Raw genomic sequence first — 140,035 nt, 5'->3', positions numbered from 1 at the left:
ATAAAAATCCTTAGCAAAAAAGGAATAGAGAGAAAATTTCTTAACTCGATAAAAAGTTCTTAATGTACAAGCAGACATTATACTTAGTGGTATGACTTTAGAAGAACTTCCAGACAGGGGAATTCATCACCGCTATTTAACATTTATTAGAAGTCAAACAGATGCAATAATGTGAGAACAATAAGAGATATACAGACTGGAAAAAGAGAACTGTCTTTATCTGAAAATGACATGATGATCCACATAGAAAAGAAAACAAATGGGCAAACTATTGAGACCAATCGGAGCAGGCTGACAAGATCACGTACAAAAGTAGTTTCTCTACACCAGTAGAAACCACTTAGAAAATGAAATAGTGAGGGGCGCCTGGATGGCACAGCGGTTAGGCGTCTGCCTTCGGCTCAGGGCGTGATCCCGGCGTTCTGGGATCGAGCCCCACATCAGGCTCCTCCGCTATGAGCCTGCTTCTTCCTCTCCCACTCCCCCTGCTTGTGTTCCCTCTCTTGCTGGCTGTCTCTATCTCTGTCAAATAAACAAATAAAATCTTTAAAAAAAAAAAGAAAATGAAATAGTGAAAAAACTACTTTCCCACCAGACATTTAAAAAGTATAATATAATAACCTAATCTAAGAGTCTAAATTTACATAATCTAATAACTAAATGAGCAGTAACCATTGTGTCACTAAAAAAAACTACATAAATTAACAATAGTAGGAATGACAAGAGTGACACTTACAGATGCAGCAGATGGCCTTTTGCTAGAGCAGTTCCCATGGGGGGGGGGAGGGGAATGGAAGCCAAATTTGAGTGGTTGCAGGGTGAGTGGAAGTTGAGGAAGTGGAGACAAGAGGTGGGGTGTACACGTCGAGAGGCCTGGCTGTGAGGGAGGTGCAGGGCCCCGTGAATGTTTCGTGGGGCTGGTTTTGGTTTTGTTTGCTTTTAGATGAGGGTGATGTGAGCCGCATGGAGGGACCCAGGAAAGATGAAGAAATGAAAAGTATAGAAGAGAAACGCAATACTGATAGTAAAAGTTCCCTGAGGAGTTAGCAGGGGATGGGACTTGGTATAAAACAGGGGCGGGGATTAGGGGGATTAACCTTGAATAGAAGGGGCATTTCCTCTAAGCCCAGAGGGAAAGGCTTTTAACCAAAAACTTGTGGAAGATGAAGGTGGATTCAGCTGTACGTCAGTCTGTAAGCACAGGGCCTGGAGGTTGGGGAAATCCCTTCCACTCACACCAATGCCTCAGTTTTCTCTGCGAATGGGCAGTTTGTCATCTGAGAAGGAGCAAGGTGATGGTTATAAAGGGCGGATGGTGGCGAGTGTTGGGCATGGTGGCTGAAGGAATCGGAGAAGCATTATACCTTCAAGTTGATATTGTTGATACTTAAATTTTTATGTTGGCGTTGGTCCACAGGTGTAATTTTCTTCCATCGTGCTTAGAATGTAGTAGCAGGGAAACTAGATTAAGGATTACATATACAATAAGGATAAGAGGGAGCCAGTGCACCAACAGTTTCATTACGGGACCCAGGCTCCCTGAAAAGAAAGTGTTGCCAGGAAAGCTCAGATGGACTCAGAGGAAAGGAACACATCTAGAACATGAGACGGTTCTGATGGCAAAGGACAGGTGTGGAGACTACAGGGGTGAGACAGCTGGAAGGATAAGAGATTGCTGCAGGTTGTGGGTTACTAGACTTTAAGACTTCAGAGGTGACAGTGCGGTGTGAAAAGAGCATTGGCTTTGGAGAGCCCATTGTGGCATCCTTGCTAAATGGTTGAGGATAAGTTACTGAAATCTCTCTGATCCTCTGTTTCATTGTATGAAAAATGGGAAGCCAGGAGAATGCTACCACCAAATTGCTTGTCCCCAGAGACTATGGAGCCTGAAAGAATGAAAGGCTCTGCTGCGGGCAGCTGCAAATAAATATGTTCCTAGGTGTGCTGTGGGTTAAATTACTGAAACTTCTGGAATCTTCAGTCAGTTTATTCATAAGCTATTGGTAGTACAACTCTAAAGCAACCTTGATGCGGCGCCTGGGTGGCTCAGTCGGTTAAGTGTCTGCCTTCCGTGCAGGTCATGATCCTGGGGTCCTGGGATCAGACCCACGTTGGGCTCCCTGCTCAGCAGAGAGTCTGCTTCTCCATCTCTCTCTGCCCCTTCCTCCGCTCATGCTCACGCTCTCTCTCAAATAAATAAATAAAATCTTAAAAAAAAAAAAGGCAACTTTGAGTTATAGGATCGTATCTGCTGTCATTTGTTGCATTTACTTATTTGCTGGAAATAAGTCTTCAGAATATTGAGAATAACCTCACCTGAGTCACAATGCAAGTACAGAGACAATCGTTAGCACTCCAGAGCCTGCCAGTGTCAACTCTAGGCAATGGGTTTAATCAATGAACACTTTGTGAGTGGTAGGTCACCCTCTCAACATGCCATAGAATTTGTTTTATCAACGAAAGCTTCTGTTCCAATTTTGATAAAAATGAGTGATTTAATGATCTGAGTAAACATACATTCCTTCATATCTTTGTGAGACTTGGGAAGAAAGTTGAGTTTCCTAACTCATCATTAATTATTCACTGAATAAAACTGATACTAAAGATTGTTAATACATAATTTCAATTCATGAAAACAGTACAGTCCTTAATTTTTCTTTTACTGGTTCTTTTCTCCTGACTGGCTTTGCCCAAGTTCTCCTGGGAATCACAAAATCTTATATTAGGCCAAATGATCTTGATAGAATTCTGTCTGGTTTTCACTACAGTCTAAGCAGTGCTCTGTACAGCTACTAAGGCCTGCTTGGCTCCATGTGTTTCGTTTTATGGTGTTTGTTGTGTTAAGGATACCATTGACCACTGCATCCTAGAGCCTTGCCAAACCTGTTTGATTTAAAACAATTAACTCAGGGCACCTGGGTGGTTCAGTTGTTTAAGCGTCTGCCTTTGGCTCAGGAGTCTGCTTCTCCCTCTTCCTCTGCCTGTCCACTGCCCTGTTTGTGTGCTCTCTCTCTGTCGGATGAATAAATAAAATCTTAAAAAAAAAAAAAAATAAAACAATTAACTCTTCAGGGCAAAATGTTTATGTATAGCTGATTTAGTGAAAACATGAATATTATTGAATATTACCTGCTACCTAATAAATTAATAGATTTTCCTATCTCAAGGAATTCAATGTCAAGCTATGGTTTTGTGATTTGGGTATTGACATATTATTTTGGCTATTTCAGAAAGCTTTTCTCTTTCTTTCTTTTTTTTTTAAGATTTTATATATTTATTTGTCAGAGAGAGAGAGAGAGCAAGCAAAAACAGGGGGAGTGGCAGCAAAGGGAGAAGTAGGCCCCCCCTGAGCAGGGAGCCCGATGCAGGGCTCCATCCTAGGACCCCGGGATCATGACCTGAACCGAAGGCAGATGCTTAACCAACTGAGCCACCCAGGCGTCCCACTTGTTTCTTTCCATACAGGAAATTATAAGGAAATGTGTTCGAGAAAATCTTTTGGTCTTAGCTAATTAATCATCTTAATAATTTGAACTCACCGGATTAGTTGAAGAAGTTTCTACTTTTCTACTTGAAATTTCCCATGATAGCATAGAATAGCATAGAATTTATACATTTCATAAGGAAGTAATAAAGAAAAGTACTATTTCCAACTTGGAATTTTAAGAGAATGCACCTTTTCTTGGCACTTATCCTTTTAGCACTAAAGGATACAGCAGAGTAGCCAATTAATTATTATAAGGAATCTTCTGTGGTAAATGAAGTTGGAAATGTTGAGCCGATCACTCTACTTTTGTGCCATGGCTTAGCTATTACATATATCTATAGTATTAGAATTATTTATTTCCTCTCTTCCTCCCCTTCAGAGGATAAACACCTTCAAGTTAGGGATAATGACCTAATCTTGTACCCCCAGAACCTAGCTAATGGGGTCACGTATAGAAGGCACTCAATACGATATAATACATTTGATTTACAATACATTTGGTTTGCTTATCTGAAGCCTGAAAGTTAAAGATTATTTAATCAGGACTATATCACATGATTAATGGCATACATTGAGTATACACATAATATAGCTTTGTCTAGAAATTTAAAAAATGTAATATCTTAACTTTAAATAAATTTCAAATATTAATATAATTTTAATTGCAAATTACAGAAATCCCAATAGAATGAACTTAAGCAAAAAAGGGGGATGTATTGGCTCATATTTCCAAACTACAGAAAGGGTGGGAGTAGAGTGTTCTCATAGATAACCAGCTCCAATCTTTGGTATCATCCGGAATCTCATTCCTTTCTTGTCACTTCTCACCTCTGCTTCTCTCTCTGTGTTGGCTTTAATCTTTTAAGTTGCTGTCAACATATTTCAACCATAGCCCTGATCTTATACCCTCAGGATCTCATAACATAAGAAAAATCCAGTTAGAAAATCTCAGGGAGGGGCTCTGATAGGTCACATTTGGGTTATGTGTCATCTTTGCACTAATCACGGAGGTCAAGGTGGATGCGATGTTATGTTTGAAATAATCTGGGCCAGGAGCTCATCTCTGTGAGCTGAAATCAAAAGTTGGGACACTTAACCGACTGAGGTTTCCAGGCACCCCGTCCAACCATATAATTTTTACAGAGGCTTCCATGTTCTTATTTAACTCTATTTCTCTGGCCACAGTTGTTGGTCTAGGGCTGGACCCCTGACCTGAACATAATAATTCTCCATCCCCCACACTAGACATAATTCATTGGTCTGGCAATGGTGACTTGACCCAATACGGTCCAATCAGAGCCCTTCCTGCAGATTTTTACCTTGGACATGGAAAGCTGGTCTCAGGTGCTCTCTGGTAGAGAGCCGTGTGAGATGTGAGGCTCTGGAGTTGTTATTACCTCTTGTGTGAAAGAAGCCAGTCTGTACTGGGTGAGAATAAAGCTCAAATGTAGAAAGAAGTCATGATGAAGCCTAGAGAGAATTCTGGAAACATTTCAGTCCTTGGTTTCAGTTAGTCACTTCTTCCTGAGGTCACTTATATGCAGAGATTTCCCCCAATTACAGAAATTTGTTCTCAAGTATCTATATTTATGTCTTTACAGTTCTTGTCATATGATGTCATTCAGGGTAACTCCTAAAAGATCAAGAATAATTTTTCTACCTCCTGTGAAGAGCATGAAACAGCATATAGATCAATGTCTTTAACCTCTTCAGTGTTCTTCATCAAGCCATCTGTTCCTAGGCTTTATCACCTTGTACTCAAATCCTTTATCCTCTTTATTGTTCTCTTCCTATTTAAGCTAATGTCCCCTCATAAGCCTGTGAGATCCTTTATTCCCCAAAGTGCAGAGGCAATAATCAGAGACAAGCTCCTGCCAGAAAGATTGTTACCTCAGGCATTAGAATTTGCCCTGCTCTCATCCTTAACAACATCAATGAAAATGGCTCTATTTGAAGGGGCTCGGGTGCTTAGAAAAGCTAAGCAGGGACTAGATTTAACTTGTAGAATGGAATATTTATTCCATTGCTCGGAAAGTGCTTTTGTTAATATGCTACATAATGGTGCTCCATTGAGAAATAATTGCCTTTCACATCCCTGGCACTGAGCACTAACTGATGTGTCAAAGCTAGGAAGGAATAGAAACTAATAAAACATTGTGTGTCAACCATACTTCAATTAAAAAAAGTAGGAAGGAATAGTATTGCTCTCAGCTAAAGAAGTTAAATTCTGTCTTCACTCACTAACACGTGTAGGAAAAAGTAGGAAATGTTGATGTCACCTGGTCAGGTTACTATACCTTTTCGTATTTCAAGTCAATACTTCCGGATTCTGCTTTCAGAAGGAGACCAGGAAAGAGGAGTTTCTCTTTTCCAGTTCCCCACTGCCAGCTATCATTTAATTGTGATAAACCTCTTGCCACATTGGCAAACAATAAAATCTTATTAGATGCTAATGTTCTTAGCTGCAGCTGCTCTTTCTGCAGCTGCTGCTACTGATGAGAACGTTCTGGTCTTTCAGAGAAGAGACTCCTCAGACTCTAGTAACAGACCAGCTTGAGGTGTTTCTTTTTTCTTTTGGGCTCTCTCTCTCTCTCTTTTTTTTTTTTTTTAAAGATTTTATCTATTTATTTGAGAGAGAGAGAGAGAGAGCACAGAGGGAGAATGAGAGGGAGAAGCTGACTCCCTGCTGAGGAGAGAACCCGACATGGGGCTTGATTCCAGGACCCTGAGATCATGACCTGACCCAAAGGCAGACGCTCAACTGACTGAGCCACCCAGGCTCCCTTTTGGGTTCTTGAAACTATATACTACTGGACATAAGTTGAATCTAGTGAGATACCAGAGAGCTGAATAAACCTGAGGGTGAACGGAGAGTGACTCCTAACCGACTTGCCCAGAGGATAGGCTCTCCCATCTGTCGTTAATGGTTTGCAGACTCTGTTTTAGAGTCCTGGTGATAAGATGTCATTATATGGCCTGTGGTGTCTCTTTATGCCCACAGCTCTACTGTCTGCACTTCCAGGGAGCTTTGAGGTGATGGACTGTTGCTGGTCCGAGAGCCACGTGAGGCACGTGCTCTGCTCGTGGAAGCCGCGTGGATGCAGCTCTTCTAGACCACCCTAGTTACCAAGGGCCGCGGTTGTTCCCTCAGCTGCATCAGTCAGTTGCTTTGCAGACGCAGGCATAGATTTTATAGCATTTGTCACAGGTGAAGACTGTGGACTAACCCTGACTCATTACTTCCATTCTGAAGTAAGTTCCAGACTCAGGCTGGGAAGCAGAAAGAATAATAAAAAGAGAGGGGGGTGGAGGTAGGAGGAAAGAGAGAGGCTAGATTTTTCTTGGTTTTTGAAGGAACTGTTGTTGCTGCTAAATGACTGGGCTAGATGGTGTATTCGGTGGCAAGAGAAAGGTCTAGAGAAATCACTGTGTCTGTAATGTTGGTGAGTTTTAAATGTCCACGTTCATACCTTTCTCTCCTTTCTGTCTCTCTTGAGAAAAGCTGAGTTTGCTGGCAATATGCCTATTTTAATTAATCTTACATATTTTTCATAAATATTGTTGACTAATTAATAGATTGATTTCATCAACTGAAAAATATTCATTGAGCACCAGAGTCTGAATTCCACCAGGCTGGTGCTGTCATGTGCTCTTTCACTAAACCTGACCTGGGCTTAGCCCATGTTTGCTCATCCCATAAAAGGGAGCTCTGGGACTTAGTAAACTCAGAACGATGATTAAGGCAGGTATGAGGTGAAAGGGTCCAGTGCTGCAGAATGAAATAGACTGAGTTCCTGACATCTGATGTCATCTTCTACCTTGGGCTCTGAATTTGCCCCTCGGACTTGATGACAAGAATTTGCTAGATTAATACTTAACCCCTGCCACACCTCCCCAAATATAGTTTTACGCTCACCCTCTGGCTTCATTCCCTGCCAGCTGCCGTGAGTAAATACTTTACTCAGGTCCTCCCTGCCCTTAGGACCCTGCCTGAGCCTGGCCTGCCTTCCTCCTCATGCCCCCCCCTTGGAAAAAAATCAGACACTGAAAGCCTTCACAATACACTATTTGCTACAGCAAAATGGAACATGTTTCCTATTAAAGTATATGATCTGGGGGGGGGGTGGAATCTGAGTCACTTAAAAAAACTGTTAGGGTTTTTTTTTTTTTTTCCTTTTGAGAGAAAGGAATATGAGTCAATTCATTTGCTATTGAATAAAAAAATCTTTTAAATTATGTACTTGTGGCGCCTGGGTAGCTCAGTCGGTTAAGCATCCAACTCTTGATTTCAGCTCTGGTCATGATCTTAGGGTCCTGGGATGGAGCCCCTGACAGGCTTGGCACTCAGCGGAGAGTCTGCTTGAGGATGCTCTCTCCCTCTGCTCCTTCCACTGTGTACGTATGTGGATGTGTTTTTTCTCTCTTCCCCAAATAAATAAATAAATCTTTAAAAACATGAACTATGTACTTTAAAACTATATTAATTTTGATTTATTAGAAGGCTGGCTAATAGCAGTGGGAGGAGGGAAAAGGGGTGGGGAGAGCAGTCCCAGCAGACACCAGAGCTCTGCCAGATCAGGCCAACTAGAGGCCAGGATCCACACCCTTGTTTGGAATCTAGGAAGTAAAATGCCAGTAATTATTTTGTTACACCAAGCATTTTGAGGAAAAGTGTGATCTTTAGGTACAGATAATTATTTGATAGGGGTCTACTTGGTTTTAGAGAAAATCTTCCAGGTAATTCAGTAGCTGTAAATAAAAATCTAGGTTTGTAATTAAGACTTTTAATCAATAACAGAGAAGAATAGTTTTCTTTTTTTCTTTTTTCAATTTGATGGTCAAATTGATTTTATTAAGTGATTCATGAATCGGGCAGCATCCCATCTAGCAAGTAGAGGGGAGTTCCCACATATTTTCCCTTCAATATATAGTTCTCTAATTCTAAGCACATTTTATTTTAAATAGGCCCACCTCTGACATTTGTGGGGCCTGGGGCAAGAGTACAAATAGAGACCCTATATACCATATGTCTAAATATTTAAAAGCTAACAAGTTATTAGATAAAATATGTTTTATCCTACTTGACAAATACATTTTCATAATAACTGGGAAGGCCAGGTTCCAATTTAGAATTGCTGGACGCCTAGGGCTGTGGCCTGAATATAGCAGCGTGGGGTGAGCTGGCCCATTGCTGCCAGTGTTCACCCTCAGGTATCTGGACCCGGGGAAGAGGCCTACACCGGCCCTGGACTATTCGGACTTGGAATTCCAGACTCCCAGGTAGCCAGGGGGTGCTCTAGAAAGGGTTCCCGGCCTCCAGATGTGCCTGTCTCCAGTCTGGTCTCTGTGGCCTTCTCATTCTATGGGGAGAGATATGGCCGGAAGAAGGTCAGAATGGTGCCTTTTCAAGTTCAGAGCTCAGAGGAGAGAGGCCCCTTGTATGAGCCTGACCGTGGTATGATTTGCCACCTGGGAATCACCCTTTAGAATTTCTACTGCACTACTAATCCCTGTTCTTGTCTTTCGCCTCTTTTCTGGTCTATCGTCTCCCCTCAGAAAACACAGAAGCTACCTATCGTTCTGCTCAGATACTAGTTTTACTAAATAGGACACAGGATGGTATCTTCCATTATTTCTCTCTTTGATTCTAATTCCCTCTACTAATTATCTGGGACCTTTCTTATTAGCAAAGTTTACCCACGGGAGGCCTGTCACGGAAGAAAGAGTGTGGGTGGCAATAAGTCTTGGGAAGAGACACGGTGTTTTCTTTTTATTGAGGAGAAGGCCTTGGGAACTGTTCTCAGGGCTTGTGGCAGAGCCACCCCTTGGGTCTAGGGGCAGTGGCCCCAGCAGCATTCACACTTGAAGGGGAGAACACTGCTTGCTGGCCACAGCTGCGGGACCAGAAAATGTGTGATGGGCCAGGTCTCTGAGCTGACCATTTTAAATGAAAGGAAAATGAAAAAAGAATGTCAACACCATCATCACATAAGTATTTATTTGGTGGGCACAGAGCACCACACAGGGCCCCTGTCAAACTCTCAGGGAGAGAGTAAAAAGGGAATATACACCTCTCGTCAAATTGTAACCCACGATGGTGTGAAGGTTCCGATGAGATTCAAAGCAAACTGCCGAAAGCCCGTTCTCCTGCAGGGTTACAAGCCCCCTCCTCCACTCCAGGGATTCTGGGGGTGGGGGGTGGGCCTTGTGCTTTTCCTTGTTACTGATTGGCTCAATGGGGGTATCATTTCCTGGTCCCTAGTCCCCAGTTGCTGTTTTGCATCGCTTTGCCCCAAGATGGAAAACAACTTCTTTCATTTTCCCCAGAAAATACTCTCCACATAGGATATTAGTGTATGTGTTAGGCTTTCTGAAGACTTACTTAGAGGCAATGGGGAAGTTTTATATTGCCATATTGCCTGGTCCTTTCTCTCCCGTGAAAGACTCCTCATTTTCCTGACCATGGCGCTTCTCTTTTATAATTTGATTTTCCTTATTTTATTATAGCCAAGGACGCGTTAATGTGTCCTTCTGAATTATGGATTATCTGTTTCAGTTCCCATCCTGAGACTCAGAAGAACTGACAGAGGCTCGCAATGGCCACCACTCCCTTCTTCAGTTCTGTGAGGGAAAGGAGGCCGCGAGAGGAATGTTTTCTTTGTTCTATGAATTATATCATCTCCTTTAAAAGGCGGCATCTATAGTCAGTTTTGGTTTTAAATGACAATATTTTCTTTCTCAGTTTACACAGTGGTCCCAAAGAAATCTATAATCTCTTCAAATTCTTTTAGTCTCTCAGGGATGTTTAGTACCAACCACATTTAAAATAATAGTAATACTTATAAGTGTATTATAATAAATGTAATTATAATTATAGTAATTTATATCATATGATCAGGTACTTATAATAGTAATAATTATTACGATAATAATTATTATTGGCAGTAGATAAATTTCTCTTCAAGGACAATTGAAGGCTTTTGACCAGACCTTAGTTTTATTTATTTATTTATTTATTATTTTTTAAGATTTTTATTTATTTATTTGAGAGAGAGAGCACAAGCAGGGGGAGTAGCAGGCAGAGGAAGAGGGAGAAGCAGGCTCCCCGCTGAGCAGGGAGCCGACATGGGGCTTGATCCCAGGACCCCGGGATCACGACCCGAGCCAAAGACAGACACCCAACCGACTAAGCCACCAGGCACCCCTTATTTTGTTTTTTTAAAGTAGGTTCCACACCCAGCATGGAGCCCAGTTCATGACCCTGAGATCAAGACCTCAGCTTAACCAACTGAGCTGCCCAGGTGCCCCAACTAGACCTTAGTTAGGCAAGGCATGAGGGTGGTAAGAGAAGAGAGAGATTAAAGGCAAGAGAACTGTCGTGGAGTTATTTTACAGTAGTTTAAGTCAGAGGTAGTGAGCTAAGATTGTGGCTGTGGAGAAAAGATGTAACGACTCAACATAGACGTATTGACAATGGATTCAGACATTCAAAACAACAAACAAACAACTAGCGTCGGTTTCAGCAGGGACACTAGTAACAAGCCGAATCTGCAGTGTAATCTCTCGTTTTGTGTTTGTCCAGTGGCGAGGATACTCCCTGGAATAGGCCAGAGCAACACCGACTCACTGCGTTGTGCGTCTGTGGTAAGTAACCGTCATCCGCTCTGAGTGTTAGAAGCTGTTTGGGGCATAAGGGCCTGTAAATACTATTCATCTAGACAAGGAGGGGAGGAGGAAAATGAAAGATCAAAAGGAAAGTCTTGTAGGAAGCAGGAAATCAACTGACAAAGTGCACTGTATGGGTAGCAATAATCAGCCCTTTCAGCTTCTTTCAGGAACGAAAGTCTGTAGTCAAAGGCCACATTGTCTTTTTATGGTCTTCATCACCTTCCATCCTCCTTCCTGGATAAGGTGAAGGACATGTGTCAAGCATGGAAGGATTCAGATTACTGAGGCCTAGTCTTGCTCATGAAAGCTCCCTAAGGGCAATGCTTGTATCTTTGTATGCCTTATGCATGGTGGGCACTTAAAAATATCGACAGAATTCACTGAATTGTATTAATTCTCGTTTTTGTGAGCTTTTGTTGCTCCTGTAGAGAATCCAGACGAGCAGGCGAGCGGTCTGGCGCTATATTCCGTATCATTTCCTGGCAAGTAAGAGCGGAGCTGCCAGTTGTGTGTGATCTCTGGCCCAGAGGACGGGTTGGAGGGCACCACCTGTGCAGAGCTAGCCTGCTCAGAAACGGTGGCAGGGCCAGCATCCCTGATTAGCACTCGGGACCTTCGTCTGCCCGGGTCTCATTATTCAGCCCTTTAGTCTGCCTTCCTTTCTCTTCCCGTCGTCAATGTTTTCTTTTTAAATGTCCCTCGGGTATTACACTTTTCTCTCAGGTGCTCCTATAGTACTTTACTCATCTGTGGATCCCTCCCTAGTTCTTGGTCTCCTTCTACCAGTTTCTTCTGACCTTGGGGTCTCATCTCTTCTTCAGTTGGGAAGATTCCCTAACACACTAGGGTAAGCGTAGCCCAAGGTAATCTAAGTAATGGTGACACTTTTCAATTCCAGATGATTTTCAGCTGAAAAAACTATCACCTGTTTCCTTCTCTGTGAGGAGCTGCTACGATGCACAGGCTTGTCCACAGACCGCAAGTAACGTGGGAACTAATGCTGGTTGTTTCAGTAACCTGGAAAGCGACGGACAGAGGGCACATCACTGAGGAAGATTCTAGTACATGCCATCAGATATAGTGACTCAATCCCAGAGCTCTCTAATGCAGGGGGAAAAGCAAATATTTATAATCGAGAAAACATTCTTAGTGTGCAGTATCCATGGAGCTCAGTGTGCACCATTAGTCACATCTATCTCCTGAATGTTCTGTCAGTTTCCAGTAGCCTGAATTTGGCCTGCCTCCCAGTGCTGACCTAGTCAGGGGACGCAGTGACTTAGTCACTCCATTGCCCAGCCTCTCCGCCTCTCCTCATTGCCTCAGCCAATGTTTCGGCAGTCTGATTATTTGTTTTTCCTCCAAAGCCGAGGGTGTGTCACCTGTGAGGTAGAGATGAAGCTGACCCACCTGGCCGGCATTCCAATCAGGTAAGGTTGCCCTTACTGTCTTCAAGGCCTCAGGAACTGGCTTCTCTTCCTTACCTACCTGTTGCTAGGCCTCTGATGGCCAAAGAAGCCCATTCTTACATCCTCAGGGGATTTGTCAGGACCAGAATAGGAACACACCCAATCTTGCCAAGAGCCCTTTAGATAATGTCCTAACACAGCTCTCCCGGGAATCAGCACTTGAAATAATTGAGAGCTGATAAGTCCTATTTACAACAAACTACTTCCCGTAGTACTCATGGGGCCTGGCGGCAGGGACTTTCTACCAGAGTTCCTCTAATGCCCAATGCTAGGAACCCCTTAGAAGCTGCAGGAACAAAAACGGTATCACTGAACTCTTCTCTCTTGCTGTTTTATTATTCCTAGGCTTTTTTTCATTAGTTGATTAAATAGTTGACTTATTAGAAAGTACCTGTGAAAAACAGTTCAAGGCAACTGTCCGATTCCAACTGATAAAGACATTCATAGTTTGGGATTTTATAGGAAGTCTTCAAAAGGAGATGATACAGGTTGGGCCTTGAACTCTAGGGAGAAAATTTATGGCCAGAGGACAGAAAGCTGGGTGGTAGTAGGGTGGTGTGCTCTTACTGGCTTGCTAGTGCTGACCGAACATGTCTTTTTCAACTCCATGTTCAGTGGTGTCACATTAATAGCATGAAATTGTCAGGGATAGCCATATTTACACCATGGAAATTGGTAAATGCTAAAACTCAGGATTTTCCCCTTCTGGAAAACTGGTGGTTAGTATTTGGCAGCACACCGCTGGTGGTAAAGATGTAGAACACATGTGTGGAGATGGAAACTGGCAAGCCATGCTCTGGAGCTACGACTAGGCTGGGGTCAGATTGTACGGGATCTAACGGGGCAGACGAAGGAATTTTGACTTTATCCTGTAGATACTGAGGAGCTATTGATGGGTTTTTCTTAGTGGAGATGCTTTTGGTTATAGATAATAAATTCAAAACGGCTTAAACAATAAGGAAGATGTATATGTCATATAATAAGAATTCCAAGGAGGACCCCCCAGGGTTGGCTAATTCAGCAGTTCACCCAAGACCCGGACTCTTTACATCTTTTTGCTCGGTCTTCCTTAGTATAACAGCTTGTCCCTTAACCGACACAGCAGTTCCAGACCCAACAATAGTCAACAGCAGCAGAGCCTTTTCTTAGTTCTCTGTGTCTCTTTGTAAGAGCAAGGAAGTCAAGCACGTTTCCTTGAATCTCACATTGGTCAGAACTTTCTCACATGCCTAAACCAAGCCCTGACAAGGGGGAATGTAACCTCATGACTGGCTTAGTCTGTCAGTGTTTCACCCATCTCCTTCCCACGTAGCCTCTACCCCTCCGCTGGAGCCAATCTCTTCCGTAGTCCATGGTCACATATAGAAGGGTGGCTGCTTGAACATAATCAGGGTTCTATAAGCAAGGAGGAAAAGGGGGACAGACATTGGTTAAATAAACAACATGAAGCTGCAGCTCTTGAAAAGAGAGAAAATATCAATGACATATTTCAGGAAGGGGCGCCTGGGTGGCACAGCGGTTAAGCGTCTGCCTTCGGCTCAGGGCGTGATCCTGGCGTTATGGGATCGAGCCCCACATCAGGCTCCTCCGCTATGAGCCTGCTTCTTCCTCTCCCACTCCCCCTGCTTGTGTTCCCTTTCTTGCTGGCTGTCTCTATCTCTGTCGAATAAATAAATAAAATCTTAAAAAAAAATTTCAGGAAGCATAATCTTGCAATGGTATACAAACAGGTGGAGGGCCTATGAATACAGAGACCCAGTTATACTATTATGAGTCTGGATGTGACTTTTTTTTTAAACTAGGCTCCACACCCAGCGTGGAGCCCAGTGTGGGGCTTGAAGATATTGACCTGAGCAGAGATCAAGAGTTGGACGCTCAACCGACTGAGCCACCCAGGTGCCCCTGGATGTGACTCTATTACAAGAGTCTGATGTGTGCTACCAAAACAATCGTTCTCAACTGTTCATTCATTCATTCGTTCATTCAGTCTTTAATGAATGGCTACCACAGGTCAAGCCCTGTGTTAGGTACTACAGATAAAATGGTGAACTTATCTTATGGAGCTTCACAATATAATGAATGAAGCAAATATCCATAAAATAATCCACAAGTAAATGTAAATTTATAACTTGGTTAAGTGTTACAAAGGAACCCAGGATATTTGTTTTCTCTGTTTAAAATTGAGGTAAAACAGACAGTGAAATGCATAGATCTTAAGTATACAATTTGAGGTACATGTGTAACAGCTACCCCATCACGATATAGAACATTTCCATCACCCTAGATGGGTGATGGAAAGATTGTTCTTTCCATTCTTCATGCCCTCTTTCAATTCAATCCCCACTTCCCTCCACCCCCCACCATAGGCCAGCATGGTTTAATTTCTGTTTTCAAGATTACTTTTGCCTCTTCTCAAATTTAATATAAATGGTTTCTTTTGCTCAATGAAAGATTTTGAGATTTATCCATGTTGTGTTTAAAGGGAGTTCATCTTTAAAACTTGTGTACCACTGTTTGATCAACTTATTTGTCTATTTTTCTGCTGGTAGACATTTGGGATGTTTTCAGTTTGGGTCTATTATGAATAAAGTGGTTTTTGAATATTCACGCATAAGCTTTTGTGGACATATGTTTTCATTTCCATTGGGTAAATACCCAGGAGTGGAATTGCTGGGTAATAGGATAGAAATGTGTTTAGCTTTATAAGAACCATGTATGTTAGAACTAATAAGGGAATTCAATAAAGTTGTAAGATACAAAATCAATATGCAAAACTCTGTTGCATTTCTATACACTATGAACTATCAGAAAGAGAAATTTAGAAAATCACTTTTACAATTGCATCAAAAAAAATAAAATACTAGGAGTAAATTTAGTCAAGGAGGTGAAGGACCTGTACACTGAAAACTATAAGACATCGATGAAAGAAGTTGAAGAAGACACAGAAAGATAGTCCATGCTCAGGGAGTAGAAGAATTAATATTATTAAAATGTCTATACTATCCAAAACAATCTGTAGATTCAATGCAATCCCTATCAAAACTCCAATGGCACTTTTCACAGAAAGAGAACAAACAATCCTATAATTTGTATGGAACCACAAAAGATCCTGAGGAGCTAAAGCAATCTTGAGAAAGAAGAACAATGCTAGGGGCATCATGCTCCCTGACTTCAAACTATATTACAAAACTATTGTAATCAAAACAGTAAGATATTGGCATAAAAACAGACACAAAGATCAATGGAACACAATAGAGAGCCCAGAAAGATGCCCAAATAATTTATGGTCAATTAACATATGACAAAGGAAGCAAGACCATGCGATGGGGGCAAGGACAGTCTCTTGAATAAATGTTGGGAAAACTGGACAGCCACATGCAGAAGGATGAAACTAATACACAAAATATCTTAAACCATACACAAAAATAAACTCAAAATGGATTGAAGACTTGAATTTAAGACCCGAAACCATAAAACTCCTACAAGAAAACATAGGTGATAAGCTCTTTGATATCAGTCTTAATGATTTTTTGGCTCTGACTCCAAAAGCAAAGGCAACAAAAGCACAAATAAATAAGTGGGACTACATCAAACGAAAAACTTCTGCAAAGCAAAGGAAATCAAAATCATCTATCCAATACAGGGTTAACATCCAAAATACATAAAGAACTTATACAATTCAATAGCAAAAAAACCCAATCTGATTAATGAATAGGCAGAGGATTTGAACAGACATTTTTTCCAAAGAAGATATGCAGATGGCCAATGAATAAATGCTCAACATCAGTAATCGTGGGGGAAATGCAAATCGAAACCACAATGAGCTATCCCCTCACACATGTTAGAAAGGTTATCATCAAAAAGAAGAAATAACAAGTGTTGGCAAGGATGTGGAGAAAAAGGAACCCTTGTGCACTGTTGGTGGGAATTTGAATTTGTGGAGCCAGTACGGAAAACAGGATGGAGATTCCTTAAAGAATTATAAATAGAACGATCAGATGATCCAGCAATTCTATTTTTGGGTATTTATCCGAAGAAAATGAAAACACTAATTCAAAAAGACGTATGTACCCCATGTTCACTGCAGCATTATTACCATAGCAAAGACATGAAAACAACATAAGAGTCCATCGATAGCTGAATGGATAAAGAAATTGCAGTATACAGATTATATATATATATATATATATATATGTACACGTACCCACACAAACATATTTTATATATACAACATATATATATTGGAACATTACTCAGCCATAAAAACATGGAATCTTGCCATTTGTGACAATATAGATGGACTTTGAAGGCATTATGCTAAGTGAAATAAGTCAGACAAAGACAAATACTGTATGATTTCACTTATATGTGAAATCTAAAAACAAACAAAACTCAAACAAAAAAACCAATAAAAAAAGCCCAGCTCCTAGATACAGAGAACAGATTGCTGGTTGCCGGGGGGGGGGGGGGGTGCAACGGGTGAAGGAGGTCAAAAGATACAAACTTGCAGTTATAAAATAAGTAAGTCATGGGCATGTAATGCAAAGCATGGCAGCCACAGTTAATACGTATTGCATATTTGAAAGTTGCTAAGAGAGTGAGCCTTGAAATTTCTCATGACAAGAAAAAAATTGTAACTATGGTAATGGATGTCTACTAGACTTATTGTGGTGATCATTTCACAACATACACAAATATTGAATCATTATGCTGTACAACTGAAGCTGATATAATGTTGTGTGACAATTATACCTTAAAAAAAAAAAGAACTGTGGATATTTATTTATTATTAAAGATTTATTTATTTATTTATTTATTTGAGAGAGAGAGAGAGAGCTTGAGCAGGGAGAGGGGCAGAACCAGAGGGAGAGGAAGAGAACCTCAAGCCGACCCCCTGCTGAGCAGAGCTGGATGTGGGGCTCAAACCTACAACCCCAAGATCATGACCTGAGCCAAAATTCAGAGCCAGATGCTCAACCGACTGAGCCACCCACGTGTCCCGAACTGTGGGTATTTAAAAAATATTTAGATTCCTAGTCTTCAGTCCCCCAAATTCTAAGTCAGTCAGTCTGAGGTTCCTAGTCACATATAGTACGCTGTTGTGAAACCCCACGGAACCACTGGTTTAAATTACAGTGGTGGTAGTGGAAAGGAAGTTATTTTGGTTTGGTTTTCTGTTCCACCACAAAAGCATATAAATGCAAACAATTGCTGTGTTTTTTTTTTTTTTTTTTTCCTGGTTAGCTGCAAAATAGCTTTCTCTGAATATTTCCCCCCACTCTATCCAATAGCTGGTGTTGAAATAATGGCTCCTTTTAGTTTTTCTGGTGAAATGCAAAGTTCTGTTTTTTCTGCTCTTGCTTAAAGTGAAGTGAAAGGTCAGGGAACTCCTTGGAGCATTCCTTCGGACTGCTAACATGAGTAAACAAAAATAGGCCTTAGGATGGAAGAGAACTTAGTACTGAATGGCAGATGAGGGTGTATGGCTTGTACACTGGTAGAATTTTCCCTGTTGCTTTCCCCCCTTTTTTTTTCTTTTTCTTTTTTTTACAGTTCTTTTACCTGGTGACAAAAAATAATCAGCTGTGTTCTGGCAGCTGACAACGACATCAGACAGCTGCTTCTGAACATTCAGCATAGTGACCGCCAAAATGGCTGCAGCTCACTACGAAAGAGGTCCCCAGTTTCTAGGCAGAGAAACTGACACATAGGAATAGGAAGGGAGTCACTTAATGGCTTAGGGACTGGCTGAGCTGGGACCAGAATCCAGGTGGCTTGGCTCCCAGCCTGGCTGACCACACTGCTACCCACATAGCCTGGGCTGACCCAAAACAAGCAGCCCATTGAGCAATTGCACAAACAACAATGAGTGATGGATGGTCAGAGCAAGAAATAGGCACAAAGCAACTGCAACCCCATCACTTCCTGGCCCCTAAATTTCCAGGCAAGCCTGTAAATTTGCGGTTACTTAATTGAGTTTGGCCCAGCTTTCAAATTTGGAAACTTTTTGTGGTCACTGCCAAAAGTAAAAGTCTGCCTTGTCATGAGGATGGAGAGTGCCTTTGAACTCCATACCTGGTTCTAATAAGGCGGTGGTAGTGAAGACTGGAAAGACATAGTCAACAGATTAGCATAATCTTGTCCTAGGAGGGCTTTGGTGAAACAAGATAATTTTAGATGTTTGAGCCTCCTCACCTGTGGATCTGTCCTTCCACCTCAGATTTAGCTGGCAAGGGGTAGTTGTGATCAGTGCAGTTAAGTTAGAATCGACTTAGATGACCAAGGCTCATTCTACCCTCTTCCTCAAATTGGCCTCTGAACAGGAGCCAAAATTTGCAGTCCCCCCATGCGCAAAGCCCAGGCCAAATGGCTCTGCTTGCCAACTTGTACTGTTGGTCCTGGGTGTGCCTCCTGCAAGGCACTCTGACCTGCTTGGCCTTGGTATGGCCTTAGGCCCAGCCCTAAATCAACTCTAAACCTTGGGTGTCCCCAGGAGATAGAGCTGCCTGTCTAGGTAGTTTCCTGTTTCAGGTGTCCACTTTCTAGTCCTGAGCTGGATGATTCCAAAATGCTTATGCTCCACCCTTCCCATTTAGAAACTGAGGACCTCAGGAGGTACTGAGGGGAAAAGCTGACTGTGGTACAGTATTTGTTCTTAAGGAGGCCTAATGGGCAATCGAGACAATAAACATTGTGAAAATGCAGATCAGGTGCCACAATGTTAGGACTCAATTAAAATTTAGGATTTCTTTGGTCAGGTTATAGCAGGGGCTGGCCCCATTTTGTGTTGGTCATAAAGAGGTATGGATTAAATGGCACTTCTTACTAGAAATAGTCCACATTCTCCTAATATTTGTTTGTTCATTCAATAGATATAGAAGGTCTGCTATATGCTGAAGTTTATGTTCTCATAGCCATAGCCCATTGTTACATAGCACACATGTGAGTTCTGTTTTATTTAACATAGTTTCATGTATTTTACTAAAGTGTAAGCTCCTCGATGCCCGGAATTATGTCTTACTCATTTCTGTGTCCCCAATATCAGTGAGCATAGTATCTTGCACATAGTAGGGACTCAATAAATATTTGAATTGAATAATGCTGTAATGCTGTTAAAAGGCATTAATAAAAACAGCGAGACAACTTTTTTTGATTGGACTAAGGCAGACATGTCATCATTACGCAAGTATAAGTGTCGACAGAGAAGGGTATGTTCACTTCACGAGTGACGGAAGAAGACTGCAAAACTGGGTGGAGACTTGGTCTGGAAGAAGAATTGTTAATTTTCCTCTGGTCAGTCCAGAATGACCGCGAAGAGTAACTAGAATTTCAGTCTTCTCATTCGAAAGTATTTTCACCCCTCTCACCTTTCCAGAACCACCCGCCTCTTTCTGCTTCTTCCCAAAGAGCTGTAGCCAACTGACTCTACCTCAAAGTCTCAAGAGCCCACTCTGTACCCCTCCAGCTCCGGTTCAAGGACTCTGCAGATCACAGGCCTTAAGAACACTGGCCAGGAAAACACGGGGTCACGCGCGGGGCAGGCGCCAAACTGGCCGCAGCCAGAGGAGCGGCGCTGAAGGCGGGGCTGCTACGGGGCGGGGCTGCTACGGGGCGGGGCGGGGTGGGGTGGGGCGGGGCCGGGCCTGGCCGGAGGAGGCCTGGGGGCGGCTTGGGTGTCACCACCAACCCGCTCCGGCCGGAAACTGGCGCTAGTTTCCGGCCGGACGGCCGAAAGCCACCGATCCCGAACCAGCCGCCGGAGTCGGAGTGGCTACGGGGTGTGGAGCAGGCAAAAAGCCACTGGGGGAGGCCAGTCCTGATCAGTGCCGTCTGGCTCCAGCTCCTGATCCCGTGCGGAGCAACAGCCGCGGTCGCAGACTCCGCCACCGCCTCCGCCTCCATCGTCGTCGGGGGAGGGGCCACCCGGACCCCGGGGTCACAGCCGAGGAATGAGGAGAGGCGGCCGGGCCCCGCGCTCCGCCCCGGCCTAGGGCCTTGCCCCGGGAGCCGCGAGGGTAACGGAGCCCCCTGCCCTGTCACCCTCCCCCCGTCTGCTCCCGCCCTTCCCGCCTGTTCAGACTCCCAAACTCTGACCCTCTGATCTCCACTGTCCCCCTTCTCCTTTCTGATTATATTTCACCCGGAGCCACCGCCTCCCGGCACCCCCTCCTCGCCCCGGCTGCGCCTTGCTTCGTCCCAACCTTTTCCCCGTTACTCCTCCCTTTCACCTGCGTCCCGCGTTCCTAGCCCCCACCCCCGTTCCCGTCCTCCCTTCCTAAGCTGTGCTGGGCAGTTTGGACGGTCCCCCCCCCTCCCTTGTCAGCGAGACTTTCGGGGAGGGATGGTGGAGTTTTAAGGTGGTTAAGAGTGTAGGCTACCCCCTGTTCTACCGCCTTAGTAGGATGAAGTTCATTGTAAAGTCTCAGTATAAAAGTACAACGAAAAGAAAACAAGCTTGTAGGTAGCCAAACAGAGGTGCGTCCAGTAATGGAGGAAGGGAGCGAAAAAGAAGTGTGTGTGTGTGTGTGTGTGTGTGAGAGAGAGAGAGAGAGAGAGAGAGGTTGATTCTAGGGCAGGCTTATGAACTTTAGCAAAAAGAAAAGTTGCCATGAGCCGATGGAAACTTTAGAAGCTGATGATGAGTAAGCCGGGGGCTGCGTGATCTCACTCCTCTTCTCATAATTACTAGGTTAACGGTGTGGCTCCGGTCGGGATGGAATGGGATTTGTTTACTGGGCCGGCGTATTTTTAGCTTGTCGGCTCACAAGGACCAGAGCTCTGAGTCTGAGTCTCCCTGAGTCTTTCTGAGTCTTTCTCCGTCTCCCTCCCCCGTCCTCCCTCTCGTCTAGGTAGTCTAACCTAGGTGGTTCCTGTGGACACAATACAGAATAGAAATTAAGTTGAAAGAAGTGGACTGATGGAATTAGATGTAAGAGAGTTTCCCCCACACTCTTCAGGGGGTTTCCTTTTCATAAATGCAAAAGCAAGAATTAGGACTTTTTACTTTTATTTTCCTCGTATTTTTATAACTATGTAAAATGCTTTTTAGAACAACCAGAAGCTGGTAATTTTTCAGTCTTTGGCTTGTCATACTGTATATTTAGGAGGTCCTTGAGGAAGTTGGGTCCCTTTGTCTTTCAGAATCTATTTCTAAGGTGGAAAAGGACAAGAAGTAGTGGTAAGGCTAGCCCAAAAAGATAGCCAATCTTAAATTTTTAAAAAACGTCGAAAATTTCTTTCCTTGTGAACCAGACTGCATTCCTGGTGGGGTGGAGAGGACAGCAGGAACTTATGCTGGGTGACTAGGGAGAATCAGACTTATAATTAAACATTTGCTGTGCATAATTTACAAATGAATACATTATAGGCAAACAATTATACTCTTTGTCCTCATTGTTTTTCTAAACAGTTCTTTTAAAGTTTAGGAACCAACCTGCTGTGCTAGTCTATTGATATTTTGAAGGCTGAACAGAAGTGTAAAATAAATGAACTTGATGTTGCTCATCTGGAGTGTGAATACCAGTCTTGTTCTAATTTCCACTAGCTACCAGGCATGCCTCAGAGCACCTCCCTGAGTAAGTGGCCAGTTACTATGTACTTAGTGATCGCAAATGAATACAAATATTAGCTCATGCTAGGAATAATTGAGAAGGTAAATATGCTGAAAAGATCTTCCAAAACTGAGATAGATTATTTTTGGATTTTTTTTTTCCATTTTGGATTATCAGCACCTTTCTGCCGATAATTATCCATTAACATGAATAATTTAGAATTGAACAGATATCCACTTTGGGCATTAAGCATTCAAGCAGGAAGGAAAGATGGAAGGAAGATAATTTCCAAACTATTACTAATTTTTTGTTGTTGCCTGACTTAACTTATCCCTTTCATTTAATGCCAGAAATTCCCTTGTGGAAAAAAAAATGTAAACCTTTGCCAGAGAAAAGGCTGTCTGCTGACTTGTATAAGGCAGGCTGAACAGTAATGGATGGTAATTGTTAGTTGGACTTGGTGAAGTTAGGTCATCTACAACTTGGAAATATTCTTGAAGCTTTACTTCCTTAATCTCCTACTTCTGGGGACCCCCATTGAAAAAAGATTTAATTAGGAGGGTAAAGTCGAATTTTTAAAAATCAGAAATACCCTCCCAGAATCTGTTAACTATTAATAATTGTTTTAATTTGTGAGTCGGTTGATGCCAGTATTAGTGATGTCTGGGAAATTCTCTTTATATCAATGAGATAAATTAGGGAAGATTTCAGAATCAAAATTTGAAATGAAATTGGAGGTGGTGGATTAGAGTCATAAAGAGAAATGACCTATGGAGTTAGATAGAACTTGGTCAAATCTTGGTTATGGCATTTACTTTGTGACCTTGGACAATTTACTTCTCCATCCTTATTTATAAAATATGTATGAGCATTCAAGCAAATGAAAAAGTTATTCTTCGTTAGGAGTATAAGAAAAGAAAAGAGCTTCCAGGCAGAAAGTATATCTATTTATATCAACTTCCCCTACATTTATTATTTGGTGGCTGGTGGAGTGGGGATTAAAGCAGTTGAATAAGTAAGAATAAGCCTAGGGCAGCCTACTAGTCTACCACTATTCCCGTTTCTCAGAAGGCGTTGTTTGGGGTTTTGAGCTTCAGTATATGTAACCAAGTGAATTATGATGGAATAACAGTATCAAAATTTCAGATTGTTATGGGGGCACTAAGGGCCAGTTGTAAGTTTTCGAGCTTCTCAAGCATGCTTAAGCATACTAAGGATCCTGGCAGATACTTGGGAGGCTCCTTGTAAGGAGCACCTCCTCGTTTACCCCAGACATTCATTCCATCGAGGGAAAATCCTGAGACAGTGCTTTGAAGTGTGGCTTCAGCAATGTCTTCCCTGTGGAAACTTAGGAGCTGATGAAATCTTCTCCATAGCCCCTGATAAATTCAGATAATTAAAATCTGTGTAACTGGAATAGAGATGCAGGGCAGTTTTATGAATGTCTGAACTCAGTTGATTTTTTAATATGGTAGAAGAAAGGTTTTTTTGTGTGTGTTTTTTAAAGATTTATTTATTTGAGAGAGAGAGAGAGCATGAGCATGAGTGGGAGTGGGATGGGGAGAGGGAGAGAGAATCTCAAGCTGACTCCATGCCGAGTGCAGAGCCTGACACAGGGCTTGATCTCATGACCGAAACCAAGAGTCAGATGGTCAACCGACCGAGCTACCCAGGCGCCCCTGTATTTTCTTTTTTTAAGTAAGGAATCGTGGCTGAATAATGATTGAGCACTTTTGTGGATAATGCTGTCTCCAAGCTCCAGTGACAGGCTTTGGGAAGATGGAAAAGATGTAAAGGCAAGTGTCCTTGCCCTTGGGACAGGGGTGGGGTTGTGGAAGTTGGTGTGTATAAATGGGAAGGCACACTGTTATAAGCTTTAACATTTAGGACACAACATAAAACCAAGTTTAATGTGCTACAAATGGAGTATGTAAAGGCTAGAAAACTTGAAGTAACAGAGTCTGTGAAATTAATTAGGGAAGATTTCTGAATCAGCGAAATTTGAAATGGACCTGGAGGCTGTGGATTAGAGTCATAAAGAGGCATGGCCACTGGAGTTAGATAGAACTTGGTTCAAATCTTGACTATGTGATCTTGGACAATTTACTTGTCCATCCTTATCTATGAAATATATGTGAGCATTCAAGTAAATGAAATAGCTATTCTGTGTTAAGAGTAAAAGAAAAGAAAAGATCTTCCAGGCAGAAAGTAGAGAATGTACAGTGTGCAGTGACGGTATGAATGACTAAGTTGTGTTTGTTGGGGGAATAAACGAGAGGGACTGGAGAGGATGTGGGTGGTCAAGTCATGGGTAGAGCGGGCAAGAGGGTGGAGGGGACTCAGAGGCCAGACTCTGTTGGGTGTTGATGGAAGGGTCAATAGAGTCATTGTAGGTCCTTGAACAAAGGATGGATTTAATAAGTATTGAGCCTTCTGGTCCAGGAACTCATGGGCAAGGAGTCAGGCAGGCACCGGTACATTGTAACTCTTTGGTTTCTCTTCTGGACCATCTTGGCCTAAAGGGGATCATCCAGGAGACATCAGATTCCTTGTAGGAGTTTTTGTATTCACACACCTTACTCACTATGCTGAGCTCTGTTTGTGCCTATCTCACATTGTACTGTGGGCCTGTGGACTATTGCTGGATTATCCTCAAGAGCTTATGGTAAGGCCAGTATCGTGTTTTAAGTGCATTTAATTTTTAGTTATCTCTGCTATTGTAGGCTGCAGTAGTATAAGTAATTCAGAATTTAATGTGAAAATTTCTTGGTTTGAAAATGCATTATTTTTTAAGCCAGATTTATTTTAATGTTGTGATGATCATACTAATGTTGAAATGAATTTGCATTTCTAAGCCTATATTACCTGATGGTGAGGAACAGTCAAACTTGGTTTAAAGATTACACCTCAGAAATCCTGTAAATTGGGTAATCCATTTATGGATAATTAAGACTGGATTATAGGAGTATGTTAACGAAGACCAATTTCTTTTCAAAATCTGTGCAGGTCCAGTGTGGCCACTTAAGCTGTCTGCCTTATGCCTGAGCGATTTATAGATGATGCCTGGGTTGTAGTCAGAGTGAGTCTTTACTCACAGTATCTGGAGGAATCCTATTGTGTTATGTTGCATTGTTGAAGCTGAAGGTGGCTTTTTCAAAGGACCTGGGCTTTGTAGAAGCTCTTCCAGATAATAGCTCTGCTAAAAAACTGTCAGGTTTTTCCTCCTGAAGTACAGTTGTTCGAAAATATGGCCAATTAAAGGAAAAAAAAAAAAGGAATGGGGTGCAGTGTTCACATGTCATAAACAAAGGATCCCACGCTTGTTCTTCCAGCCTTGTTCTTTCAGTTGACTTGCCTTCTTTCATCCCTGCCTAGCCCCCTACCTTCTCACAGTCATTACCAAACTATGTGCTTATGATGTCATGAGCACAGGATTATTATTTACCTCTTGAGTCAGGAGACTGTAGTATTTTTGAGTGGAAATTAGAGATGGAAGTCAGGAATCTTGATTTATACAGTTTAGTTCAGGATTATTTTCAACTGTGTCTTTTAGGATTATGTGTCATCTTTTTATTTCTCTAAGAAATAGTTTTGGAAAGGAAAAATTACTGAACTATTATTTTTGGTAACCTGCTTTGAGTTCAGTTTTATGCTAGGTACTGTGGAGGATTAGGAAAAATGGCGATTTTGTGCCCTTGAAGAGTTTGCAGTCTAGTTGGGAGTAAGGAGTAGAGGAAGGAGTTAATACCTATTGAACCTCTATTATACCAGACAAATAAAACAAAGAAAATGAGAAATTGTATTATTGATTGCATAGTATAGACCTCATACCATATGTATTTGGGAAGAAGAGCACTCAGGTAGTTATGAATGCTCTCACAGAGGAATTGTAACTTATTCCAGATTTTAAAAAAACCCACAAAATTGTAGTAGGTACAAGGGGTGAAGATGAAGCAAATAACAACAACAACAAAATCATTTCATTTTGGAGCTGAGAGGGATCAAGCAAAAGCCTGGACCAGGCTTGGGTGTTCTTGGGCCAGCGGTCAGACTGACCTGAGTAGCAGTGAATAGTAGTGAAACAGGTGGTTAGGTTGGTTTGGAGCTGTGTTTTCGAGGGGTCTTCAAAGTAGGCTCTTAAGTTGAGATTTTAAATGATAGTGAACCACTGTGGATTTTTGAGGAGGATAGTAATTTGATGAAAGTAGGAAACGGGTGGGCCAGAAGGGAAGGGGGATTGGCTCCCAGGGTGTATGAGGTGATGAGACCTGAACTAGAGTTGTAGGGGGGTGGGATAAGGAGAGAAGGAGGGAAAAGGAGATTGTGAAGGAAAAATTCAAGTCAGTGAGGACTGGATGCAGCAGATGAAGGAGAGCGATCCATCAAGTATGACTATGACGTTTTAAGCTTGGGTTTCTGAGACGCAGAGATAAGGAAGTTAGGAAGGTTTCCTCATTTTTTAGGGGAATTTGATGAGTTCAGTTTGGGAGGTATTGAATAGATGAAGTGGGATTGAAACACCCAAGAGAAAGCGGATGCATTTGTTAGAGATGAACCAGAAGCTGGTGGAGAATAGAGGCGGAGGTTCATAACCTTTGGAAGTGTGGGCTTGCAGTTCGTCGGCATGGACGTGGTAGCTGGAGCCAAGAGAATGAATACGCTCTCTGAAGACTAGAGTTCAGGGAAAGAGCAGAAGGCCAGGGATAGTGGTAGTGATAAACACTATTCTGCACTCTTCGGGCCATCTGAATTGACTTCTCCTTGTCCTTTCATGTTTTCTGTTCCTTTCCTTCTAATGCCAGCAAACCTCCCTTGAATGTCTCTTACCTTGTAAGCACCGTCTTAGGCACCGAGGAAACAGATGAGTCAGACAAGGTCTCTGCCTACAAGGAGTTATGGGTCCGGAGGGAGGAGACAGACGCATTAATGTATAGATGTCCTGAAGCGTGGTACTGTTGCGATAGAAGTATGTAGGGGGGATAGTGGGGGCCTGAAGGTCAGTTCTGCCTTGGGCACGCAGAGGTTGGAAAGTGCCTCCCAGAGGAGGTGACATTTGAGATGAGTCTTGAAAGATGAGTTAAGGGTGTGCCCTACAGAAGACAGGGAGAAGTACACTCCAGGCTGAGAAAACAACATGAACAGAAACTTAAAGGAGCGAAACAGCCAGACTTCTTCAGGTAATTTTTAAGTAATGATTGTGCTGGAGTACAGGGTTGGGGGGCAGGGGTGAGGCTGGAGACGTAGGCAGGGCTGATCAGGGACAGCTTTAGCTTGTGGTGCGGTGTGATGAGCATTTCAGTTTTTAAGCATCGGGTGGAAAAGTAAGTTTCATGTTGTAGAAAGATTATTTCGGCAGTGGTGTAGGGGTACACTGGAGAGGAACAGAGCAAAGGGCTTTTTAAATACGTTTATTATGCGTAACAGTAACGCATTTCTTGTTGAGTGATTGTGTTGGTAGACTCATGGAATCAGAGAACTACAGGGACTGTTTCTTCGTCTCCCATTCATTTTCAAAGGGCATAGCTGAGATTTACTCAGGATCACAGAAGTAGTTTTGTGATAGCTTGGTCTGGAATTCAGTCTCCAATGGCTATAATGTGGTTGGAGATTAATAAATGTCATTTCACCTCTTGATCCTCTCATGTCCCATCCCGGTGTGTGTTCGTTACATCCTGCCACCCTTCATTGTGCTAGGAGACATTCCATCCCCTTGTCATTTTTACCAGTCTGAAGTGAACAGCGGCATTTTCCCGGGTCTGACTGAGGAAGATCTGCCCCGAGAGTACCTCGGGGAGTAGGGACTTGGGACCTGAGGTAGTTGGGTGCTCTGGAGTGGAATGAATAGGATGTTAGTATTATTCATCTGTAATGATGCGGATGTAGAAAAATGCCAAGGTATTTGTTTTATTGAGTGTGCAGATGTAATTCTCTCTTTTGATAAGTTCTGTTCAAGTTCTTTTCTTTTAAACTTAATTTTAAATTGTGCCAATGAAACTTCAGTAGAAGAAATAGGCTTGGATAAATTGGTTACCCACAAAAAGGATATTTATCTAAAGAGACAAGATTTGTCATTACACTTGTATTCTAAATCTTCCTTTCCTGTGTTTTTAATTTTATTGGGTTTTTATTTTTTTTTTTTTTAAGCAAGCTCTGGGTGCAACGTGGGGCCTCAACTCGTGACGGCCAGATCAAGAGTTGCTTGCTCTACCGATGAGCCAGCCAGGGGCCCCTTCATTGGGTTTTTGTGAAGGGAAATTGTTTGGGTTTAAAGTGCTAACTTAGAGTTGGGGTTTTGTATTTTAGTCATTTTGCTGGAGAAGAACAGGATAGAAGGATATCTTAGAGGTCCTTCGACTCCCCTGGGGAAAGTTGGGAATCAAGGGGATGTGGAAGGATGGCTACCTTCCATTGATAAGTCTTCCTCAAAACTTAACTGAGTTGTGATTTCTTTATTCTTTTCTCTGGGCTTTGTCCACATCTTCTCCAGAGACAGGCCTTGGTTTGGAAACTGTCCACTTTAGCAGAATTGCCAATTCTTAATTCTTTCTCAAGTGGGCAAGGGTACATTTTGTTTTTGTTTGTGAGTGTTTGGGGGAGAGGAGGGGAGAGAGGAGGCACAGAATAACTACTCACAGTGAGTCTTTATCTGAATTCCTATGTAACTGGAAGTTTCCTTGGTTTTTTTTGAGGGGGAGATGACTTGGTTACACTGGCATTTATGTTGTGTGGGATCATGGTCGTCATTCCCCTCAGATATCTGATTTTGGATGGCAATAAAAACATCCTTCTTGTCCATATCTGTCAGCCTTCACCTCACCCTGTTCTGAGTGCCTTCTGTGCACGCTCTGAGGAATATGAAGCACGCTGTTCAGTTGAGAGCCGAACTAATCAAGTGTTCTCTGAAAGTTTAGGGAAACCATCTTACTCCTGAGTATTATTTTTGGGTTAATGATTCCACTGTTTTTCCAGTCACCTGGCCCTTTCTTAATTGTAAAATTTTGAATAATGAGATATTTTGAATATTTAGAAAACTTCAGGGGAAAAAAATCCAAGACATTTTTGAGCCCATAACTGAAATTTAATGGATATTAACATTTTGTCATATTTGTCTTAGATCTCTTACTCTGTTTAAGATATAATGTTAGATATAGCTAAGTCCTACTCTGGATCCTTTCCCCTTTCCTCTTTCTTGGGAAAAGACTACTGGGCTGATTTGCTATCTTTCATTCAATTTCATGTTTAATACTTTTTTTTTTTTACGTATTACATATACACAAACAACATATAGTTTTGAAATCTTAACATAAATAGAATTGTACTGTGTGTATCCTATTGCAGTTTTTTCCTCAGTATTGTTTTTCAGATGTGTCTGCACGTAGATCTAATTCACTTAATCATCTAATCTTTAAGCCTCTTACCTCCATTGCCCTTTTCACTTGTCCTGGTAGAAAATATCCTACCTATCAAAGTCCCAGTTTAAACCAAATATTCCACAAAAACTTTCCTAATTTTTTTTTCCCTCCAACACAGTATGGTCTTTCCCACTTCTGAATTCTCCTGTCATTTTATTCATACTTGTCATAGTTGTATATTTTGGTATTTTCTTTTATTTGTGCCCTTGGCATGCCATTTCTACTACACTATGAGCTCCTTGACAGCAGAGAAGTTTCTTTTATCTTCGTGTCTCTCCTGGGGCTTGCCACAGTAACTTATACATGGTAGGGATTAGTGACTAAATGGTTAATTAATGAATGATTTAAAAAATAAAGACAGTCCTTTGTGTTGATGAATTGTTAGTTTAATTATGAGCATGATACTAGCCCCATGAAAATAGAGCTTATAAAGAAACACTCAACAATGAAAATTAAATAAAATGCACGTAATTGGCAAGAACAGTCAAGACTAACTTCCTGCAGGAGATGAGCAAACATTCCCCGAGAAATGAAATGGGAATTGATTGGTGATATCATCCAACGAGGAAACTCCTGGGGATTGATCCTGATGGCATTTGTGAGGCAGTGTGCTCCTGTGGCCAGACTCATTTCACTGGCTATCATATTCTGCTGTTGTCATCAAGGTCTTGACACCCTCCCTGGAGATGGGATACTGGCGTTGAGAAAAAACAGCCTCTCTGTTCACTTCATAAACACTGCTGAGAACTAGGAATTCTTTGGCCCCTAAAGAAGAAAGCCTAATATACACATTTGTACATACGTATATATGTATGTACGTATACTTTTAACACTTGTGTTTTTTACTGAAACCAGATTGTATCTCATTAGAATATTTTGAAGCGTTTAATTCTAGATGGTATAGTCCCAATATAACATCATTTCGGTCTCACAGAAGCTCTTCCCTCCCTGACAAGTAGAAATTAAATATTAAGTGAAACTATATGAAATTGCAATTTTGTAGGTAAAAGCAGTCAAATATTGGCAGTTTTGTATGGTTAAACTTTATACAAACCTTATACATCCAGTTTTGATTTTCTCTTGGTATTCTGCAGAACATTATCATGGACCTTTTTGAAGTGGATAATCCCAAATCCATTTATAGTTCTAAAATGCATTTCTGAACTTTAATTTGCAACCAGTTTTTTTTTTTTTGTAGTTATCTTAAGCTCAAGTTTTTTATAAAATGTTTGTATTTCTCAGCACATATTTAGTATATATTGAGAAAGGTTGTTGGGGAGTGTGTAAAGATTGTAGGCCAAAGTGCACTGTGGGAAATAAGCCTGTGATGAAAACTTTTGCTGTCAATAGCTACATACAATTAATTGAGTTGGCTTTAAGGAGCATACAGTTTCTTTGAATAAATGACCCCCTACCCCACACTTCCTGCCATCCCCTTATGTCCTCTCTAAGTCTTGATAAGGGAGATCTGGTGGTGGGGAAAAACCATGGAAGAGAAAATTACCTGGGGTCCTTGATTTTATTTGGAGACTTAACAGGAAAGAGGGTATGAGCCCTAGCTCCTGGAACCAGACTCTAACTTCATGGTTCTCCAAACAGTTCTTAGGTTAAGGGAGCCCTGGGGAGGTGGGGAGGGTGGAGAGCAAAAAAACAAAGAGATAGTGGGAGTTAGCAGATACTGTGGAATAGGATTGGGGAACAGGAATGGAAAAACGGGGGTAGGTAGAAACATTTAAAGAGGCTCTGTTTCCTGTCATCCTTCAAAACCTGGCTTAGAAGTCTTTATGACCCTTGTACCTTAACTATATCAAACTTGTATCCAGGCCACGTACCTGCTTGGAAAATATCATATATAGAATTCAGCCTTAAAAATACCAGTTTTGTGTTCTAAAATAGTTCTTTGAAAAGTCAGGGTTATTTTAAATGAGTTGGTCTGTTGTCTTTTGAATCGTTGTTAACTCTAAGCCTTTAATATGAGTAAGTCTTGGTCTTTACATGAAGATATTCTCATGTGAAGAACTGAGAAAGACAATGGGAAAATATGCTGCTAACAAAAATATTTTAGACAGCAAGTTTTTATCTATTTTAAAAACTTACCTGCTTTTATGAATTCCTTTGTATTTGCTTTCGTTGTCTTTGAACTAAGAGCTTACCCGGCCGTGTGTTAGACTATTCATTTTCTGAAATTTTCCATCAGTATTAAGGACAAAATTACCTGACATGAAGAATACTCGGTCCGTGTTTGATGACTAGGGATAGAGACTTCCCATAGTCCTCAGAATCCTGAAAATAGAATTCGACTGTTAGACTTAATTTTTGCTGCATCCTGGTTTCTTTGGTTGCCTAAAATAAATTCCTAGCTATTTGGCACAAGGTGACCTCTCATTTTAACAACATTAAATTCCTTCTCTCTCTCATCATTTTTGAAGTTTTTGGTAATATGCTAGTTCATTGTGGAAATTAAGATAAAAAATCATCTACGCAAATTTCTCTTGATGTTTGCTGCCAGCTTGAGACTATAAATTCCTTTCTACTGAATTCCTGCTGTGTACCAGAATTTGAACAACCTGCTCTAAGGAGATGCTAAGTGTTACCCAGCAAATAAACTAAAAAAGTAGTAGGAGAACTGGCCCCTTGGGAATTTACATTCTGTGTTAAATGGGAAATAGTTACATATACATAAATACATATGCAGAAAAAAAGAAACGTGAGAAACAAATACAACTACAGAGTAGTTGTATTACCTTCATAAAGGTTTCAGAACTGAAAGGAAATTTACATATTGTCATCATTTTCTAGGTAAGGAAAATGAGGCACAGAAAATTTGACTTGTCCAAGGTAGTAGTTACTCTCAACAGCAAACGTTTTGTAGAATATTTGCTCTTTGAAAAGTTAGGCTTCAGTAAACAAAGAGTTAAAGTCATGAAGAACTTAATAATTAGTTGTGAAGACTGAATTATTTGCATAAAAAGATAAATGATACGAAGTCATGGGTACTAAGTGTCAAGTGAGGAGTACAGTTGTACAGAATAACGTAGATTTTTTTTTTTTTTTAAGTAAGCTCTAGTGCCTATGTGGGACTTGAACTCACGACCCTGAGATCAAGAGTCGCATGGTCTACCAACTGAGCCTGCCAGGTGCTCCTAGGAATTATATAGGAGTTTAGAGGGAGTGGGTAGGGGGAAATTTTATACTTCGGCTAATCTAGACCTTAGAGAAGAGAGAAGACTGGGTAAGTTTAGAGGGCAAGGCCTGAGAACAGTGAGCACTCAGAAGGCCTTTAAGGCATGAGAACAGTGAAGTAAGCCTGCCTTGTTTTGAGGGCAGAGCAAGTAGACAAGCAACAAGATCAACGAAGTTGGAGAGTTAGGTAAATTGGGGAGGGCCTTAAATCTCAGGCAGAGGAATTTGGTTTATACTTGCAGTGAAAAATCCCCGGGCACAGAATTTTATGTGTAAATGAGTATTTTAGGAAAGTGGATTTCACCTACGCAGTGTAGAGTGGAAGAGGAGAGACCAGGTAGAGCTGTTCTAATAGTCCCGGGGAAAGGAGTCTCTACGGGGGTGATGGTAATGGAGAGAGAAAAAGATTCCAGTGATTTGAGGAAAAGTAAGTCGAATTTGGTAACTGCTTTTAGGAGGGGTGGATAATAACAGGGCACGTGTTCTCTATCTGGGTTGTAGCAGTGAAAGAGCTGGGTTTGGCTGGTTTCTAATGCATCTGCTCTCCAAAGGGATACCTTGGTAGAAGCCTTTGCAGGGCACTGAGTCTAGCCCAACATTCGCAGTTAATACTGGATACATGGTTTAAGTGACCGGTTTAAGTCTGCACACTACCTAAGTTAGTAGAACTTGGTGTAGAGCCCATTCTTTTGACTGTTGGCCAGTGCTCTTTTATATTCTGTTGCTTAAGAGGACGTGGGTCAAGTGGTTAAAAACACAGAGGAGATGCCTGGGAAGGGAAATGGGAAGTTGAAGACCACATTATGATGAGGTTTACCCACAAGCTGTTTCAGTTCTCATAGGTTTTCCTTATCTTCAGACACTGAATGTGTATACTGTCGGGCTCATAATGCAACAGTGAGCTGCGTTCCTTAGCGCTACCTTCTGACATTCAGTTCCTCATAGGCAAGGAAAAAGCTCCTTCAGATTTGGGATTTAATTGCATATGCTCTCTGACTCCCAGTTTTGAAAATGAAATATCTTTTCCTCTGCATGTAGATAGGTTGATGTGGTTATAGGCTGTTATAGGCTGATGTGGTTGAGTCTGAGGTAGCCTCAAAGGCCCCATCAGTCTTTTTGGAGTAAAGGGAGGAGGAGAGTTTTGGACCCAAATCTTTCAAGCTTATTTACCCTGTCAGCAGTTAAGAACAATTTACTTACACAGATCTTATTACCAAAAAAGGTCAGTAAATATTGTGAATCAATAGAGTGTTTTTGCTAATGGGAAGTTTTTAGAGAATTAAATAGCCTTCTAAAAATCCTTTATATTTGGTTTTTAAATATATAGTCTGTTATATTTAAAATGTGACTCGGTCTCACTTCTTTTCCCTTCTGTTTTCCTTTCCTTTCTTTTTCTTTCACTTTTCCTATTCTGCCAGGCTTTTATCTGGTAATAACAGATACCTGAAGACTCACAGTAGCGTTATCTGGATCAAGTAACATTTATTATGTACCTACTACAAGAGTCTGTTATTTAATTTCATCTGCCAAGGTGAAATATTCCTAGATTTTATGACTAGGGCCTTAGTAGTAAACATTTTCCAATGCTTGGCTTCTGTAATTCTTAGCCCATTTTTTAAATTTTACTTATTTATTTTTTTAAAGATTTTATTTATTTATTTGACAGAGAGAGGGGCAGCGAGAGAGGGAATACAAGCAGGGGGAGTGGGAGAGGGAGAAGCAGGCTTCCCACTGATCAGGGAGCCCGATGCAGGGCTCGATCCCAGAACGCTGGGATCATGACCTGAGCCAAAGGCAGACGCCTAACGACTGAGCCACTCAGGCGTCCCTCTTAGCCCATTTTAATCTTTGCCATGACTCTTCTGTTATAACTTCTGACCTGGCTGGGAAGGGAAGAAAACTTGACTGTTTAATAGTGAGACCCTACCACGAGTTATACTAAGTACTTTATATATCACCTCACTTAATACTCATAACTGTTCAGTAAGATAGGTAGATATTCTTATACCTATTTCTAGATTAATTCATCTGAAATATTTATTCCTGTGTTAATAAAAATATTTATCAATTCAGCCAAGATATTTAGGTACTGTTGAAGTTGCTGAGGATACCACAGTGACTATCAGATGAAGTCCCTGCTAAGGCACAGAGAAGTTAAATAACTTGCCCAAAGTCACACAGCAAGAAAGTGACAGAACTAGGATTTACATATAGATCTGGTGGATTTCAGAGGAAATGTATGCAACCACTATAACATGCTGCCATTTATATATATTGCATGTTCTCTGTGATTACCTAAGTAAATCAATTTATAAAGGTAGGTGCTCCTCACAGTATTTCTTTGTTTAAAGGGGTTCTCCATGGGGTGCCTGGGTGGCTTAGTTGCTTAAGCATCAGCGTCTGTATCTGCCTTCAGCTCTGGTCATGATCTCAGGGTCCTGGAATAGAGCCCCTTGTTGGGCTCCCTGCTCAGCAGGGAGTTTGGAGTCTGCTTCTCCCTCTGCCCCTCCTCATCTCTCATGTGTGAGCGCTTGTGCTTTCTCTCTGTAACAAATAAAATCTTTAAAAAAAAAAAAATCAAGGGATCTTTACATAAAAAAAAAAAAAAAAAGGTTCTCCATGAATCCAAGAAAAAAATACGTTGGTGCTGACAAGCACACCTGCCCAATAATGCTTTTCCTCTCTTCCCCTCCCCTCTCCCCACTCCCTTTCCACTCACTCATACTGGGTATAAACTGGACAGTGTGACCTGCTTTGGCATGTGGATATGTTTGTGTTTTGAGGACTGGGAGAGTTTTGTTTGTTTCCTTGGCTTCCTGAACATTCCTTGCCCACTTGCAAGTGCTTTCTTGTAGCATGATGGTGAGTAATGTGAGGTTAACGTTGTAATGTGGTCATACCAGTTGGAATTTTTTTTTTTTTTTCTTTTTCCCCCGGTTCTCTTTGATGAGTATGTGAGTGGGGACTCTTGGGTCAAACTTGCCTTCTGCAGTTCATTCAAATAGAGAAGGCTTTCTGTATTCAGAAGACTAGAAAATAGTCTTGAGGTTGGGAAGACTTAAAATCCAATGTCTGGGGTGCCTAGGTGGCTCAGTTGGTTAAGCGTTTGCCTTTGGCTCAGGTCAGGATCCTGGAGTCGTAGGATCAAGCCCTGTGTCGGGCTCCCTGCTCAGCGGGAGTCTGCTTCTACCTCTCCCTCTGCTTCTCCTCCTCATGTTCTCTCTCTCACTCACTCTCTCAAATAAATAAAATCTTAAGAGGATAAAATAAAATCCAGTGTCTTCTGCCCAGCTGAAATTTAGTTTTGTGGGGTGCCTGGGGAGCTCAGTTGGTAAGCGTCTGCCTTTGGCTCAGGTCGTGATCTCAGGGTTCTGGGATCCAGGCTCATGCAGGGCTCTCCGCTCAGCAGCGAATCTGCTTCTCCCTCTCCCTCTGTGATCTCTCTCGCTTTCGCTCTCTCTCAAATAAATAAAATCTTTTTTAAAATTCAGTTTTGTTAGTATTCTAGGTTTATTCTTTAGCTAGTGTGAAGCAAGAGAGTTACTTGTTTTCGATTATGTCTCTTATCACCATGTGCCATATTTTGGATGTACGGTGTTTGTTCTGGAGTTAGGAGCTTAAAAATAGGCACACAGGTTTTGTGCTAAGCATTACCTTGTAGGAAGCACAAAAAAATGTTTAGGTCTGTGAGACTGAGAAGCTGAGTTCCATTTGAGTTTTAGGGATTAATTAGGTAGGATCAAGGTAGTTAGTATTAGAACTAGTTGGTTTTAGGAACCCAGGTCAGTTAAGGATTGGGATTTAGTCGTATCTGTGCGTGACACATAAGGTTAATGAGATGATTTATATGGATGTGTCTAACCTAGTGCTTGGTACTTGATTGGTACACAGTAAATACTAGTTAAATCTTTAAAGGTGCTCGAATGGTAAATGTTGTCTGTCTTTCTAGGGCAGCTTTCTCATTAACTGTGCCTTCTTCAGAAGAGTAGTTATTGATCATTTAACTCTGGGTAAGGCATTTGGAAAAGGGATTGGGGTATCGAAGATTTATATCAGATTCTTGCTGAAATTGTGGTCTTAACATGTACAAATTGAATCAGGCCTAACTTAAAGGGAAATGTGTGATTTTGCTTTGTTAGGGTTAATCCTGTGCTTTTTTGATAGAACTAGCTTCTTGACCCTGTGGTAGAGTTGAAAATGCTTGCTTTTCAATTCCAGTTAAACTCGGTTTGATTTTTGATATTTGAGATAGTTGCCTATGATTTTTCCTTTTATCCCCTGCATTTTTTTCAGTGAATGAGGTAGTATATTTGAAAGTATTTTGTGAACTGCAAAGCTAGCATTTGTTGTCACCACCACCACCACTACCAATAGTAATGTTAAAAATATTAATGGAATAGGACTCATTCTAATGAAGGTTGGTTTCCTGGAGTAATTTCAAGGAGAAGAACTCAGAGGACAACAGGATATTTGCCAAATGACTTGTGTACTAATTCATACCTTTTGTACTTTTTGTGGAACGTAAAAGGAAAAGCAGAGACTTGTCACCCTGAAAACTTGGCCTGGGGCTATGTCATCATGAGGGGTTGCCTATAGTACTTAGATATACACTGTTGTGGCAAGAAAGTTAAACAGGATTTGTCGTAGGTTTGACATAGTGCATTCTACTGAAAGCATCTGTCAATACAGGAAACCACTCCTTCCAGTTCATTGGTAAGATAACTACAATCCATTACTGTGGATCCTATACTGATAAAATGTATCCGTCTAGGACAGTATGGCCTCCCACAGTGGTAGGATTAAGGAAACAGTGCGTTTGACCAAAATACTTGGCTAGGTTTTACCATCAAAATCCTTTACAGTCAACTTCTGATGATTGGCATTCTTGGAGAAGAACATGTGATTTTAATAATTCAGAAGAGCAAGTTTAGTGAATTTTGAAAAGACTCTTTTAAAAGTTTACTCTTCATCTTTTTCTGTCTCCGATGCCTGGAACTCAGTAAATCTGTGTTGAATAAAGGAAGTTAACTGATACCTATCTTGGGGTTTTCTCTGGAATCAGCCTGTTAGATGCACCTCTAGAAAGCAGGGATGATGACTTACTGGTTTATGCATCCCCTTCACTTCGCAGACTGCCTGGCATGCAGTGGGTCCTTCCTAAGTGCTTATTGAATGATTGAGGCGGGAAGGTAAGGTTTTCATTAGGGGAGAATTGCAGTGACCTGGTGCTATTGTGCTGATGGCCCTTCCTAAGAGGAAGAAGAGGTGTAGCTTTCCCACAAATCAACATGAAACAAAGTGAATGTGAGAAAAGTGATTGCTCTGATGCTGCCACGCATTTTATTTACTCTTTGGGACAGGGAGAAATAATGTGTTAAAAGTTGATGCTTTATTCTCTCTTGGTTTTTATTTTATGTTTTATTCTGTTCAAAATTTAGTTTCTGCCATGATTTCATAACAGCATATTAGAGCTTCAGACTATCAATAGAAAAGAAAAAAAAAATCTCTTTGTCACACTTAATTTTATCCTGCCCTCTTGCTACAAAACTTTGGACCTCAGGGATCCAGTGCTAGAAGAATATTTCCAAATCCAGTTTATATCTTTAGTGGTGATGAGCACAACAAACATGGGGTTTTGATTTAGCACGCCCTAATGATCATCTGTATAGATGATTTCCCTTAATGGTTTGCTTAAGTGATTAAATTTCCTAATTATGCATCTTTTTCTTTGGTACACATCTGTAGAAGTAAGAGATTTTTCTGGGTGGCAGGAGGAAAGGAAGTTTTCATACATAAATCCACAAAGTAGATCACATGGAGAATTGAAAGTCATTGATATATGTCAAGTCAGGTTAAAGATTGCTAGAATCGGAGTCAGCAGGGGCGCCTGGGCGGCTCAGTCCGTTAAGCATCTGACTCTTGGTTTTAGCTCAGGTCATGGTCTCATGGGTCAAGGGATTGAGCCCCGCTTTGGGCTCTGCTCTCAGTGGGGAGAAGAGGAAGTTCTGCTTAAAGATTCTCTCCTCCTCTGCCCCTAACCCCACTTGCGTGTGTGCATGAGCTCTCTCGTGCTCTCTAAAATAAATAAATAAATCTTTAGAGAGAGAAAAAAGAATAGTAGTCCACAGATTTATGTTCTATACACAGTTTTAGCACTAGTTAGCTCTGTGTCTTTGGGCAAGTCACTTAATCTCACTTACCTGGTTCTCAGTCTTCTCATCTGTAATTTGAGGGATGGAATGAAGTGATCTCTGATGTCCTGGTTCCAAAGTCCATAATTCCAAAGTGCCAAACAAGGAAAGTAGACTGACTTTCTGCACCTCACCACCAGGCTCGTTCCACATTAGACCCAAATGTGAAGTATTAATTATGTAAAAATAGAAGTGTATAGTCTGTGTTCCCAGGTAGAGGGAAGTCAGATTATATTATTATGCTTATAACTAGTTTTATGTGCTTAAATATAAGAGGCTTGGTTGCTTTTATTTATTTTAAATTTAATGTATTTGAGAGAGAGAGCACAGGGAGAGGAGCAGAGAGGGAGGGAGAGGGACAAGTAGACTCCACACTGAGAGCAGTTTAAAAGGTTTTTTTTTAGAACGAGAGAGAGAGAGAGAATGGTGGTATGTGGCGGGGGGGGGGGGTGTTGCAGAGACTCGAGGAGAAGAGAGAGAATCTTAAGGAGGCTCTGTGCCAGGTGCGTCTCAACCCTTAGATCATGACCTGAGCCGAAGAAATCAAGAGTCAGATGCTTAAGCAGCTGAGCCATCCAGGCACCCGAGGCTCAGTTTCTTTTAAAAGAAAAATTACTACCACAAATGGCACAACCTATACAAATGAAAGAGACCCAAAATTATTTGGGTCTCAGGATATCCTGGGTTGGAGTTTCTATTTCCTAACTCCAACCTAGAAATAGAAATATGTGTGTATTGGTGGAGTTGGTGGGGGGTGGGGAGGATGGGGCTAGTAGTGTGGATGAATATGGATAGTATTTTTAGAAGCAAAATAATCAAGAATTCCTTAGTATGTGGAGTTTGCATGGCCAAACCAATTTGATTTTGTCATAAGTCCCTGTAGAACTGATATAAAGCCTGTATTCAAATTCAGAATACCTAGGTCCAGGCTCCTTGCTATCAGGGTATCATTTAAGCTTTGTAAGCTTCTCTGTGTGTATATATTTTCCATCAGAAAAGAGGGGATTAAAAACCTCAAAAAGAGTATTTAATTTTTAGAATTCTTATTAAACGAGGCCTTATTTGTGGAAGTGCTTTAAGAACAGAAATTACAGCGAAAAAGAAGCTATTTTTAGTGAACAGACAGCTGTACAGATATATTCGCATAGAACTTGATTATATGTATCTATGGGGCGAATGATGACATTTGAAACCGGTAAATAATTCACAAGCCTATTTTAGATATAGATTAGCTCTCAGTCATCCATACACATGGACCAGCATGAATAATTTAGAATTACAAATATTTGTTAGGCATCTGCTATGTGCCAAGCAATTTTTTAGGCCTGTTTAGAATTTCTTAAAGTATAAAAGAAAGGTGCCAACCTCAAGGATCTTAATTCTATGTAGAATATATCTTGTTTTCCAGCCTGATGATCTCCCTGTCCCACATCCTTAAAGATCCAGTTTGAGAAACTTCCCTAACCCATCCAGGTAAACTAGTTCTTATACCTCTTCCTACCCCATTGGGCATGGATAACATGTTTAGATTTCTCCCAGCAGACTGGAGTGCCCAGACTGTGGCTTCTCTTCTTCATTTGTATCTCCAGGGCCCTAGGGCAGTGCCTGGTACATGGTGGACCCAGCTGGATAAATTTCGATTGAATGAATGATAGTCAGATTGGAGAGATTAGATATGAGTATCAGGAAGGCCAACTAATATTACAAGGCAGGATATGGTAACAGCAAGGGCCAGTGAATGTTGCAAATACTGGGCCTAGAGGAGTTCAAATGAGGTCTAGATATGGCCAGGACAGATGGAACTGTGGAACGTGCCGATGGAGAATTTTAAACATAATCATAGTAATAAAAAGTATCTTTCTTTGAACAGAGTTATGTAATTTTATAAAAGACAGATTTCTTTTTCTAATTGTTTGGGGCTTTTAAAGAATTAGTAGTTGTGTGCTGCAGGAAGTTAATTTACCAGAAGAAGTTTACAAAATGAATAAATTTCCTATGGGTAACTAATTGTAGATAGTTCATAATTAGAATTTTTTTCCTTCTGCTATATCTCTCCTTGAAGAGAAGTTCTCTAATTGACAGTGAAATGACCGGTAGTTAGGAATCAAGAAGGGGAGAGAAGATTGTGTTCAGCTACTGAATGCGGGTTGATTCAGAGAAAGAATGTGTTTTACTATTAGACTAGCCTCTGTTGACTTGTGGGATTTATTTTTTTCCTCTCATGTCAAAAGTTTAGTAATCAGAATCTTTAAGGGCTTATGTTGAATTTTTACTTTTACAGACTATCCTCTTAAAAGTTGAATGTATTGAGAATCAAACCTTGAACTATCTTTGACCCTCGCTGAAAGGAAAGAGAAAAAATTCGTTGTGTGTGGCAAATAGAAATACTGGTCTGGATCTAAAAAAATAAACATTAACATGATTTTTGTTTCTATTCAAGTTAGTGTTGTGCCAATTTTATAATAACAGCCTCTCTTTATGACTCTGTCTGCTCTTATTTTTCTAAAGGTCACTTCCATTGTGCACGTCTTCCGAATTATTAAATTTCCCAAGTAACTGTAATCCGAAGAGCCTTTTATCAGTAGCACTGAAAAGACAAATGCCAGTTCTTAAGGAGTTCTCTGTGAACTTCTCCCTGATCTTTATATCAGCATTTGGCTGTTAGTGGATTTGTCTCTTAGAGATTCATTTTGCTATTTGTAGGCCTGATTAAAAAGGCTAGAAACTCTTGAAAAAATAGTTAAATCTTGTTGTGACATATACACATACTAGTGGTAGTGATAAAGCCATGGAGCCAATTCTTGAGTCCTTACTAGTATGTATCCACAATAGCATATAGTAAGCTAATAAATTGGGAATGGTAAATTAAATGATTGAGTTTTCTTAAGTTTGATTTAGGGACAGAAAATGGCTATTCCTTGAGTATACACTGTTGTGGAGGTAGAAAACAACCCAGAATTGTGCAGGGTGAGCGGGAGGAGATGTAAACATTTTTTTCCAAAAAATAGACAACATGCATGAGATTAAGAGACTATTATAAAATCTTTGAATCTAGAGTGAGTGAGTAGTAAGGGATAAACATGGGGAGATAGGAGTGGTAGATTAAGATGTTAGAATTTCAGTAAATATGTGTGAATTTGCTATTCCTGGAAATTTGGGGATGAATGAGCTATTTAGCTCTGTCTGTACATCTAGGAGAGGACAGACAGTTTTCTTTCGCTGTTATTTTTGAGGGACCATCTGGTAGAAGGAACAGCCCAAAAAGTCCATTTGCAACATTTTCTTGGAGGCTCAAGGAGTTGAAAGATGCTGGAATGGGAATGATAGACTGGGTGCTCTGTGCATGTGTTGACGGTGCCTTGGAAATGGCTGTGGGACTGGAGGGTTTGTTTGGGATGAGTAGAGGGAGCTTTTGGAGGAAAGGTACAGGGGCTGATTGGGCACTAGTGGAGTGAGGCGGAGTATGTGGGGGAGTTAGGCAGAAGGAAGGCAACTGACTTTTTTTGAGGACTACTTTATGCCAGGCCCTGCCCTAATGTATCTTCAGTTATTTAATCCTAACAGGAGGTCTGAAATGCAGGTATTTCCCCCATTTTATACATGAAGAAATGGAGGCACAAAATGGTTATATTAGTTACCCACAGGATAGCCCTTAGTAGGTAGACTGGTATTTGAACCCAAATCTGTCTGAATCCAGAGCCAGTTCTGTCTCACTGTGGTGTTGAAAGCAGCTGAAACAGGGAGGGTAGACTGGCACATGGGTGGATGGCATGTGCTTTCTCAGTTCTCCTCCCTGGACTAGGGGTGCTGTGGTACGGGGCTCTGGTCTGGAGTCTGGTAGGCTGGGTGCGTGAAAGTCTGGCTCTGCGGCTTTCTACTTTAGTAACCTCGAGTGGGTTACCCAACCTTTGTGAGCTTTAGTGGCCTCACCTCTAAGGTAGGGTTACTGGTACAAACCAACCTTTTAGAGTTACTTGGAAGTTAAAATGAAATAATGTCTGAAGCTTCGGTGCATATTACTTCCTGTCACTTCTGTTTTTCCTTTTAGACCCATTGTGTTATCTCTGGGTTGTAACATAGGTCTGCATAGGTCTTTTTGGTGAGATTTGGTCGTATTCTCTTTTCTTTAAAGAAGGTTATATTTTGTTTCTTTCACTTGGAAGGACCCGTATTAATTAAAAACAATCTGCCAAGAGACTCTTTCATTTTTCCCTCCCACCTAATCAAGAATTGTGTGAAATTTCTAAGGGTTTTTGTCCCTCCTCTTTCTCCCTGTCTGGATTCCTTGGGACTGACATCATAGACATGGAGGAGTCTCTGACCTTTGAAAATTCTTGACAGTCTTGAATGTTGTGGTTTTCCACTGAGTTTTGGGAGGAGTTGGAGGGGACCCAGACACAGCTGTAGTGCATCACTGGGACTGGGAGAGGGTATAGTGTGAGAATGTGGACGCTTTGGGGGATGTAGTAAACGAGAAAATGTAGGGTCAGTAGTTTCTCAGGCATTTTAACGTAACTGTTATCTATAATCAGTATTTAATTTTGGGTCATTTTTCTCTGTTACTAAGTAGTTGGGCATGCAGAGCATGCAGACTGATTGTAATGTTAGTCTGAGTTAAACAATGTTTAGGAAGAGAAATTTGTTGCAAATAAGATCATATAACAATCTTAAACAAATGTCTTTGAGATGAGCCACTGTTTTAGACCTGCCTATTTACAACACTAATTATCTGATTATCTGCAATACTGGTGTGTGTGTGTGTGTGTGTGTGTGTGTGTGTGTGTCTGCGCGTGCGCGTGTGTGCTAGGGTACTGTACAAATACAGCTCAGCTTATCTAAACAAAAACTGAGTGCCTACTAGGTGCTTGGGTATGCAGGATGAACAAGACAAGATTCCTGCCCTCAAATTGCTCATGGTTTAGTGGGGGAGACAAATGTGTAAATAAACACAAGTACTGTGTGGTGTGATAAATAATATATATTACAGAGGTGGAGTACCAGGTGCAGCAGCAGCGAGGAAGTGGGCAGTTTGTTGGGAAGCTGGAGAAAGTTTTGCAAACAAGGTATTACTCAAGGTAGTCTTATAGGACTAGAGACAAGAATTCCCCTGCCAGACCACAAGTCATTCCAGGCAGCAGGAAACAACGTGGGCAAAGGAACTGCAATGTGAGCACATGGTGTACTTGGGGAACTACCAGGACAGCAGAGGGAAGGTGGCAGGTGAATGAGGCCGGAGCATTAGGCAGAGCCAGATTGTGAAGGGATCTTAAGCTTTAGTCGTTGAAGAATTTAGAGCAGTGAGCTATAATATCTATTTGCATTGTAGATTGATCAGCCTCCACAAGCAACCGATGGCTGGAGAGAGGAAGAGGGAGAAATTAGGAAGCTATTTCCTGGAGTACAGGTTATGAAAACCTGAGAGAGAATAAAAGAGTTGTAGTTTATGAAAAGTGTGGGATGGATTTGAGAAATTTTAAAGGGAAAATGAGTAGAACTTCATAAAGGACTATTTGTGAATGAGGATAAGGTAAAAGAGAAGTCCAGAGTGGCTCCCAGGCTTTTTGACTTGGATAATAGGATGGATGATGGTACCATTTGCTAGAATAGGCAATACTGGAAGAGGACTAGTTTGAAAGGGGGAGGGGCAGAGATGAGAGAATGAGCTCATGCTTTTAATGTGCCGAGTTTAAAGTGCATGTGGGATTCCCAGGTGAGCTGGAGAGTTTGGGGCTGTGAAACATTTGAAGTTACCAGCATTTGAGTGCTCAGGGACATGAATGAAATTCTCATGGAGATGATATAAATTGAAAAGATGGAAAAAGGGGGGCGCCTGGGTGGCTCAGTCGTTAAGCGTCTGCCTTCTGCTCAGGTCATGATCCCAGGGTCCTGGGATCGAGCCCCACATCGGGCTCCCTGCTCAGCGGGAAGCTTGCTTCTCCCTCTGCCACTCCCCCTGCTTGTGTTCCCTCTCTTGCTGTCTCTCTCTCTGTCAAATAAATAAAATCTTAAAAAAAAAAGAGAAAAGAAAAAGAAAAGATGGAAGAAGGTAGAACCTTGGGTGCACCAGCCCTTGGTTAGGAAGAGGAGTCCACAAAGGTGACCAAGACACAGAGCCAGAGAAGCAGGAAGAGTGATCAAGAAGTATCACGTGCTACGAGGAGATCACTTTAGATAAGCAGTGAGGAAAATGTGATCTTATTGTAAGCCAGTGCCATTCTCCTTCAATAGAATCACAGGATGAGCACTGCACCTAGGTGAGAAAGTAGCATCAGTGAACGTTGATTTTAGGGAGTTTTGTAGGATGGAGGAGAAGAACAGCTGGCAGGTAGGGACAGGGGAGGAAACCTGAAGGAACTCCTCTTGCTTTGTTTCGTAATTTTTTTCTGTGAAGTTGGAGGCAAGGTCATGTGTCAGGAGTAAGGGGAGTGATAAGGGTTGGGTAGGAGAATGGTGGAGGTGTGGGGATGGTAGCTGAGAAGATTGGTTGACTTGTACCAAAGTCAAGCAGAAGACAGCAGTGTTTCATTGAAAGTAGAGACTGAATGCCGTTTATGTGTAGTTGGGTTGCTCTGCATGGTTATGTGGTCTGATCTTGCTCAGTAGCCCCAGGTAGTAGCAGAGAAGTTGAATGTGGGAGCCTTCCAGGTTAGGCAGATGAAAGAAGAATAGCAGAACTAGGTTTTTACTGGAAAATAAATGGTCAGTCATTGGGTTCACATTCAGTTAGGCAAGAAGGGATACAGTGGCATCTATCCACCATTTTTCTTAGTCATCACTGCTGTCATTCCTAGTCCAGCTCACCGTCATGTCTTTGCAATAGTTTCCATTGTGCTCCTTCCACACTCTTCTCACTGCAACCAGGGGGATCTTTTAATATTTCAGATCTGATCGTGTCCTGTCCCTGCTTACAAACCCATCAGTAGCTTTTCGTTACTTTTAGGATAAAATCTCAACGTTTAGCAGGGTCCACCAGACCCCTCTTAATCCTCATTTTGTACCATTCTCACCTCTGTGTTTCTTCCTGCTACAGAACATCGATATATGTTTCTTCTGCTTGGAGCATTCTTTCTTTCCCAGTTTGTCCTCCAGTTCCTACTCATTCTTTGGTCCTTAGATGTAATATCACTTCCTTGGGAAACTTTTTTTCTGACTCCCGGTAGGAGATAACACCCATCTGTCCAGCATTTCTTTATTTCAATTTTCTGTGAAATTTTGTGTTTTTCTTTTTTTCTCCAGACTGGAATCTTCATGAGGATAAAGACTGTGCCTGTCTAGTTCCCTGTTGTGTTTCTAATCCTGAACGTAGTGCACCTAACACATAGTAGGCACTGCATGATTTTTGGTGAATTAGTGAGTAAGGTGGTTAAAGAATTGGATGACTTAGTCTGAGGTGAAGATATCTCGAGGTAAGAGAGCAGGTTTAGTAGTAGGGAAAGCTGGAAGGAAGATAAGATTGTGGCCAAAGTAAGATTTTGGATGTTGAAAATACAGAGGTGGAATAGTTTTAGGAGATGGCAGGATCCAGGACTGAGGTGCTGGAGTGGAGATGAAGGTCTTTGCATTTGATGAGATTATGAAACTCTTATGGCAGACACATTGGATGGATCGTGTAGCTGGGTGTTGAAATTGATGAGGAAAATGGGAGGGTTTAAATGAGGGCAATATAAGGCAGGTGTCTAAGTCTTGAATAAATGTGAGAGATAGGCACAGCCTTTTCCTGTGTGAAAGAATTCAGCGGGTAAGAATCAGTGCTGTTTGGGGTTCAGTAATGCCCTAGTGCCTTGGGAGGCAGTGGGTGCAGTAGAGTGCGTGTCCAAAATGGCCACACTTCGGGCAGCCCCCCTGACTTTTCAAGCCTTATTTGTTTCTCTGTTTGTAAACACCTTTTTATGTGGAGAACTGCTTTCTCTACTCTTTGTCTATGAAAATGCCATCATTCTTGGGTGTGGATTTTATTGTTCTGGAGAAGAGAACACAGGTCACTATGTGGAAGTTACAGAGGGAGGTGGGTTGGTGATTTAATTTAGAAAAGTGTTTTCTGATGATTAGATCTGTCCAACAATAAGACGGACATTGTGGCAAAGGAACAAGTTCTCCATCAAAGCTTGTATCCATGCGGAAACTGGGTGATTTCCCTGTCAGAGATGTAATAGAAGGATTTCTGCATGGGGGCAGACATTGGATTAAGTAATCAGTAATACCTCGTCCAGTTGGAGGACTGGAGGGTTTTGACCCCAATTGAGATTTGTCTAAACACCATACAATCAACAGATGTTTCAGTGCCTCCTCTGTTTTGTTTGAAAGTTTGAAAGCCAGTATTTTCTTTTTTTTCTTCCTGTGTGCTGAGACAGAGCCAAGGACTGTGTGTTTTAGTCCATGTTGTGGATTTTGCCTGTTTGGAATTTGAGAAGCTCAAGCCAGGTGTTCATGATGATGTAACAAAAACTACTGTTCTCACCTGTTGGGTGGGGTTAGGGTGGAGTCTGCGGCCTGCTCCTGGAGGCATCAAACGTAGAATGTGCTGCCAAGAAGTTTGGTTTAGTGCTTTGAATTTTTTGGCAAGTCGTTCCAGATAATGTTGGATCTCTAAATTACTGGGGCGCCTGGGTGGCGCAGTCGTTAAGCGTCTGCCTTCGGCTCAGGGCGTGATCCCGGCGTTCTGGGATCGAGCCCCACGTTAGGCTCCTCCGCTGGGAGCCTGCTTCTTCCTCTCCCACTCCCCCTGCTTGTGTTCCCTCTCTCGCTGGCTGTCTCTCTCTGTCAAATAAATAAATAAAATCTTAAAACAAAATTACTTCTCAAAAGTAGTGTTTTGAAAAGAATGACCTACTGTGTTGGCGAGTGAGATCTGTGATGCCATGAAATTGATGGTTTTTATTGGCTCCTCAGTCATGGGAGCCTATGTCTGGCTGGGAAATTGCCTACATGCCTGTGGCTTGATCAACTCTGCCCTCCTCTGCTGAGCATCTTTTTGCTGATGGCTATTTGTGTGCTTACTGTATACCTCCCACAGTCTTTCAGAAAGTTATTAAAGTGGCTTTACTAAGTTCCTTTGAATTTTTTTTTTTTTTTTAAAGAGAGAAGATTGAAATTCATTTTGCAGCTTTGCTCTTGGTTTTGGATTAGTCATGCTTTCACGTTACTTGGGCTGCAGCCATCTCCTGTGACCTCTAAGACAGTGACTAAAATGGGCTTGGAGAGGAAATTCTTGTCTGTATTAGGGGAGGGAGAAACCACTCATTCATTTATGAATTCTGACGGAGTTTAATTCTTGAGTATAAAATGTAAGGAACTAATTTATTTTATAATGTGACATTTTGAATTTGAGGTATGTTAGGCCAAAAATTCCTCATGTATTGGCAGCCTTTTCTGACAATTGGGATATTGAAATGGAAGGAAATCAGACATTGATAATACATAGACTAAAAGAGAATGTCAGGATCATGGTTTACGACGCTACAGTGAACTGGAGAAGTTCATTTTTTAAACCTGGAAAGGATCTTAGAGGTCATCGACTCCAAGTCTAGGATACACAAGAGGCAATGAAAGCCTGTAAGTAATTTGACCACAGCTACCCAGCTAACATATATAGGTGCGGGTAAAAATCATACGGTACGAGGGTGGTGGAACTGGTGAGAGTACGGATGATGTCTGTTCAGAAAAGAGAGTTTCTGAAACTTGGAGAGATGGATTGGGACCAGGGCAGACACTTAGAAAGAGAGGGGTGATAGGAAGTGCGAAGGACCCTGCAATTTCTCATCTGCTGAGTTAAGCCAAAAATAGATTGGCTTGGTGGTGGCTGGTGTAGAGGTCCACTTGGTCATTTAATCATTTACTCATCAGGCATTTATTGATGCCTACAGTATTGTAGGTGCTGTGCTAGGTGCTAGGTGTTGGGGCTATAAATATGAATAAAACACGTCCCTGCACTCAAGTTAGTCACTTCCTGGTTTTATGACCCGCGAGTCATTGCTGTTTATTTGCCTTAATATTTCTAAGGAATGCAGAAAATCAGGATCTAATCATACCACTAGACAGGCTGTGTCCTGGGATTGGGGGAGGTTTGAAGAAAAGGTATCTGAGTCACCCTTAGACTTTGGGTTGTTTAGGAGGCGATGTTTCTGCAGAGTCACCTGAGTCACCTTTTACCTTTGAGAATTCTACTTTGGGCCTTCCCTAAAACGCAGGGGGTTGGTGGGTGTGGTGGGGCAGGTGTGTTATGGTTAGTTTAGGAACAAGCCCTCTTCTCCAGAGAAGTGTAAAGCTGTCTAATTCTGGTAGAATTTGGTTAGAGATTGTTTTTCACTGTGTTATGCTTCCTCAGCTGGGACTGCTAACTTTAGAGGAATGTGGATTGGTGCCAGGCTATCAGGTCAGGGACAGAGTTTCTGCCAAAGTCAAGTCTGAAAGAGATCTTCTGCAGGTGAGCTTCTTTGGCTCATTTGTCCGCAGTGGAGAAAGGCATGTTTCCTGGGTTCATGAAATTAGTGGACAAAAACTGACTTTTGTGTACCCTTGGGATCTCCACTGTGCTTTGCGTAATGGCTTATTGTTTTATTTGGAGTAGTTTTAGCTATCAGCTTGCTCCTTCCATGTCCTCAGCTCGCCTCAGAACACTAGTCAACTCTATAAAGTTATTCAGTGTATAGTATTCATTTGTTCATGTATCCATTCATTCAGCAAATATTTACTGAGGGCCTGTATGCCATGCACTGTGCCAAGTGATACATGCTGAGGACACATTAGTGAACAAGACACACAAGCACTCAGCTTTCAAGAAATTTACATATTAGAGGAGGAGGCTAGACAGCAACTATTAAAATATTTCCAGGTTATATCAAGTGCCAGGAAGGAAATAAACAAGGTGGGGAGTTCTTCAGGGTGGTAGTCTGCTGCTTTCTTCCATTAGTTTGGATAAGCAAACTTTTGGGTGGAAATGGAATACTCTAGAAAGGTAGAAGAAAAGTATTCAGAATGACATGCGGTTTTGCGATTAATTTAATAGTTAAGAAATTAAAGAGGAATTGGGAAACTAAATGTTGCTCTCCATAATAAATTCAGCTGAAATGAGCGAGCCGGGATAGTATCCCCATTTGGTTAGGAAGCTGCTGAAATTGGGCTGTGATCATCCTGTTTCAGTGTAATTTGAGCCTCATGTGTTTATTTCCTCCTCAGGTGGAGGCCTGAATTTTGATCTATGTCCACCCTACCTCAGCTGCCTGAAAGTACTTAATGATCACATGACCCTGGACATGGATGCTGTCCTGTCAGATTTTGTCCGTTCTACAGGCGCGGAGCCTGGGCTGGCCCGAGATCTCCTGGAAGGTAAGGAGTCATGAGGGGGAAAACGAGAAGAGAGAAAGTAAAAAGCGATATTTACTGTTAGGATGACTTGGAGCATTTAAAGGTGATCAGAAAGATACTTTGTGTGTGGCAGACCTTACATTTAAGTTGCTTCTAATAATCCACCTGTGTATGACTCACCATAATTTTAAAATGCAAAATCCCCTTCTCACCTTGAATTTTTGGTATAGCTTTCTCCACTGTGAATTTATGCTTAGGTAACGCAAGTGAAATTTTATATTAAGCCACTAAAAGCACAATTCTAGATCTTCTGTAAGTCGTCGTCTTTTATGACTTTGGGATCACTCGCGGTTTTGTTTCTTTCCTTCCCTAATTTGTACAGGTGATTCTCCGTAGAGTGAATTAAGTTAATGTCTTTATTTTGCTGCCTTTGTTTACTTACATCTGTATGTACACATCAGTGTCAACGTTCTAGATTTTAAGGTCCTTAAGGCTTGGAATCGTGTCAGTAGGAGTCTTTGTTTGGAGTCATAATTAACAGATGTTTTTCGATGATGGAAATATATAATGACACAAATGGGTAAGCCTGAGGTGAAAGGGGCAGGGTGTTAGCATACATTCTGATGTTCTGGATTGTCAGCCCTTAGCAAGGTGTGACAATTTGACATTTGCTTCTACCTACCTGTTAGTTAGGAAATGGAAGATCTGGGTTTAGACTCCGGTTTGCTAATTCAGTATGACTCTGCCCTTGACTGGTACTTTTGGTTTTACTTCCTACTACCGTCTCCTTCTTATGCTTCAGTCTGGCCCAACACATCACCTTTCCCTGGTCACGTTAAGTTGTTTTCTAAGTCTGCAGTGTCCCTTCCTCTATTATTCTCCTGAAATTCTCCTCAGCCTTCGGGATTCAGCTCAAATGCTTCCTCTTCCTCTTGTAACATGTGTTGAACGCTGTATGTGTGAGGTACTGGAGATACATTATTTTATTCTTACGGTCACTCTACAATATAAGTTTTATTATCCCACTTTTACAGTTTTAAAAACTGAAGTTCAGAGAAGTTAAGTGGAATTTGAACTCAGGCAATCTGGTTTCAGAGGCTGGCTCTTAACATGTTACAGTTAATAATTGTGTAATTTCTCTCACACACGTGCACACACTTCTATGCTATGACGGGAAGGTTGAGGGTACTATGGAAGTGTAAGAGAGAAACTTAATTCAGATACAGGGTGCAGAAAGGCCTTTCTAAGGAAGTGACATTTGAGCTGAACCCAGAAGGGTGCGTGGGAGTAGCAAGACAAAAGGGATAGAGGAGAGAGTGTTGATATGGAAGCTTATACAAGGACCTAAGGTGAAAGAGAGTTTGGCACTGGGTCGGAAGAGTGGGGCACGAGTGGCAGGAAATGGGTAGAAAGGCAGGAAGCAGAATATGGGGCCCTTTGTGGACTGTGGGTAAGGAGTTTAAATGTCATTCTGTGTTCAGTGGGAAGCTGGGAAGGGTGGCAATCAGGGGGGTGATGTGATTGGATTTGAATTTTGGTTGAAGGATGTGGCACAGATTGGAAGGTGGCCAGAGAAGTGATCGACCCAGTTAAGGCTGTTGCCACAGTTGAGGTGAGTGATGATGGTGGCTTGAACCGCTGTGGTGGCAGAAGAGAGAAAGTGGATGGATTTCAGGTACAATGTAGAAGGGAAATCAAAGGGCCTGATCTTCCTTTTCTCCCTGCCTCTGTCTTTCTCTCTTGCTTTTTCCTTTAAAAGTTAGCTTTGGTTTATAGTGTAAAGAGCAAATTCGAGAGGGGACATGTTAGGGCAAGAAAGACTAGCTGAGCTTCTCCCAAAGACCAGGGACAATCATGAGGACCTGCATGGGAACAGTGACAATAAAAATGGACAAGAAAGAACAGATTTGAGAGATATTTCATGAGTGCAAACATTGACTAGATAGGGCAGAGAAGGAGTTGGGTCTGAGTAGTGAGGAGCTCAAGATGACAGAATTTTCTGGCCTGGAGGGCTTGTGATACCATTACCAATTTGGGGACTATAGAAAGAGGAGATGAAGCAAGTCCTAGGAAGGAAGATGATGGACATTCAGTTTTGGACAAGTTGGCTGTTAGGACCTGATTATAAGGAGTTTACCACACGGTTGCAAATACAGAGCCAGCGTTCAGTATGGTGTTCTGTATTTCCAACTGTGTGGTAAACATTTGTTGAGTCAGGACAAAAGTCCTTCATTCTTTAACAGATATTTATTGAGTGTCTACTATGTGCCAAGTTCTAGGTGCTTGAATGAAACAAAACAAACAAAAATCCCTGCCCTTACCTTCTAGCAGGAAAGACAGTCAGTAAATAACAAACATGATAACCAAATCATTGTAAAGTCTATGTTAAGGTGGAAGTGCTATGGGAAACGATGAGATAGGTTTTGATTTTTACTTGGGTGGCTAAGGCAGGCCTTATTAAGAATGTGACATTCGAACAAATATCTGAAGGAGATGAGGGGCTGTCTGTGTAGATAAATTGGAGAGAGATCCAGGCAGCGGGGCCAGTTGTTGGAAAGGCCATAGGTGGGAGCAGTCTTAGCATGTTCGTAGGGACAGCAAAGAGGCCAGATTGACTGAAGCAGTGTGAGCAAAGGGAGTTGGAACAAATGGTGAATGTAATGGCTCAGAAGGAAATTTATCAGGTATTAATGATTCATACAGCTTAACTGGAAAATTGTAGTAATAACAAGATATAACACAACAGCCATAAATACATATGTAAAACTTTCTGCGTACCAGTGCTTTTAATTCATTTGATCTTCATAACAGTCCTACATGGAAGCATCTCCACTTTCATAGCCAGGGAAATTGAAGCACAGAGAAAAAGCTGGAAAAGTAGGCCAGGTCATAGAAAGCCTTGAATGTCAGACACAGGAGCCTGGAATTTATTCCAGTGGCAAGCAGTTAGCGATTTTGATTCTGGAACTGAAATGATCAGAACAGTGCTTTGGAAGGATTAATCTTGTGGGGTACTTCAGAGTGGATTGGAGGCAGTGGGTGATAGGAATTGAATTAAGGGAGTAACGAGTGGATAGAAAGAAATGTGAACAGTCATACAGTATGTTATTTATAGAATAATATAACTGCAGAAAGCAACAGAAAAATCCATTATGACAAATCTATCATCTAGGGTCTTTCCTTCAGTAGAGTAGTGATTCTTAACTTTAAATTTGGGGGCAGTTAACAGCTCCTTTTGGTAATCTGATGACAGCTGTCAGCTCTTTTTCTTTAGAAAAATGCACATACCTATACCTTTGTATACAATTTTGGATGGTTTAGGACATTATAGAGCATGTCGAGGCTAAGAACTGTCTGGATCTCAGAATTGAGAGACCTGGGCTTTAGTTGCACTTTTCCTTGGTGCAAACTAGCAGTGCATTTGGGCAAGTCGCTCTACTTCTTTAGGCTTCCTTTGTTTTATCTGTGGTCTCTGTGGGCTCTTTCAGTTCAGAGACACAAAGTTTCAGTGCCCACAGAGCAGACTTAGGAAATGGACAACAAGGAAATAAATAGGTTGTGGTATTGAAGACTGAAGTGTTAATGAGGAAAATTAACGTGTGATGGAGAACAGGAGAATGGTGGAAGTGCACATGAATTTTGCTTGCTGGTTTTGAGAGGATGGTTCGAGTGATTGTTCTGTGTCTTTCCTCAGTTTCCCCGTTCTCTGAGTACCCATTTCACTTTTTGCTTTGTCTTCTGCCAGGAAAGAATTGGGACGTGAGTGCCGCCCTCAGTGATTTTGAACAGCTACGTCAAGTCCATGCTGGGAACCTGCCCCCACCCTTTAGTGAAGGGAGTGGTGGCTCTAGGACCCCTGAAAAAGGGTTTTCGGAGAGAGAGTCGGCCCGCCCTCCCCGACCCACCCTGCAGCGGCAGGATGACATCGTTCAAGGTACTGGGGTAACTGAGGGGTGTTTCTACAGGCAGAGTAGAAAGGAAGCAAGGGGACTGCTAAATGGAGTCATCCTTTGGAGATGAGCCTGGTCCTTCCCCTGCTCACACTGTCCCACTGCACCTTGATTATTACTCTGTCCAAAGGCCTTTTTCAGATCCTGGGAGAGAAATGGATGAGGGAGTACAGTCTAGTTGTCGAGATAGAGTAAAGGGTGAATTCAAAGGATCACTGCCATCCTCCAAAGATGGGGATGTCAGTATGTATCAGAATTTTAAAATGCATGTAGACTCTGACTTAGCAATTTGATTTCTAGGAATTGATCATACATGTGTACGTGCATGTGGGTTTGTATGTGTGTGTCCTTTAAATAAATAGATGTAAGTGGACACATACACATATACAGCATAAAGCTTGAAAGTTAAAGCTTGAAAACAACATTTAATGTCTGTTAGTAGAGGAGAAGCTAAATAAATTAAAATCGTTTATGTTGTGGAATACTCTGCAGCCATTGGAAAGAATTAGGTAGAACTTGATGTGCTGTTTTTTAAAGTCTCTAAAATCTATTGAGAAAGGTAAGATGCAGTACCGTTTATATAGTATGTTCTTGTTTGTGTTTCTTAAAATGATATCAAAGCTATATTGCTTTTTTTTTTAAGATTTATTTGTTTGTTTTAGAGAGAGAGCAGGGGGAGGGACAGAGGGGGAGGGAGAGAGAGTCTAAGCATAGAACATGTGGGGCTCTATTTCATGACCTCGAGATCACGACCTGAGCTGAAACCAAGAGTCACTCGCTTTAACTGACTGAGCCACCCAGATGCCCAGAGCTATATGTGTTTCTATGTGCATAAAAAATTCTAGAAGGATCCAAAGGTTGCCTCGGGGAAAGGAATCAGAAATTTTAAATAAGGGAGAGATTTCTTTGTAATACTTTACATCATTTGATAGTATTTTAATTTTTTACCATGGGCTTATGATGCTTTTTAAATACCAAAAACAATAGTTTAAAAAATAACATCACTATAAAATAACTTTAGACAACTCTTGATTTACTTTGCTTGTCATCTCTGGCAAGTATTGGATTAAGAACTACTTCCCAACACAGTTTTTAGCTTTTGATAATCTTTATATAACTCAAGTCGTGCAAATGAATCATAATATGACACGGAGCAGATTATGATCACAGACTATCTGCTGGGGAATTGTAGGTGCCATGTAATCAAAACAAGTGAAATAGGGGCGCCTGGGTGGCTCAGTTGGTTGGGTGTCTGCCTTTGGCTCAGGTCATGATCCTGGGGTCCTGGGATTGAATCCCGCATCGGGCTTCTTGCTCAGCGGGGAGCCTGCTTCTCTCTCTGCCTGCTGCTCCCCCTGCTTGTGCTCCCCCCCCCCAGACAAATATGTAAATAAAATCTTAAAAAAAAATAATTTGGGGCCCTGTCTACATGACTGTCTTTCTCTGGCATGTTAAGTGAGAATGACTGTACCTGTACATTTCTGATAAATATGAATCTAGAAAAGTTGTAGTAAATAATGTAAATAAATGTTATTGATGATAGATGAGAAAGTTTCCAGATGTGTAAGATTTATCCTTAATTTTCTATAATGGAAATTCTTTCCTGTATTCTCCAAAACTGTGAAAATTATCAGAGTGATAATTTGATGCAGTCTAGCCAAATGAAACCCCATTTCCCTTATTCCCTCTTTTCTCTACCAAACACTGACCAAGTTGCCAAATGAATAAGTCCCTGTTATGTTGGGAAATGGAAATTAAAAAAGACAGTCATGGGGAGAAGTTCAGGCAATTTCTTTTAAAAAGGGTAGAAAGGGGAATGTATATTTGGTGCTAATAGAAGTGCTTGTAAAAATACTACTTTCTATATTTCTCCACTTGTATTTGGATTGAGAAAGAGGGTTGGGAAATTTGGTAGCTAGTTAGACTCACAGTTTTTCCCTGCCTGGAAGAGGTAACCCTTGTCAAGAGGTAACCATCACCGCATGAGTAGAATGTTCTCTGGGCTGTGTATGTTCTAAGGTAACTCCGTTTCTCATTGCAGAAAAACGCCTGTCTAGGGGCATCTCCCACGCCAGCTCCAGCATTGTTTCCCTGGCCCGGTCCCATGTCTCCTCCAATGGTGGGGGTGGGGGGAGCAGTGAGCACCCCCTGGAAATGCCCATCTGTGCCTTCCAGCTTCCAGATCTCACTGTGTACAACGAAGACTTCCGCAGCTTCATAGAGAGAGACCTTATTGAACAGTCCATGTTGGTTGCCTTGGAACAGGCAGGTCAGTGAGTACTCCTTTTCCCGGGCTCTTCCCTCTGCTCTTCACCTGTAGGCAGCCACGTGGAGGGCCTGGCCTTGACCAGTAGCTTCCTGTCTAAGTGTGGGAGCAGACTGCAAAGTCAAGAGTCAGTCAGATCAACATGTACTGAGCTAGGCGCTTCTTTTCGGGACACAAATTAGACACTTTTCCCTGGAAATTTCCTGTTTGATGGTAGGGAAACCAGATATACACATGAACAGCCCAGGAATCAATATCTAAAAATCCATACATGGGGAAAAAAATACAAATGAATTATAATTGGCTCTGGAACACCCTTGTGACCAGAAAGAACCAATACTACAGATGATGTACAATGGTGATTAATTTAAAAGTCCCATGTGTTTATATGAGCCTTTCCCCGAAGATTTATTTACCTTTACAGTTGTGTTTGTCTTAAATGACTGTTAAAATGAGTTAATATGGTGGGACGAGGCTGCTGGGAATCTGGGAAAAGCTAGTCAGGTATTAAACTTCCTTAGAAGATGGGGCGCCTGGGTGGCGCAGTCGTTAAGCGTCTGCCTTCGGCTCAGGGCGTGATCCTGGCATTCTGGGATCGAGCCCCACATCAGGCTCCTCCGCTGGGAGCCTGCTTCTTCCTCTCCCACTCCCCCTGCTGTGTTCCCTCTCTCGCTGGCTGTCTCTATCTCTGTCAAATAAATAAATAAAATCTTTAAAAAAAAATAAATAAATGAACTTCCTTAGAAGAAAGACTGGGGCCTGGGAGGTGGGGGCATGGGAAAGAAGCTTTCATTTTTCATTTGTACCCTTTTATAGTAACTGTGTGCCTCTATTTATACTTTTTTAAAAAGTTAGCAAGTTATCTGGCTAGTGAGATCATAGGCCAGTTTTTCTTTCTGTCGACTTTTCAGTAATTCAAGAAAACTTTTAAGCACGATTCATGAAATATTTCCCTCATGTGAAAGGATCAGCAATTGTGGGATGACTGTACAGAATCAAGACTCACTTTCTGAGGTGTTTCATGTGCTTTGTCTTGTTGCTCATGTCTTTAAAGTCATACCACGTACAAGTTGACATGCTCTCAGATATGCCGATGATACTTACGTGACGCTGTGAATACATGTTTTGGGTTGTTTTTCTTTTACTGATGATGGATTTGTGCTGAGCTTCATTGTATGATGTTTACTGGTCTCCTGAGCAGAGTGAAGGAATCAGAGCCAGACACAGATTTCAACCTATGACCTTGGCCCCATCATCTAACACAGAGTTGCTCAATCTCAGCGCTGTTGACATTTAGGACCAGATAATTCTTTGTTGTGTGAGCTGCCTGCTACGTTATATTATGTTTAGCGATCTCTCTGGCCTCTACCCACTCGATGCCAGTAGCATCCCCCCACCAGTTGTGACAACCAAACATATTTCCGATATTGCCAAATGTCCCCTTGGATAATGGTTAGATCAGTGGTCCCCATGTAAGAACTGCTGATCTCACCAGTCATGCTCTCCAGATTCTGATCAACTAGGTATAAGTGAAGAGGGTATAAGGAGTAACAGAGATGGTTTTATTCTGGGTAGGCTTCCTAGAGGAGGCAAGTTTGGAGACTGTTTTAGAGCTAGGGAAGTGGGACGGGCTTTACGAATAATCTCCTCTCCTTTTCCTCCTGTTTCTGTAGGGCGTTTGAACTGGTGGGTGAGTGTGGACCCTACCTGCCAGAGGCTGCTTCCTTTGGCAACTACCGGCGATGGAAACTGCCTCCTGCATGCAGCCTCTCTGGGTGAGCCTGAAGATGGTGTTCCGGGCCCTCAGAAAGGAAGCAGTAGAATTAAATCTCATGTGCAGGACTGAATCCACTAACCCGGATCTTAGGCAGAAGCGATCGTACAGCGTGTGCGTGTGCATGGGCATGCGGGGGGGGGGGGGTGGCAGAGAGGCCTGCCCTGGCCTTTCAGTCTTACTCAGAGAGCATGTGGAGGACACAGGATTTAGCGTGGGTCCCACTCTGAGAGCTGCCCCCCAGAAGTATTGAGCAGGAAATATGTAAGCAGGATACAACTATGTGTGTATACCATTCTACTTAATATTTATTCTTTTGGTATATAAAAAAGATGTTTTCATCAGTTTTGTGAGATTTGTTTAATTATAAAACTTACTTGTAATTCAATATGTTTTTTGCCTTAGATTTTTAAAAAGTTCTCATTTTCAACCATCCCTCCGGCTTTGATGCTGATTGCCATGTGCCAGGCCAATCTTTTCTGCCGCTGCTCTGTATTTTAGTTTGTTAGACTTGCCTCATGAGTAAGGGGCTTTCTGTCAGGAGTTTGTAGGATGTAGTGTGTCCCCCACTTCTAAGTTCTTGAAGTTTCTGAACCTCCAGAGTAGGAACATCTTTTCTCTCATGATTAAGTCTCTCTCCCCTGAGTCACAGGGATTTCTTTGAACCTGGTCTTCAGCCTGATTTCCTTCATGCTAGGGTATGTGCATCATAATAAAGATCAGTCGAGGTAAGATGTCCTCCTGGTGTGTTTTTCTTGCCACAGGCATGTGGGGTTTCCATGATCGGGACTTGATGCTGCGGAAAGCTTTGTATGCACTGATGGAGAAAGGGGCCGAGAAGGAAGCATTAAAACGGCGCTGGAGGTGGCAGCAAACACAGCAGAATAAAGAGGTGAGGGAGTTTGGGTGGGAGCACCTTGTCCCCCACAGTTAGCTACAGGAAATGCTCAGTGCATACCAGCAGGCTGTGTCTCCTGGTGCTTAATTGGTGGTACTCCCCTTGTAATCCTGGGAATTGTAGAAAATGCAGAAGACACCACAGGGCCCATGCCTTTCTGATACGGTCATGAGAACTAGTGTGGGGAAGCTGAGACCATTGAGGAGGGAGCTGACATTATGCTTCTCACCTGATAGATGCTCAGTAAGTCTTCAGTAGTCATCTTTTGCAAAATAAGATACGACAAGTCCACAGGATTTTTGTATCGTTTTTAGGGTTTTTTGTTTATCATAAGGCTCGACCAATTTTTAAGGACTTACGTTTTCAATTCTTATAGAAATGTAAATGCTTAAGAATCTTGTTGGCTGTATGTACTATTTGCTTTTCATACACTCTGTTTGTTTAAAAATTTTAAAAACATGCCTGTTAAATTGAGTTTGAATGGGGTTTAGCAGATGTTGAGACTGCTTTTGTATAAGAAGGTAACAGTGGACTGTTTGTACTTTTCATCCCCATAACAGGTTGAGCCAACTATGGCCGGTGGGACAAATCCCACCAACAGTATTGTTTAAAAAAAAAAAATGTATTGGAACATAGCCCTGCCCATTCATTTATGTACGTTTGTTTGTGTGAAGTGCTTTCCTCGTGTGGACTAGAACAGCAGCAGACGAGAGTAGTTGCATATGGCCCGCAAAGCCTGAAAGATTTACTGTCTGCAGTTATGGTGGAGCAATAAAAGAGTTTACCCACCCCTCACTTTAATAATGACGCTGCACATTTACATAGAAAGATAACAGTCTCCCTCTTTCTTTTTCCCCTGGTTCTCTGTCTGCTCTGCTTATCTTGCGCTGTCTGTGTGTATCTGGGGTTTTTTTTTGCCATGTATATGGCTGGGTGCTCTGGCATAAAAATGGGACTGTCTCTTCGGAAACTTCCCTTTTTCTTTCCATCTTCTTTCTTGTCCCCTTTTATTGTTCTATCATAACTGGCCATTATAGAGAACTAAGAGGTTTTTTTAATTATTAGGATTTTATATCCTGAAGATTAAAATATGAAGACAGAATGTGTCTTGTTTCTCTCTTAAAAACAAAGAACCCAATTGTTAAAATTGGGATGGTATTAGGATCAGAATGGTGTCTTCGATCAGCCAATCTGCCCCAGAGGAGTCCTGAGGGAAATAACTACACAGGGGCAAGGCCAGGTAAATGGCATTCTTCATTATTGCCACGTACCATGGCTCCCTGACGAGCTGAGCTGGACCTTGTGGAGAGCTTCTTTTGCTTAAGCTCGAGCCAGCCTCTTCACTATTGAATTCACACCATCTCCCTGAACCTTACATTTGACCACTCCAGAGTCAAGAAGAGGCCGGACTGGGGCATTCAGCTATTAAGTAGAAGTGACAGCAGCAGTCAGAATAGGTATGCCCAATTCCAGCTGTTAAGCTATTGTAGTTATTTTAAAGGTGGGGTTAGATTATTATGGATTTAGCCAGGAGACCCAGAAATACCCAGGTTCTGTTCTTGGTCAGCCACCTGTTCCCCCTTAAAGTCTCCAGTGGAAATACATGCATAGAGAATAGTGGCTATCAAAGGAGCAATATTTTACTCCTTTTGCCCAGCACTTAGAAGTTCATACTGGAAATGTGGTGTAGAGAATTGTTTTAGTTGAGACTATTTATAGCATTATAGTGCACCTTGGGCATGGGAATGGAGGGAGGCATGAAGGACTGGGGGGCTTCTTTTAATCAGGACCAAACACCACACGAACTAAATTGGTTTTGATTTCCCAGGCCTTCTTGTTTTGTGTTGAAATTAGTGGTCAAACCCAATAAGGATGGGGCGCCTGGCTGGCTCAGTAGGTAGAGCATACGGCTCTTGACTTGGGAGTGATGAATTTGAGCCCCACCTTGGTGTAGAGATTGTTTAAATAAATAAACAACAGAATCAACCCAGTAAGGACTTTTTCAGGCTGGAAGGGTACGCCACCTAGTGGCTGTGTGTATGAAAACAGGAAGCTGAAATAGGTGAGAGGAAGACAGAGTGACCAGAGTATCCCGTCAGTACATACTGCCTGCGCATTGTTCTGTTTATTTTTTTATTTTATTTTTTAAAGATTTTATTTATTTATTTGTCAGAGAGAGCCCAAGCAGGGAGAGCTGCAGGCAGAGGCAGAAGCAGGCTCCCGCTGAGCAGGGAGCCCGATGCGGGACTGGATCCCAGGACCCTGGGATCGTGACCTGAGCCGAAGGCAGACGCTTAACCAACTGAGCCACTCAGGCATCCCTGTTCTTTTTATTTTTAATTGAAAAGCTTTGTTACAGCATTTTACAAAGAGAACATAGCTTTGTCATTTTTTTATCATTAAAGTAAAACGTGGGCATGTGGGTGGCTCAGTCGGTTAAGCATCTGCCTTTGCTCAAATCATGATCCCAGGGTCCTGGGATCGAGCCCTGCATCAGGTCTCCCTGCTCAGCAGGGAGTCTGCTTCTCCCTCTGCCCCCGCCCCCCACTCGTGCTCTCTCTCAAATAAATAAATAAAATCTTTAAAAAGAAATAAAGTAAAATGTGCTTACAGCAGCCTTCAGTACTTCTTAGATTTGCTCCTCGTGCTCCTCATGTTTTCAGTGCGATTCTTTCTACTGTTAGTGTGTGTTCAAGTGGTATAAACTCATTTTAATACTAGTAATGTAAGCCAAATTATCTGCCAAATTATCATATACATCCTAAAGGCAAATGATATTTTTAAATTGTACCACTTCTCCGATCCCTTGATAAAAGGGGGGCTGGTGGGCAGAGGGAGAAGCAGATTCCCTGCTCAGCGCTGAGCAGGGAGCCCGATGTGGGACTCGATCACAGGACCATGAGATTGTGACCTGAGCTGAAGGCAGATGCTTAACCGACTGAGCCACCCAGGTGCCCCATGTCATGATGGTTCTTAGAATAATTTGTAGCAGGAAGCAAACATCAGATTTTAATTTTAGAAAAATCTTCCTGGTAACATTGTAGAAAGTAGATCAGAGGAATGCATGACTGGAAGTAGTAAAACTAGGTAAGGGTCCAGTGCAGTAGTTCATGCTTAATATTATCGTTGACTAAGGAATCCAGGTGTGGAGTGGGTAAAAGGAGAGGAGTCTTCAGTAAGTCCCTTGTTTCTAGCTTGGGTGTTTGGGTAATATTCAGCCCTATTCACTAAGGCAGGAATATAGGAAGAAGGGTGGGTTTTGGAAGAGGTAGGAGTTCAGTTTTGACTGTATAGAGTTTGAGGCAGTCATGGGCAGGTGACAGTCTTCAGTAGGCAGCTGGATGTGAATACAGAGAGTAAGAGGAGGTCTGGGATGGAGAGGGAGATTTGAGAGTCCTGAGCATACAGATGGCAGTAGAGGAGATCATCAGAAGGAACCAAGGCTGCTAATGTTGTTGACACAAACCAATACTGTCGGGGTGGACAGAGTTAAGAGGGATAGGAGAGAGCAGTGGTGCAGAAACTGAAGGAGAAGGGAGTTTAATGAGGAGTTGAAATGCTGCATGAAGACTAAGAGAGATGAGAACCAAGGAGTCCACCGAATTTGGCAATTAGAAGGTCATTGTTCTTTGCCAGAGTCAGTTATGTGAAGTGGCAGAAGTCGGGAAGGGGTGGAGGCTGGAGGACAGAAAAGAAGCCAGGCTGAAATGGGCTGGAAAAGAATGGAAGAAAAAGAAGTGTGAGAGAGATCATGGACTATTCTTTTTGTGAAACTTGACTAGGAAAGGGAGAAGAGATTTGCCTTTGTGGTACACATTGTAAGCCAAGTGCTAAGAGAATAGGGAGTGGGGCAATGTGAGTGAGTTGGAATAGCTGCCGCCTCGTGAACCTCGCCTCTAACTGCTTGATCTCCCCTGCCTGTCTTTCATGTAGTCAGGGCTGGTGTACACAGAGGACGAATGGCAGAAGGAATGGAATGAGTTGATCAAGCTTGCCTCAAGCGAACCCCGCATGCATCTAGGTACCAATGGAGCCAACTGTGGTGGGTAAGTAATGCTAAGTGGGGGGAGTAGGAAGTAATCTTTACTGAGTCCTCAGTGTCCAAAGAACTTCGCGCTAAGAGGATGTTAGAAGGAAAGAGAGGCACCATAGGGGTGTAACAGCATGGTGTATTCTAGGAACTGCAAGTAGCTGGGCATTGCCAGAATACAGAGTGTGGTGTAGCGTGCTGGACGAGGCTGGATAACCAGTTTTGTGTGCCATGCTGACGGTTCTGTTGTACCAGGCTGAGGAATTAAAATCGTATCCTATCCGGACTTTGAGAAACTGCAGGACATGACTCAGTTTTCTCAATAAATATATTGCAAGGAATATAAAAAGGGAGAGGGAATCTAAGTTTAAAGACACTTAAATCAATGAGTGGGAACGTACGGACATTTATAAGACAGTTGGGGAAACGTGAACAGTGTCTATGTGTTTAATTACTGTTAGTTTTTTTTTTGAAGTGTGATACTAATGGTTATGTGGTTGTTTTTAAAAGGAGTCCTTTATTTTTTTAGAGATAGAAACTGAAAAATTTATGGATGAAATGATGTCTAGGATTTGAATCAAAATAATGTGGGGTGGGATGGGGACAAATAGGGAAATAGATCAAGGTCTAGGTGAAACGACATTGACCATGTGTTTTATAATGGTTGAGGCTGAGTGATGGATACGTGAGAGTTTAGGTATAATATTCTTTCTAGTTTTGAATGTTTGAAATTTTCTGTAATATAAAGTTAAAAATTATAACCTATCCAGACTTTATTGTGCATAAGAATCATCTGGGAGGCTTGTTAAAGTGCAGATTTGGGGACCCCACCCTAAGGAAGTTCGGTTGAGTGGACTGAGCTATGGCCCAGAAATCTGCATGTGTACCAGGATCCGAGTGTTGAATGACATTGCTGCAGGGGGCAGGAAGCCACCGAGTTGTGTGGATGCGGGTGACAGGAGCAAATTCGTGTGTTTGAACGCACCGCCAGCAGAGCGGGTGATGAAGTGGAGGGCAGTGAGGCTGGTGCAGTTGTAGTAATCCAGGAGACAGGCCATGGGTGTGAACAAGAGTGGTGGGCTGCAGACTGGCCGGAGGAGATAGATACAAGAGACAGGAAGAGATGGAATTGGTCAAGCCAGGCGGCTAGTTAAGATGAGAGATAAAGAGGAGTAATTATTTCACAGATTTCTGACTAGGCTACTAGGTAGATAGGTTGAGGGTGAGATGCTCTTCTTCACATAAGGGAACGTAGAAAGAGGAATTTTTTTCTTTTTCTTTTTCTTTTTGTAGGACGTGATGTGTGTGGTAGGTGAAGTGAGGCTGCACAGTTGTGTTCTGAGCTACGGATAAAGCAAATGGGGAAGGCTATTGAGCAAGATTGGTTTTAACAGAGGGGTTACCTCCAGATTCCTAACGCTACTTGAACCTCAGGGCCTTCAGATCTCTTTTCTTGGATTTCCCCATCTCTGAAACGGGACTAGAAATAGCCACGGTAGCATAAAATAATCAGCTATGTCCACGGCAGCCTTAGGATTAGAAAACCAGGAAAGGGCATTCCTCTTTTTCCTCTCTGCGGAACTGGTCTCCAGGGGTGTCTTGTTTGGTTTCCCCCCCCCTCCCCTCCACTGCACCCCTTCCACTCTCTCCCCTCCTGCAACTCTAGGGTGGAGAGTTCAGAGGAGCCTGTGTATGAGAGCCTAGAAGAATTCCACGTCTTTGTCCTTGCCCATGTGCTTAGGAGGCCCATAGTCGTCGTGGCTGACACCATGCTGAGGGACTCTGGTGGGGAAGGTGAGTGACTCCTCCCTGCCCTGAGCACCTTCTGTTTGCAGAGCCTTGGGCTAAGCACTGGGAGGAGGGAAGGAAGGGGCTATATGGACCCTTGGGGAGAAACAAGATGTACATTAGAACAATGCAAAATTCTCAAGAGATCAAGAGCAAAGCAGTTGGGGTTAACTGATGAGGCTTCTTAAGAAAGAATGATGAACCAGGGATTAGAGTGAGTGAAGGGGGAGCTCAGTTGGTATAGTGCGGTGTGGGGGTTACCCTGTAGGCAAGAACACATCCTGAAGAACAGTCTTTGTGGTTTGCTGCAGCATTTGCCCCTATTCCCTTTGGGGGAATCTATCTGCCCTTGGAGGTCCCAGCCAGCCAGTGTCACCGCTCCCCTCTGGTGCTCGCCTACGATCAGGCCCACTTTTCTGCACTTGTGTCCATGGAGCAGAAGGAGAATGCCAAGGAACAAGGTACTTAATGCAATGTTGGTGTCTTTGGTGTCTTTTGGTCTACTTTATTTTCACTTGGAAAAACGGAGGTGGGGGAGGGTGTAGGAGGGAAGAATTAAGTAGCGTGCAAACCCACACAGTGCACGCCGACACTGTTTTACTAAGCTAAAGATCCAGCAGGGCTTTTAAATTCAAATCAATACATTTTGACAAAGAGCTTTGGGGAAAAACACTGTAGCCTGCCTGTATTTGCTGCTCCCTGTTCTGGAGTAAAGCGTGTGTCTATTAAGACCATAGAACCTTCCAAGTGATGCTTTGCTGTATTTGTCTTAATAATGACTTGGAATGTTTTTGAATCCACCTGAACTGGCAAGAACATCATGAGTGTTTGTTGACTGACTGGTGGGGAGTCATGGAGATCAGTGGCCTAAATTGTGTGTTGGCTAGTAAGGGAAAACAAGTCTGTCTGTTTTTGTTGCCAGTCTAACTGACATGTGAATTACGAACTGAGGAGTGAGCTCAGTTTGAGACCTGTGATATGATCCAGCCTCCTTTTTCGTGAAGTCAGTCTGTGTTCGGTTGCCTTCCTCTCTCCTTAAGGAGACTCCTTGATGACATGTTTCTTCCTCCCCAGCTGTGATCCCGCTTACAGATTCAGAGCATAAGCTGCTGCCCTTGCACTTTGCTGTGGACCCTGGAAAGGGCTGGGAGTGGGGCAAAGATGACAATGACAACGTCCGATTGGCCAGGTGAGGCAGGCGTGGCCTTCCCACCTGCTAAGTGTCTCTTCCACATACAGCATCCGTTTCCCCCGAGACTCTTCCTCAGCTCAGAGGCAAGACAGTCACATCCTAGCTCCGGTGTTTTGGGAAGATGGAGACATGGGGGACAGGTTGGGCACCAGGATTCTTGCAGCATGCAGCTGCTTTTTCTCCCCGTGAAAGAGGGAAATCTGGGATCGCAGCTTGTTCTTTCCTTAGAAATATGAGGCGTGTTCTTCTACTGATACATCCCAGAATCTCCGAAACAGTGATCAGAAAATCTAGGTAATCAAGTCACATTGTTTCTCCCAGCCCAAGCAAGAGGGCTTTTATTTTATTTATTTAAAAATTTTTTTTAAGATTTTAATTTTTACGTAATCTCTACACCCAATATGGGCCTTGAACTCATAACCACAGGATCAAGTGTTCCATGCTTTACTGACTAAGCCAACCAGGCACTCCATGGGCGGGGGGTGGGGAGGGGTGTTAAATAATTGACCAAAGTAGTTAGTTTGCTTTGGATTGTTGCCTTTCTGAATTTAAATAGCAAGAAAAATTTGTTCTTTCTGCCAGCCCCCCTCCCTGCCGCCTCCCAAAGCAGGTTTAGTCTTCCACCTGTGCCTTCCACAGCTTCCTACAAAGAGGGTTTGGATATAGGGGCGCCTGGGTGGCTCAGTCGTTAAGCGTCTGCCTTCGGCTCAGGGCGTGATCCTGGCGTTCTGGGATCGAGCCCTGCATCGGGCTCCCTGCCCCGCTGGGAGCCTGCTTCTTCCTCTCCCACTCCCCCTGCTTGTGTTCCCTCTCTCGCTGGCTGTCTCTCTCTCTGTCAAATAAATAAAATCTTAAAAAAAAAAAAAAAAGGTATGGATATAAAAGCTCCTCCCTCACCTCTTACCCGGTCTTTCCTTCTTTGGGCTCCTGACACTGGGATCCAATTGAGAGGGTTTGATTTAAAAACTCAAAATTTATGGCTTTTAAAATAAGTTCTCACCTAAATCTCAAAAGTTCCCTCTTAATAATATTTACACCAGCAACAATAATGGCTGCTGTTCAGTAAGTATTTCCTGTTTTCCAGACAGTATGCTGGGTCCTTTCCAATACTATTTTAATCTTCACAACAACCCTTGATATTATCTATGCCCATTATCAACCCCAGCTGAGTTTCAGGGAGGGTGAAGTGACTTGCCTCAAGGTCATAAAGCTTAGTACTAATTGGTGGAGCTGTAATTCAGACCCAACCTTGTCTGTAGCCCTCTCCCATCCTGCCTCCCAACTGAATCACACACTTTGCTTTTTAAAGGTCATGGATGTTTTTAATTCTTTCTCTCTCCTCTTCACAGTGTAATCCTGTCCCTAGAGGTGAAATTGCATCTGCTGCATGGCTACATGAATGTGAAGTGGATCCCAGTGTCCTCTGATGCACAGGTGAGGGCTTCTCTGACCCCACCCTTGCACCTCCTCGTTGTCAGCGACAGGCGCAACAGGGAGATTTGGCGGTGGTCTTCCGAATCGCTTCTGAGTAGTAGCTGATGATGCAAGGTTAGGAGTAACTGGAAAATATCAGATGAGTTCCAAAAGACACTTTTTCCTGCCTTTCTACCTGTTAGTGGCCTCTATTTTCCACAGCTCCTCTCCAGCTCTACTTTGTGATACCAAAACAGTCTTCAAGAAAAGTTTTCTAGACTTTTTGGTGAACTTGAGATCATCATTCCTTTGTTCCAAGCCTTATATATGTAGACCTGTGTGGAGGGTGCCAGAAGAGTCAGAATTGCTTAAGTCTCCTTAAGAGCCTGATCCAGTAGGTTCTGAGGATGTCATCATTCTCCATAGAACAGGAACACAGGAACAAGGGCAAACTGACAGACTCCAGCGCTGAATGTCTAAAAGTTGAGGGGATACAGAATGGTTAGAGTTGGTTGTGGTTTGTTAAGACTTCGTTGAGATTAATTTTGGGCAGAATCTGGCATAGAGAAATTTGGTGTTTTGTTTTGTTTTTTTAAGATTTTATTTATTCATTTGAGAGAGAGAGAGACAGCGCACAAGCAGGGGGAGAGGCAGAAAGAGAGGGAGAAGCAGACGGCCTGGTGAGCTGGGAGCCCGACAGTGGGGCTCCATCCCAGGACCTGGAGATCATGACCCGAGCTGAAGGCAGACGCCCAACCATCTGAGCCACCCAGGTGCCCCAGGCATAGAGAAATTTGTAATAGGGGCACCTGGGTGGCTCAGTTGGTTAAGTGTCTGCCTTTGGTTCAGGTCATGATCCTGGGGTCCTGAGATTGAGCCCTGTGTCAGGCTCCCTGCTCAGCGGGGAGCCTGCTTCTCCCACTCCCTCTGCCTGCCGCTCCCCTTGCTTATGCTCTCTCTCTGTCAAATAAATAAAATCTTTAAAAAAAAGAAAGAGAGAAAACTTTATAATAAAGGATATGCTAGTCCCTATGGAATATTCTTCCTCCTTACCCAGACGTCCTGTATTACATGGTTGCTCCATTGCTCTAGAAGAACGTCAGGCTCATTTTGTTATCTCCTTATTACAGAGGGAGTTACGGAGGGAGATAAAAGTTAGGTATTAGATACATCTTTCCCTGGTCCATGGAAGAGCTGACTGGAGCTGGGGAAGGACAGTGCCCTCCTGGGTGACCTTTCCCCACCACGACAAGGGCCCTTCGCTGGAACTAGGCAGGCACTCCAGGGATGGAGTGCACAGGGGTGTTATCAGCCCTTTTCCACGGGGCTCATTCCTGTACCTGCGCTGCAGCGGGCCCTGTGAACCAGATGGATGGGTAGAGGGGACTCCCCTCAGCTCAGCCCAGGGGACAGCCGTTAACCCTGTTCTTACGTCCTGCAGGCTCCCCTGGCACAGCCTGAGTCCCCCACAGCCTCAGCCGGAGACGAGCCCCGGTCCACTCCCGAGTCTGGGGAATCAGACAAGGAGTCAGTTGGCAGCAGTTCTACGAGCAATGAGGGCAGCAAGCGGAAAGAGAAGTCAAAGCGAGGTCGGGAGAAAGACAAGAAGAGAGCAGATTCCGTGGCCAACAAACTGGGCAGCTTTGGCAAAACCTTGGGCAGCAAGCTCAAGAAGAACATGGGGGGCCTGATGCACAGCAAGGGCTCTAAGCCTGGAGGGGTGGGGACAGGGTCGGCGGGGAGCAGCGGCACCGAGACACTGGAGAAGAAGAAGAAGAGCTCACTGAGGAGCTGGAAGGGGGGCAAGGAGGAGGCAGCTGGGGATGGGCCCGTGTCTGAGAAGCCCGCATCGGAGTCTGTCGGTAACGGAGGGAGCAAGTATAGCCAGGAGGTGACGCAAAGCTTGAGCATGCTCAGGACTGCCTTGCAGGGGGAGGGGAGGTTTATCTTTGTGGGGACCCTGAAGATGGGCCACCGCCATCAGTATCAGGAGGAGATGATCCAGCGCTACCTCTCTGATGCGGAGGAGAGATTCCTGGCGGAGCAGAAGCAGAAGGAGACAGAAAGGAAGATCCTGAATGGAGGAGCAGGGAGTGGGCCTCCTCCAGCCAAGAAGCCAGAGCCAGACGGCGGCGGGCAGGAGTTGCTGACCGCCCCCCCAGCAGAGTCCAAGGCAGTGGCGTTCTCTGCTGGCTACCCTGGGGGCTTTACAGTCCCTCGCCCTGCTGGGGCTGGAGTCCACTGCCAGGAGCCCCGGAGGCAGCTGGCCGGGGGTCCTTGTGGGGGGGGCCTACCACCATATGCCACCTTCCCCAGACAGTGCCCTCCAGGGCGACCCTACCCCCATCAGGACTGCATGCCGGCTCTGGAGCCAGGCAGTCACTGCAAGGATGGCGTTCACAGGGGCGCATTGTTACCACCCCCCTTCCGCGTGGCCGATTCCTATAGCAACGGCTACAGAGAGCCCCCTGAGCCAGATGGATGGGCTGGAGGTCCCCGGGGGCTTCCTCCGACCCAGACCAAATGCAAACAGCCGAACTGCAGCTTCTACGGACACCCTGAGACGAACAACTTCTGCTCCTGCTGTTACAGGGAAGAACTGAGGAGGAGGGAGCGTGAGCCGGGCGGGGAGCTGCTGGTGCACAGGTTCTGAGGGGGGGAACCTCGGAGGGCGAGGGGGACTAAACGAAGAGTTAAGCTCAACTAATTGGCTCATCAAGACCCAGCCCCCATGCAGATGGGGCAAATGCAGTAATGTTGGTGGGAGCCTGGCTAGAAACTTTGGAAGTGTGTGTGCTGGAGAGCTGCCAGGCTGGCAAGAGCAGTCAGGGCTGGACGATGCCCGGGGGGCCGCGCTAGTCCTTCGTCAGTCTTGATGGGACCGAGAAGGTACAAGGGGGGAGATGGTGACTCTGTCTCATAACTGCTTGGGTACACCCCAGGACCTAAGGGAAATGAGGGGAAGGCTTAGTGTGTGGGGGTGGGGAGGTGGGCAGAAGTCTGGGGCAGGAGCGGGCCAAGGAGGTTCTCAGTCAATAAAAGAAAAAACAGACCAAAGTTCTTGTAGGTTGGAAAAAAGCACATGACGGTGGAGTTGGGAGCGTGGAGGGAAACTTGGGAATTAGACAGATTTGCTGTTGATTTGAATTAAGGTAGAAATTAGGATTGGATAAATTCTTCCTCCTGAAGGATCTGGAAAGACGAGGCAGTAGTGTGTGCTCACGGGTGCTTATTAGGAGGGGGTTAAGTTGAAATCCGTTTATTGAGATGGGAAAGGGAAGAACTTAAAAGGGGAATCCTTTTCCTCTCAAGTTTTATTTCCTTCTAAATAGCCATCTGTCATCTGTTCTAGTTCGAGAGGAGATTGCTGATTGCCCCCTATCTTTTCCTCATCCTTTTTGAGGGCTGAGCTTAGCTAAGATTGTGATTTTTTTTTTAACGACTTTAATTTTATTAAAAAGAAAGTTCCCTCAGGGGAAGGGAAGAGTGACGAGAAGAGCAGCTGTGTGGGCTGAACCTTCTCCAGGTGAGCGGGGGCACAGGTCATCTTTTGTAACTGCTTAGCAATAACCACACATTGGGGTGTGAGTGCACCCTGGGAGGGGCGGGAGCAGGACAGACCTCTGGCCGGACTGTTTGAAACAAAACCAAAAACCTAAATGGAGCACTACCATCCTCTCTGCTGTGTTTCTGTAGAAAGCAACTTACTTTGACTTTTTTTTTTTTTTTTTTTTTTAAGGAAAAGAAACAAAAAGACCCCAGTGAGCAAAAACATTTTAAAAAACGATTTTTTTTTCTTCCTATTTAAGTGATTCTTTCTCCTTCCTCTCTACTTTTGGAGAATGAATTTAACATCCCGGCTTCTTTTGTCAAGCCATAGCTGACGTTAATCTGTGGTTAGTTTATTAAAATAAGAAAAAAAAACACTTTGTAAGAAGACATATTTTTGATAATAGGATTGATGTTGAAACACGGGGGTAGGGGTTAGGGGCAATTTATAAAAAGGTAGTTAGAGAAATATATTTTAGTGAACTGTAACCACAGATCACAGATTAGTCCCAATGAGCTGATCTGTCTTTGGGTTTCCCCCTTTCCCTGACTCAGCCCTTTCCCCCAAAGGGTGGGAATGGGTCTACGGACACAGAAGGGGGAGCTCCTTTGCATTTTGCACAAAGCACAAGTCTGGACAGCCTTTGCTCTGGCCAGCACCATTTCTAAGAGCTTTAAATTGGAGGACCTATCCTGGGCCAATTTTCCTTTTTCTTTCTTTTTTTTTTTTCTTCTGGGGGAAAAAAAAATCAACTATGCAATTGTATACACTCCTGGGTGCATATGAAGAAGGGGAATAAGTGTACTTAAGTGTCCAGAGTGTTAATTGGGGCTATTTTTCTGTATGTGGATTTCTCTTTTGAGGTATGTCCTCCTAACCCATCTCATGGAATATCATCCCCACATTTGCTCTAAACCGGATGTGTGTGTGTGTGTGTGTGTGTGTGTGTGTGTGTGTGTGTGTGTGTGTGTGTGTGTGTGTTGGGGACCTGTAATTGCCATATGCTGCTTCTGCCCAATCAGGAAAGTTGTCCTCCCATATCCCCCTTGGTAACAAATCCTGTCAAGACTGTCCCCTTCATTGGAACCGCTCAGAGTTTAGAAAGGTTCCTCTCAGCAGACTTGAAAGCCACTCATTTTCAAATCTGATAGTCTGTTGATTTAATCATTTCCTATGGCTGTTAATTCTTGGGCTTTTATTTGAAAATAGAGCACCGAGGCTAAAGGAGGTAGGTTCCAGAAGAGGGGATGTGTGTATTTCTGGGCGGGGCTGGAACCTAGTACAAGATGAGCACTCCCCTCTGGTACAGAACTTTAAGGGGTTCTGAAAACCTCAGTGATGGAGATAAATACCGTCTCAATGCAGTATTTAAAATACAATGCAAACTCCATGACGAATAAAATACCAAAATCGTAAAGAAGGATTACCCACAGGACTGAGACTAGGGTGAGGGAAATAAGCGGAATTGAGCAAGTATGGGGTTGAAATCCTGTCCAGAGCAGTTTGGATACTTAGTTCATTGTGGATGTTTTACATGGGTTTTGATGTTCAAAAAATACTGCATTAAAATAGTATGTTGGTTATTGAGTTTGGGGGCACCCCTTAAATTTCGTGCCTGAAATGAGTGCCTTGCTCGTGTCATCCTGCCTCTGGGGCTAGAACAACACTGGTGAGACTGTCGCCTTGTGAGCCTCCGTCCCCTAAGTGCAGCCAGGCAACAGGCGGCTCCCGCTCAGCAGCGCCGCCCGCAGCCCGTCCGCAGCGTAGCATTCCGGCCGGACCAATAGGAATGGGAACAGACCAGGGCTTTTCCCAGGGAGTAAAGCCAGGAACGTTTTAACTCTCCATTGGACTGCTGTGTGTGGATTTGATTTGTTATTAGATTCTAGTTAGTACTGTTGTTTTTAAAAACTGAGGACAAATGAACAAAAACAGAAACCTTGTGTCTTGTTTGTTTTTGTTTTGATTTATAAACTAACCAATCCCAATTTATTTGACCTCTTTTCAAATAAAAAAGGTAGAAATTTGGGGGGTTGTCTAGGGGTGAGTATGATAAATTAGGGCTTTATTTAGGCCCTGTAACTTTTTATTCAGAAATAAATTGTTTTTGTTTAATTTGGGAAGGTAACTATATATTGAGGCATTAAAAAAAAAAAATCTCCATTCTAAGGATGAGGGGCCCTGAGTCAATGGATGTTTTTCTGTAGGGATGAGTAAAGACTGTTTTGCTTTATTCTTTGGGGGGGGGGGGTTGTGTGGGATGGAGGGTGAAGGAATAATGCCTGGGAAATGAAAACAGACTCTGGTTGGTTTGTGGTATTTTGGGAAGATGAGGGGGCGGAAGAGGCAAGCCCATGCAATTACTGTGCTGGGGAGAGGGGAGGAGAGGGGTACATGATGTGCACCCAAAATGAGCAAAAATTGCTTGGTTAAGGAGGGGTATGTGGGTGAAGGGGCAGATCCTGTAGCCCTGGCCGAGGGATGGTATCTCTCAGGCTTAAATAAGTGCACTTAGTTCCTTTAATCCGGGGCACTGGGGTACCTACTGAGGTTTTTATTGGAGAGGGGAAATATTGGGGTTATTTTTCCCCTTTTTAAGACAGTGCTACCCTTCCACCCTACATTCACCGCCCCAGCCCTGACGGAGCAAGTATACTATAGGGTAGGTCTCCAAATTCCTATCTTAATCTGTGCTCGTTTTATTGGGAGTTACAAGATTTAATCAAAAGGTTTTCCCTCGTACTGGATTCTATCAACAAAATAAAAAGATTATATCAAAACTTTTTTTTTTTTTTTTTAAGATTCAGTGTCTTTATGGAGTGGGGTGGTGTGAAACATGGTGCTGTACAGGGCCTGGAGGGAAGCACTCTCCCTCTCGTCCTGGCTCCGTTTCTTTTCAAGCGAAACTAAAGCTCACAGACCAATAAAACAAAAGTTAGCAATGACTTCATATTGTGTATTTGGGAAGTGATACAGAGGCAGGAAAAATGGAGCTGGTTCCAAATGGTCTCCTTTCTAAACAGCCACACATCCAAGGTTCCAGTCACATTTGTCTTTCCATTCAGACGCTTCAGAGATGACTGTCCCCGACTTACTCTGACACCAGTTACTCTGGACTCTGTGTTGTCTTTCTCCGACTTACTCTGACACCAGTTACTCTGGACTCTGTGTTGTCTTTCTCCAAGCAGTCAGTGCCCCAGACACTAGATGAGAAGACAGAATTTTTCTAATTTCCTTTCCCTGCAGACCCTTCAGCTGCAGTTTCAGTGAGTCACACAGGCACTCCTGTCTGTTTCACTTTGTAGGTACCCAGCCTGCAAATCGCAGGGTGTTTTGCCCCATACTTAAGTAGTTTAACAAAATATTTATTATGACGTCCTCATGTAGACTTTCTCCATGCCACCGCCCTTCACCGGCCACGTGGGTTAGGGGCGGTAGGAAAGAGGAGCGGAAGCTGGCTGAGGGTGACTGGAGAGCGGTGGGGGGTGGGGAGGACGTTGGCCTCTTTCTGTGCTTATAACTGGATCTGTGACTCATCTCGTGAGTCACTCAGCTCCGCCCCCCTCCTCCAGCTGCCCCTCCCAGCAGCCTTCACTCTTGGCACAAACCTGCAACCAGACCAGGATTCTGAAAATGGAAAAATCTGATACAGCCCCTTGCTTCTGCATCCCTCCTTTCGTCCACTGAAACCGCCACTGGTGTGGGGGTGCTGAGAGTCCTGGTCCCTCCTCTCACTTGGCCCTCAGCTGCTGCCCCTTTACATTCCTCTGCTCATCCAAGTCACCCACTTTTTTCTGCCTTCCACCTCCCCCCATCCCCCTGATGTTTTTTTCCTCTGGATTCCTCTGCTGCTGCTATACCTCAAAATATTAAGGATAGAATGAGGCTCTTGAATGAAGGGTGGTGGGGAGAAGGAAAATGGAGAAAGGGATTTTAAAGTTGTGGAACACAGCTCTTCCTAGTGCAAGAGACCCTGGGAAGTATTTCTTCCCAAGAGATTGAGGCCCATGGAAAGTAGGTGGGGTTGGGGGTGCTTGGGAGCTTTTAGGACTTCTAGAATAAGGCTTCTGGGCCACCTTCCTAGCAGGTGTATGCCTCTTTGTTCCAAATTAACTTCCTGTCTCACAATATCTTCACTATTTCCACAGTAGCGGCCAAGACAGGGAACTTTTACAGCTGAGGCCGGAAGGGTGTGTGTGCTGAGGGGAGGAGAGAGTTGAGTGTCACTTTGGAAAACTGGGGCGCCCACCTAAGGTCTGCTGCCTCTGTACAGACTCAAAATCAATAAAACAGCAGCTCATTAACCCTTATTTTGTATTTCATTTCCTGTCTTTTTCGCATCTAAATGCAGACTTTTGCTTCCTATCCAGGCACCATCAACTGCAGTTCCTCTGTTTCCCTCCTAGGGTCCTCCCCACCCACCTCTGCTGCTCGGGTTGCAGGGGGGATGGTGGGAGATGGGGCTGTTGAACTGATAGAGGGTTCCGGCCCTCGGCTTTGAAGGTCCTGAACATGAATCTTTAATTTGGAGATCTGGTGTCTGGGTTGGAGGGAGGGGTCATGTAGCTGGAATGGGCTCTGGTTTCCCACTGGTGTGTGTCTGTGTGTGTTGGATTAAGTAGTAAGATCTCTTCCCTGGGCCTGCCTCCACCCCCAGAACTTGCCCATAAACACACCTGTACTTGTCTGCATCCCGGAGATATTTCCATTTCTCTCCCCAATTTTCTCAGGGCACCCGCCACATGAGGTATGTTTCATGCTGTCTGGAGAATGATATACTAAAATGCTTTAACTCCCCTCCCTCATTTCTTGGGCCTTCCCAGGCAAAAATCCCCCGAGGCCCAATTTCCCGTGTGTCAGGGGAGGCAGCAAGGAAGCCTGAACTGTTTTTTGCATTCCTCCCACCGTACCACCCCCTTTAAGAAGACAAAAAACCTGAGCCCAAATTATTCCAGGTTAATACTCGGCATTACTGCTCCCCTCAAATAGTTTCCAGTGCTTGTGAACAGAAAGAGCATAGGATCTGGGATTGGGAAAAGAATCTGGGTATTTTTCCCCCCAGTTACCCACTTTTCCCTCACCTTTTCCAGGCTCCTCCACTTTTCCAAAACTGTGTGTATTCCCCTTTAAGGGGCTGGGCATCTCTCCCGCCCTCTCCAGAGTCGACTGAAGTTTCCGAGGAGCCTCCTCTTGCTGGGTTGGGCACACCTTTCAAAAGACCCCTAATTGTGCTCCGTGCACCTCAAACGCTCCTTTCCCTGGTGCTGTCCCCTGCCCCTCTCCCTGACTTCTCTCTTCTCAACTATAAGATTCAGCCTCTCCCTAAGGGGCTTGAGCATCCTCAAGGTTTCCCACCCTTCACTGCTCTGTCCCCGGATGGAGCCAGAGAAATGTGGTGGGGGGGTCGGGGCCAGAGTTTCAACATCGCCCCCCAGAAGGCGGAGCCAGACGTGGGGGTAAGGAGAGGAGACTTGGGCTTGGGAGGGAAGGGCACCGTGGGCAGGAGGGTGTGAATGAGGAGGATGTGGAGATAAAAGAGGGGCTAGGAAAGGAGCTAGAAGAGGAGGAGGGTGTGTCCCAGATCAGCTCCGCTTGATGGAGCTTGGTCTTTTTCACAGTCTCAAGTTCATTGTCTCATTATCCATTAACCAGCCCCTCCCTTTACTGTCTGCCAACTGGGTCCTAAGCTCCCCACAGCCGCTGATCTCAGTTTCCCCCCAGAGTCTGAGTGTAGGCCTCCAAGGGTGGCTGCTGAGGTAATCCTAGATCCCGGGGTTGGAGAGGCCTGGGGATTAACCCTATACCCTTCACAGCTCTCTGGACCAAAGTCTGTCCGGAGGACTGGGACGCTGGAGCCCAGGAGTTGTCAGCTTGGTAGTCACCTGGCCTCGGGATGCCTCCCAGGTAATAACTCCCTTCGGATCCTTCCAATCTCCAAAGACTCTTCCCAGTTTCATTCTGCTCAAACTTTGCTTCAAACCTCACCAAAGATACCTCTGTATTCCTCTCCTTGCTCAAAGTGCTTCTGTCTGAGGCTTGCTCTCTTCTCTGTCAGAGCTGGCTAGGAGGGTGGACCTTGACGGTCCCTGTTTTCTGACTCTGTTAGTCCCTTTTCTCATGTACTTATTCAAGAAGTATTTGAGTGCCTACTCTGTGCCAGGCACTATTCTGAGCTCTCGAGTAAAAGAATACAAATGGTCTTCTCCTAAGCTTTTGTCCTAGTGAAGTTAGGGGAGGATCTTAATCTTCCCTCTTTCCATCCTCCTGTCTCAGAGGAGCAGGTGATTACCAGTGTGGGTGACACTGGGAATAGTCACAACCTGGCTTCCCCCCTTCCCTTGTAGGGGAGCAGATCCTAGCATGGGCCCCAGGGGTGAGGAAGGGGCTGGAACCTGAATTGTCTGGAACCCTGATCTGCACCAACTTGAGGGTCACCTTCCAGCCCTGTGGATGGCAACGGAGTCAGGTGAGATGGTTAGGGCAATGGAAAGGACTATGAGAAATGGATTGGGAAGTCTAGAAGGTTTTAGACACGTGAGACAGGGAGAGTTATACTTAAGGGGTTGTTGGGATTATCTCCAGGGAGGTTAGGGATTGCCAAGGTAGGACAATGAGCAAGATTTCAGATGGCTTTAACATCAGTCATGTGCTCCCTCTAGGAGACTCCCCTGAGCAGTGAATATGATTTTGTCCTGGTCAACATTGGGCGATTAGAGGCTGGTGAGTGGGGTGCGGGGGGGGGGGGGGTGAGGTGTTGGTGAAGGGCCTCATCCTTCCTCTATTTTCAGAGGGCAGCAGGGCTGGAGTGGGATGGGCTGGAAGACTTCCTTGTAGAGGGACCCTGATCCATGGCTACACTGCTTTCTAACTCTTGACTTCAGTGAGTGGCCTGTCCAGAGTCCAGCTCCTCCGTCCAGGGTCCCCACTTAAATTTATCCCTGAGGAGATTCTCATTCATGGCCGAGACTTCCGGCTGCTCAGAGTTGCTTTTGAGGCTGGAGGACTAGAGCCTCAGGCCTTTCAGGTAAGAGGCCTTCAACCCAAACATTCCTCCTCCCCTTAGAGCCTTGGGATCCTTTTCTGGGCATTCCTACTACTCCCCTATCTCCTAGGACCCCTCTCATCATTCTGTCTGCTTCTCTCTTCAAGGAGAGGCTAAAAGGCTGGGATAAAGGATGGTATAATGAGAGTAAGGGGCCTGAATTCTAGCCTGGCACTGCCCATGATCAAGATGGTGACAGTGGGCAAGTTTCTTCCTTTGAAAAACAGGGAGGGCTGGATGAAACTGTTCCAGAGATTCCTCCCAGAACTGACATTCTTTGATTCTGTGGTTCTGGATGTGTTCTCCTGACCCCAGTCCCCACCACCTGCGGAAGCTCCCTTGCTTAGGGACAGTCTTCTCTGTTCTTCTCTATTGGTGGCTAAGACAGTTGAGCAACACGTGGGTCCCATCTCCTTCTCTTCACTTCTTCAGTCTGAGCCAAAAGGCTGGGATGCCCTTTCCTCCACAGGTGACCAGTGCCATTGTCCAAGCCAGAGCTCAGAGCAGTCAAGCTCAACAGTATGCAGGGATATCCCTGAGCAAAGCTGGTGAGTGAGGGTTATTTAGGGTAGGGAAAGGGTAAAGAATCTGAAAGAGCAGAGGCTGGCTGACGATAATAGCACTGAGAAGCTCTCTCTGGTTCCTCTTCCTTCTTTTCTGTGCTTCATTCCTGCTCTAGGCCAAAGTTCAGGGTCCAGAAAACCACCTATTCCCCTCTTGGAGACATCAGAAGACTGGGAGACTGAACGGAAAAAGCAGGGGGCCAGGGGCTGGAGGGTCAGCACTGTCAATGAGAGGTTCGACGTAGCCACCAGGTGATCCCCCAGTCCGCCCCAACCCCTGCTGCCCTCCCAGTCTTCCCACAGTTCTCAGATCCTCTAAAGCTAGGACTGGCCACAAACTCTACAGACTCTTAGGATATCCACAGAGCTCTTCCCCTTACTGCCTAGATCTCTAAACCTGAGGTCCCTTGAGATAATCCCCTCCTAAACAACTTCCTTGTAATGACAGGTCTGCATTATAATGAGTTCACTGAGCCAAGCTGTGACTGTAACTCTCAATTTCACAGCCTCCCCCGTTACTTCTGGGTCCCTAAGCGAACTCTGGACAGTGAGGTCAGGAGAGCATTTGGCCACTTCCATCAGGGCCGTGGACCGGTCAGTGTGGGGGCCAGGGTGATGGGTGGGGATTAGATGGTTATGGGAGGTCAGGGGGGTCATTGTGGAGGGGATCAGGGTGGGGGCAGGATAGGGTGGGGCTAGGAGTTTCTCCCTGGTGATCCTAACCTCCCACTGTCTGAAGCGTCTGTCCTGGCATCACCCTGGGGGCAGTGATCTTCTCCGCTGTGGTGGCTTCTATACAGCCAGCGACCCTAACAAGGAGCATATCAGGTGAGGGCAGGTTGGATGAGTAGAATCAAGGGCTGGAGGTTCAGGACAGACTTGTTCCCTTACTTTGTGACTTCTTCCCCTCCAGAGCAGTGGAGTCGATGCTCCAGGCTGGGCATTCAGACGTCGTCCTGGTGGACACTGTGGATGAGCTGCCTAGTCTTACAGATGTCCAACTTGCCCACTTGAAGCTGAGGGCCCTCTGCCTGCCTGGTGAGATAACCTCTGACCCCCACCCCCGCCCCTAGGTCTGCTGATCCCAACCCGGTTTACCCTTTTGCCTGTTACAGATGAGTAACCCTTCAAGCCAAAGATCCACAGTTTTCTAGTCAACTCCCATCTCCCACGGACTCACTGATTTTCTGCCTTCCTGTCCCCAGTGTGTTATTTTAACAGCTTTATTGAGATGTAATTTACATACCATAAAATCCACCCTTCACCCATCTTAAGTGTTAGGTGAATTTTATTACATTTACAAGGTTGTACAACTGTCACCACAATTTAATTGTAGTAACCTCATGGCCATTTACAGTTACTGTTCATTTCTATCCCCAGTCCTGTGTAACCACTACCCAACTTATTCTTAACCCTCAGGCTGCAGACCCTGAATCATAAATCCCGAGTCCTCCCGATCTCTTCGTCCTCCTGACCCCTCTACTCTCTCTCAGATTCATCTGCAGCTGAGGAGAAATGGCTCTCAGCCCTGGAAGGAACACGATGGTTGGATTACGTCAGGTACTCCCTTGTTTTCTAGCCCTCCCCAACCTTCTGTTAACTTGAATTCCTAAATGGCCTTCCACTAATTCTTCTCTTTGGTATCCCAAGAAGACTCTTACTTGCTGCTCCTTAGAAGGAGAACAGGCAGAATTTTAGAGTCTGCCTCTTTTCCATCCCATGACCCATTACTCCCTTCTTCCAGGCTTATCATTCTTCTCTCCTCTTCCTCATCTGCCCCCTCAGGTCTTGTCTTCGAAAGGCCAGTGACATCTCAGTCTTAGTGACATCCAGGGTTCGGTCTGTAGTACTCCAAGGTGAGTTTCTTGGGTTAACCTACTCCATTCCTTCGTTTTTCCTTTACCCACCCAACCGGGAGGAAGATCTGTAAGTCTTCCTTGTCCCCGTCTAGCACTAGGGTCCTCCTCTCCTGTTACTAGGAACTACCCCTGGGCCCTAACTCATCCTTCAGTGCTACCCCTGCCTCCCAGTAGTGGTAGTACTACTACTAGCTGTAGTGTTACGACAGCTTGTGGTCCTTAACAGCAGGGTTCCTCGCCTTCTGTTCCCGTCCTTCTGTCAGTAGATGGTGACTGGGTTGGAGTGGGAAGGACAATGTGGAAGCTGGTCTGAGATTTATGATTCTGCCTCCTACACGTGAAGCTGGGTATTTCTATCCAGGTGGAGTCTATGAACTGAATCATTCAAGGTCTTTATTTTCTCTTCACTTCTATTTGCCCTCTCAATCCTACCTAACCAAAACTTTTCTCCTCTGTGTCCCTCTCTTCTTGCCATGTTTCCTTTTCTCATTTACTTCTGCCCTAGTTTCTTGGCTCCTCTTTCTTTGTCCCCTCTCCCTCTTTGTCACCCAGAACGCGGTGATCGTGATTTCAATGGCCTCCTCTCTTCACTCGTCCAGCTGCTTTCAGCCCCGGAAGCCCGAACACTGCTTGGCTTCCAGTCACTAGTGCAGCGAGAGTGGGTGGCAGCTGGACATCCCTTCCTGACCCGACTTGGGGTAACAGGAGCCAGTGAAGAGGTAAGATCATATGGGGAGGGTACTGGGGGGAGGTTATTACTAAAGATGTCAGGGGATGAGAAAACTATATAGTACAATCCACTGAAAGTAAAATTGGGTTAGAAGGATCCTGAGATTAGGTTGAGCTTGAAGGGAGACCTACATGAAAGAGGCACCACAACCCCCTACTACCCTTAATCCATATTTCTATTCCTGTCCTTAGTGGCCCTGTTGGCTGTGTCCCTTGTCCCCCATCATTTTGTCATCCTCCCCCTTCAGGTGCCTACACTCCCTGCTAACCTCTCACTTTCCCTCTTCTCAGGCTCCAGTGTTTCTCCTCTTCCTTGATTGCGTCTGGCAGCTCCTCCATCAGTTTCCAGCTGAGTTTGAATTCTCAGAGTTTTTCCTTCTTGCTCTTCATGACAGTGCCAGGGTTCCTGACACTCTTACATTCTTGAGAGATACTCCCTGGGAGCGCGGAAAGCAGAGTGGACAGGTCAGTGACTTCCATTTTTAAGCTGTCTTTTCTTCTCCTTGAGAAATGCCCTCTGAAGTTTAATCTTGATTTATGGAAAGTGAGGTCTGTGGGTGGGAAAGGGGGAGGTTGGTGCTCATTCTCACGACTGGACTTTCACCCTACATCTGATTCCCAGAGGAAGAGGTGAGGTTTTCATGATTTCTCTCCAGACTTGGGGAAAGGATTACTTTTTTGTTTGTTTAACCATCCTTTTTGTTTCCTCTGTCCAGTTCAACTCCTATACACAAATCTATACCCCAGGGTACTCCCAACCCCCTGCTGGGAACTCTGTTAACCTGCAGCTGTCTGTCTGGGACTGGGATTTACGCTACAGCAGTGAACAGATATTACAATTCCATAATCCTGGCTATGACCCGGAACACTGCCCAGATTCCTGGCTCCCTAGACAGCAGGTGAGGTGTCTACACTTCCTAAATTCACTTGATAGGCTCATCCTACTAGATAGGGAGAAGTGGAAAGACATGGTGTCTGAGTTCCCCAGGGAAAGCTGCCCACACTTCTGTAGCTGTCACTTAGGAGTCCCTGACTATCCCCAGGAAGGCAGAAATCTTAGAATAGTACAGAGGGGATCCTTCTTGTCCTCATATAAGTTTTTCTATTTCTTATACACATTTTTTAAAAAGATTTATTTATTTTAGAGAGAGAGAGAGAGAGGGCATGTGAATGCCAGCGGGGGGTGGGGAGTGGGCAGAGGGAGAGAGAATCTCAAGCAGACTCCCCATTGAGCACGTGCAGAACCAGATGTGGGTCTGGATCTCACAGCCCTGAGATTATGACTTGAGCTGAAATCAAGAGTAGGATGCTTGACTGACTGAGCCACCCAGGCAACCCCTTTCTTATACACATTTTATAAGTTTCCCTAAAATTGACTTTCATCAGACCTGAGGCCTAGTTTGAAGCCTAATGAGGAGAGTAGATAAAGAGTTCTCGGTGGGGAGAGGGGGAGTCCTGTAGTTTGATCACTAATGCAGTGTGAGTAGGTGGCAGCTAGACATTCCTTCCTGACCCAGTTTGGTGAAAGTGGGGTCATCTGGTTTCTAGGTTGCCAGTTGATTTCTCTTTTCCCTTTAGCCAAGCTTCATGGTTCCTGGACCCCCCAGTTCTGTGTGGCTTTTCTCCAGAGGGGCCCTGACCCCCCTGAATCAACTCTGTCCTTGGCGGGACAGTCCCTCCGTGCTGGCAGTCTCTTCTCGTTGGCTTCCTCGACCTGCTATCTCCTCTGAAAGCCTGGCTGATCAGGAGTGGGGGCTCCCCTCACACTGGGGAGCTTGCCCTTTACCCCCGGGGTTGCTGCTGCCTGGATACCTGGGACCCCAGATCAGGCTGTGGAGACGCTGCTACCTGAGGGGAAGGCCTGAGGTCCAGGTGAGGAGGGAAGACAGGGATAGGGATTGGGAGTGGGAGAAGGGGCTTGACTGTTAAACCAAATGTTCTGGGAGAAACCAGATGTTTTTAGGAGCTAGAAAAGCAAAGGGCTGGGGGTATTGAGGAGTGAAATACCATTCTTGTTGGTATCAGAGTGAATAGGTTTGGGAATGTGTGTGTATGTATGGGAAACACTGCTTGTGGTTCAAATCAAGTAGAACCTAGGGCATAGTTGGAGGGAGAAAGAGAATTAAAGATGCCAGAGGTGATGGGAACTAGACTTATCATGGGGATCACTTGTAATATATAAAAAGATAATTTTTTTGTATAAAAATTATATAAAAGTATAATTTTATAAAATTTTATAGAAGTATAAAAGTATAATTTTAGAAAATCTTATGAAAGTATAAAAACATTACCAGGATGTATACCTGAAACTAACAGGATATTGTATGTCAATTATAATAGTAATAATAATTAAAAAAAAGATGCCAGAGTAGTGGACAGATCTCAGAAACAGGGAACTAGAGCTGTAATAATATCCTCTCTGCCTCTCTCTACCCCCGCCACAGAAAGGCCTCTCAGCACCCACAATCTCTGGCCTCCAGGATGAGCTATCCCATCTTCAGGAGCTTTTAAGGAGATGGACACCAAGAGTATCTCCTGAGGATCATTCCAAGAAAAGAGATCCAAATACCATTCTCTCCCAATCCCATTGAAATTGCTGGGTTTTTTTTTATGGGCATGGCAGAGGGTGGTCTGGGGTGAGGGAGGGTTCTTTTTAATCCTCCAATTTTTCCTATCTGGTCTTACTGTCTCAGCTTTTGACACTCCCACCCTCAACGAGCTCACTGACCTGACTTTCCATTGCAGTTGGGTGGTACTAACCTTCTCCCAACTCTTGCCCTGTCCTGTTTCGTTCCTCGAGATATGTTTCTTATGATTTGAGGAATTAAGAAACAAAAGCAATCCAGAATACAATTACCTTTGTTTTTTTCAAGGCAATTCTATGCCTTTGGATATCCAGCTGTTAAACTGTGAGACGAGAGATGCTGTTCATCAGTTCTAACAAGATGGCCTACAGAACTCATCCTCACCTCCTCTTGCTGCTTCCTTAATTCCAGTTTCTGTTTCTTCCCTTTAGTTTTCTATGGGTGGGTATGGGAGGCCCCCAGTCTCTTCCAATTGTATATTTTGTAGTGACATTTCTATTTAAGTTCATTAAAGCACAGTATTTATACACATTGCTGGCATTATCTCTTGTGTCTGAATAAAAGATCCTAGGTAAGAAACTGATGGGTATGAACCGGGAGAGGATGGGACCCACCATATTATCGTTAAGGAAATATGGGGCTAAGTCAGGCGAAGTCCACAGGCATCTTTTTAGAAAAGATGGGGCAAAAAGCATACCAAGACATTGTTGCTGGGCCCGGGGTGTTCTGGCGGTTGAAACTGAGCCTCTGGGCTCCAATGTCAACCATCCCTCAGCTTTGGTCACACTTCATCTCTGAGCCTCAGGTTTCCATCACCCTCCATGCAATAGGACTAGGTGAGCTCGGACGTCACCCCAGCTCAGACGTTCCGTCACCCCAGCTCAGACGTTCCGCAACCCTCTTCCCCTGAGGAACAAAGACACGACTCAAGCTCAAGCTGGGGCTGACGCCGCCCCTGCCCAAAGGCTGCGGGCCAGGGTGGAGGGCTGCCTCCGCGCCCTAACGCAGCCGAATCCTTGGGATGGGGGTGGTTTCCTCAGCACACCCTTCTTCGGGGAACGGAAGGATCAAGTGCCAACAAAATATTTAAAAAACTAAAGTTGTTCTTTTAGCTTTCGAATTTACATTTTTGGGAACACTGTGATCCTTTAATGTCTAACACTGCCTTAAGAGGGGCTGGGCATTTCCATTCCGCCTTCCCCGCTTTCACCGCTCGCAGCAGCAACTCTGCACAGGACCCGAAAAGCCGCTTCCACGAGTTGCGTCATCCCCGCAGCTCCTAAAATGGCCGCGGCCGCTTCCGGCTCCTCCCCCGCCACGGCCCCGCCCACCACCCTCTCGACCGCCTTCGCCCCGGAAGTGGAAGTAGTGACCGCGGTCAGAGGGCGGGATTGCTGCCTGGAGACGGCGGGAGCTCTTTCGCCATGGCGGCCGGCCCGATCTCCGAGCGGAACCAGGGTGATTGGAGGGGACGAGCCGGGAATGGGCCCAGGGGGGCTAGGAGGCCTCGACTAGGGCCAGCAGTGTTTTTGCCGGGGCGGGAGATCGGATCCCCCCGGAGGTCGGGAGACCGGCCCCCGTGCCTGCTGGGGGCGGGGTGGCCGGGTGCGGGGTGAGGCCTGTAGGTGTGATGCTCTGTCAAACCCCCTCTGCCTTACCATTCAATAAAACAAAAACAAACAAAAAACAGAAACAAAGGAATTTACAGAGAATTTGCAGCAGAACCTTCAGTTAGACTGAAGAAGTTTCTCTAACTCTGGAATGAGGGAAGTGTAAGGACTAAATCTAACTTTTTTTTTTCCTTTTTTGCTCCAATACCCCATCTCCACTCCCAATCCCCCCGCCTGTTACCTCCTTGTTTCCTGTCATTACCTCATCTCTGCCTTAATCTCCTTCTATCCTCTAGATGCTACTGTCTACGTCGGGGGCCTGGACGAGAAGGTTAGCGAACCACTGCTGTGGGAGCTGTTTCTCCAGGCAGGGCCAGTAGTCAACACCCATATGCCAAAGGATAGAGTCACAGGTCAGCACCAAGGTGAGTACATGACAAGAGGTGTGTTTACGTACTGGGGACACAGACTTCTCCTGGAGGATTCCAGCAGTTTTCGTAGCTGTTTTGGAATGAATCACCTGTAGATTTTTCCTTTTAAGCGTAGCTCACAGTTTGCTTCTGGAACCATTTTCCATTGAAGTGAGGTGGTTATTTCATGTTCTTTGTGCTTTGGAAGGTGAATGAATTATACCCCATTTTGAATCACTTCACTTAAGTTGTTAATCTCCACTCTTCTACTTCCCAGGCTATGGCTTTGTGGAATTTTTGAGTGAGGAGGATGCTGACTATGCCATTAAGATCATGAACATGATCAAACTCTATGGGAAACCAATACGGGTGAACAAGGCATCAGCTCACAACAAGAACCTGGACGTGGGGGCCAACATTTTCATTGGCAATCTGGACCCGGAGATTGATGAGAAGCTGCTTTATGATACTTTCAGTGCCTTTGGGGTCATCTTACAAACCCCAAAGATTATGCGGGACCCTGACACAGGCAACTCCAAAGGTTATGCCTTTATTAATTTCGCTTCATTTGATGCTTCGGATGCAGCTATTGAGGCCATGAACGGGCAGTATCTGTGTAACCGCCCTATCACTGTGTCCTATGCCTTCAAGAAGGACTCCAAGGGTGAGCGCCATGGCTCAGCAGCTGAACGACTTCTGGCAGCCCAGAACCCACTCTCCCAGGCCGACCGCCCTCATCAGCTGTTTGCAGATGCACCCCCTCCGCCCTCAGCCCCCAATCCTGTGGTATCATCACTGGGGTCTGGGCTTCCTCCGCCAGGTAAACCTTTTATTCAAAATAGTTTTGGCTTGGGTTTGGGGTGTGGTGGGGGTCAGGCAGGAGGAAGGAAAAATAATGGATAAAAGGGGACGATGTGGAGTCAGTAGGTGATGAGAAAGGGAGTGAGGGGCAACAGTTGTGGGGAGGAAAGTTGTTGACTTGAGGCTGAAGTTGTTCAGAGTTGTCTAGTATTGCTTCTGACTTTAGAGACCCGGGAGGAAGGGAAGAGAGCTTATCCTGCTTGAAGAGGCCAGATTGAACAGGCTCTCTAAAGATATTTCTCCTTACTGTCATTAACTCTTCTTCCATTTTCTCTATAGGCATGCCTCCTCCTGGGTCCTTCCCACCCCCAGTGCCGCCTCCTGGAGCCCTTCCACCTGGGATACCGCCAGCCATGCCCCCACCACCTATGCCTCCTGGGGCTGGAGGACATGGCCCACCATCAGCAGGAACCCCAGGGGCTGGACATCCTGGACATGGACACTCACATCCTCACCCATTCCCTCCGGGTGGGATGCCCCATCCAGGTGGGTGTTCTTTGCTGGGGAAGGGAGGAATGAGCCTGGTGGAGGAGCTCTATTGCCACTTACGGTGCTGCCCTTGTCCCTCGGCCATAATCATAATAGATAGTCCCAGAGCTCTGCTTTTCTTCAGACATTAGTTTATAAACACAAATACAAAGTGTTCTCTGTTTACTTTAACAACTATCACCCTGTTTCCGTTCTTATGTTTTTCCAAAGGGTATAACTGTACTTGCTTTTTTCCCCTTTAACTTTTACTTCATTTCTCTCATCTGACTTCTACCCCAAAGCAGTAACCTAATTGCCAGATCTAGGGGCTGCTTCCATTCCTTATCTGGTTTGCCCTTTGGTGTACCTGAAACTGGGTATGTTGTCCTTTTTGAAAATCTTGTCCCTTGGTTTTTCTGGATTCTTCACCTATGTCTGATTCCTTAATCTTAGCCACCTTAATAGGCTTCTTTTTTTTTTCTCTCTCCACTTAGCTAGTTGTATTTAGTTCTCTTTTCTGCATTGTTCCATTACTTGTACACTGAAGCCTCCTAGATATGTATCACCGGTCCATGACCCTTAATTCTGCTGCCTGATGGACAGCTCCACTTTCCTACCTTCCCCTTCAAACCTGTTCTTCCTCTAGTATTCTTCTTTTCAAATGCTTAATTCAGAAATCTGGAAACTATTTCAAACTAATTCGTATCACCCCACTCTAGATACCAAGCCTTATTAATATTTCTGGCATTGGGCCCACTGCCAGTGCCCTAGTTCAGGCCCCCTCATGCTCATTATTTCACACCTAATTTATTGTAATTTTCTTTTTTTTTTTTTTAAAGATTTTATTTATTTATTCGACAGAGATAGAGACAGCCAGTGAGAGAGGGAACACAAGCAGGGGGAGTGGGAGAGGAAGAAGCAGGCTCATAGCGGAAGAGCCTGATGTGGGGCTCGATCCCAGATCGCCGGGATCACGCCCTGAGCCGAAGGCAGACGCTTAACCGCTGTGCCACCCAGGCGCCCCTATTGTAGTAATTTTCTAACATTTTGACTTCAGTTTCTCTATCTTTGATCCACTTGCACAGAGTAATTTTTCTAAAACACAGATGTTCACACATCCTTGCTCAGAATTCTTTGGTTGCTCCCTTTTACCTACAGAGTAAAACCCAAACTGTTTGGTGCTGTTTGATGCCGCTGCGATTTGCACATACGAACGTTTCCTGCCTGGGGTGTTCTAGTCCAGTCTCTTGTCCACTTAAAAATTCTTACTCGTTCTTTAGAATTAAATCTTTGCTCAGACGGTGTCTCTGCTACCTTTGCAAATCCTGTCAGTGGAATAATCAGTCCATTTGTTACGTACTTCTGCAGCACTGCTGTAGCATCGAAATCGTGGAAGGAGCAGGTGAAGTGGGTGAGCAGTTGATTGGGGGAGTAGTTGATTTGTTTGTACCCTTGGAATGGGGTTGAGGATAAGGGCACTCTGTACCAGTCTTATTTTCCATACTTCCTCATGTCACTTCTTTCTCAATTTTGTGAGAACTTTCTCATTTTTCCATTTTCTTTCTCTCTTTCTTTCTTTCTTTCTTTCTTTCTTTCTTTCTTTCTTTCTTTTTTTTTTTTTAAGATTTTATTTATTTATTTGACACAGAGAGAGAGGGAACACAAGCAGGGGAAGTGGGAGAGGAAGAAGCAGGCTCCCAGCGGAGAGCAGGGAGCCCGATACAGGGCTTGATCCCAGGATTCTGGGATCACACCCTGAGCCAAAGGCAGACGCTTAACGACTGAGCCACCCAGGTGCCCTTCATTTCTCCATTTTCTTTGCTCTCTATATTCCTTTTGTCTCCTTTCTCTCTGTGTGTTTTGTCCTCACAGGGATGTCTCAGATGCAGCTGGCCCACCATGGCCCTCATGGCTTAGGACACCCCCATGCTGGCCCCCCAGGCTCTGGGGGGCAGCCACCACCCCGACCGCCACCTGGAATGCCTCATCCCGGGCCTCCTCCAATGGGCATGCCCCCTCGAGGGCCTCCGTTTGGATCTCCCATGGGTGAGTAGGCTCTAGCCACCTCCCTCATCCTCAAGTATCGTAGTCTCGCAGCTTCTTCCCTTGTCATAGCCCTGTCCCCTGCCGTTTCTTTTATTTAGATTTCTGCTCATGGTCTCCCTGTTGGTCTTCTCCATACATTCGCCCAACATCAGCACTTCCTATTTCTTGCCTTGACTGACTTTTCTTTTTCTTTGTGCAGGTCACCCAGGTCCTATGCCTCCACATGGGATGCGTGGACCTCCTCCACTGATGCCTCCTCATGGATACACTGGGCCTCCGCGACCCCCACCCTACGGCTACCAGCGGGGGCCCCTCCCTCCACCCCGGCCCACTCCCCGGCCTCCAGTTCCCCCTCGTGGCCCACTTCGAGGCCCTCTTCCTCAGTAATTTCTCATTCTCTTGCCTCCTGTTCTATCTTCCCAGTATCTTTTCAGTTCCTTGGACCAATCAGAGTTGCTGTAGCTCCCTAGGGCTAAGGCACTAATCCCTCTCATGCCTTTTTTTTTCCCTTAAATGTAATGTTTTTCACAGGAGGTTTTGTTTTTTTTTTCTATGTTGGTCCTAAGTGTTTTGCAAATGCACAGGGAAAATAAAACTAAACTCCTTGTTTATTCTTTGTGCTGTTTTCCTTGGCAGAGTAACTTCTCTCTTTAAGGAGAGAGGTCATATGTTAGGTGAAGAATGGTAAGGTAGGAGTGAAAGTGCTTATTGCATTTTTAAAAGGCTACGTTTAGTTTATAAGCTGAGATCCAGTAGCCATGACACAGGGTGATTGTGACCATTACGCGAAGACAGAAGTGAAATTCCTGGAGGTAGTGCTGGCAAAAATACGAGGTCACGTGCACAAGGCTACCCGTCGCAGCGCTGTCTGTAATGACAGTAGGCTGGAAGCATCTCTCCTACCATCGGTACGAAAGTGGTTGGTCTACACAGCAGCAGCAGCAGATGACATACTGTTTTGGAGAGCTGTCCAGCATACATCACCTGAAGAAAGTACCGGAACAGAATGTGTCGTATGCCACCTCACCTAACAGGTAGTGCATGATCTGTACATTTGTTTGTATTTTAAAAACAGACAAACCCAAAATGAATGGAAATTGCTACCACTGGAGTGGGGCGATATGGAAGGAAGCCAGATTTCTCTGAGCGCGCTATGTTAAACTTGGTTTCCTTTGACACCGTGTAAATAAAGGTCTTACGTAATCGCAACACCCGTTGAAATTGGAAGCAAAGGAACTCGGTAAACCTTCATTCTCTTCCATTCTTTAACTTCAGACATCATGGATAAGGGATTTGGATCTTACTCCTATTTTTTTCTATTCTCAGTCCTTCCAGACGTGACTTCATCCCATGTAAATCTGTGTTCAAAGATTTTCAGTAATCAGACCAAATCCAATGGCCTTTTCTTTGCTGTATTTAATCCTCCTATAGCGCCCCTCTCCTCAAGCTCTTTTTCTGGGTTACGTGACCATGAACTTTCCTGAAGTCTAGGCAAAAAAAGTGAAAAAGGCGAGCCTGGCCCTCGTTCTCTGGCATCATTCTCGTTCCCGGGACCCGATGGCTGCAAGACCTCCGCTGGCGGCAGATGAATAATAGGAAGACGAGCAAGGCAGTTCTGTTCTGCTCTTACCGAGGGAGCAGGCTGACTCGAGATTATTATGAAACAAATATTTTTTTAAAAAGATTTTATTCATTTATTTGACAGAGATAGAGACAGCCAGCGAGAGAGGGAACACAAGCAGGGGGAGTGGGAGAGGAAGAAGCAGGCTCCCAGTGGAGGAACCTGATGTGGGGCTCGATCCCAGAACACGGGGATCACGCCCTGAACCGAAGGCAGACGCTTAACCGCTATGCCACCCAGGCGCCCCTGAAACAAAATATTTTGAGAGCATGAGGAAGGGTATGAAAGTCCAAGAAAACGTCCTGGGAAAAAAGTGATACATTTGCACCGATCTGAAAGGAAGGGCAGCAGTTTCCCAGGTGAAGAAACGGAAGCTCCTTCCGGAGGGATGGGAAGGCGACGTTGCAGTGGCACCCTGGCTGACGCACGAGCCGGGGCGTTGGAGCTAGCGGGGGCTCTCGGGCCAGTGCTCCTCTGGCCTTCCTCACGCGGCAGAGAACCGAAGCCGCACACGGATGGAAAGGGAGAGGCTGCTCCGGGCCGGAAGCCATCGGCTCGGGAGTTCTTGCCGTCCAGGCTCCGCTTAGCAGCCCAGAGCGCTGAGGAGTTCCCTGCGAGCGCCACTGTCAGGCGCACCGGCTGCAGGAAGCTGCTACCCATGAGGGGAAGCCACCGTGGGCGTTTAAGCAAGGGAGTGACAGATCGGTGTTTTAGAGCCGTGTAGCACTGGGGAGAAAAGACTGGGGGGAGAAGACTGGGGGCAAGGCGCCAAGTTGGGCATTTGACAATAACTGGGGTGAGAGATGTCCTAAATGCGGGCTGTGATAGGAGCCAAGGTGGAGGGGCTGGGAGACGTCCGGGAGGTATTCAAAAGGCAAAATAGCAGGATGGGGTGTTAGAGTGGGTATCGTGGGATGAAAGGAAGAGTGGAATCCGGGTGAGAGGATGAGGCAGGAAGAATTTTGGGGAACGGGATGGAAATGCGAAGTTCAGTTTTGGCTGTGTTGACTTTGAGGTGAGTTGACACAGGCAACTGGGGTCATCTAGTGGATAGTTGTCAAAAGCTCGGGGAAGATTGGGCGCCATGCTGTCACAGCGCGGATGACTGAGGATGCCAGGGTTCTAAATCGCCGCGGCATTAATGCACTTCAGGCCAGACCGCCGTGCTCCGCGGCGGCTTGGCGGCGTACGAAGCCGAGCTCCCGGCGGGCGGGGAAGCTGGCGCGTCGAGCAGCGGGCCCCGCCCCCGCCCCGCCCCCTGCCCCCTGCCCCGCCCCCGCGCAGCCCCAGGCTGGGGGAGGCTCGCTCTCGGCCTCCGTACCCCTTTTGCCGCCACGGCTTCCGGCACATGAACGGACTCGAACCGATCCTCCGCGAGGGCTTCAGTGACGACTGCCGTGGTGCTGGTGACGGCCAGGCGGCGTGGTGTTTTCGGCTGTTACCTGATAGATGGCGTGTGGATGAGTTCACACCGTCACAGAGCGAATTCGCGCTTTGCTGCATTCCCGACTTCCCTCTTCCGAGCGTGGTTTCCTCAGGCGCTCACTCTCCGAATCTGCGCTTTCATTCAGTCGGCACTAATTTCGGAGTGCCTCCTCCAGTCCTTGAGTTTGACTCCCCCCGACTCTCCTCTAGCCCCCCCCCCCCCGGCTATTTCAGACTATTTGCCGTCCACGCTCAGCTTAGCAGAGCCGTCCAGACTCTGCTGAAGGGCGCTCAGCGGTTCTCTGTGCAGAGCTAGTAGTGCTCTACGTTTCCTTACTTCACTTCACACATCTGTCGTTACTCACCAAACCAGGGTTTTTCAACTACTTTTTTTTTTTGTTACCGCCCCCCTGCTATCCCCACCGGGAGACATTGCTTTCAAATGACCCTCCCCCCATGCATGAAATTTTAATATCACAGATATGCTGTATATCTGTTTATGTACTAGGGCCCTCTGGGGGGGACACAAACCATTGTTATATCCAAGATTCCTGCTGCCCCAAACCAGTTTTTGACCCCTTGGGGGCGGGGTGATGCCGCCCCTATTGAGAATGCATGCTCTAGACCATGGGTCCTTAATATTTTGTGGGCCACAGACAGTCCTTTGAGAAAATGACAAAAACTATGGACCCTATCCAAGAAAAGTACATATGTGCATACATATCCAATATCCTGAAGCAAAAATTCCATAAGGTTTATGGATCCCAATCTGAGTATCCCTGTATTACACTGAACCTAAGGAATCTCATTCTATTAATCTATCTCCCATGAGTATTGAAAGGTGCCTGGCATACACAATAAGTATAAAAATAATAACAGCTAATAGTTACTGAACTCTTAACTAATATGCCAGGTACCGTCCTAAGTGTTTTATCTATAGTATCTCCGTAAATCCTAATAACAGTCCCCTGAAGGAGGTTTTGTTATTACCCCCATTTTAAGATCAGGAAACTGATTAAGTTACTTGACCAAGGTCACATGCTAAGAAACGAGAGAGACAGTAATTGAACCAAGATCTGGCTGAACTCTAGAGCCAGTTGTGTAGTCATATTATACTACATTATATTTACTGAATAGATACTTGTTGGATGAATGAATATCCTTTACTATTTATCAGCTTTTTTTTTTTAAGATTTATTTATTTATTCATGAGAGAGAGAGGGGGGCAGAGGGAGAAGCAGACTCCCCGAGGAGCAAGGAGCCCGATGTGGGATGCGGGACTCAATCCCAGGACCCTGGGATCCTGACCTGAGCTGAAGGCAGACGCTTAACCGGCTGAGCCACCCAGGCGCTCACTTATCAGCCTTCTTGTAAGATATTCCCTCTTTAACCGGGTTATAAACTCCTAAAGGACAGGAGCTTTTTTTGTGCGTCTCTTGTTAGCATCTCTCCCTGGAACTTAATGGTATCTTAGAGGTGCTATCATTGACCCTGTTTTGTCCCTCTACTCTCCCCATCCTGACAATCTCAGGTGCTTCGAGTGTGGTGGGTAGAAGCAGTGATGGGATGTAGGGGGGTGGCTGATGTGAGCTAGCCAATTTGATGGATAAGTGGGCAAAGAAACTATACCAGGAAGCTTTAGAAGGCAGTGGTTAAAAACCCTGGAAAGCTCTAAAACCCAGAGCTATGAAGCCAGGGACCTAGATACTGTATGAATCTACTTCTATGAAACTCTAGAAAAGACAAATCTAATGTCTGGTGACCAAGAGGAGATCAGTGTTGCCAGGGATGTGGGTATTGACTGCAGAGGGGCAAGGGAATTCTCAGGGGCAAAGGAAATGTTCTTTATCTTGATCAAGGGGGTGCTTACATGGGTGCATACTTTTGTTAAAACCCATTGAACTGTATGCTTTAAGTGGATGCATTTTGAAAGCATTAGGGCTCTGAGTCTGTATTACCCGGGTTCCAATCCTAGTTTTGCCACTTCTGAGCTGTACGATTCATATCAAGTTACTTAGCCATTGAGGGCTTCAAACTCATCATCTGTAAATGGTGATTATCGCATACGGTTAATGGGGAGGTGGCGTGAGTTCATCAATGTAAACAAAGTGTCCGTGTCAGGTAAACGCTCTAACAAGGCTAACCATCATTACCACACACCGGCTTATCACCCCCTAGGCGGCAGTCCTATTTCCCCCACCTGATATAAGCCGTTGTGGAAAAGAGACTAAACCCGGGGCAACTCTCAGCAGGCAATTAACTTATATTCCTTCAAACAAATTCTTTACCTATTAGTTCAACATTCATATTTAGTGGGAGTAAGAAGAAATTTATCACAGGCACTAAAGGCAATCATCTTTAACTTATTTGGAATGCTCCTTCATTAAGTGTTTACTTAATGGATACTGGGGATATAACAGTAGATATGCCAGATGAGGTCCTCCCTCTCTTAGAACCAACAGTCTAGTAGGAGAAAGCAAAAAATTAAAGAAGTAAATAAATAAAAAGAATAATTTTAGAGAGGGCTATCTTGTACGAAAAAAAAAATAAGGCAGGGTGATAGGATAGTGACTGGGGAGTGGGGAGGGTCATCTGAAGAGGTGACTTTTGAGTGGAGGCCTGAATGATGCGACAAAGATCTGGGAAAAGGGAGTTCCAGGCAGCAGGACCCCAAGTGCCAGGGCCTCTGTCTGCACTGGCATGTGGGAGGCACAGCAGGGAGACCAGTGAGGCTGAAGCAGAGATGAGGGGGAGGCTGGGAGGCAGGTGTGGGCCAGATCCCACAAGGCCTTTTAGGCCTTGATTAGGAGTTTGGACTTAATTCTTGGTACAGTGGGAAGCCACTGGAGGATTTAAAGAAAGGCAAGTGGTAAAATCTCATTAAAACTTTCTCTAAAAATTGCAGTTTAACGTATTCAGAAAAACACACAGGTCTTTAGTGAATTTTTACATATGTACGTACCCCTTTAACCACTGTTTCGATCAAGATGTTAGTACATTTCCAGCACCCAGCGGGCTCCTTTGTGCCCCTTCACAGTCCATTTCCACTTCTGGTGGTAGCCTCTACTTTCTCCTTCGCTATAAATTAATTTGCTTTTCCTTGAACTTGGTATAAATGGAATCATATAATATGTACTCTTTTTGGTCCCGCTTCTTTTGCTCCATCTTTTGTTTGTGAGATCTTTTTATCCTGTTGCATATAGTACTTCAGTCTCTTAAAAGTTTGTCGTGCAGTCCCTATATGCACACACCACAGTTTGTTTATCTAAGTTTAACCATTCTTTGGCTCATAGACATTTGAAGGTTTTGAATATGATGAATGAAGCTGCTAGGAAAATACCCGTGCCTGTCTTTCTGTCTTTTTTGTGGGACACAGGCACTCATTTCTTTTGGGAGAGGATCTGCTGGATCAGATTTGCTTTTAGACAATCACCCCGACCACTGTGAATAATGGGTTTTATTTTTTTAAAAAGATTTTATTCATTTATTTGACAGACAGAGACACAGCCAGCGAGAGATGGAACACAGGCAGGGGGAGTGGGAGAGGAAGAAGCAGGCTCACAGCGGAGGAGCCCGATGCGGGGCTCGATCCCACGACTCCGGGATCACGCCCTGAGCCGAAGGCAGACGCCTAACGACTGAGCCACCCAGGCGCCCCTGTGAATAATGGGTTTTAGCAGAACAAGATTGGAAGTAGGGAAATCAGTTAGGCTGTTGTGGCAAAGGATAGAGATGATGGTGACTTGGACTAGGGGCTGGTGGGGAAGTGACAGATTTCAGAATATATTTTGAAGTGGGGCTGGCCTGAACACCTTGGTGAAGAGTTGAGAAAGACCTCGATCCGGTTTGTTTACAGATATTACGTTTGAGATGCTTATGAGCTATCCATGCAGTGATATTGAGTTGACAGATGGAGATTTTGAATTTGGGCTTGGTGGAAAGGTCTGCACTGGAGAGGTCAATGTGGGAATCCTCAGCATGTAGACAGCATTAAAATCATGGGACTATCCGAGCTGACAAGTGAGAATAGAGTAGGTGGAAGGGAGAGAGGGGCCAAGACTGACCCCCAGGTACTCTTACGTTAATGGACTCAGCAAAGGAGACAGTGAAGGAGTAGCTGGTGGGGTACATGGGTCTGTGGTTCCTGGGAAAGATGATCAAGTCTTTCCTCAGAACTGGAAAAATACATGAAAACTTTCTCTCTATGACTATAAGATTTCTATTTTAGCAAGTAATGGGTAAGTGGAGAGTATGCAAAGTCACCTTAAAGAGAAGAACCAGCTCCCTGCCAGCAAGAAGATTTGGCTGTAACCTAATTGAAAATATTAACATATTTAAATAAAGAATGTATCAAGCTGAAGAGAGGTCAGCAATGGAAGCCTAGCAAAGGGAGAGTCCCTGAGGCCCATGCGGGCACAGCCTTTCTAAATACCATCCTGGAAAGAGTGCTTTAGCCAACGGAATGAGAGTAGTCTGGGAGTATTGGCAAGGCTGCCCATAGAATAGAGATGGGAGTGGAGAATTGTAGCCAAGAAGAGTTTTCTGAACCCATTGGCACGACTCCTTAACTGGGGATGGCCAAATGCCATTAAAGATAAAAATATTCCTGTTCAATTATGTCATTGTGCATTTATATGTTGACATTGTGATTCTGATTTGGCTTAAAGAAGGGACTGTGCTGGATAGGAATCTGAGCAACAGTATAATTTCTCATGGTAAGTTAGTACTTCTGTATTACGGCTTCGTATTTCAGTAGATTGTAAACTTCGTTGGCACAATCAAGCATTTCCAAGACGTAGCTTTGAAGTGTGTGAAACCCAGGCCCACAGCCCTATGAAAAATGACATAACTGGAGCCCTTTTTAAAATTGAGCCGGAACAGTCCTTTCAGAGGACCTGCCTTGCACATCCTGTTTTCTAAATCTTTGAACTGGGCCAAACGGCCAACATCCCAAGACGTCCACAAGAACGAGAAAAGGAACTTTTGCCTAATGACCACTTTACTTGGCCAATGAAGTACAAATCTAGCCCTGTTTATCAGCACCAATGAACATCTTTTTAAAGCAACTTATCTGGGAACACCTGGGTGGCTCAGTCGGGTAAGCGTCTGCCTTCAGCTCAGGTCATGATCGTGGGGTCCTGGGTTGGAGCCCCACATTGTGCTCCTTGCTCAGCGGGGAGCCTGCTTCTCCCTCTGCCTGCCACTCCCCCTGCCTGTGTGTTCTCTCTCTCTGACAAACAAACAAAATCTTTAAAAAAATAAAAGCAACTTATCTAATCTTCATTTTTCCCCCAATAAAAACCCTGAGGTCTCCTCCTGTAATTGGGACACTGTTTGGGTTTCAACCTAAATCTATGTACCCTGAATTGCAATTCTTTGATCCGAAATAACACTTTGCCGTTGGAATTGGTTTCCTCTTTTTAGGCTGACAGTCCTGTTAGTGGTACACTTAACACTGCCGATCCCACCTGAGCGCTCTCGGGACGCAGCCTGCCAGGCCTCTCCGTGCACTGTACCCCCGCATTCTGAAACCTCTGCGGTTAGTGAAATAGCATCACACACTATTAGATCGGAGAGGGAGCTGATGCAGCATCTAGTCCAAGCGCACCGTTTTCCAGATGAGAAAACTGAGGTTCACAGACGCAGAGACCCTGAGCAAGAGCCCACAGCTTACAGAAGTGAGAACCCAGGTGAGAGCGTCTGGGTCAGTGCTCTGTTCAGAATAGTCTAAGCCCTCACCTAGAACAGGCCTTCAGTACGTATAGCCCCAACCACAGGGCTCCCCTCACCTCTGGAGCAGGGTCAGTCAGCAAGTGGTACGTCTTAGATCTCTGAGCCCTGGTTATTGGTACGGGGTCAAGGGAAAGGACTGCAACCAGTTCACTCCTTCCTGCCCAGAAGCAGAAGTGTGTGTGGGGGGGGGCGGGGGTTGGGGGTCAAAGGAATTGGATGGAGTATTGAAGCAGTCCCTTTTTGAGTCATTGGAGCAAATGAATTGAAGGGTTAATGTCCAGTTGGTTAGGCCTGTAAATCCCCCTCGGCTTCTTCCCCTACTCACCTCTGCTGCCACCACTGAATGGAGGATGGGAGGTCTGCCCTGGAAATAAAGATTCAGGGCTATTTCTGTTTCTGGGAAAAGATGGCAGGGATCTATCCAGCAGTCTCACCTCTGGCAGTTCAGGGTTAAAAACCTTGTCATTCTTGCTTTCTCTAAAATGGCCAGGTAAACTTGGATTCTGAGCACTCCGGATTGGGGGAGAGGGTGGTGGGAAAGGGGAATGGCTGGGAGTAGTGGAGAAGGGGAAGAAGGGAGGTGCTTTGGAGGCAGAGAGAACCCCTGAAATTCCTGAGTCCTGCCATACTAGGGATGGGGCGCCGAGAAAGGGGCTGCCGTGTTCCCCACCTCCCTTTCTGTCTTCCCACTTGTCTTCCTAACATCACTATTCTTTCCTTAGTTCCTTTCATCTTGTGTTAGGAACGGGCTGCGGAAGGGCTGTGTGTCCTCTCCAGCTGTGTCTGTGACAACCCCCTTAGCCCCTTCATCGTAGCTCCCCGGTGCCCTGAGGCCCTCCCCATCCTCTTTTCTTCTGCCGCTCCCCACCCCCCCAACAATGGTCTCTCCCGGTGCTCGGCGGCGCTGGGGGGTGGGGGGGGGGAGGGAGGAGGCGGGCGGAGGCGGGGCCGGAGCGTGTATGGGGGGGCAGGTCTGCATTGCCGCTTCCCCGGGTACCGGGAGCAGTCGACGCTGCCGCCAGCCCCGCGTCCGGGACCCCCGCCCTCACCCGGGACTCCCTTACCCGGGGCGTCCAGGCCAGGTGAGACCCCTCTCTCAGTCTCTTACCTCCACCCCGCCCGGGGCAGAAGCATCCTTGCCTTGCAGCCATTTTATTCTCCGATGCTTTGCTTGGGGGAGGGGGGGTGAGCGTCCCCGCTTTAAGGGCGAGGGGCTGCTGGTGGTTTGAATGGATATTTATTTCACTTGCTGTGCTGATCAGAATACGCATATGGAGTAAGGGTGTTTTTCTCTACCTTAGCCACGTCGCTGCTACCCTCTCAGATATTAACGGGATGGGGGGTTTTTAGGTGGGATAGGGTTCCCTCAAAGTCCAATGCCCTCCTCACCTTGCACACCTTCCCCCCTCCCCCCGCCATGATAAGTGACCTTGGCTGGGGCCAGAGAATGGACACTGCCTCAGTCTGCTTGCCTGGACTTAGTGGGGGGGGGGGGCAGTGGAGGAAGGGCAGGTGAAGGAGGGAGGGAAGGGAAAGGAAGAATGGTGATGCTGGGTAGAGAGATGGTAAACGATCTGGGTTGAAGCGCGCATGGCGGGGCTTTGGGCCGTTGCTCCCGGGTGGGGGGAAGGGGTGTTGAGTGATGATGGGCACCTGCCCAAAGGCACGACTAAGGGTGGGGGATGGCACTCAGAGAATGGGTTCAGTCAATTCTAGGGGCTCCCCTCTTATGCCAGAGCAGAGGCGAGATGGGACGGGGGAGGGTGCGGGGGGTTATGGCTGCAGATGGTGGTAGGGGCCTGTGCTTGTGAGGTCTCTCCCTGCGGCCCTCCGTCTCTGTATTCCTCTGCTCTGTGCATTCTCAGCTGACACCTTCATCTTCCCCCCCCCCCCCAGAACTGTGAATGCTCCATCTTCCTAACCCAGGGATAGGCTGTGTGGGGGGGAGGAGGCGCAGCCTTGGGCATCCTGGGTGGGGGCTGAGGCTCAGTCACCCAGCTGTAACAGGGAGGGGAGCTCCAGCTCATCCCCCCCTCGTCTTACCCCCACCTGCCCATCACTGGATGTTTTAACTGACTGCTTCTTAATGACCTTGTCACCTGGGCTAGGGAGGGTTGGGGAATCCGGGTGACTCCCAAAGTCAGGGACTTTGATTGGGGGTGGGGGCTTCTGGACCCTCTTCTTCTCATCCTGAAGGGAAACATTCGCTCAGGAGCCCCCTCCCCCGTTCTGCAGAAAACCTCCTGGGCACATTCTTCTGGTCAGGTGGAGCCAGCCAACCTTAAAGGGCCGTGTAACCCTGAATCTTGTCTCCTGTAACCTCCAGCTCTTCAAGTCCTGTCTCTCCCCCACAGGCTTGGCCACCCTGTGCTGCTTCGGGGGCTAAAAATAGCACCACTTCCTCACCAACTCAAAGAATTTGTCTTCTTTCTCTCCCTTCTGACCTCCTGGGCTCCTTGGCCCTGGGGGGGCTGGCTGTTGAGACATCAGATCCTGCTGTGGCTCTGGGGGCTTTATCTACCCTACATGCACCTCTCAGGGGTAAACAGTGTTGACAAACACAGGATGTGGCTCCTGGGGGGTCCATCTGTCTCCTTCAGGGTTTGGGGGTGGGGAGAGATCCGCCGTGGGAAAGAAAGGAGAGAAAGCAAATGGCCATGTAGTGAAGAGCTTCCACATTTCCCTCTCTTGCGTGGGGGATGGTTTGGGCCTTGAACCACAAAGAAAAGAAGGTGACATAGGGGTCACTGGTTTTGGTCATCGTGGTCCGCTGCTCACATCTGGCCTGAGGGGCTAAGGCCCTGCTTGCCAGTGCTGCTCTCTGAGCCACGTAGCGTGACTTACCCCCTTCTGCCAGGGCTCCTGTATGCGTGTGTGACATTTAATGAAGGCCCTGGATGGGTGGGATCAGGAGGCAGGATATTTTTAGGGGAATGATCTCTGATCAGAATCTAGTCCTGCTTCCTCTGCTTCTCTGAAGGAAAGGGGGCTCTCTTATGCTTCCCTCTGGAGGATGTCTTTTTTGGGGGGAGGCCCAGGGCCCCCTTCATTTCATCCTGGCCTCCTACGCAGTGCGGTATTTGTGGACTCCTTTTTCCTTGACTCCTGGAGGAGGAGCAGAAAGGATTAAGGGGGATTAGGAAGGGAGGCCCTGGAGAAAAGAGGCGCAGCTATGGACCTTAGACCCCCATGCTGGAAAAGTATGGATCTGATCAGCCTTTCTACTCCTGCCCCCACCAGGGAAGGGGCCGATGGATGATGTCCTAAAGGAAGGTGGCAGCAGCCAGATATCACCTCTTCTCTATGACCTCAGATTCCAGGTCTCCCCTTTTTTGAGTCTTCCCTTGTTCGTCTGGAGGGAGACAGTGTGGGCCCATCTGCTGGAATTAATTTGAACACAGAGGGGTCTTGGGACTCTGTTTTGGGAGGATACTGGGCAACAGCATCCAAGGATGACCTCTTCTTCCCTTGCTGCTTCCTGCTTTCTTCACATTTTGTTTTTCAATCTAGTAGGAAGGAGGGACACTGATATTTATAGAATATCTTTTTTTTCCAATTAATACGTATTGGAGCTTTATTCCTATCAGCACTTACAGATCTAGCGTTTTTTTTTTTTTAAGATTTCATTTTTGAGTAATCTCTCCACCTAACATGGGGCTCGAACTCGCAACCCTGAGACCAAGAGTCATATGCCCCATTGACTGAGCCAGCCAGGTGCCCCCCTGATATTTATAGAATATCTACTGTGAGATTGAATTCTCTCGTGGACTCAGAAAAATAAAATTATCCCCAGTTTAAATACAAGGACATTGAGGTTTAGGGAAATTAAATAATTCGCCCAAGAGCAGTCAGTAAGTAAATGGCAGAGCTGGGATTTCAACTTGGGTCGTATAACTGTCATGTGCTTTGCCCCGAACCAGCTTTCTCCTTGCCAGTAGCCCTTTCTGCTCCTTACCCTCATGGGCATCCAGAGGTGGCTTTTGTTCTGGGGTCTCCTGAGGGAGTGGAGAGGACTCACTATATTATCATCATCACAAAGAGTCATGGCTAGGACCCCTTCCTCACTTTGAATGTGCCAGGAACTATGGTAAGGAGCTTACACACATTGTGTCATTTAATCCTTACTTGGCCCGTCTTAAATAAGAGGAAACTGAGGCCTGGTTGTTCTGAGTCATGTCCGAGGTCACTTAACTAGTAAGTGCTGAAGCAAGAAGTCAAACCTAAGTCTCTCTGACTCTGGAAGCCAACTTCTACCCACTGAGAAGACCCTTCCTTGTGAGGCCCGTAAACCCGGAGCCTGAGGGGAGGAGTGTGGAAGCCCCACTTCAGATGCCGTCAGTGGACTGAAGTCAACAGCGTGGAGGACTTGGTCTCTCCAAGGTCTGCCCCAAGTAAGAAAGCCAGATGGGGCTAGAATAGAGAATTCTGGTTTCTCATATTTCCTGTTTTGTTCTTTGCAGGTTGGTGGTAAAGCAAAGGGTCTGGTCTTGAGGTGGGGCAGGGGACCAGGAGTAGGGCTCTGGGTGACCATAACTCTGGAGCAAATCTCATAGGACTGATCTCCAAGGTCAAAGTAAGGGGTCTTATACTGAATGATCCATGGCTGGTCCAGGTAGTCATCCCTTTTTACTGAGTGTGGGCCTGAAGCAAGGAGACCGTCTGTAACACATGGCCCCAGCAGGGCTCTGGGTTGACGGGAGCTTTATCTTGGCTTTCTTCACCATTCTAGGCTTCACAACCTCCTTTTTTCCCCTTTTCTATTTTCTAGATCTCCAGAAGCGTATAGAAGAGAAGTAGGCGGCTTTTCCTGAGTTATCCTGGCTCCCCGGCTTAGCCCCCACAACCTGGCTCCCCCTTCTCTTCCTATTCCCCTGTTCCTCCTCTCCCTTCCCCATGTATCCAACTGAATTGGCCAGAAGTCCTGCCCCTCCTTTCCCCTCCTAGACATCCCCATTTTCTCCTATTCCGTGCCCAGAGATATTTGAACACACTTCATCTAAGTAACTGGGGGAAGGAGGCCTTCTGACTTCACAAGTCCTTGAGCAAAATCTGAATAAGGAGCAGGGAGTGAAGAAGAGCTGGTGAAGCATTCCCAAAGACTCATCATGGAAGAAGGCTTCAGAGACCGGGCAGCTTTCATCCGTGGGGCCAAAGACATTGCCAAGGAAGTCAAGAAGCACGCGGCCAAGAAGGTGGTGAAGGGCCTGGACAGAGTCCAGGACGAATATTCCCGTAGGTCCTACTCCCGCTTTGAGGAGGAGGAGGAGGATGACTTCCCTGCCCCTGCAGATGGCTATTACCGCGGGGAAGGGGCCCAGGACGAGGAAGAAGGTGGCGCATCCAGTGACGCCACCGAGGGTCACGATGAGGATGATGAGATCTACGAGGGGGAATATCAGGGCATCCCCCGGGCAGAGTCTGGGAGCAAAGGCGAGCGGATGGCAGATGGGGCTCCCCTGGCTGGAGGGAGGGGGGGCTTGGGCGATGGGGAGGGCCCCCCTGGTGGCCGGGGGGAGGCACAAAGGAGGAAAGAACGGGAAGAACTGGCTCAGCAGTATGAAGCCATCCTCCGGGAGTGTGGCCACGGCCGCTTCCAGTGGACACTCTATTTCGTGCTTGGGCTGGCGCTGATGGCCGACGGTGTGGAAGTCTTTGTGGTGGGCTTTGTGCTGCCCAGCGCTGAGAAAGACATGTGCCTGTCAGACTCCAACAAAGGCATGCTAGGTAAGACACACTGGGGGGCGCTCCAGCCCTTTCCTGCCCCAAACTCTAGAAACACCTCTGCTCCGGAGAACCCCTGTCCTCACTGTCCTCACTGCTGGGCTCCCTAGGACCCTGGTCCCAAGATGTCCCCAGAGGGCTTGGAGTTCCTCTTCACACACCTCCCTCCTGAGGCTGGGTCACAGTGAGGTCGTTTGTGCAACAAAGGCTTGGGGAAGGGCACTGGGCTGGGGCTTGGGTACTGGTCCACTTAGTTCTGCAGGAGGTGGCCATGGTGGCATGGGCCCCTGTTGGATGTTTCTTCAGACAACTTGCTCCCTTTCCCTGATTGGGGCAACAAGAAGGCAGAATCTAAACTCCCAAGTTTAGATGGGGAGCTGGTTTAGGGGGGTGGGGATAGGGGAGTAATCCCAGGCCTGCCACACGTGCTGTTGGCCAGACTTGGGAGTGTTCAGGGGCCAGCGAGTGGTCTCTAATGGCTCTTCCTCATGTGGACCCTGATGGAGGAAACCCATAGACTCAACCACAAAGGATCTCTTGGTCTTGCTCTGCTCCCAAGTTGCCATGAGACCTTGGGCAGATCCCCACTCCTTGGGGCTTGGCTGAAGCATGGCTAAAGTGCAGAGTTTGGAGTACATGATTTTTTTTTTTTAAAGATTTTATTTATTTATTCGACAGAGATAGAGACAGCCAGCGAGAAAGGGAACACAAGCAGGGGGAGTGGGAGAGGAAGAAGCAGGCTCCCAGTGGAGGAGCCTGATGTGGGGCTCGATCCGAGAACGCCGGGATCACGCCCTGAGCCGAAGGCAGACGCTTAACCGCTGTGCCACCCAGGCGCCCCTGGAGTACATGATTTTTAAGATCAGTTCCAACTCTGAATGTAGGAAGGAAATAAGGAACAGGAGAGTTTTAAGAAGGCCTGGAGCTGGGAGGAGTAAAGGACGGGTTCTGTGTGGGGGATTTCATGGGGGGACTGAAGGAATGGAGCTGCTTTCCCAGGGACACAAGAGACCCCTCATGCTGCTTTGAGGGTGTCAAGGCTGGGAGGGGAGAGGGGACCTTAGGAGGGTCTGGGAGTCTGGGCTGATCCATTCCTCCTTCCAGGCAAGCCAGAGATGGGGGTGGTGTGTGTGTGTGAGAGAGAGACAGGGACAGGGACAGAGAGACAGAGACAGAGCTGAGAGCAAGCAAGAGAGAGCAGGAGGGAGAGAAAGAAAGAATTCTGGGGGTCTCCCATGTCTGCATTTCTGCCTTTGAACCCCTGGCCTGCAGGGATGGCCTTCCATCTTTGCTCACACTTCATCTTCTCTTACTTGCTCTCATCTCTGGGTAGGCTTAGCTGTTCTGGAAGTCCTCCAACTCCTTGATCCATTCTGCTGCAGCTCCAGCTTATTTAGCGCTCACCAAGTGCAAGAACGGAAGCGCGTGCTCACACCCCTGCTGCCTCTGCTTCCCTCCTTCAGGCCTGATAGTCTACCTGGGCATGATGGTGGGAGCCTTCCTCTGGGGAGGTCTGGCTGACCGGCTGGGTCGGAGGCAGTGTCTGCTCATCTCGCTCTCAGTCAACAGCGTCTTCGCCTTTTTCTCATCTTTCGTCCAGGGTTATGGCACTTTCCTCTTCTGCCGCCTCCTTTCCGGGGTTGGGTGAGTGGCCTCTTCCTAAGCCCCTGGAGGCAGTCGTGAAGGAGGACGGTGCGTCGGTCACTGTTGTATTTCTAGAGCCCAGCACAGTGCCAGGCACACCAGACGAGCCTCAAATCTGTATGAGTTGAACGAATGAATTGCTTTCTCCTACCATCTTCAGGCTAGCTTCCCCCTGTCCGGGACCCGTCTACTGCCTGTCCAGAACCATTCCGTGTCCGGCCCACTCCTGAGTCCTCCACCCCACCCTCTAGTTCCCTTCTGAGCCTGGCTCCATGAAGAGGCCTGGTGGGTCTCCCTCAGCCTTACCTCTGGGAGCCTGCGAACCCTTGAGTTATCCTCTTCCCCAGTGACTTTCTCCCTGCATTTGACAACAGACCTTGTTCACTCCCACAGCTGCCAGAACTCCAAAGCCTTGACCCGTTGCACTCCCACACTCCCTGAGCCACCAGCAGCATTCTGTGCCCTGGCTGCAAGCTCTTTGCTGACCTGCTCCCACATACCCGCCCTCAGACCCCTCTTGGCCCATCTTTTTCCTTTGGGGATGTCCCCTCTTGTCTATAATTACCTTCCCTCTCTCGCAACTCTGTAGTCATCTTCAAAATCCAATGTTTGTGCCTCCCCTTTCCCTGAGACCTCCCTGCCTGTCTCCCAGGGTCCCAAGGATGGGCGCTGACCGGTGTACCAGGCACCGTGCGAGAAGTCCCTTTACTAGGGTGTGGAAGACGAAAGGCGCTCGGGGATGGAGAGCGCTGGGACAGGGGACCAGGAACAGAACCGTTTTCTAATGCTTCATTCTTACAATGCCTCCAGGATCGGAGGGTCCATCCCCATCGTCTTCTCCTATTTCTCGGAGTTTCTGGCGCAGGAGAAGCGGGGGGAGCATTTGAGCTGGCTCTGCATGTTCTGGATGATCGGTGGAGTGTATGCAGCCGCCATGGCCTGGGCCATCATCCCCCACTACGGTGAGCAGCCCCCAGGCAATGCACCCCAGCCTCTCCCTCTTCGCGGTGGGAGCCCCCAGCCTCTGGCCCCTCCGCTGATGCTGACTGTCCCTGCCAGGGTGGAGCTTTCAGATGGGGTCCGCTTACCAGTTCCACAGCTGGAGGGTGTTCGTCCTCGTCTGCGCCTTCCCTTCCGTGTTTGCCATCGGCGCCCTGACCACGCAGCCTGAGAGCCCGCGCTTCTTCCTGGAGGTGCCTGGGGCTGGGGCCGGGCCGCGGGAGGGGGGCTCACGGTGGGTTTGGTTTGTGGGACCCTCACGGGATCCGTACTCCTGGGGACTCCTCTTGCCTCCCGTCTTGTGAATAGCTCCAGAGGGGCTCTGTGCGCGGAGAAACCAGGGAGACTTCTCACCCACGGCGGTTTCAGATTTTGCAGGCAGGGGCCCTGGCCCCCACTTCTCAGCTCCGGAGAAGTTCCCACTCTCTACTTCTTCCCCTGCCAAGTAGATCTTGGTCCAGCAGGGCTGGGAGGCTGCTCCCCCTCTGACGATCTCCTTGCCCTCGGCATGAGTTCCCTTGTTTTCGGTGTTCTCTTTCCATCGTGCCAGGGGGCCCCTCGGACCTGTAGCTGTATCTGTCTCCTGGACGCCCCCTGCTATCGCCCAAGCCCAGTTACACGTTGCCGTATCCCTACTTGGGGCCCCTTCAGAGTGGGTGACGTAGGTGCCCACGGTCAGAGGTAGGGGCGGGGGGATGTTTGTATCCTGTGACTACAGAAGCCGCGGGGAGGGGCCTGTCCCCGGGTCAGGGAGGAGCTAACTGGAGGGGGGAACTGTGTCTGTGGCTCTAGAACGGGAAGCATGACGAGGCCTGGATGGTGCTGAAGCAGGTTCATGACACCAACATGCGAGCCAAGGGGCATCCCGAGCGAGTCTTCTCAGTAAGCCGAAGCCCCCCGCGTGGTCCTCCAAGGCCCTCCCTTCCCATCCCCCCCCCGCCCCTCTCTGAAGACCGCCCCTACCTTCCCTGACCTCTCCCACCACACCCTTCCTCATGTCCTCTCTCCGGGAATCAGCACGTCCGCCCCTGCCTGCATCTTGCTGCTGTAGGAGAAACGGAGGCCCCTGAGTGGGGCTGGGAAATACAGACTATGTGGCTGCTAACCCCTTCTCTTGGTCCCAGGTCACCCACATCAAGACGATTCATCAGGAGGATGAGTTGATTGAAATCCAGTCGGCCACGGGGACTTGGTACCAGCGCTGGGGGGTCCGGGCCTTGAGCCTGGGGGGGCAGGTAATGAGAGATGGTACGGCGAAGAGAGAAGGGAGCGGGAGAGGTGGAGACAAAGGCAGCGCTGGAGCCTTTGGGGGGGCGTGGCGGGTAACTGAAAGGAAGGCGTTAGGTAGGAGAAGGGGGGGTCTGGGGGTGCCAGAAGTTAGTGCAGCAGCTGTCTGACCTTGTTCTGTCCCACCTAGGTCTGGGGGAATTTCCTCTCCTGTTTTGGTCCAGAGTATCGACGCATCACTCTGATGATGATGGGTGTGTGGTTCACCATGTCCTTCAGGTGAGGAGGCGTATGGGGCAGCGGGGATCTAAGTCCTGAAGCCTGAATGGAGGTTAGAGAGGCTGGAAGCGGGTGGTGGTGGGGAGACTGGTTCAGGCTGAGGGCGGAGCAAATGCGTGGGAGATGAGAGAGGACAGCGGGTGAGTAGCGGACCCTGAAGTCCCCCAAGCCCACGGCAACTGGCGAAGGGAGGAGTGGTGAGGGAGGAGGCTGGAGAGGTAGGCGAGGTCTTGACTCCCCAGCCCCTCCTTTCTGGGCCCCGGTCCCAGCGCTGAGCCTTGTCTGATTCCCTCGTCTGTGACTCTTCAGCTACTACGGCCTGACTGTCTGGTTCCCTGACACGATTCGCCACCTCCAGGCCGTGGACTACGAAGCCCGCACCAAATTGTTCTCTGGGGAGCGTGTGGAGCATGTGACCTTTAATTTCACCCTGGAGAATCAGATCCACCGAGGGGGACAATACTTCAATGACAAGTACGTGGGGACCTTTACATTTCTCTTCCTCCTCTTATACCCCTTGTCTCTTTTATGAGCCTGGAGTTCGGAGTCGGGGTGTTTGGGGGTAAATACCTGTGGTTTCTGCTCAATCCCAAGGGAATGAGTCTCGGAGGAGGGCATGAGGATGAGGGAAAGTACGTGTCGTTGTCCTGGCCTTCCAGGTTCATTGGGCTGCGTCTGAAGTCAGTGTCCTTTGAGGATTCCCTGTTTGAGGAGTGTTATTTCGAGGACGTCACTTCGAGCAACACATTTTTCCGCAACTGCACATTCATCAACACCGTGTTCTATAACACCGGTAAGGCGCCGTGCGCGTGGCTCTCCTGCAGACGAGCGGCCTTTCTCGTTCCCCCGCTCAGCGTTCGCAAGCTGAGCTCTCTGGGGCCCTGGAGGAAGGTGGTATGGGGTCTATTCGCTACCACCAAGAATTCAAAAAATTGAATGGAAATTGAACATTTTTCTGTAATAGTTTTAAGAATATCTGGCAAAAGCATCAAATTTCTTTGCCTCTGAGCTGGAATTAAAGCAACTCTGTTGTGTTATTAATGCACTTTTGAAGAGGGCAAAACTCATTCAAACAGGGTCTCCAGGGAAAAAAAAACCATAAAAGGGATATTTGGTGGGTACAAGGTTGGAAATCACTGCATTATCCAGTGTTTTTTTTTTAATATTTATTTATTTGGGGGGTGTCGTGGGGAGGTGCAGAGGGAGAGGGAGAGAAAGAATCTTGAGTGGACTTTCCGCTAAGCGGTGAGCCCCATGAAGGTCTCGACCCCCCTACCCTGAAATCACCACCTGAGCCGAAATCAAGAGCTGGCCACTTAACTGACTGAGCCGCCCAGGCGCCCCACGTTAGTCCAGTTTTTAAAACAGTGATTCTCAAACTGTGTGCACATGAAATGCTGCTTGGTCCGCTGGCCTGAGGATCCCACCTCTAATGGAGTACTGGCTGGGGTTTCCCACCTTGCAGGGAAAAATAACGGAAAGGACTTTTAATGATTTTCAATATCTGGCTCAGTAACTTTTACTAGACCCATGGCACGGCTACTGCTTATAGTCAGCTACAGACAAGAAGAATGAGAAGCAAAGATTATTAATGAGAAAAGTTGGAAGCTGCCAGTTCCAAGGTTCCATTTCATAGACCACGGTCATTTCCTGCACCGTAGGGACAATCCTAGTTCCTAGGGTGCTATCGCTTGATGTTTTGTAACAAACGTCCTGAGCCATTTTGAGAGCCCCGCCCCCTGCCGACTGACCCCGTGCAGGCAGCGCCCCAGCCCGAAGCAGCGGCAGCCTCCCTCTCACTTTCTCGCCTTGGCCCCCAGACCTGTTTGAGTACAAGTTTGTGAACAGCCGGCTGGTGAACAGCACGTTCCTGCACAGCAAGGAGGGCTGCCCGCTGGACGTGGCGGGGACCGGCGAAGGCGCCTACATGGTGTACTTCGTCAGTTTCCTGGGGACGCTGGCCGTGCTCCCCGGGAACATCGTGTCTGCCCTGCTCATGGACAAGATTGGCAGGCTCCGAATGCTTGGTAAGGAGGCCGGCGGGTGGCGGCGGGTGTCCGAACTGACTTGGGGTCGGGGAGCAGGGCGAGGCTGTCAACAGGCTTCTCACCTTATTCTGAAGGAAGAGCTTAGCCAGAGAAGGTTCTCTCTCTCTCGTCTTCTGTTGAGGTCTTGCCTGCAAGATGGGGTGGGGCCTGGCATGGAAGCTTCTCTGGGGGGGAAAGGAGGTAGGCAGGAGAGCCAGCACTCAGGCTTTGAATCTCAGCCCCACCACCTACCTTGGGCAAGTTACTTTACCTCTGGGAGCCCAGGTGTCTCATCTGCAAAATGGGGGTGACGACAGTACCTGCCTCATTGGGGAGCTGTATTAGATCAGTGCAGGTAAAGCATCAAGCTCCTTGGCCCATCGCTGTCACAGAAGAGATGTCGTTACTGACATTATGAATAATAAAGTAATATATAAGGGAGGTTGGGGGTGAGTGAAGAGCCTTCCTTTTGAGTCCTTTGGGAAGAAGAGTCTCATCCTGGGCTACTGAAGCCCGGTTGATGGCATGGGGTGGCCTGTGGATGGCATCACTGTGGCCAGGTTCATGCTCCCTCCTTTCCCCTCCAGCTGGTTCCAGCGTGATGTCCTGTGTCTCCTGCTTCTTCCTGTCTTTTGGGAACAGCGAGTCAGCCATGATCGCTCTGCTCTGCCTTTTTGGGGGGGTCAGCATTGCATCCTGGAACGCGCTGGACGTGTTGACTGTTGAACTCTACCCTTCGGACAAGAGGTAGTTGGAGGGTCATGGGGCAGGGCCGCTGGTTTTGGGCCTACCCAGCAGAGGGGAGGTGGGTGAGGAAGCGGGCCGTCTGGGAGATCATCCTTAGGGTTAGAAGGACACACATTCCCATTGAGTTTCTCTTCTAAGAGCTGGTAACTTTGGTATTCATTCCTTGAAGTCTTAACTATTAACCTAATTTTCTGGTCTTCTTTTCCCCTTGCCTCCCAATCTGTATTCCCTTATGTGCATGCCTCCCCTCTCTCATCTTTCCATCCTTCCTCTCCTTCTTGGACACCGCCTGCCATCGCTCCTTCACCTTCCCACCTACTCACCGATCCCCTACGAACCCTCCTGTGCCTCTTCCTTGTCTCCCCTTCACACTGCACTGGGGGCCCCTGAGCAGGACCACGGCCTTCGGCTTCCTGAATGCCCTCTGCAAGCTGGCGGCCGTGCTGGGGATCAGCATCTTCACATCCTTTGTGGGAATCACCAAGGCCGCCCCCATCCTGTTTGCCTCAGCGGCGCTTGCCCTCGGTAGTTCTCTGGCCCTGAAGTTGCCCGAGACCCGGGGACAGGTGCTGCAGTGAGAGCGCCGCAGGGGTTTTGAGGGTGGCAGGCTCACTGTGAGACCAACGGCTCCTTCTCCCTCCCTGCCCTGCCATCCTGGCCCTAGAAGCCTCACTCCCCACTCCCGTGTGCAGTGTCTTAGCCGTGTGTGTGCGTGTGCGTGCATGTGTGTGACCCCGTGGGCAGGAACTGCAGGGAAGGCTCTTTCGTACCAGTCTCGGGGTGCAGCTCTACTCCCCACCTCCTACCCCTGTTGACTTTGCACAAGAGAAGGCTCGGCCCCACCCTTCTCCCCCAGTGTTAGTGAGGCGTCCTAGCTCTTCCTGGCTCTAGGGAGTCCAGAACCAGCCCCTGCCCTCCCCCTCCTCCCCTCTGCCTAGGCCCTGGTGAAACCGTGGGCATGTGGTTATGCTGGGGGCTGGGGCTTGGTGTAGTCTATGGACCAAAAGAATTTCTTAGAGTTGGAAGGGCCTCAGGTGCCCTCTCACACCTGTTGGACGCTGGGGGAGTAGCAATAAACCTCAGCCCCCTGGCCTCCACTTCCCCCTCAATTTGGGCTACAAGTAAGAAGCCTGAGTTTTATGAAATCAGCTTTCTGATTCTTATTTATTTATATATTACGTTCTGAGGCAGCTCAGCAGGACTGTGTGTGTGAATGCACGTGTAACACTTACGTGTGTGTGTGTGTGTGTGGCCGTGGGGTGGGGTGTCACTATACTGTCCTAAGATACAAGCCAAGGGTAATCTCCGTGGACACACACACTACCCTGCCTCCCATAATCCCTTCCGCATCTTTTCTCTGTGTCAGGCCTGGGAGGGAGGAGCCCCAGGCCGGGCTAGGATGAGTCCCACAGTCCAGACAGACCTGAGGGCACCCGACGAGGTCCATCTCCTCCCCTCCTCTCAAGAAGCACAGGCCTCTGGAGCGAGAGGCTCCACCCACTACAGCACAGACAGGGACAGCACAGCTGCCCTCCCACCCCCACCCTGTCCCCTCGCAGGCAGGGCAGCGGGGGAGGGAAAGACACCAGGCATAAGGTCAAACCAGCAGATCAAAAAGCACAAGGAGCTGGGGCAGGGGCGGAAAGCAGGGGCCCTCCCAGCAACTCCTCTGAACTGGGAAGAGGTTGGGCAATAAGCCAGGGACCCCCAATGTGGGACCAGAAGCCTCAGTTTCCCCATGTCACCCTTTCTACACGATAGCCCCTGCAGGCTAAGCTGCCCTTGCCTCACCCCACTGTGTGGCTGCTTTCTTTGGTACCCTTCTGCGCCCCCCCCCCCCCCGTAGCTGTGATGTGTCGTAGTTTTTAGCTGTTTGTAAATGTTAAAAAAAAAAAAAAGTGAAAAGGAAAAAAAAGTGAAAACAACAAGAACAAAAAAGAAAATCCAAATTCACCCTCCTCATGCTGCGTCTGGTGCCCCCACCCTATGGTCACTCCTCCCATTTTGTAACACTGAACCAGGTGGGGACTGTTTAACTCTTTGGTGTCTGTGTTCAAAGGACCGCCTTCTCCAGTGCCCAGTGTACGAGTGCGTACCCCCTTTCCTCACCCTTCATTTGCTGGACGCAGGCTTCTCCCCTGTGCCCCCCGGAGGGACCCATCCATCTCTCCTGCTCTCCTGGGGAACCCCCCTAAACCCAACTCTGTTGATGTGAAAAATGAAACGAAAAATATTGATGAAAAATAAAATGGAAATAAATCCTTAAAATCCCCAGTGGCTATGTCTGCTTCTTTGCGGCTCCACCTACATCCAACTCTGTTCTGCCTGCTGGGAGGGGGACACGGTGAGATGGAAGTGTTACTCCTCTCTCCCCAAACTGAAGGCCAGAATAATATGATGCACCACATTTATTTCCTCCATTGGCCTCTCCCGACCTTTTCACTTCTGCAGATGGAGGGTCCTCTCAGTCTCCCAGATTTGAAAACTTGGGGTAATGTCCTAGAACCCAGTAGCAAAAAAACTGATTTAAAAAGGGGGTTAAAGACTTGACCAGACATTTCTCCAAAGACATACAAATAGCCAACAGGTGTATCTGAAACAGCACCAACCAGCAGGGAATGCAAATCAAACCTACGATGAGGCACGACACCATGCCTGTCGGGACGGCTAGTACCGAAAAACAAACCACACCCCCCAGACCCAAGCAAAACAAAAAAACTAAATGGTACGGAGAAATTGGAACCCTTGTACCTTGTTGGTGGGAGTACAAAATGGCGCAGCTGCTATGTGAAAGAATATGGAGGTTCCTCGGAAAATTAAAAATATAACCACCATATGGTCAAACAATCTCACTTCTAGACATTTATCCAAAGAACTGAAATGAGGACCTTGGCAATATCAGCACCCCCATGTCCACTGCAGCACTAGTCACAAAAGCTAAGACGGGGCAACAACCTAAATGTCCGTCGGCAGATGAGCTGATAATGAAAATGTGGTCCATACGTACGACGGAACGCTATTCGGCTTCCAGAAAAGAAGGAAATTCTGCAAAATGTGATGTCGTGGATGAACCATGAGGATATTAAGTCAGATAAGCCAGTTACTGAAACACAGACCAAATGACCCCATTAATGATCTAAAACAGTCAAATTCATAGAATCAAAGAGTAGAATAATGGTCGCCAGGGGCAGGGGAGAGAAGGAAATGGCGAGTTACTAATCAAACTGCATCAAGTTCAGTTAAGCGAGATGAATAAGCCCTAGAGATGCGTGTGACCTAGTCACCTACAGTCACCTACAGTCAATGACGCACTGTACCCTTGAACACTTGAGCAGACCTCAGGTTAAGTGTCACTACCGCAATAAAACAGAACTTAAAAAATACAATTTAAGGGGCGTCTGGGTGGCTCAGTTAAGCATCTGCCTTCAGCTCAGGTCATGACCTCGGGGTCCTGGGATGGAGCCCCCCCCCCCCCACGAGCTGCTGGGCTCCCTGCGCAGCAGGGAGTCGGCTTGTCCCTCTCCCTCTGTCCCCTCCCCACTCATGTGCACTCTCTCTCAAATCAATAAAATCTTTCAAAATGAAAAAAACTTGGGTGTGTTTCTTGAGAATAGAGCCAGCTTTCCTCCAAATCCTCTCAGGTGTCTTTTAAAAAGAGAAGGATTCCAGGGGCACCTGGGTGGCACAGCTGTTAAGCGTCTGCCTTCGGCTCAGGGTGTGATCCCGGCGTTATGGGATCGAGCCCCACGTCAGGCTCCTCTGCTATGAGCCTGCTTCTTCGTCTCCCACTCCCCCTGCTTGTGTTCCCTCTCTCTCTGGCTGTCTCTCTCTCTGTCAAATAAATAAATAAAATCTTAAAAAAAAAAAAAAAAAAAGAGAGAGAGAGAGAAGGATTCCAGATTCCATTCTTGACTTGTGGAATCAGAAATTTTTTTTTGGAAGGGGGGGAACCTAGAATCCACATTTGAAACAAGCTCCCATGGGAATTCTCATCTGTCAGGAAATCTGGAAACTGCTGCCTGGGGATTACCTGGGACTCCCTCTCATTCACATTTCTGTTCTTACTTTTTATGGTAGCTCTCAAATAAAACTCCTTCCTTTCCATTCCTACTGCTGACCTTGAAGTCAGGGTCCCACCTCCCCTCTTGGTTGATCTCTGTGCCTCCAATCTCCTATGCCAACTCACTTACACTTCACTGCCAGATCACTCTGCCCCAAAATGCTCTTTGGTATGCTCTTCCTCAAACTCAGTGACTTCCTACTGTCCAGCCAGATGCAGTCTGAACTGTAGCTCAAAAGGATCAAGATATATGTTCCTCTTTTCCTTTAGTATCCAGATTCTATTGTCACGTTAAGGTCAGCAGATTTGTTTATCTAGACATCACTTGAGCTCCCCTGAGACATATGACTTCAGAAGGCTCATAAGAAAAAGGGCTATATAAAGTTTTCTCCTTCTTCTATAGTCATTTTCTATGTTAGTGTCTTTTTATTGCCTTAGCGTGTTTTGGTTTTTATTTGTTTTGCTAAGGATTTTTCTGAGATACAAAGGCAAATCCTTTTGGAAATGGACAGGCTGATAGAAAGCCAAACATTCCCACGGTATGAAATTCCGATGTATTGTGTAGTCACTATCTAGTCCAGCATGGTTCTATGCCTTTGCTTGAGCTCTTCCCCCTACTGGTAACATCTTTCCTCTTCTTTCTGGTTTAAGTCTGTGCTTTCTTTTAAAGATCCAATTAGGTCACTCCCCCCAGTGAAGCCCTTCATGACTACCCTAGGCTACAGGTATCTTTCTTTTTCCAAGAACATCTGTAGCACTGATTCAACAGGCCATGAACAACAAAAAGCAGTGTATCTCCTATGATAATTTATCTTTTAATGTACAGGATTATTCACAACTCATCAGGTCTGGTGGTTCCTTAGTCACAATTCAACATGAAATGCCTGGGCAGTTTTTCCTAAACAGTAAAGGGCAAGGGCAGTGGTGAGTGATTCTACTCTTTCCTTGGGTAAGCTTTGATCTGAAATGAGCTGCTATCTCCACAGAATACGTATGTGCTTGTTGAATGGGACACAAGGGTCCTTATCCCTTGCAAATACCAGACTGTACTGAAGGAAAGAAAGCCCAGTTTATTCCCAAACCATTAGAATCCTAGTCTTCCCTCTCTTGGGGCTCAGGGGGTTCCCCGAGTTTTCTTGCTCCCACCCAGGCAAGGGGGGCTCATGTCCAGTTGAGGGTTTTCCTGCCACTGGGCGGGGGTCCGTGCCTGTATGGCCAGTGCGTGGACCGGCCCGGCCAGCTCCTCAGACAGGGCAGCGTGGACCAGCCGGTGCCGCTGTAAGGGGCTCAGTCCCTCAAAGCGAGAGCTCACCACCGCCACGCGGAAATGCGTCTCGCTGCCTGGTGGGACCGCATGGCCGCCGCTCTCGTTGCGCAGCTCCAGCACCTCGGGGTTCAGGGCCTGCTCCAGCTTCGTCCGAATGGCTGCCTCGACGGGACCGATGGTCCCCAGTCCTGCGCTGCTCCGGGATAGGCAGACACGACCGGCCATGGAGAACAGGCGGCCGACCAGCTGCCCACTCAGCATCGGCTGCCGCAGAGACAAAGCCCAGAGCAGTGAGGGCAGGGCCTCCCACCCGGTGAGAGTCCAGTCTCACCACCCTCCACCCCCGGCCGCCCACATCCACACTCTGCTCCTGCGGGGTGCCCGCCTCGACTCCAGACACCGAGTTCCTTTCCTCTGTGTGACGAAGGGGAATTTGGCCTCCAGCCGAGGGCAGCGGACGGCCAACGAGGGACTGGAAAGGGCCCGCATTTAGCAAGGAGTGGGCCGGAGGCTGCAAAGGCTGCGTATGTGCAACTCCGGGTTTGTGGTTGAGCCAGTGTCCCCTTTAAACCCCAGGCTGGGCCCGTTCTACCTTCCGCTCAGCCTCTGCTACCGCAGTTGTAGCTCAGGGACCGGACTCCTGAAGTTCTCGGACAAAGGTGGTCGTCGCGTCATAAGGCACGCTGGGAAATGGAGTCCTGGCTACGCGATAGTAGAACGGGCAGGCGCGCGTGGTGCCCCGAAGGCTCACGGGAACTGTAGTCTTTTGTTTTTTTTGTTTGTTTGTTTGTTCGGCGACTCGTGCTTTTAGGTCTGAAGCAGAGGGATGCAAAAAATCCGGAAATTCCTGCTCAGTTGAGACTGCTGTTATTTGATACATTTTATTGTCATCGAGCTGAACTCTAATTTTACAAGAAAATGGAAGGTCATTCCATTTACTGCACAGATAATTACTGTGCGCAGACCAGTTCTGGAGACTGGGAAATAAAGCAGACCCAGTCCTCGAGAAGTTTACAGAACACTGAAGAACAAGTAAGCAGGAAATTACAATACCGGGTGCTAAGTCCTATGATGGGACTGAGAACGGGATGCCAAGGAGTCATGTCACCCAGACCTGGGGGCTCAGAGGAAAGGGTAGAGAGGAGATTTTTAGGGGAACGGTTTAGAAGAGACAGCTCGAAAGCCCCTGTCTCAGTCCCTCATAGTCAGGCTGGGGTAGTTGCACACGCGAAGGCCAGGAGAGGGAACTTTGGAGGAGTGGTTTCTTAGGGTGTAGTTGGGTGTAGTTGGAGCCGCGGGGCAGAGATGATGGTGATGGGGCACGAGTGAGTAGGTAGGCCTGCTTGGGAGAAGGCAGAAGCTGGACCATACTGGGCCTTTTAGGCCCTGTTAGGTGACTTCGGCTTTGTCCTGGTAGCAGTGTGAAGCTAGTGAAGGTTTTAAGCAGGGTTGTAACAGGATGAGCTTTTTTCCAAGATGATATGTAAATTTTCAATTTGTATTTTATTTTGTATCTTTAATATTTTATTATTTCTCCATATATTCCCAAGTATTATCCCTAACTTATAATTTTGAAAAATGTCAAACCTGCAGAAAAGTTGAATCCAAAGCAACATCTATCTTTCACTATTTTTTACATTTATGTATATTATATCCTTATACATATGTATTCAAGTACTTTGTATATATCTATATACTTTAAAAATATACTTATATACCTTTTTTTAGTTAAACCATTTGAAAATAAGTTGCAGATAGCAGAGACATTTCACCATCAAGTACTGCAACGTGTATCTCCAAGGATATTCTCCCATATAACCACAATATCCTTATCTCACTCAAAAAATGGAACAGAATGACATATTTTTCCCTAGACTTTAAAAAAAAATTTAAAGATTTTATTTATTTATTTGACAGAGAGAGACAGCCAGGGAGAGAGGGAACACAGGCAGGGGCAGTGGGAGAGGAAGAAGCAGGCTCCTAGCAGAGGAGCCTGATGTGGGGCTTGATCCCAGAACGCTGGGATCACGCCCTGAGCTGAGCGCAGACGCTTAACCGCTGTGCCACCCAGGCGCGCCTAAAAAAAATTTTTTTTTTAACTTTCAGAAAAGTTGCAAGATTAGTAAAGTGAGCACCCTATTTACCCTTCATCTAGATTCACCGACATTTTACCAGACTGGCTTTGTCTCTCTTTGACTTTGTATGCATATAATAACAATAATAAACTAATTGTTATTTTTGCTGAATCATTTGAGAGTTAGTTGCAAAAATCTTTACGTTGCACCTCTATCTGCTTCAGCACACAGCTTCTGAAAACAAAGACATTTTCTTATATAACCACATTACCATTACCACACCCAAGACGTTAACATTCATGTAATATTATTATCTAATATATAGTTGATATTCAAATTTCCCCAGTTGTCTCATTAGTGTCCTTTATAGCTTTTTATTTTTGGAAATCCAATCAAAGATCATGCATTGCATCAAGTTGTCTTTCAATTTGTGTTTGGCAAAGATGTCTGGCTGCAGTGTGACTCGTCAGAGAGATAAGAGTGAAAGCAGGGAGGCCAGCCGGGAGGTTACTTGTAGCAGGCTAGGTGAGAGATGGTGATGACTTGGACCAAAGGGGTGGTGGTGGAGGTGAAGGGGGAGAGACATTGTGGCTACAAGAGACATATTAGGAGGGTAAACTCCACAGGATGTGGTGATAGGTTGGTTATGGGAGGGGAAGTGTCAAGGGTGACTATCAGGTCTGTGCATCTGGATGGATGGCGTTTGTTCTGTAAGATATGGAATACCGGAAGAAGACCCGGTTCGAAGGGTGCTGAAGGCGAAGATTAGGTGCCCAGTTCAGTTTTGGGTTTGAGTCTTTACAGTATCCTAGAAGAGATATCGAGTTGGATATATGGTTCTATGTGTGTGTGTATTTTATTATTAACTTCTTCTGAAGTACTTTCAGAGTTACAGAAATCCCAAAAATGGTACAAATAATTCCTATATAGCCCTGTGCGGTCATAGAAATATATATTGGTCTCTGGCCCAGGTTCCTGGCATAGAGCTCCTAAAAACCTTATAAGATCCTAACTTATAAGAACACTAGAAGCATCTCTTGTTCTAATATTGGTCTTTGGCCCCAGTTCCTGACACAGTGCTCCTGTAACCCTTGCCATTTCATGGGTGATAGGAGTGTGTTTTGTTCTAATAAGGCCACTCGGGGGTGGCTCCCGCATGAGGGCTGGTCACCAGAAAGACCAAGCCATGATTAGAAGCTTGGAACTTGCAGTCCCGCCCCTATTCTCTTGAGAAGGGAGAGGGGCTGAAAATGAAGTTAATGATCCATCATGCCTATGTGATGAAGTTTCCATAAAATCCCAGAAGGATGGAGTTTGGGGAGCGTCTGGGTCTGCGAGCATGTGGAGGTATGGGAGAGTGGCATGCTGGAGAGCCCCCCCACATACCTTGCCCTTTCTCTTCCATCTGGGTGTTTGTCTGTATCCTTTATCATATCCTTTTTATAATAAACTGGTAAACATAAGTAAAATGTTTCCTCGAGGTCTGTGAGCTGTTCTAGCAAATTAATAGAACCCAAAGAGGGGGTGATTGGAACCCTAATTTATAGTCAGTTGGTCAGGAGCACAGGTGACGGACAACCCGGGCTTGCAGCTGGTGTGTGAAGTGTATGTGTATGTGGGGGGGGGGTGCAGTCTTGTGGGACTGAGTCCTTTAACCTGTGGGACGTGATGCTATCTTGGGCAGATAATGTCAGAACTGAATTAAATTGTAGGCCACCCTGCTGGCGTAGCAGAAAATTGTTTGGTGTGGGGAAAAACCACACATCTGGAAATGAAGTGTTTTATGCGACTAGTAAGGGAGACTCACAGGGAAGAAACACACAGGAGACAGACTGAACTGAGGTATTCCCCGACACAGGTGAAAAACTGAGTGTTTCCAATACATAATCCCTCATCCTGATATGCAGATTATCTAAATGTTAACATTTCGTCATGTTTGCTTTATTTCTATGTATCTATCTACATATAAATAATTTTTTTCTGAACCATCTGAGAATAAGTTTCAGAGATAAAGCCCCATTTACCTCTAAGCAGCTTCAATGGTTAATTTGATGCATCAGCTTGCGATCCCTGGGTAGCTCAGTCGGTTAAGCGGCTGCCTTTGGCTCAAGTCATGATCCTAAGGTCCCGGGATCAAGTTCCACATTGGGCTCCTTGCTCTGCAGGGAGCCTGCTTCTCCCTCTGCCTGCCACTCCCCCTGCTTGGGCTCTCTCTCTCTGAAAAATACATAAATAAGATCTTTAAAAAATATACTTTATGTGTCAACTTGATTGGGCTGTAGGGGACCCAGATATTTGGTCAAACATTATTCTGGGGTTTTTTTGTAAGAGTGTTTTGGGATGACATTAACATTGAAATTGGCAAAGCGGATTGCCTTTCCTGAGGTGGGTGGGCCTTATCAATCAGTCAAAGGCTTGAATAGAACAAAAAGGCTGGTCCTTCTTGAGAAAGAGAGAGTTGTTTCCTGCCTGGGTGACTTTGACCTAAGACACTGACTCTTCCTGGGTCCCCATCCACTGGCCCTCAGACTGGAACAGCGGCATTGGTTCTCTTTGTTTGCAGCCCTTCATCAGCTTTCCCAGGTTTCCAGCTTGCTGACTCACCTGGAAATCTCGGGACTTGTCAGCCTCCATAATCATGTGAGCCAATTCCTTATAATAAATCCTTCTCTTTCTCTCTCTCCTCATATATATCCTATGGATCTCTTTCTCAGGAGATCTCCTTTTGTTTTTTTTTAAGTGGGGGAGGGGCAGAGAGAGAGGGAGAGAGAATTTTAAGGAGGCTCCAGGCCCAGTGCAGAGCCTGTCGTGGGGCTGGATCTCACAACCCTGAGATCATGACTGGAGCTGAAATCAAGAGTTGGACACTTAACCAACTGAACCACCCAGGTGCCCCTCTCTGGAGAACTCTTATATTTACTCATGTGTATTCAGTTAGAAAAAAAAAGACATTTTTTCACATAACCACAATACAATTGTCAAACTCGGGAAATTGACATTGATACAGTACTATTATCTTTTTTTTTTTTTTAAGATTTTATTTATTTGACAGCGAGAGACAGCAAGAGAGGGAATACAAGCAGGGGGAGTGGGAGAGGGAGAAGCAGACTCCCCGCTGAGCAGGTAGTCCGATGCAGGACTCCATCCTAGGACCCTGGGATCATGACCTGAGCCGAAGGCAGACACTTAACGACTGAGCCACCCAGGCACCCCAGTACAGTACTATTATCTAATATACAGATCTTATTCAAAATTTGTTAACTTTCCCACTAGTGTCTCTTTTGTATAAAATGAAAAAAAATATTCTGGTTCAGGATCCAATCTGGGATCATCTGTTGTATTCAGTTGTTATGTCTCTTTGGTCTCTGTTAAATCAGGAATAGTTCCTTAGTCTTTGTCTTTCATGACTTTGACATTACTGGAGAGTACAGACCAGTTATTTTGTAATGTCCTTCAATTTGGGTTTGTCTGGTATTCCTCTATGGTTCAGACTTAGGATACATATTTTTGGCAGGAATACTGCAGAAGTGATAGAGTCCTTTTCAGCGAACCATACTAGTGGGCATATAACTTGATATGTCCCATTGCTGGTGATAATTCTGATCATTTATTAAAGTGGCATCTTTCAGGTTTCACCATTGTAAAATTACTCTTTTTCCATTTGTAATTGTGGGTGATACTTTGAATCTATGTATTATCCTGTTTCTCATTATGCTAATTTTAGCATCTGAGAAGTGTATTTGAAGCAGGGGTTATTGACGATGGAATGAGATTATCTTGGATAGGTGGGTGGGAAAGTGGGTAAGGGTGGTAGAATCATGTCAGGAAAGAGTGTATGATGAGAAAGAATCCGATTTTCTATTAAATAGCTCTGGCTAAGGTGTGAAGAATGTATTAGAGGAACTGGAAGAGTAGAAAAGCCGTTGGCAGTAATCTGGTGAAAGGTAATTTGAGTGAAGGCAAGAGATGGGCTAGAGAGAAGTAAGTCGATCAGAATGCTGCTGAAGAGATGGAATCTATAGGACTTGTTTTTGGTCAGGGCTTTGCAGCTTGCTAATCCAGTGACTGACGGGAAATGATGGGAGGCTGTGGTTGGAGAAGGCCTTGCTAGGGAGGTGGTTTAAACAGAGATTTGAATGACTAGGCGGAACTAACCATATGGAGAGATCTGGGCAGAGGGAATGTATTCATTATGTTCTTTTTAAAAATTATTTTCATTATTATTATTATTTTTTTCTTCGAGAGAGCACGAGAATGGGGTGGAGGGGCACAGGGAGAGAATCTTTTTTTTTTTTTTTTAAAGATTTTATTTATTTATTTGACAGAGAGAGACAGCCAGCGAGAGAGGGAACACAAGCAGGGGGAGTGGGAGAGGAAGAAGCAGGCTCATAGCGGAGGAGCCTGATGTGGGGCTCGATCCCGCAACGCTGGGATCACGCCCTGAGCCACAGGGAGAGAATCTTAAGCAGGCTCCACGCCCAGCCCAAGCCTGACTTGGGGCTCGATCTCAGGACCCTGAGATATGACCTGAGCCAAAATCAAGGGTTGGACGCTTAACCGATGAACCACCCCTGCCCCTATATTCATTATATTCTAAATGTGTTATGTCAAGGTCAGTGTTGGCGTACCTGGGTGTTCAATTAAATGTATTGGATGGATATGTGAACTAATGTATGAAGAGAGGGTTGATGACATTATAATTTCTGTTGCAAAAACGAACAAAAGCTTTGTAAGTTGCAAACTCCGTAGGGAAGCTCAGTGTCTTTGTTTCTTTCTTTTTTTTTTTTTTAAAGATTTTATTTATTTATTTATTCGACAGAGATAGAGACAGCCAGCGAGAGAGGGAGCACAAGCAGGGGGAGAGGGAGAGGAAGAAGCAGGCTCATAGCGGAAGAGCCTGATGTGGGGCTCGATCCCATAACGCCGGGATCACGCCCTAAGCCGAAGGCAGACGCTTAACCGCTGTGCCACCCAGGCGCCCCAGTGTCTTTGTTTCTAATAAAAACATAGTCATAATGATATCTACTATGTAGTGAAGGTTTGTCATGGCCAGATTGAGACTTTTAGAGGCTTTAAACCAAGAGATTATGGTGGCCACCTCACGTGTAATTAAAAAAAACAAAACAATAAACACTAATCTGTGACAGGAGGATTGGGATGTCCAACAAAATAGTCATTTTCCCTCCACGATGATTACTTTAGAATTTGTTCTGGGAAAACTTAATTTGTGCTTCCTGATGTATAATTTACACATAAGGAATTTACAGATCTTCAGTGTACAGTTTAACTCTACATATGAATACACCCGTATCAAGATACAGAAAATTTCCAGCACCTCGAAGGCTCCAGGGAAGTCAATACCACCCTGCCACAGGTAACCATTATTCTAACTTCTATCACCATAGATTAGTTTTGCCCATTTGTAAACTTCACATGAAGAGAACCACGTGGCACGAGTTCCTTTGTGTTTGCATTCTTTCACTCAGCATCGTCTCACATTCACCCATGTGTGCGGCAGCAGTCTGCTCATTTTCACTGTTGTGCAGAATGGCAGGATACGAATATACCGCATCCTGGCACACGCTTTTTGTCGCCTGCAAACATTCGTTTCTGTTTGCTGTATATCCAGGTGTGGAATTGCTAGGTCATCTGATACACCTAATGTTTATTTTTGAAAGGACAAATCGGTTCAAAGAATTTTGGGGATGCCCGTGTTATGTTGCTGCTAGGTACCGTTGTAAATGTTTTACATTTGACCTCTTTTAATTTTTACAACAACCCCATGAAGTAGCTACTATTATTCCTTTTGCTCTACCAGCGAGGAAGCAAAGACCCCTAGCGGTTAGGTGATTTGCTCAGGGTCACAGATCTGGTGAACAGTGCAGACTCAGGCTGCAGGAGCTGCACTCTTAACCATTCTTTTCAGCCTCTTTTTTTTTTTTTTTTTTTTAAGATTTTATGTATTTATTTGACAGAGAGAGACAGCCAGTGAGAGAGGGAACACAAGCAGGGGAAGTGGAAGAGGGAGAAGCAGGCTCCCAGCGGAGGAGCCTGATGTGGGGCTCGATCCCAGAACGCTGGGATCACGCCCTGAGCCGAAGGCAGCCACTTAATGACTGAGCCACCCAGGCGCCCCTCAGCCTCTTAATACAGCTTTGGGCCCTCTCAGGTTCCAGGCTCTGTATTAGGTTCTTTACATTTATTCTCATTTACTCCAACAACTCTATTATGGTTGGATGTATTATTTTTGTTTAGTTGATGAGCTTTTAGTCTATCTTCCATCACTCTGGCTATTTCCGTCTACTGTTTATAGTTGGCATTTGGAGAGTGGTCGTTGAGTAAAGAGAAAGATATTTGAAAGGAAGACACTAATTCCCTAAGAATATTATGCCATTTATTCATGCCGAAAACATTTTATTACCCTATTAAGAGCCAGGTAGAAGGCCTTAAGGACTCAGATTCAAAAAGACATGGTCTCTCCCTGGAGGTGGTCACAGAAAGGAAGTGAGAGCGAAGTCAGAGCACAGCACAGAGTGGTAAGTGCGAGCACCAGGATCTGAACAGAGAGGTGCGTACACTGAGGCTGTGTGTGTGGGAAGGGAGCAGGTGCTATCTGGGCCGAAACCGGAAGGATGAGGAAGATTCGGTCACGTCAAGAGGAGAATGAAGGATTCTAGCCGAAGGCCACTGTATGTACAATGGCAGATAACTGTGGATAGGCCTTGCTCGAACGGTGTACAGCTCAGTATGGAGGAGGCTGAGGGTCATGGTGAGAGAGGTGGGGGGGAGGGGAAGAGAGAGGATTATGGTTAGAATGGTGGAATTGGGCGAGAAGGCAAAATAAATGTTTGATTAACTAGATTATCTGGGAAGGAACTCAGTTGCCTTGGTTTAAAAATCCCAGTTGCGGGGTGTGTGGGTGCCTTCAGCTCGGGACATGATCTCAGGGTCCTAGGATTGAGCCCTGTCTTGGGCTCCCTGCTCACATGGAATCTGCTTCTCCCTCTCCTCCCTGCTTGTGCTCTCTCTCACTCTCTCTCAAATAAATGAACAAAATCTTAAAAAAAAAAAAAAAAGAAAATATTAAAAAAAAATCCCAGTTGCCTTTTTGTTAGAGGAAAGAAGATCTAGCCTGTTTGTCCGTGAGGGTGTACTACTTTCACAGATGGCCTGCTCTGTTTCATGTTTTAATAGCTCTGGTAAGAACGCTGGGAAAAGAGCCCTGGGGAGCAATAGACAGTAATTGAGCCTAGTATAATTTGTAGGATATTGGCCTATCTAGACGTATCTAATAAGGTTTCATAGCTGGATGGAATCTAAAATACTAAATCTAATTTTCTCTCATTCTTTTCCTCTCTTTAATAGAAGAAAGGGAGGCTGTGTAAGTTAAGTGGCTTCATGAATCCCAACACCCAGTGAGTGAAGCAGTGTGAATAATAGTGGTGAAGGAGCACAATTTTTGAGTCAGGCAGACCTGAGTTCTAATCATGTCTTAGTAGATGGCTGTGTCACCTTCAGCAAGGGCTTGAACTTCTCTGAGCCTCACCTTCCTTATCCGTGACACAAACAATTGCATCTCTGTCATAGGTAGCCCCTAGCACAGGGTTTATCACATGATGAGGTTCCATATAATCTCTTTGCCCTTCACCTTTCCTAATAGCACAGGGTCACTGTGATAGAAGTAAAAAAGAGATCAGAAGTAAAGAGAAGGGGAGGTCAGCTGCCCCCCTCAAGCAGGGCCTCTCACGGTGCCCGAGTTGTAGTGGGGTCCCCACTCTCAGACCCTATCGGTCTGAAAAGTTGACACTATCAGAGTGTACTGGCTTACTGGGGAGAGACTCACACTAACAAAACACACTAGAAATTTAGGAATAGTCTAGAATGCAAATTCATTACCCTCTAGTGATACATCTTCTCATAACTGACTCACCCCTTCTCAGTCTCATATTTTTATCTTGTAAGGATTTTTTTTATTGTTTTTTTAAGATTTTATTTATTTTTTAAAAAGATTATTTATTTATTTGACAGAGAGAGAGCACAAGCAGGGGGAGAGGCAGGCAGAGGGAGAGGGAGAAGCAGGCTCCCGCCGAGCAAGGATCCCGATGTGGGACTTAATCCCAGGACCCCAGGTCATGACCTGAGGCAAATGGCAGATGCTCAACCAACTGAGCCACCCAGGGGCCCCTCATATTTTTATCTTGAAGTAGAATAATTGGTAAGTGGTTAACTGAGCCCAGAATCTGAGCTAAGAGAGTTAGTCTTCAGAATCATTTCACCCAGGTTGTGAGAAAAGGACGATGTTCTCACAACCAAGGACTCCCTTCTCTACTAGCCCAAACCTTTGTGTCTAGCACAATATAATATCCATTCTTAGTGCTGGAGAAACAACACATTCCTACGGTAACTGCCCTGGTTAGACTCTATGTGGACCACATCTTTCTATTAACACATCCATCTTCTGCAATGATACAGCTGATAGGGTTAGAATCACCTTCGGGTACATTCTGCTGTTGAAAACATTCCCATAGCCTTTGACTGGACTTGGGTGTTTCACAAATCCATACCAGCATTCTTCCCAGGGATAATCTCTGCAGATAGCTGATTTTAACTTCCAGAGTTTAGATTTCCTCTATTTTCTAATGTCAGCTACCTGTATTCCCATGGCTGGTAGGTAGCACATGCTTGATAAAGGTCAGTTCAATAAAGGTGAGAATGAAAGAGAGAACATCAGAAATGGGCTCAAGGAATAGGATTTAAGTCTATTCTTTTCTCTACAGTATTCCACTTCCTGTCCTTACAGGATACTCGGAAGAGGGTGCAAATGGTGTGAGGGGTATAGAACACTCCAGGGTGGGAAGCTGAGGAGGAAGAAGAACTCTCAGGAAAGATTTGTCTAGAAGGCAGTTGGAGGATGAAGGAAAACAAGTCTGCAGGGCTGTTGCTGAAGTCTAAGAGCAGAGGAGGAGGCAGACGGGAGGGCGGAGAAAAGGCTGAAGAGACGTTAGGGAAGTCATCCGACATGCTGTTGAGATGCAGGTAAGTGTAGACTCTGGCTTAGGTTGTAATTCAGGGAAAGAGAGCGAACAGAGGCGACTGGGGGTCGTTTGGATAAGTTCGCGGTTGGATAGGTCGAATTCTTGGGACAAATGGGTTGAAGTACCCAGTAAGCAGTTTGGTGTAAGGGTCTGAGCTTCCGGAACAAATCTGGATGTCTATAGTTGAAATCATGGAAGTGGGAAGACTCCTCGGTGAGAGTGAAGGATGGAGGGGGGTGTTGGGTAGGAGGCAGAGCCCAGACGGACACGGGAATGTAGGGACGGGTAGAGGAAAAGGAGCAGGAAGAGGAAAGTCGAAGGACGACAGTTTGAAAGCCAAGGGAGCAAGATTCAAGGCGGTATCGGATGCCTCCTGGAGGTCAAGAGAAGGAAGACAAATCTAGTCCAGTCCTTGGTTACGGCGGATTCCGAAGAGAGTAGGCGGCTGGGGGTGGGGCCAAGCCACACCGAAGGCCACGAGTGAATTGCAGAGAAAGCAAGGCCTTAGTAACCTATTCTTTTGGACGTCTGGCGGTGGAGAGACAGAAAAGGCGGGACTTGGGGGTAACTGAAGGCTCAAGGGGCTAATCGGTTTCAGAATCCCTACCCTTGAGTGGGAGCAGCTGTGCCTCTGCTGGAGGCCCTCTGCAGGCCTTTCGGATCCTTAAGATTTCCCTTCTAGCTCTAAACTGGGAAAAAAGACCCCCCGCCCTTCTCTAGGCTGGAAAGAAAAAATGCCATTCAGTAAAAGGCAAAACAAAACAGCATTTTATCCGAAAGCCTTCTTTCTTTAAAAGCCCTGGCATGCAAATAAGGGGCTTTAATGTGGCTCCCAGCGATTGGTAGGCACTTACGAAATCCGTCATTTCCTCGTAGTGCAGGATGCAAACGAAGAGGCTGCTTTCTGCTTTCCTATTGGCCGTTCGATTGGGCTCCTTCCCTTCACCCCTCCCGGTAGCTCTTATAAATTACAGCAAATTGGTTATCCTTTTCACTTCCTTCTCCTTGAATAAGAAGCTGTAACTGCATTTTTGGCCGTAATGTCAGGACGCGGAAAGCAGGGAGGCAAAGCTCGCGCCAAGGCCAAGTCGCGGTCGTCCCGCGCTGGCCTGCAGTTCCCGGTGGGCCGAGTGCACCGCCTGCTGCGCAAGGGCAACTACGCCGAGCGGGTGGGGGCCGGCGCGCCGGTGTACCTGGCGGCGGTGCTGGAGTACCTGACGGCGGAAATCCTGGAGCTGGCGGGGAACGCGGCCCGCGACAACAAGAAGACGCGCATCATCCCTCGCCATTTGCAGCTAGCCGTGAGAAATGACGAAGAGCTCAACAAGTTACTTGGGGGTGTCACCATTGCCCAGGGCGGTGTCTTGCCCAATATCCAGGCGGTCTTGTTGCCCAAGAAAACGGAGAGTCACAAGCCTGGCAAGAACAAGTAATTAGGAAGGTCGAGACCATCCCCACTAACCCCAAAGGCTCTTTTAAGAGCCACCAAAATGTCAGTTGAGGGGCTGGTAACGGAATAGCGCATTAGCTCTTTTTTTGAAAACTTGGGTGGCTCTAAAAAGAGCCTTTGGTCTTTGGCTTGTCAGGGTTTTATTTACTTTTGGCTTTGTGGCTTTCAGTTTTCTTTGGTAAGAGAACGGCCTGGATGTTGGGCAGAACGCCGCCCTGGGCGATGGTGACTTTGCCCAACAGCTTGTTCAGCTCCTCGTCGTTGCGGATGGCCAGCTGGAGGTGGCGGGGGATGATGCGCGTCTTCTTGTTGTCGCGGGCCGCGTTCCCCGCCAGCTCCAGGATTTCCGCCGTCAGGTACTCCAGCACCGCCGCCATGTACACCGGCGCGCCCGCCCCCACCCGCTCGGCGTAGTTGCCTTTGCGCAGCAGGCGGTGCACTCGGCCCACCGGGAACTGCAGGCCAGCGCGGGACGACCGCGACTTGGCCTTGGCGCGGGCCTTGCCTCCCTGCTTCCCACGCCCTGACATGATCGAAAGTGAGGCAAAAACACCTAGAGCTCAGAACCTCACGACAAAATAGGATTGAAAGCTCAGCGATTGAAAAGCCTTTATAAGCTTTGCTAGGGGTGGGGTCAGGAACGGGTTTTTCATTGGTCCTAAATTGGCTCCAGAACTGGCCAATGAGGCTAAGAGTAGGTGCTGTGACGTAGTTATTACTGATAACGCAAGGTCCCTACAAGGCCCAATGGAAACGAAGGGCTTTTGGAGCCCTAATTTGCATACGATGGTTATAAAAGGATCAGGCCCGCCCATTCTCGCACTTCTTTTCTTTGCTAACGCGTATGGTGTTCTACGATGCCTGAGCCGGCAAAATCCGCTCCCGCGCCCAAGAAGGGCTCGAAAAAGGCTGTCACCAAAGCCCAGAAGAAGGACGGCAAGAAGCGCAAGCGCAGCCGCAAGGAGAGTTACTCCATCTACGTGTACAAGGTGCTCAAGCAGGTGCACCCCGACACCGGCATCTCGTCCAAGGCCATGGGCATCATGAACTCCTTCGTCAACGACATCTTCGAGCGCATCGCCGGCGAGGCTTCCCGCCTGGCGCATTACAACAAGCGCTCGACCATCACGTCCCGGGAGATCCAGACGGCCGTGCGCCTGCTGCTGCCCGGCGAGCTGGCCAAGCACGCCGTGTCCGAGGGCACCAAGGCGGTCACCAAGTACACCAGCTCCAAGTGAGTCCCTGCTGGGACACGGCGCTCGCATGAGTCGCCGGCCGCTTGACTCCAAAGGCTCTTTTCAGAGCCACCCACCTAATCACGAGAAAAGAGCTTTGTTCACTTACTTTACCCTCACTTGCTTTCACAAGTTACTTGTGAAAGGTCATGAAAGATGGCTTACGTAGCTTTTTAAGCCTTTCCAACTTGAGAGTCCTGGCGCGTGACTGGCTTTGCTTTTTAAACTAGGGCGCGTCTTAACCCCTTAACTGTGCTTCTTAGGTTTTTTATACGTCCTTTCGAATTAGGATGTTGAAAATTCGCTTCTCCTCACCTTCCGTCCCCAGACTATTGTGTCCTGGTGACCGTTGGGTGTCTGTTTCATCGGTATTCTAAAACGAACGGATTTCGGTCATTCTCACTCAAGGGAGGACCCCAGGACAACTAAGCCCGGGTCCCGGGAACATTGCGTCAGAGCCCTGAAGAATTCTGAGCGTTGGGCAGCTGCCTGGGTGCCCAGTCACCGCTTCTGCCCTGCGGGGCGGCCTCCTGTGGACACCAGCGCTCTGGGCGCCGAGGGTGGAGCCTTCGCTGCCGGGTCCCAGCCTTGCCCTGATTGGACGACACGCATATTCAAACTCACGCGCCCGCTTCGGAATTCCGAGATTCCGGCTCCCGCCGCTCGCTTCGGGGCTTTGAAATCCCTATTCTTTCTCGGTTTGTGGATCGTTTTTGCATTTAATTCTCCCTTGGAACGCCCCGGCCTTGGGTCACCGCGAGGCGCTGGTCGTTTAGGTCTGGGCTCAAAAAGTCACCTCTCACAGACCTTCCCAAGTCCCGCTCAGGAATTTGCGTCTCTCGTTCCTGCCTATCATCTGGTCTCATTGTTTTCTCTTCCTCCTAGCAGCTGTCAGAAATTGTCTGGTTCGTTTATTTTCTTATTTATGGTCTTTCTCCTCAAGCCCTTAACAGAGGCTTTGCTGGTCTGGTTTTCTGTTATAGTCAACGCCAGTCTGCCTGGCGCATAGCGGACACTTAAATACTTACTGAATTAAAATTTGTCGAATTAATTTTCCCACGCCATCCCTTTCTTAAATCGCTTCCGTGGTTGGGTGCGTGCTGTTCATTTCCATTAGACACGTGTGAAAACATGAAAACGGAAATGTTTTTGGAGCTCTGGCCAAGTCAGTCCGGGGTCACTTGAGGGCAAGAGCTCTGAGGAGGCCCGGGTTAAGATTCCTTTTGCACACCAAAACGGAGGTGGCGGTGGTTGGTTTTCCCTTTATGTTTCTTATTATAGTGTAACCTCTTTTGGATTTTCATTAAATTCAGAGCATTGGTCACTGGAAAGATCCTTTTCCCATCTCCTTTTCTGACACCCACCATCTGCATCCTGATCCTCTGTTCCCCACGCAGATGAGCTTTTAATTTACACTCGCCTTGTCACTTATCAAGAGGCCCTGAAAAGATAGACCCTGTGAGACAGGCAAGGTTAAATAACCTCTTTTACAAAGGAGGTTGAGAAAAGCAAAGGGATTGGTTCACCGCTCATGCAGCTAACATTGTCCACCTTTGTATCCTCACACATGCAGACAATTGCATTTTAATTTTATTTTGTGTAATTACAGAATGTTCACTCTTTCTGTCCAAGCCTTGATTTTGCTGATGGTCTGATCAGTTATTCAACTCTGCTTTTGACTGAGGAGTCCTGGAATTGATCCTAAGGGCTTCATGAATCCAGATGGACTCCAGACATTATCATAAACTGAATTAATCTTTTGTTTCCTACATGTGCGTTTTCAAATGTGTGTAGATGCTGTTGTTATTAATAAAATTACCGATTAATTTAAAAGCTTGGCTGGATTCTTATTATTGGCAATATATTTTCTCATTAAACGAAGTTAACAGATACAACCACCGCTGGGTCTGTGGAAAAGCTGGTTGCCTCTGATTTGGAGGATGAATATTTATAAGCCATTGGCCAAACTTAGTTTATCCAGGAGGTGCACTGGGGCTGAAGTAGCTTGTTATGAGGACACAGTTAATGCCTAGTCACTTAAAAAGACATGACCACAGGGACACCTGGGTGGCTCAGTCAGTTAAGCGTCTGCCTTCGGCTCTAGTCATGATCCCAGGGTCCTGTTCAGTGGGGAGACTGCTTCTCCCTCTCCCTCTGCTGCTCCCCCTGCTTGTGCTCTCTCTCTCTCTGACAAATAAATTTTAAAAAATCTTTAAAAAAATAATAAAAAGATAAAAAATAAAAAGGCATGACCACAAATAAGAAGCATTATAAGGAAGATAGAAGAAATAAGGGCGCCTGGGTGGCTCAGTTGGTGAAACGTCTGACTCTTGATTTCTGCTCAGGTCATGATGTCAGGGTTTGTGAGATCAAGCCCAGTATGCCCAACGCAGAGCCTGCTTAAGATTCTCTCTCTGTCTCCCTTTCCCTCTGCCCTTCTCACTGGCCCGTAAAAAAAAAAAAAAAAAAAAAAGGCTTGATATTCAAAGCTCTCCAAAATCTGCCTCTTCCTCCTTTTATAGCTCTGTTTCCTACTGCTCTCCTATAGGGTTACATAGGTTTTCTGCTCTCCTTTAAAGGGTCTGCTCACCTTCCAGTAAACCCATTTGCTCAGGTCTAGACTGGACTGCCCCTTCCTTCTGGCTTGGCCAGAGCTTTCTTTCAAGCCAAAGCCATATCTTCCAGCTCAAATGACCCTCTTCCTTCATTTCTCTACCGTACCCACCTGTACTTTTTTTTTAAAACTTTATTATGTTATAATTGGCATACAATAAGCTGCACATGTTTAAAGTATAATTTGCTAAGTTTTGACATACATACCTGTATATCAATGAAAACATCACTACACTCAAAATAATGAACATATCCATCACCCCACCCCAGAGTTGCCTAGCGCCCCTTCATAATTCTTCCCTCTGTTCCCTTTACCAATGTCCTCCTTTGCCCGCATCCCTGCCCTCAGGCAACCGCTGTTTTGCTTATGACATTAGAGATAGTTTGCATTTTCTAAAGCTTTATATAAATGGAATTGTACAGAGTGTGTCGTTTGTGTCTGACTTCTTTCACTCAAATTCTTTTTTTTTCTTTTTTTAAGAGATTTTATTGACCCCGGGATCATGATTTGAGCCCAAGGCAGATGCTTAACTGACTGAGCCACCCAGGTGCCCCCCATTCAATTGTTGATGGATGATTGGGCTCCTGTCCTTCCACTTTTTAATGCGCTCCAATTTTGTGTCATGATAGTTCCACAGATGAACACGATAAACTTTTTGCCGTCAGTTGGGAAGGAACTCAGACGGGGCGTGGGACCTGTACACAAATACCTCTTCTGTTCAAGTGCGAGAAAGTGTTAGGGTTACACCTACCTTCTCCTAGGCTCACACCTCTCAAATCCATCCTATCTGCTGCTAGAGTAACCTTCCAAGCACAGATCTGATCTCATCACCCACCTGCTTATAAACCTCCAGTGGCCTGCCTCACTGCCTCAGTTTGACCTTCAAAAGAAAAATAAATAAAACAAAAAACGTAAAACCTTATCAACAATTCTTAGACATATTTGGCTTCGCCGTGTGGTCTGGGGAGCCCTGCTCCTTTGAGAGGGAGGCTAACATACCTCACAATATGGCTAATCAGAAAATCTGGCGCAGAGAGTAAGCCTGAGGGCCAGCTCTGTTTAGGGCTCAGTAAGTGACCCTAAACCGGGAGACTGTCCCTGTGCCTGGGGAGACTAGGTTTAATCATTCACATGGGTGATGAAAAATCTCTATCTACTAAGTTCGTAAATGTTTTAAGTAATCTATTGATATTATTAAGTTCTATAAGAAAGGATCTCTAGGACCATTCCTCTTCTCTGACTCCTGAGCATTGCTAGGTATGATATCATTACTTCATTTTTTCATTCAGTAATTTGTTCAGTATCTGTTAGATATCAGGCAATCTGCCGGGCAGTGAGGATACAAGGTTCAACAGAACAGGGTGGCTTCTGCCTTCCTGGACTTTTAGTGGCTAGTAGGGAGGTCAGATACTAAAGCAGTGACTATAATAAAGTGTGACAAGTGTTAGGGTGGGATAAGTGGCGACACAGAGCGTGTAACGGGGGGAGGCCTAACTTGACATTGGTGTGGATGAGGAAGGCCTCTGGGAGGAAGGGGCTTTAGGATGAGACCTGCGGTGGGTGGGAAGGGACAGTGGTCCAGGCAGGGGTGGCACGGGCAAAGACCTGGAGGAGAGCAAAAGACCGCAGGCCCAGAGAGGTAGGAGGACCTGCAAGAAGTCTAATGTGGGCGGTGTTTAGAGGACACAGAGGAGAGTGCGGTAACAGGAGGTGACACGTAGGCAGAACCGGACCTTGCCAGATTAGACCAGACAGATGGAAACAAACTGTAGAGAACCCGATTAGCTTCTAGGCTAACGTGACTATGGAGACAGAAAGAAGCCGAATGTCATTGAAAAACAGAAAACTCAGTCTCAGAGCCACAGGCTCTATGTCCATTCAAGAACCTTCTGGGGCCGATGGCACCTCGATCCTCAAATGAGTATCCAGTCACTGCAATGGGGCTTCCCTTACGGCAGAAATGGCTGCATCAGGCCTTCCAGGCTGATACCAGCCACCACGGTGCTGGGAGGGGACCATGAGATTCCAAGGGGACCGTGAGATTCATAGTTGGTCAAATGTAAAGGTTTGCTAATGCCCAGTGCTGATTAGGGCTAAAGAAATGGGATAGTCTTACACACTACTAGTGGGAGAAGAACGTGGTGCAAATGTTTCAGTGGGTAACGTGACAATAATTAACAATAACTATCACAATTCCCTTTTCATATACAAATACAAAACAAAAGCGCCTAAACAAAATACTCTAAGATATTCATGCAGGGATGGTAGATCGCAAATTTTTATAAAAAATGTATTTTTAATTCTTGATAATTGAGAAATTAAAACATATACACACAAGGCAAGGTATCCGTTATCCAACTTTATCAGTTATCAAACTTAAGAGTGTCCATCCTGTATCATTTTGAAGCAGATCCCAGAAACCATATTATTTCATCCATAAATATTTCTTTGCGTATCTCTAAACGATAAGGACCGCAATACCAAGTCACATCAAAAATAATTAACAATACTTCCTTAATTCATCAAATACCAAGTTGGTGTTAAAATTAATCTACATGTCACAGCTTTAAAAAATACTTTGTTTGGGGGCGCCTGGGTGGCACAGCGGTTAAGCGTCTGCCTTTGACTCAGGGCGTGATCCCGGCGTGCTGGGATCGAGCCCCACATCAGGCTCCTCCGCTAGGAGCCTGCTTCTTCCTCTCCCACTCCCCCTGCTTGTGTTCCCTCTCTCGCTGGTTGTCTCTATCTCTGTCAAATAAATAAATAAAATCTTTAAAAAAAAAATACTTTGTTTGAATCTGAATCCAAATTAGTTCTATACATAATGGTTAGTTGACATGTCTTTCAACTCTAATATGTGTTTGCCATTCATCTCTTTCTTTTCTTATAATTTCTTTGTTGAAGAGACTGCGTTGTTTTTCCTGCGGCGTTTCCCACTGGGATGTTGCTGACGGCTTCGCTGGGGTGGGCTTCACCATGATGGCTGCCCCTCTGCGTCTCCCCGAGAGAACGGTGGAATAAAGGGAGGCTTGACTAGGTTCAGGTTCACTTTTTCACTCCCTGGCAAGACTGTTACATAAGTGGTGCTGTTTTTTTTTTTTTTTCTTTCTATCGGGAGACACACAATGTCTGATTGCTTCCCTTTTTGTGATAACATCTGCTGATGCTTAATGCTGAGATCTTTAGTTCATGAGGGGCTGCAAAATGATATTCTGGCACTCTTTAATTTATTAGCTAGAATGCTTCAATAAAGAGGAAGCAGTATTATTTTTAATATTAAACACTTAGAAACTACTTAAATATCTATTAGTGGGTGAAAAGAAAGTGATGGGGTCCCTTTTGATGTAAATCAAAAAGGGTGCATGTGTATTGGTGTGTATGCGTGCGGACACGAATGAAACATTTTTCTGGAATTTCACATAATAAAACAAATAAGAGTGGCTACTGATAAGTGTATTTAACTTCTTTTTCTTTTTTTAAGATCTTACTCATTTATTTGTAAGAGAGAGAGAACAAGCAGGGGGAGCAGCAGGCAGAGGGAGAGGCAGACTCCCCTACCAAGCAAGGAACCCCATGCGGGACTCGACCCCAGAACTCCAAGATCATGACCTGAGCAGAAGGCAGATGCTTAACCCACTGAGCCACCCAGGCATCAACCACCCAGGGTTCAAGAGTGGCTACTGATAAAGAGAAGTTTGGTTAGGCCTGAAGGAGGCTTTTACTTTTTCTTTATGTCTTTCAATATCATTTGAATTTTTGATCAATGTATGCTTGAAATCATTGTCAGCAAAGGTTATTTGGGCAGTGGGGTTATTGCCCTTAAAGAAAAGAAAAGCCCCAGTGCTGTGAGAATATTTTTGGTAAAAATAATATGTTTCAAATACCTATCCTACTTCTTGGCACCTAGTACACCCTCAGTTCATTTTAATTAATTCTGAAATACAGTTAAAAAAATCTTCAACAAGATTTTCAACAAGATTTCTTCAACAAGAAAAATCTTCAACCAGAGCTCAACCCAGACAGCAGCAATGGACCCCAGGCGCTCCTGGGGTTTACGTGCGGACTCCGGCGCAGGGACTGGGACTTCGCTAGTCCCGATCTGATGAAAAATACAATCACTTAAAAAATTGTGAACATTGGGGTGCCTGGGTGGCTCAGTCGGTTAAGCGTCTGCCTTTGGCTCCGGTCATTATCCCCAGGGTCCTAGGATCGAGTCCTGTATCAGGATCCCTGCTCAGCAGGGAGCCTGCTTCTCTCTCTGCCCCTCCCCCTGCTTATGCACACTTGCTCTATCTCTCACTCTCTGTCGAATAAATAAATAAAATCTTTAAAAAAAAAAAAGCAATATGCCTTTTAAAAAAATTGTGAACATCAACTTTAAAAGAGTTAAGCTCCGAAGTGATTTTCCTGACTAGTCAACTCCGCTGATGAGGTCCCGGTGAGAGATTTGGTCCTCAGCCAGCCCAGGAGAGCCAGTCAGCCTCCTCAAGGAGGACTGGGTCACAGAGGGGTGTGAAATTAGGAGGAGAGTATGAAGAGCTGGCTCTGGACAGTTGCTGTGGGTTACTGGGCAAGTCAAGGGCAATATTTGGGGAAGGTTATTCTGACCTTCTTATCTTTGTTCTGACTGAGACATGCACGATGAATGGATGTTCCTAAATTTTACTCATGTTTTTCTAAAATTTGCAAATCACACATACTCTGAGGATCTGTTACTATGTTTGCAGTATACACTTAGTGGAACCATTGCCCCCTTTTCTTATTTATTATTCCTTTGTTTTATTCATTCTTTACTCCCTTGCAGACAATCGTTCTAGTTTTCCTCCTCTGTGTTATTGCAAAAAGAGTATTGCTTTCTGGGCATTAAAAATAATTACCCTTGCATACTGTATATTTCATTTATATGGCATTTTGAAATAACACAACTACGGAGATGAATAGATTGATGGTTTCCAGGCAATGCGGGGGAGATGGGAGGTGGCTGGAAAGATACTGGGAAGTTCTTTTGGGATGACTGAACAGGCCTGCATCTTGATTGTGGTGGTGGTTATGCAAGTTTACACATGGACTAAAATTGCGTAGAATTACATGCACACACGCACAGGAACGCAGGTTAAAAGACTTGTGAGCAGTAATTAAGGCCTGTATATTAGTTAGCAATAATGCACTGACATCAATCTCCTGGTTTTGATATCGTATTACAGATATATAACATATCACCATTGGGAGAAGCGAGTGAAGAGCACTCTTTGTACTATTTTGGCAAATCCTGTGAGTCTATTATTATTATTATTACAAAACAAAAACTAAAAAGCTGCAGAACATGCTTGACTACTAACTAAACATGCCAGGCTCAAGTAGAATGGCATATATACTTTTTCTACTGCTTACATATTCTTTCTTGGTGCCAGACGATGTTTTAAACACTGTACATGGATTAACTCCGTTTATCCTCCGAAGCATCATTATTTCCACTGTACAGATGTGGAGATGGAATCCCAGAGAGGCTAAGTAACCTGGTTCAGTCACATGGTCAGGAAGTGGCCGAGCCAGGATTAAAGGCCAGAGTCTCCTTTCATTCATCACACTGTACCGCTAAGCCAAAGAAGCAAGACAGCGACGCAGCACGTACGGCGCTCGCATTTCAAACAATATTAGAAATAAACAAAAACGTAGGAATGCTGAAATAAATTATAGCAACTCTAAGAAAAAAAAAAATCCTATCTTAATCAAGCCACAACCACCACTTGGTCTAACAAGCCAAGTTTATTGACTAGTTTTCAAAGAGGGAGAACGCATATGGAAGAAACTGATGGGTCTCAGCAAATAAAGGAAAAAATAGAGTTAATATAGGTTGTGGGGAAGCCTGGAGGGTAGAGTTCCGATGGGCTTAAAGCATAGCAGGGCTGTGTGAAAGGACGGACATCAAGATTAGGCTTTGAAGTGTGTCCAGGATCCTGTTTCCGTGGAAACCACAAAGTTAAGAGAAAGGTGGAATGTTGTGTTTAGAAACCTCTTATTGTAGATTTGTACCTGGGTTGACAACCAAGGCTCATTCTCTGTGTCAAAGTGATTTGGGTCCTCTCGGCAGGAGGGGGATGTTTCATTCTTGCTGGTATGCTTTCAAACAGCGAAGGTTCTGGTCGTCTATGATTTTTAGAACAGGTTTCTCAGTGAATAAGAGAAGCAGTGGTCACTCAAAGAAGGGATCGTGACTCGACAGCTGCAGCACGTCCTTGGGAGGGATGTTTCCTGCTAGTTCTTCGGCTAGCTAGATCTCTGTTTTCCCAGCCTGGTGAATAGCAGACCGTGGTTTTACTTTCTCGGTTCTAGTTAATTTCTACTTTCTGAGAATGTACATAAGTGGGATCATATTTATATCTTATTCTATGTTTTACTTTCTCCCTTTTCTAACCTTATTTTAAAAATTGGCCTTTCCTGCTCAACTCCCACAAAGCTCAACCCGCATCTCTGCTGTGTTGTGATGTGAACATTCAACGTTGTTGAATGTGCTGCATTAAACTTCACCATGAGCCAACATCACGCTTCAGCTCCTCACTCTGAGTGACAAACACCCAGGTTTGCTCCACTTCCCCATCACAAAAAATGCTGCAAGCAACATCGCCGTACATTTCCCTTATGGATCTATGTAAGAATATCTTTTGGATAAAAATCCAGGAACACAACTCTGGTTATTAGGATCTGATTATTCTTTTTTTAAAAAAATATTTTTTAAATTTATTTTAGAGAGAGAGGGTGAGTGAGTGAGAGGGGGAAGGGCAGAGGGAGATGGAGAGAATCCCAAGCAGACTCCCCACTGAGCATAGAGATCGCAGGGCTCAGTCTCACCACCTTGAGATCATGACCTGAGCTGAAATCAAGAGTCCAATGCTCAACCAACTGAGCCACCCAGAAGCCCCCGATCTGTTTATTCTTTTTTTTTTTTTTAAGATTTTATTTATTTATTTGACAGAGCTAGAGACGGCCAGCGAGAGAGGGAACACAAGCAGGGGGAGTGGGAGAGGAAGAAGCAGGCTCCCAGCAGAGGAGCCTGATGCGGGGTTCGATCCCAGAACGCCGGGATCACGCCCTGAGCCGAAGGCAGACGCTTAACGACTGCGCCACCCAGGCGCCCCGGGATCTGTTTAGTCTTAACTGAGTGAAGGCTCCCCTGCAGAATAGTCGTCCCAGACTTCCAGTACCATGGCATCAGCACGCCTCTGAGCCCACTGCCAGGCCAGCCCTTGGGTCATCCAACTTTCTGAGTTTTTCCACTCCCTCTGGTGTTAAGTGATACCTCATTGTTTTCATTTTTGTTTCTTTGATTGTTAATGAGTTCAAGCATCTTTACAGGAGTTTGATAGCTTTTGTGCTTGTTCTCCTGTATATTGCCTATTCGTATTCTTTGCTCCAACATTGTTTATAGAATAAAACCTAGCCCCTCCCTAGTTTGTCATTGAGTCACTGGTACTAAAAGCTCACTTTTTTTTTTTTAAATCAGTTTCCACACCCAACATGGGGCTCAAACTCACAACCCCGAAATCAAGAGTCACATGCTTAGGGGCGCCTGGGTGGTTCAG

The 140,035-nt window shown here is 45.6% G+C and overlaps 8 protein-coding genes and 1 long non-coding RNA gene across 10 annotated transcripts; 6 read left to right on the top strand and 3 right to left on the bottom strand.

Moving 5' to 3' along the window:
- Positions 1–20,295: 20,295 nt before the first annotated feature.
- OTUD7B (OTU deubiquitinase 7B) lies at positions 20,296–71,307 on the top strand. The gene is made up of 12 exons (XM_045777153.2): positions 20,296–20,636; positions 50,134–50,283; positions 54,008–54,196; positions 56,254–56,481; positions 58,152–58,253; positions 59,017–59,144; positions 63,084–63,196; positions 64,847–64,974; positions 65,280–65,429; positions 66,043–66,157; positions 67,510–67,594; positions 69,015–71,307. Exons 2-12 carry the CDS (start codon positions 50,199–50,201, stop codon positions 70,224–70,226), a joined length of 2,535 nt encoding a protein of 844 aa, XP_045633109.2. The 5' UTR covers positions 20,296–20,636; positions 50,134–50,198; the 3' UTR covers positions 70,227–71,307.
- A 139-nt stretch (positions 71,308–71,446) lies between these two features.
- Positions 71,447–84,435, top strand: MTMR11 (myotubularin related protein 11). Of its 2 annotated transcripts, XM_045777154.2 has the most exons (17): positions 71,447–76,579; positions 76,937–77,027; positions 77,468–77,589; positions 77,783–77,843; positions 78,005–78,147; positions 78,635–78,713; positions 78,845–78,980; positions 79,235–79,322; positions 79,468–79,556; positions 79,642–79,766; positions 80,222–80,288; positions 80,514–80,584; positions 81,140–81,306; positions 81,608–81,781; positions 82,033–82,215; positions 82,895–83,188; positions 83,761–84,435. In XM_045777154.2, the coding sequence occupies exons 1-17, from the start codon at positions 76,514–76,516 to the stop codon at positions 83,905–83,907; spliced, it is 2,103 nt and encodes a 700-aa protein (XP_045633110.2). In that variant the 5' UTR covers positions 71,447–76,513; the 3' UTR covers positions 83,908–84,435. The 2 variants fall into 2 exon arrangements, with proteins under 2 accessions (XP_045633110.2, XP_045633111.2); XM_045777155.2 differs by lacking the exon at positions 83,761–84,435 and having other exon boundaries at positions 82,064–82,215; positions 82,895–83,092.
- Positions 84,436–85,222: 787 nt separating this feature from the next.
- SF3B4 (splicing factor 3b subunit 4) lies at positions 85,223–89,907 on the top strand. Its single transcript, XM_045777156.2, has 6 exons — positions 85,223–85,359; positions 85,808–85,936; positions 86,199–86,741; positions 87,062–87,268; positions 89,123–89,296; positions 89,496–89,907. The coding sequence occupies exons 1-6, from the start codon at positions 85,326–85,328 to the stop codon at positions 89,681–89,683; spliced, it is 1,275 nt and encodes a 424-aa protein (XP_045633112.1). The 5' UTR covers positions 85,223–85,325; the 3' UTR covers positions 89,684–89,907.
- Positions 89,908–99,044: 9,137 nt separating this feature from the next.
- SV2A (synaptic vesicle glycoprotein 2A) lies at positions 99,045–112,993 on the top strand. Its single transcript, XM_045777148.2, has 13 exons — positions 99,045–99,157; positions 102,844–103,799; positions 105,260–105,440; positions 106,251–106,402; positions 106,500–106,633; positions 107,232–107,321; positions 107,564–107,674; positions 107,857–107,945; positions 108,255–108,419; positions 108,605–108,738; positions 109,766–109,972; positions 110,560–110,719; positions 111,114–112,993. Exons 2-13 carry the CDS (start codon positions 103,181–103,183, stop codon positions 111,295–111,297), a joined length of 2,226 nt encoding a protein of 741 aa, XP_045633104.1. The 5' UTR covers positions 99,045–99,157; positions 102,844–103,180; the 3' UTR covers positions 111,298–112,993.
- On the bottom strand, positions 105,430–107,658 carry LOC123779221 (uncharacterized). Its single transcript, XR_015726405.1, has 3 exons — positions 107,546–107,658; positions 106,529–106,761; positions 105,430–105,555 (listed from the first exon to the last, which is right to left on the bottom strand). It is a non-coding gene; the product is annotated as an uncharacterized LOC123779221 (long non-coding RNA).
- A 2,580-nt stretch (positions 112,994–115,573) lies between the features above and the next one.
- BOLA1 (bolA family member 1) lies at positions 115,574–116,797 on the bottom strand. The gene is made up of 2 exons (XM_045777135.2): positions 116,639–116,797; positions 115,574–116,310 (listed from the first exon to the last, which is right to left on the bottom strand). Exon 2 carries the CDS (start codon positions 116,305–116,307, stop codon positions 115,894–115,896), a length of 414 nt encoding a protein of 137 aa, XP_045633091.2. The 5' UTR covers positions 116,308–116,310; positions 116,639–116,797; the 3' UTR covers positions 115,574–115,893.
- Positions 116,798–127,986: 11,189 nt separating this feature from the next.
- On the top strand, positions 127,987–128,589 carry LOC123779208 (histone H2A type 2-B). The gene has a single exon (XM_045777136.2). The coding sequence runs from the start codon at positions 128,197–128,199 to the stop codon at positions 128,587–128,589; it is 393 nt and encodes a 130-aa protein (XP_045633092.1). The 5' UTR covers positions 127,987–128,196.
- A 157-nt stretch (positions 128,590–128,746) lies between these two features.
- Positions 128,747–129,136, bottom strand: H2AC20 (H2A clustered histone 20). Its single transcript, XM_045777137.2, has one exon. It carries the CDS (start codon positions 129,134–129,136, stop codon positions 128,747–128,749), a length of 390 nt encoding a protein of 129 aa, XP_045633093.1.
- A 285-nt stretch (positions 129,137–129,421) lies between these two features.
- H2BC21 (H2B clustered histone 21) lies at positions 129,422–131,674 on the top strand. The gene has a single exon (XM_045777138.2). It carries the CDS (start codon positions 129,464–129,466, stop codon positions 129,842–129,844), a length of 381 nt encoding a protein of 126 aa, XP_045633094.1. The 5' UTR covers positions 129,422–129,463; the 3' UTR covers positions 129,845–131,674.
- The last annotated feature ends 8,361 nt before the right edge of the window (positions 131,675–140,035 follow it).

This window comes from Ursus americanus, chromosome 12 (genome assembly GCF_024610735.1).
Source record: "Ursus americanus isolate L20-20 chromosome 12, mUrsAme1.1.p, whole genome shotgun sequence".
NCBI lineage: Eukaryota > Metazoa > Chordata > Mammalia > Carnivora > Ursidae > Ursus > Ursus americanus.
Note: the sequence above shows the minus strand (reverse complement) of the source record. Positions and strands in the feature narration are given on the sequence as shown.

Coding starts and splice junctions, on each gene's coding strand:
- OTUD7B (XM_045777153.2), top strand. CDS start 50,199: ATGACCCTGGACATGGATGCTGTCCTGTCAGATTTTGTCCGTTCTACA. Junction 59,145..63,083: donor AAACACAGCAGAATAAAGAG/GTGAGGGAGTTT, acceptor TCTTTCATGTAG/TCAGGGCTGGTGTACACAGA. Junction 67,595..69,014: donor CAGTGTCCTCTGATGCACAG/GTGAGGGCTTCT, acceptor TACGTCCTGCAG/GCTCCCCTGGCACAGCCTGA.
- MTMR11 (XM_045777154.2), top strand. CDS start 76,514: ATGTGGTGGGGGGGTCGGGGCCAGAGTTTCAACATCGCCCCCCAGAAG. Junction 79,557..79,641: donor CCTAACAAGGAGCATATCAG/GTGAGGGCAGGT, acceptor CTTCCCCTCCAG/AGCAGTGGAGTCGATGCTCC. Junction 80,289..80,513: donor CGATGGTTGGATTACGTCAG/GTACTCCCTTGT, acceptor CTGCCCCCTCAG/GTCTTGTCTTCGAAAGGCCA.
- SF3B4 (XM_045777156.2), top strand. CDS start 85,326: ATGGCGGCCGGCCCGATCTCCGAGCGGAACCAGG. Junction 85,360..85,807: donor GATCTCCGAGCGGAACCAGG/GTGATTGGAGGG, acceptor TCTATCCTCTAG/ATGCTACTGTCTACGTCGGG. Junction 85,937..86,198: donor AGTCACAGGTCAGCACCAAG/GTGAGTACATGA, acceptor TCTACTTCCCAG/GCTATGGCTTTGTGGAATTT.
- SV2A (XM_045777148.2), top strand. CDS start 103,181: ATGGAAGAAGGCTTCAGAGACCGGGCAGCTTTCATCCGTGGGGCCAAA. Junction 107,946..108,254: donor TGGTTCACCATGTCCTTCAG/GTGAGGAGGCGT, acceptor GTGACTCTTCAG/CTACTACGGCCTGACTGTCT. Junction 109,973..110,559: donor TGGCAGGCTCCGAATGCTTG/GTAAGGAGGCCG, acceptor TTTCCCCTCCAG/CTGGTTCCAGCGTGATGTCC.
- BOLA1 (XM_045777135.2), bottom strand. CDS start 116,307: ATGCTGAGTGGGCAGCTGGTCGGCCGCCTGTTCTCCATGGCCGGTCGT.
- LOC123779208 (XM_045777136.2), top strand. CDS start 128,197: ATGTCAGGACGCGGAAAGCAGGGAGGCAAAGCTCGCGCCAAGGCCAAG.
- H2AC20 (XM_045777137.2), bottom strand. CDS start 129,136: ATGTCAGGGCGTGGGAAGCAGGGAGGCAAGGCCCGCGCCAAGGCCAAG.
- H2BC21 (XM_045777138.2), top strand. CDS start 129,464: ATGCCTGAGCCGGCAAAATCCGCTCCCGCGCCCAAGAAGGGCTCGAAA.